Here is a 144,179-nt window from a genome sequence, read left to right as displayed (position 1 = left end):
GCAATAATTGTGTGAATGAAAGCAATGCATATTATATTTTCATTTCCCCTCCTTTTCTATACTGGCAGCTGTGGACCTGCGGACTTTTATTTGACTGAGCTAAAATCATCGTAATAATCCAACATTGCGCTGTATAAAGATAATGTTCTCATCCTGGCTCAGCTCTGTCAATGTTCTCTCACAACAGTAGTTATACTGTACAATAGCTGAGTAGCAGGTGTGCTCTTACAGAAAATCACATTTCACTTTACTATTTCACACAGAGCAGAAATGCTCAGCGCCATATCACCAAAAAGTCTTGAAATCATGACAAGTGCATTAACTTTTAGTTAGGGCTACAACACTATGGTTACGATATCCTGGGATGACTAAATTATCTAATCAGTTGAGATTGTGCTGGCTATATTCCGGTACATGAAAATAAACTTTTTCATTTGTGGTACGCTGAGCCCTAGCAGTATCACTACAAAGCTGTGAAATCTGACAAATATAGACCTGCACTCCAGTAGCTCAAGGGGTATAAATGCATGAAAGTTGTTATAGACAATACAAGATGATTATAGTATGTAGAATGCTGTAAACATGCTGTGACAACACTGTAAGTAACATGGTGCAGAGGAAAAACCTGGAGCCGTGCCACTGGTCTTATGTTTTCCCCAAGTGGAACACAGTCTGAACAGTATTTTCCTCTCATTTCATACTCTGCTCACGGTCTTCTCCATTACACTTAAAAGGTCCTGTGGCTATGCATCAACAAAATGGCTTAATTCGAGTAAACAAGTGACTTCAAAGCCACAAAGGTGTCGCAGTAAATCCAAATTAATTAATTTTGTTATCTGTTAATTGCATTGTGTGTCATTAGAAATGGTTAGAATGAATAATAGCTTAGTCCTCCATTTACCCACTAACATTCAAGGTGGCATTTTACTCATGCAAAGTACTAGATTAAGATTTAAAAGTCTTTGACATGGAAGAAGAGCTCCTTTATTACTGCTCCAGTATGTATGCACTCTTATGGAAACTGCAGAGCTGATGAATGCCCAGCTTATTATTTATAATGTATACTATTGATATAGTACATCATGACAACATCACAGAATATCCATGCCACTTCCCCTGAGGATACCGCCACACAGCAACAGAGAGGGACTTGAGAGATAAGGTCTTATCTCTTATTATACAACTAGACAACTTGTATAAAACCTTATCAGCGCTGTGTGTATCACAATACGTTGCGCTACAATTCCAGTGTGTGTTAAGTCTAAATGAAATATGGAGACAATTACCTAGTCGCCTGATATTAGAATTGGCAGCAAGATACTTAATGGGGCCAGTGCAGTAGAATGATGTTGTAGTTGTAAGGCCTTTGTGTGACATCCAATGACTCTGTCACTGCTTCTGTTGACCTAATTCAATTTTCTTTTCAATTACCTGTAGTATATTACCATCACAGCCATTGGTATTGTGGTATAAATCACCCGACTGGACCCTGTGGCTACAGCAGACAGGCACCCCACTGGGTGATGTAGAGCTCTGTCCTGTCTGGCCCCTGTCTCCCTTAAATATAGTTTAGATTAAGAAAAGAACACAAAACACTCACGACCCACATATCAGCAGCCAGACTGTATGCCGCTGGGCCCTTTCATAGAAATGTAATGTATAATTACAGTGACTCAAGGTTAGACACATTTAGATGAAATTGGTTGCTTAGAACGAATCTCAATGAGTTCTGGAATCTTTAAGATTGTTGTTTAGGGATATGTAATTTAAAAAAAACGCCTAGATGTAATGTACGTTCTTGTATTGACTGTGTGTTTAACAGTTTTTGTTGGGCTAAGAGCTTGTGGCAGGTTCAATGAGCTGAGTGTTGGTCAGCGGGTGGGAGGCCATTGACTGGCCCGCGCTACCAGTGTCACCTCAGCGTCCTACTGAGGTGTGAACATCAATTGATTCAAGAAGGAAGTGCAGAGAGGGACCAGGTGCGCAAACACCCTTTAATCGATAAGGGCGTTTTATCTAGTGTGCTTGATGGGAGAGAGGAATTATGCATGCCAGGATATGACGTGGGTACGGACCGAAACCGAGTGAGTAGATACACCAGCATGTTGTGAACAGAGCCTGTACTCGAAAATATCATTCAGAGCAGAGGTGTTTAGAAGCATGGAGTTTTGAAAGAGGTGGTGAAGGTGTTTAAAGTTTTATTGGCAGACCAAGTCAAGGTTATCAAGCCCGATGTGTCTTCAGAGCGATCCATCCAAGTATTCAAGCCACCTGACTTAAAACCGAAACCTGTTGAGAGAGTATTCATTTTATCAGAATAATATCAAGCTCTGTCACACTTTACCTTCATGGTTTTTCAACCAATTGGCTAAAAGTGAAAGAGTGATGATCCATAGTACAGCACAATGATAGACTAATGGGAAAAAAGTACAGGTGTGTGTGCCCTTGAGACAGAGCAACGAAACACAAGAGGAGGTGGTGTGTGTGTGTGTCTGTGTGTGTGAGATTCACTTTTCGTCAATGCTTAGCGGCTTTGTAAAGGCTAGTTAATTAAATGAGATGCCTGAGTTGACTTGCCTAAATTCACGGCCTTAATGAAGTTGATAACTGTGTTCTTTTTAATTAAGCTCCATTGTCTCTGACAACCTGTAAATAGAGCTGTAGCCAGTGGAAAAACATCACAAATTGCTTATGATGTCCTAAGCCCTTTGTCGAGACGTTTCTATCACACAAAACAGGAGAGAGACACAGGAAGTCTGTCATACTTTGTCAAACAGCCTGAATTCATGTTATAGTTTATATCATACAAAACAAACACATGAACTGGAGGGGGAAGGAGAAAGATAAACTGTTTCCAGTATTACTGTACATGTACATACTCCATATACTGAACATTTCCAATATCCTTTTTGTTGAGAAGTACTTCTGAATTGAACTGAAGCTTCTGAATTGTTTGATATTGATCGTCCAAGCCTGTGCTGACGCAGACTGACACATCATATATATTGTCTCTCATATGTTCTTTTTCCAGAGGCTATATGCAGGAAACAAAATGCTAGCACATGTACTGTATACACTCATTCCCTGCCTGTAGATGTCCATCCAGCCTATATATATTTTTTAATTTGTGGTGAATAAAACTTAAACTTCTATTAGTAATCTTGTTAGCCTTTCCTGACGTTAGCCAGAGTGAGTTAAACATATGTTGCTGTCTCTGTGTTCAACAGGCTGTAAAATAGTAAAAAATAATTACTGTGTAATACGCTGTGCCTGCAAGTACCCAAATGGACAGTGTGTATCTAATGTGACAGGTTTTTTTCTAATTTCCAGTCTGGCTAGTAATTACTTTACATCTACCCCCAACAAGTTTATGTTACTGTTCTTCTTGCTAGGAAGGACTATACTGTAGCATCCTCTCAGGGTGAGTCCCTTCCCAGTTTCAGACCCTGAGTTTTGTGTATATCTGCATGATAGATGGCTGCTTCTCTTGAATTAGGAGGATAGCATTTACAGTATATAAACAAATTAACCAAATTTTTCAGCTTTGCCTAGCCTGAAACCTTTGAATTGAAATTGACCTTATACTGGTCTGCAAGCACCAGAGACTTACATTTTCATTTGGAAATTATTTGTCTTTGTGCTGTTGGTTTAATGAAGAATACTTGCTTTGAAAATGGTTCCAGAATTGAAATGAGAGCACTGGCAAAAAAGTAATGCCCATAATGGCTGACATGAGGCCCATCTCATCAGTTTATTTGATGCCATCTATGCAAATAAAAACTGATCCAAAGACAGCCTTAGCTGCTGGAAACCTCTCACTCTCCCTGTGTGAGATATTACATTAATACACTGTGAGCAACCACACTATAGACAACACTGGTAAATCTATTTATGTATTTTCAACAGTAGCCATGCAAGAAGGTAAATGAGTAGGTCGCAGTCAGCGGCAGATGAGATGAGTACAGTAGTAGCCATTAGTCCACTCTCTGTCCATGTCCATGTTAATACTGCTGAATTTTCCAAACAGTTCCTCTTGGGGGTGTAGCAACACTGCTCTGCAGCCAGCATGCAGGACCTGGGACTTCATCTGCAGTTTTACATAGAATGGGTGAACAATGGGTGAACTTGTGATAATGCACTTTAAATAAATTAAATTGAATAAGGAAATAAGCAAACACCTGAAATGAGAAAAAAATATGTTATGATGTTGTGAACACTGTTTTGCTCACACAAATTTTGTATTTTATTTTATTTTTTTGCACGAATGAGTGACAAACAGGGGAGAAGTTGAGTCTTGGGAGGAGGAGAGTGCTGAGGGGCGGCCTGATGACACAATTAACACCATTTTATTTGCATTAAGCAGATTGTAGTTTTAGTTATACAAACATTTCTCAGATTTGAGCTGCTCTGGAGGCAGACATAATCCCACTGGATTAGTTAAACCTCGATGGGCAGAGACAAATAACCAACAATTTTTCAGAGTGCAAGTTAGCTAACTCGCAAATGGCAAAGACGGAACTTTGGTCAGAATATAAACAAAGCTATGGCAATGTTTTTTTTTCATGACCATGACATCCACGTTCTTAGAAGGCCAACTAGGCTAACTAGCTAACCTAAATAACTGAGTATGCAGTTTTTTCACTTAGTAGCCTATGAAGACTAGCAAGAGCGTCTTCATGATATTAGCTTCCTCCTCTCTGAGGTTTAACTCGACCAATAAGATTATTTCTGCCTCAGGAGCAGCTCTACCTCCAAGAAGTGCTTCTATAACTGAAACTCCAATCTGCTCCCAGCATGGTCCCCAGTAGGTGGTCAAGCCTGGAGAACAAGACCAGACCCACAATAACATTAATAGTATCTAAACATGCTTTTGGTCTCAACAACAATAGAGGGCTTTCAGGTGACATATCACCCTCTGGCTTCTATAATGGAGGTCCTCAGGTCTGTTTCAACCTGTTCAGGTTTGTGTTTCTAAACGTACAACTTGACCATCTTGACAGAATTGAATAGATATCATTAATGTCTGTGCTGTTTTTGACTGGGAAGTGATTGGTTCAACGCTGATGAATTTGATCGACTTTGTATTTACATGACGCTATACCATAGTATCTGGTCAGCTATCTGTCTTGTTGTGAACACATCTGATTTGCACACTAGCTACCGTGTGTAGTAGAAGCTAGCGTAAGTAGTGGCTAGTTGCATGTCAACATTATTATGCAGGCTGAAATTAGCTAGTTAACAAAGCCAAATACCATTCGTCAAGTTAATTGAGCTGAATCCTCTCAAGCTACAACTTGTCGGGGGTTGGACTACCCCATTAGAATAAACACCCATGCCACAAATATCATTTTCAGATATTTCTCTTTTTCTTCCCCAGTTGTATATATTTAGCCCTTAATTGCACACAGCCAATTCCCCAGGACTTCCATGATGGTGCCAGCCATGGTTGTTAGGAGATTTAAACTGCAAAGCCTATATAGCAGGGATATTCAAATAGCTCAGCCTGGGGGCCACTTTTGGAGAATGAGAGGGAGCCAGGGGCGAGTGGATTAAATAACCTGGTAGCACTAATGACACTTCATTGTCTTTTGGTTTTAAAATGTATTGTCACCAACAACCAACATAATAATTCCACGCATTGTTAACTAACTAAAACATGTCACTCTTGTAAGATGTCAGCGGTGACATGTTTTTCATTTTCACCTTCATCACAATAGTCATAACTGCTGTCAATCTTGCCTTGTGTGAATCTCCATGGCATATTCTCTTTCACACTCATTATGTCGCCTACTCTACACTTTAATTGAATCCACACCAGTTATGGTATAACTCGCAATTACGCATGTATTGTCTTATCAGTCGCGATCATTATGTAGGTACATCAACAGACAGCGAAATGCAAATAAGTACTGTGCATTTATTTGCACACGGTAAAATACTGGGCTACTAATCTTCATCTATGTATTTAATACATGTAGGCTACTTTCATAGTGTGTCTATGTGACTTGGTGACTTTTGGGGAGCCACCAAGAATGTCTTGAATGCAGTTCAGACTTTTAGTATCATGGCTCTATAGGCTAATAAGACAGCTGGCTGTGGTGGCTATGGATGTTCTTGAAAAGGCAGAAGGAGTGTGTTTATTTAAATTAGTTGAACTGCGTTTAGCAATAAAAGGCGCTCTGGTTAAACTCTCCTCATCGTCTGTGTTCCTGAGTGTGTTCATCCCCGAAGAACTGCTACAACAACTATTTAGATTTTATTAATTATTTCTTTAATCTGTTTTTCCTCCAGGTAATTGTGATAGTCTCCAGTTAGTTTCCATTATGCAGCAATGTCCTTTCATGTTGTGTGTTTATCCAACACATTATTATTATTATTATTTTTTGTCAGATTTTATTTTATTTACTGTATCTCAATTCAGAATTTAGTATTTTTCCACATCCACTTCCTATTAAAGGGCATTTTGACTTTTGCAAGGCTGTAATTTGTAAATAAAATATAACAACTAAATAAATGAATAAATAAATAATTGACCTGCTAGGTAAAAAAGTAGTTAATACATTCAGGCAGCATCTTAATGTCGAGAAACTGAACCAGACAAATAATTAAAGTTAAATGATAAACAACTCATGGAAAGATTATTCTTAAAATATTCAGATAATTTAGTATGGTTAGATTATTTGAATTTAATTTCGCAAGTTTGCACAAATTTACTGGTTCAACACCAGCCCAAACACACCCCCCAACACACACACACACACATGCATGCATGCACGCACACACACATACACTGAGGTAATGGAAATAACTTGCTGACAATAATGTGATGATGACACCGACAGAGAGGAATACAGAGAGTGCAGGCAGGGGTGAGGGTTACTTACAAAGGAGGATGACCAAATGGTGTGTGTCAGTCCCATCATTTCTACTGGACACTGGGGCATGCAGGAGTGTAGAACACCTGAGCTACACTCGGTGTAACCACCAAGGCCTATGTCATCAGTAGCGAGGGTTATGTGTGTAGACCCATCTGTGTGTATGTACGGAGAGAATTAAGTGTGTTAGTCAGAAAGCGCCACCTCTGCAGTTCCACTATATTAGTTTGTCCTCGCCGGGGCAGGGTGACAAAGTCGGCATTGCCATGTATCTGCTGACGGATCAATCTCCCAGCAGTGGGAGAAACCCTTATGTCAACTTGGTGAGGCTGCATGGCTCACCCTCCCCTCTGAACAAATAAGATCACGGTCAAAATGAAAAGCATTATTACTGCTGACATCTTTATCTCCGGCCTACCTTATTTAATAACCAATTTCTTTCAAGGCTTCCTGGAGGAGTTTATCCTTTGGGCAAGCCGCTCTTAGCTGCTGAGAGTCTGCTGTTTAGTTATGTACACTCTGTTGCCGGAGGAAAGAAACTGCTTCATAGCTTTCAGCCTTATTGTTGCACATTGCCTGCCGCCCTCCTGTGATTATGTTTATGCCAATAAAGCCCTGGGAAAGTGTTTCATTGGGTGAAGGTGTTGAGAATACAGCGCGAGTAGCAGGGGGAAATGAGAGTGAGAGAGTTTTCTGTGAGATGCCTGCATTCGCTCATTGTGCACAATTTGTCTAAGACAGCAAATACACAGGAAATTAATTATATATGATGAATGGTTTAATCAAATTGTGTGCTATTCTCCTTAATTTACCCACTGTGTCCATCTAAATATTATATAACTGTTCATAAGATTAATGGAGTCATTACATTCCTGATGGCTAAGCATTGTCTTTTTCTTTACTGACAAGCAACAAAAGAGTCAAAACATCAATTATTTTATCCAGTCAATTTGGTTTGCTTATTGATGTTTTGACAACAAGAGCAAGTATATTGATATCTTGATGGAGAGGATCAGCTTCAGCTATCAACCTTGACCTTTAAACCATCCAAGCGGCACACAGAGTGAAGCTAAACCCTGTGAGCAAGAGATTGTGTATTAGATCTGGTGGAGTCTGCCACGGTGTGCTCGTATTGAAAACCGATGTAGAGCCCTCTGATAAATTAAGTTTTAGTTTTAGAGTACAACCTGTGTAGTGCAGAATTGGTGATTGAGAGAGGATTTACAATTAATGGTACAGCAAAGGGGATCAATTGCAATTAGGTGTCTGTAACACACTCTGTGGCTGATAAGCATCCTTGCCATCGATCATGGTGCCAACACTGCGGTCTCGTGAACCTGAGGCGGTCTCACTGTCTCCTCGCAGCAAAACGTAATTGACCCCATAGGGTCAGTGAACAAAGCTCAAGATTCATCATGGTTCTGGGATGATCCCTTGTGTGGAGGCAAACAGGAGGCTTTTCATTTGCGGTGATGCTTATTTTTATGCAAATGTTCAATAATCTAGAAGCATAGTGACGCAGTTGGGACGCTATAGTGCCGTTGTGCTGCATGCTAAACGCTAAACATGAAGACATGAGGAAACATTTCTCTTAGCTTTGAATTCATCTGTATTCTCAGCACTGCTCAACAAGCCAAAGATTAGTCTGTGGAGTAGAGTTTTGTGGCTATTTTGACTCAAACTTGTCTGTCTCAGCCTCTATTGGATGTTGACTCGACTTTTTTCCTGCCTTTCTGAAAAAATACAAACATTTTTTAATTTTTTCGATGTTTGGTTTACTTTCTGCCCAGCACTATACATAATTCAAGGGATTTCACCTGTAGATACCTGTGTGTGTAATGGGCCTCAAACTTCTAAGCATTGATTTGTCAATTCCTATGCATTGATTAGTTGGATGTTGGGAGGTATAGTAGAGAGTGTATTTACAGATACAGTTACATCTCTGTTGATCTCCTTACAAAACTCCCTGAGCATTATTATAACTTTTTGAAAGACACGCACACAGTTTATTGCCTATTTTGATCTTGGTCTTGAATTGGACTCTGGTCTTCGTCTTGACTTTGTCTTGGCCATGTCTTGACTCAAACTCGACTGGACCCGGTCTTGGAATTGACTTGGACTCGATTAAGGTGGTTCTGGCTACAGTCCTGCCTCATAACCTTCAGAACATGAGTAGAGGTCCATGTAATGCTAACTCTCTCTGAACTCCTCTACGCTGAGTTCACTGGACAGGCCTGGTACTTTGTGCTGAAACATTCCCAGCCCATGGCTACACAACTGTGAGACCACTGACCTTCACCTTGAATCCCTCACATGGATTAATATGTGCTCTCTATCCTACGGCATTCATAGTGCTAAATGCATCATATACAGTCTAGGTCAAACCTTCATTATTGTGAGGTGTTTCTCACAGTCTTTGAAATCTTTACAGGGTTTGGGTGGGGTCTTATTTCACATCATTAATATAGCCTTTTCGTCTCCATTTTGTTGAAAATACAGCCAAATTGAATCCTGGTTTTAACATGAAATAATAGTTGTTTGAATAATATATAGCATGAAAAAATAAACAAATTTAAACACAAATAACACTTGCTTTCGATAAAGGTGAACGAAGCTAGCTGGGAAGAGGAGGTGAGGAGAGTTTAAATATAGCTGAAAGGCATCTGCAAGCCAACATAATGCATTTCAATGGGAAGCAACCAATTAGAGACTAGCTATGCAGATCAATACAGGCTTTTTCATTGCTGTAGTGTCTATTCACAGCCCACTTTGGTGTAAGGGCCAGAAGTTGATGCATCAACATTACTAGCAAGTGTCAGTCGAGGGCATCTGGTTTCAGTGCATAATTGTCATTTCTTGTCAAGTTGTTTTGTGCATCCACCAAGATATTTTTGCAAATATTCAGATTGAGTCATGAAACAACAAATGTCAAGAATTTGTTTCTCTTAATCTGCCCTATAAATATAATACTTATAATACATAAGGCCAATTATTGGTGCTAAAATCTAAAGCTTGGTTTGCATTGGTGCATGAATGGCCTGTCTTATAACTCAAGGTGAGTTTTCACTATCATTAAGAAACAAATGTGTGAATGTTAGCACTTTGGGTGTTAAGCCAACAGCAATGCCAATGTAAAGAGAGGTGCAAATAGGGCTGTGGGACAAAAATGAATCTACCATCTTCAACAAAAAACAAAAAACAAACATACAACCAAATAAATAAAGGTCATGGCTAGGGCTGAAACGATTCCTCGAGAAACTCGAGTAACTCGATTACTAAAAATCATCGATGCAAATTCTTTGCATCGAAGCTTCGTTTAATCCATATAACTATATACACGCTCAGTGTTTCGCACGGATGATTATTACTGTTGCACAACGCGCTGGAGAAAGAGAGAGAAAATAGCGAGGGGCGAAGAGAAGAGACAGGCCAGAGAAAACGACAGAAAGTGTCCAAAGTTTCGGATCCAGTGTTGCCAACTTGGCGACTTTGTCGCTAGACTTAGCGACTTTTCAGACCCCCCTGGCGACTTTATTTCTCAAAAGCGACTAGCGACAAATCTGCCGACTTTTTCTGACCATGGGAAGCAATGTTAATGTGTTGAATCCCAAAGCATTTGGCAATAAATTGGTTCGGCTGATGCCGGTTTTCTCTACTTGCTTGTCTAATCCAGAGAGGTCTGACGGTCACAGCGCTTCCCACACACAGCGTAGCTCCTTCCCTCCGCTGAGAGCAGGGACTGTAGGATAGGGTCCACTTGTAATTGCTACCGGCGTACGCCGAAACTGGCCCGGGTGGGCGGAGTCAGCACTTAATATTAAAACGGGATGAGATGAAGGCTAGTAAAGAATGCACGTTAATTATGGCTATATGTAATGGCTAGTTAAGAACGTAAATCAATATGGTGGCTAGTTATGATGTCCCTAAGTTAGCTAAGTTTTGCTCAAGAAAATAACCACAGAAAATAAAATGCTGCAGTCAATTTGTGAAAGCCTGAGCTTCATTCATGTTATTATTATGATAGTCACACACACATACACCCCCCCCCCCACACACACACACACACACACCTACTCCCCTCACAGTGATGCATAAAATACCCCAGAAAGCAAAATATCAGGTGGTGTAAGTAGCAATTGGAGCCTAAAATGCACCAGTCCAATACAGCAGGTATATTCAGTTTAGTTTGATTGCAGTGAGTAGGGTCAGCAGGTGTAGGGCAACCCTTCAACATAGTAAATAAATGTACATTAGCCAGTCTTATGAACTTGTATGATATTTAGGCCTAGTAATAAATATCAATAATAATTATTATTTCACCTCGTTTTCAGTAAATCACAGTGTCGTATGGACAGCTTCGTGCGGACAGCTTTTCTCTTTTGTATATTTACTATTGCTCTTTAATAAAGCAAAAGTATTTCTTATCCGATTACTCGATTAATCGATGGAATAATCGGTAGAATACTCGATTACTAAAATAATCGATAGCTGCAGCCCTAGTCATGGCCAATTGACATCATTACGTACATTACCATTCTTTATCGTATCTTGCATACCTACAGTACCATACCAAACTAATCTGTCTTGAGTAAGCTATAGTTTATACTTACTGGGGTGTGAAGTAAGCAAGTCTAATTGATTATGTGTGTTAGAACAATAACACACAATATGCAACTCATTATCATTCTGTGCATAAATGCATGGGCCAAAGTATTATGCTTGCATTCCTTCTCTTTCTTCCTTATTACGCTTGCATTATTTTGAAAAATCTGCCTTAAATCTGTGTCTGCAATGCAATATGTTATCTAACCATTAATCAGATGCATAATTAAACAGCTTGGAAATGGAAGGCAAACCAGGAAACGGAGAGCTACCAAAATACATTGAATACTAGCCTGCATGTGACCAATTTTGGCTCACCAGGGGTCAACTGTAGAATCACAAATGCTGACAGTGACATGTTTTGGCTGCAATATCCACATTCATTAAATATAAATATTCTATTAGATCTAGAATCTGATCCTGCGTGAATAGAATATTTTTACATTCCCAAACTGAGACTATAGTAGTCAGTCAGAGAACATCTAATCTAAATCCACATTTCTTTCTGGTTCTACAAAGCTCTTAATACCCCTATAATACAACATGCATACTGTAGCATACAAAGCTTATAATACATGCTTCTCGGGGAAAACACTCATAGAATTCCAGAATAGAATATTGAACAACATAGAACCCTTTGGTAGAATGCTGAAGTATATTCTTTTATTTTTGGAACAAAATATAGAAAAACAAACCATCACAAAATCTGCTAAGGCCAGCCATCACACGCTTTACCCATTCATTATCTCAATTCAGGAGGAAATCTCTGTCTTGCTTTCCCTCTCTGTCTGCTCCTCCTCTTTTTTGTCCCCCCCCCCTCCCCTCTCTCTCTCTCTCTCAGACCAAATAACAATCACTAGCCCGATTTACATGCACATAGAATTAACTCTTAACCCAGTTACTCAAGTGGTTTTGGAGCGATGCATGTAAGCTTCACAGCTCGGTTAGAATAACCTGGGTAAGCCCGTATTCGCCAGGCTTGTAAAATGCCTGCCATACATCGATAATGAACGGGTTGCTGCGGAAACACATGGAAACACCTCACTCCTTTCATTTTTGGTTTTCACCGTCTGCACAAACTCTTGCACAAGGTTAGGGGAGCATTTTGCTGTCAACTTACAAAAGTACAATTGCCAGGATGTTATGTGCTGGTTGTCTGTCAGAAGTGCGAAGAAGATTGCACAGATAACTATTGGGGTCATTATTTACTTTTCCATGCATTAGAAGTAACCTAACATTGCTCAGTCAAAGATGGAGGGGGAAGTTGGTGTCCGTACCTTTTCATACTTTTTTGCTGGCTGGTTCTATCTGTGGGTGGGAACCGCAGTTGGATATAAATTGGTTTATTCATGGCACCAGAGATGCTCAATCACAGAGTGTCAAAGGTTCATGTAAGACCTTAACTGGAGTATGGGCAATATTATGCATGTTAGCCATAATTCCAATTCAAGTTAAATAAATGATTGTACAATTCAGTTGTATAATTCAGTAGCTTGTCAATTTACCAACAAATTCAAATTCCAGTGCCATATTGTGATTTGATGGGCTAGTTTGTAAAAGATGATTTGCCAAACATGAATTGCTCATAATCTGACACTCATTTCAACTGATGTGAGAAATTGCAATGCTCTTTGATTGCACACATCACACTGGACAGCAGTAAGCATGTCGACACTGCGCTGGCTTATTGCCTCCGATTAATCTTGCACTCGAAGGATGTTAGCCTGTAGTCAATAGGGACTGCCTGTATTTGTTATCACTCTGTGTCATCTTTGGATTGGCACGAGGAAGTGATACATGCCGTATGCTTCTGTCTGTCTGTGACAATGAAATGAATGGAGACAACGCAACTATTGCAATTATTAAATTTATTCTGATGATACTGATGTTTCCACACTTTTATTCTTTGTAATCTATGATGCAATAGTTACACAAGGTGCATCAATAAAACATTACACAAATGTGAATGCCAACAGCCTGTGTGACATATGAATATGCTGATCAGTCGACTTTAATTTTTTAAATGATTTGTAACTTTGCTAAAGATACCCGCTTCCCCCAACCAGATACAACATAGACTGACAGAATTAGGTAAAAGAAATTCAAGGTGGCACATGGCAAACCCCACAGAGATTCACTTTGCTCCAGTCTTCACTTGTAGAGAGACTGTCTGCGACACAGACAAGTTCAACTCAACTGATTATAAAACACAGACCAAAGAGGCCGCACTCAGATCAAAAGGAAAGTTAGAAGGGGTAGAGATTTGCAAAGTCAATCCCGCCACCCTGTTAGCTTCAGATACACTGCTTGATAAGGTCTTTGGATCAATACGCTGATGGACACTGTGACAGAGGCAGGCCGGTTATGCACTCCAAACCCGGATCCTTCTTTAGTTGTTGGGGGATCGGCTCATCAGGATAGACCTTGACTGATCCTATGTGTGTTGTGAATAGTGTTTCTTGGAACCCCCATAACAACCAATAAAATGCAGGATTTTGTATATTGTTTTGCTAATTAAAAACAAGATTTAACAGATTCTCAACAGCTGAAGGAACACCAACCTATCCTTTATTCTGATCTACTTGACAGGGTTTTATGAAGATTTAATCAATCCACTGATGATAAGAAGATGCTTATTTTATAAGCCTACTTCTAAACTGCAAATATAACCTCCAGTAATCTTTACGGATAGACAATAAATCACAAAAGTCTCCTTTCTTCATCCGTCTCTAAAAAGGAAAACCATATTGCTGTGGAAAATGTATCGCATTCAGCTGTGGTAGATGTGCTCACAAATGTTGTTTTCCTTGCCAATCTAATACAGATTCTGCTGTTACTGACACTAGAGCGTCAAGAAAAGAAAGTCCCCCTCCCCCTTCCCCTTCGCTGACTCCCTCTGTCCTTATCAGCAGGAGGGAGATTGAAAGTTTCAATTGGGTTTATCGTATCAATTGTCCAGGCTGACATTCACTGTTAGGCCTGGCAGCATTGTCATGGCCAAGGAAAAATTCACTCCAAACAAACTTGTAGAAACCTCTTTCATGGAGATGCAATGTCACATTGTTGGCTGTTGATGAGACATGCAGTGTTTAATACAATATGTCAGTGCCCTATGCCCACACAATTTAACATTACACACATTACACAAGTGTGAGAGAGACTAACATGGGTTCCTGAAAAGTAGGGATGTGTAAAAGAAATTACACTTATATAGAGTTTACTTAAAGACAACATTTGCGAACATGAAAAATATACACCAGGGAATAAAGATTTAAATGTCATGCAGAGACAAATCCTAGAGCTGCTTTCTTAGCAATTAACTGTAATTCACTGGAGACTGACTTTGTACTGAATATTTCTTTGAGTGATTACACCCAAATGAGCTTTTGTTAGTGCTAATAGTTCTGAACCAGGAGGCTTAATCTGTCCATCTTAACTCATAAGTCAAAAACAGGAAAGATGCCTTTTTGCCATGACAAAATCCTATATTATCATATCTTATATTTATTTTGGGACATCCTAAACTTAATTATGGGTTACCAAGGATTTATTTCCAACCAATGAATGATGGATAAAGTTCCTGTTGTTTGCTTAAAGGAAAATTCCATCCTTGGATACTCGCTGTTATGTATCATCAATCTGTGTTCAGTGCATTCCAGGAGTTATTGTGATGAAGTGTTGTAATTTACTTTTTTGTTGCATCCACTCTCTCTCAACCTGCCTCGTCTGCTTCTATTCAGTTTGTGATTTCCTACATTTCCCAGAATGCCTTTCAACCACCCCCGGTGAACTTGCTGCATCCGGCTATTGGTTTTACGTGAAGGTGGGGAGAGAGGTAGGAGATAGTAACGGTCAGAGAGCGAGAGTTTTTCTAGTCGAGAAAAAGCGAGAGTTGTGCCCCTTACTCAAAACACAACATGACTTGCTGCTGCATTGCATTATGGATCATTGAGGCTATACTGTCAGTGGAGAAACTGGTCTCTCTTCCTCTTCTACGATGGTTTTCTCCCTGTATGATTGATGATTGTCGGTGCAAAATGGTGGATCCGGAAAGACGTTTGATTCTGTGAGACTGACAACAAACACTAAGACACTAAGCTAGTTTTCACTTGTTTGGCTATTACATGGTGATGCTGTCTTGGTCTGATGCTACCACTTTAACTGAAGTTGTTCAACAACAATGAGTAAAATTCATTGAGGTATTTACTGAAGCTGCTTCACTGATAAAATGACTAATAGCCAAGGTTGAATTGGATTTGTCAGAATGAAAGCAATAGTTATTCTGACAGTAGGGACTGTAGGAACTCAGTACCTCGCTCTTAATAACCCATTTAATAAGGTCAATGAAATCAGGTTCTTTCAAGGAGAGAGTGTAGGATAGCAAGATCTCTGAGAGTCTGGAAGAAAAACAATCACATTTATTCCAGTATAAAAGTAAGTCAAAAACAGTGCAATTAAACTCCTCTTTTAGCCGTTGATGGCCCTCTCCAGCCTATGGTATACTCTCACATTATGGCGCAGTGCAGCCTGTCTTTGTGATTTCCTCTGTGTAAGGCATAGCTCCTCCCAATAGACTAGAAGCAAGAAAACTCTGGCCTGTGGTTTCCCTAACAAGCAACAAATTCCAGAGGGAACGCAGGTTTGTGTTGGAAATTGGTTAATGGGGCTTCAAGCATGGAAATAGATGAAAAGCCTTTCACTATACAAATGATATAATTTTGCAGGTGCAAATTTACAGGCTACATACATTTATGAATTGCCCCCTTTGGTACCAAGCATCTGACCCCCATCAGGAACCCTGGTTAGGATACATCAGCCTGCACACTGTACAGTAACAATATGGTAAATTCATGGCTCAAGCTTAGCATGCCAGAGTGTGCACCAGTGGCTTTGATGGGTAAAAAAAAACTGTGATTGCACTTATGGTTCTTTGTTGCTCTGGGCTTAGCTTGGCTTAGTGACAACAAGGGCAGCTCTCTATGCTCTTCCGCCATTTATGCAAACCAGGAAGCAACAATCCCATTGTTCTAGCAGAAAAGAAGCAATAAAAACATAAGCCCATGTTAATATCACTGCACACCAAACAGTTACATGCCTAAATATAGGTACAAAACTAAATAAGAACACAAGATGCAGCCCTGTGACACTTGGTCACACTATGGCTCTCCTCTCACCACCCTGCAGCACTGTGTGTGTTTGCAAAAAATTGCACAATGTGTAATTACAATATGGAGGGTTTTTTTGCAAAACTGTCAGATGGAGATGTGTAAATTTGTTTTGCCATATGCAGAACATAAAACATAGGAAATCATTTCAGCACTAGTTTTGGGGACATTTATCATTTTCCTCTCCCTCATGTAGGCAGCTAAGACGCTCTAGACTGGGCCGGAGCCAAGGAGTGGCAGTGCTGCCTTCCAGCCAGAAGGAAACAGAAGAAGTGTCTAATAAATCCCCCAAACTATTATAAAATATTAGCTAATCTTTTTACAATTCAGAATGACATGGATGGGATTTTTTTTAACAGGTGCATTACTGCTGAAGTGCCTTGGGGGCAGAGATTAGCTACTGCGCCAGTGCATGACTGCAGGACTGAATGAATAATGCCACGAGCTGAGTGTTGCTGTGGCCGGCCTCTATAAGCACTGATTCTGCTGCAATCTGAATGTCAATATTTAAGCTTATTTATCCCCCACGCTGACATTTGTACACCCTGCAGTGATTTTACAGCTTTGGAAATAATGTCAGAATCTGTAATAATTTGTAAACTCATCTATTATTTATCATACACTAGCCACAATGATACACTAAACTACTGAACTACTTGGATACTCACAGAAACAACCTCTATAACTGCTATAACATTCTAGACTAACATTGAAATTGAATGCATGTACTGTATCTATAGTGTATAATCAAATGTTTTTTCTTGGTTTATATAAGGTGCTGAAATGGTCAGAGAAGCAAATGTGATTGGAAAGCCGCCTACTCAACACCCATGATTAGCTGCGAAAAATCAGGGTGGCAAAACGTAACAAGACATGCTCTTCTCTCTGCTTGTCAACTGCTGTCAAGGTGCCCTTTGGCAAATAATTTAACCCCCAATGTCTTCAGTGCAGCTGCTTGTGGCTGTAATAGGCAGTTTCCAGTTCATGCATACATATATGTATGGAATCCTCCCTCCCTCTGCTCCTGCTTTTCCAGGCTTCTTGTTCTCTGACATCTTGTGTTGTTAAATAATAAAATAAGTTCCTATATGTCCTTGTAATGTGTGTATCAGTAGTAACTGTGTTCCCTCCTTCGTTAGTTGTGCCAATGGCAGTTATAGTAGCTCAGCACCAACAACAGCAATTTGACTGATTCCTAGCTTATGATATTTTTTTACTTGTGCTCTGTCTGAAACATTGCTGCTGTCTTACCCATGCAGAACAGAACAGAACAGAAAATAAAACAAATATAATTGTATTTTAAAACGTACTTAAAGATTCTGCACCTAGTGTGAGCTAGTTCTCTCTGTCTACTGCACAATTTAAAAAAAAAGCAAGACAGTGGGCGTGAGGAGCGGGGGAGAGGAGGAGGGTTTGGGGTCCGTCTGGGTTGGTGAGAAGAGGAAGGGGGTGGAGTGTTTGTGTACATGTGCACGGGCTGATAGGCTGGGGTGGGAACATTTTTTGTTTTTACCAAATGACATATCTTAGGACAACTGTCCTTGAACACAGCTGCATCTTCAACTGAACACCGCTGCTAATTTTAACCACTGGAAAGCGAACTGAGCCAGATTTAGTGAGATAAATACGACACAGGGCACATTTGGGATCAAATGTTGACAGTATGACCGGTATTTCATATCTACATAGTAATAAATATCAGTTTACAGCTCAAAAAAAGTTTCTTTTAGTGTGGAGTTACTCTTTAATGAACTATGTCCCTGTCTTTTGTGCAAAGAAGCAATGGAATGACGCTATGCTCATATAGAAGGACCTTGAAGAACAGACCTTAACTGCTCCGACCACAACATTGCTGTAATATGGAACAGCTGTCTACCAGCAATACCAGCCCAAATCACTCATTAATCACTTGTTTGTTTTAAATACTGCAGCACAGAGGTGGCCGAAAAGGTGCCAGCAATTTTATGCTTTCATTACCGGCTCACATTGACGACTACCTGCAGGGCATTTGAAGGTGATAATCCATGTAACAGAGCTATGTAGCAGCAGCAGCAGCAGCAGCAGCTTTATGATACATATTTTTTAGGTAAAATAGATAGATACGGAGCTGCTGCTGTGACAGAGATGAGATCACAAAGGAACTGAGATGTTGACATCGTCCCTGTTGTCCTTATATAACGCGTTGCTGTCGCAGGTCTTAGACTTACCACTTTTGTTCATGTCCCCAGAGGTGGCTGCTTCCCCACCAACTCAAGGTAGAGGACATTGTCGGGACACGGCAGCTTATACATGTTAATGTTCCCTTTTTCCTATTCCACTCCTGTTAGATTGATGGCTCAGCAGTGGTTCTCATTGATCAATCAGACACAATCTGCGTCTCAAATGAACCCAGGCCAGGGGGATTGTGCATTCTTCCAGGGGAACCACATCCCTAAGGGTATGACAGTGTGGTGCACTCGATCGATTGTTTTCAACTTATTTGTGTAAATACTTTGTAACCTTGCCGATTTATCATCTGCGATTCTTTGCCACTGAGTGAGAAAACTACAATACATATTACCAGGCCGCTGATGTGGGCCCAGCTTGTAATTTTCATCCATGTGGTCAAGTCTGGAGAAGGATTACAGGAGTGATGAGAATTAATTATGCATTTCATCAGTATGATGGATACCACACATTCAACTCAAAGCCATATTTCCCCTGAGAACTGAGGGAAGCTTGCTCGTTCCTTGGGTGAAACCTTTGAGAAAAACTGTCAATTCTCACTTTCAGAAGATGAAACTTTACTGACATTAAATGGAAAACAGTGCTATTATTCTTTTCTCCACTGCAGATGGCTCAAACTCTTACCACAGTGGCTAATGGCGAAAACCTTCCTTTCACAGTCCCTTAACTAGGTAATTACATAGTAAGAATAGTAAATTACAGCAATAACTAAGTAGGTAAATACTTAGAAATCACAGCTGAATTACTTAAAAACACCGAACAATCTGGGTAACAGTCCTAGTTTAACAGCATAATTCTTTGGGAATAAGGCTGCACTTCATTTGAAACGCCTTCTCTATTACCCATCAGTTCAATGAACCATCTTGTAGGTACTGAAAGTTTCTATTAGCAATAGCCCATGTTTAATTGTATACTTTGTAGGCATTAAGGCAATACTCTCCGATATATTATCTCCTATAAATTTCTAGCATCGTAATTATTCATCGCTCTATCCAACTGAAAAGGCTTTATTAAGTTGTGGGAATGTGACAATAAAGATCTCCAACAACCTCTGACAGACTACGTACTTTTCCTCTAGTTTCACTGTACATTTTATTAAATACTGGGTATATTCATACAAGTCTGCATTACTCTGAGATTCATCTCTGCTGAATGGTTACCATGCATCAGTGTATTATTAAATGTCCAGTGCAATGACAATTGCATTTCTCCATTTCATGGTTTTATTTAAGGACCTGTTAATGTAAAGTTGCCCAAATTATTATAACTGTCAGCATTGTGGAAATTTGACTAACACCTTTTGAAAAAAACTGTCCCTCTGGTTGTCAACAGAATCAAACAGATTTAGAATTACTGGTTACTTATCTACTTCCTGGTGTAAATGATGTCACTTACACCCAGGTGTTAATGAATGCTCTGATTGGTCGACAGTATTCATAGTTAATCAGGTGTCCCATTGTCTGTCAGGCAGTAGCCAGGAGGCTATGTCTTACCAAACTAGCCAAAATCTCCGTGCCTGTATTGTTGCTGCATGCCCTGTAGCCCTGTTCTGCACCTGTCAATCTAAAACAAAAATTACATTAACTGCTAGAAACGCCTCAATCCATTTCAGTTTTTTTTTTATCTAGCTAGTGAACATTCCACACCTTCCACAGCTAGAGCTAACTTTTAGCTAGCTCCTGTTCATCAGTGTGTTAAATTCACTGCGACATTTAAATTCAATTAACATTTTAAGAAAGAAAGCTGTCACAAAACATTGCATACATATTCACAAAAACTTTAATCCCTTTGTTGTACTTTGAAGTAGCTTTGAGAACTTTTTTATCCATAAATGGAGTGGAGCTGAAATCTATCCATCACTCTCAAATCCTCCATATGGGAGAAGAGCTGAGATTCACCACGATCTTACCAGAGTCAAGCCAGCCAGAATATAAAAAGCTAGACTTGTGGCTATAATATTAAAAAATTGCCTTAAAGAACATATGTCACAATGCTTTTTGAGTAACAGAAAGAACCAGTGAAAAATGGAAAATATTACCCAGGGAAAGCATATTATTTGCTACTGTGATGACCCTCCTACTCTCCTGGCTCTGCATCTGGAGCCTGGTGGGTGGAGTCATCATCAGAGCTGATGGAGTGCACCTGGGCCCGGTGAACTCCTTGGGCTTAAGAAGGCCTCGGACTATCAGTGTCTCTCCCCCTCCTCACCTACGCACACCTTTTGTTCTGTTCTTTTGGTTTGATTGCATTCTTGTCAGTTGGCTGAGGCTCATACCATGTAACTGCAACAATCTGGGTTCAAATCCGGCCTGGGACCTTTGTCGCGTCTCATCCCCCTCTCTTTGTCCCCCAATCTTTCCTGTCTATCACCACTGTCAGCTATCAGGCAAAGGGCAAAAATGTCCAAAAATAGTCTTTATATATCTCTATTCTTTATGTTTACTTAAGTCCTTTGTAAAAACATTGCTACATTTGTTCGTCACTAAAGGTTTTATTTTGAAAATTATAACTTAAAGTCCATTTTTTTTTTAAATAGATAGAGCTGTAGTGTAGTATCTAAGAAAACCTAATTTATAGGAATATATTGTCCTAATTCCTAGAAAGTAAACATTTAAACGTGGGCTATTGTTAATATAAACATACAGTGTACATACAAGATTGCTCCTTGAATTGATGAGTAATAGAGAAGGCGTTTTTAAGAAAGTATAGCCTAATTCCCTGGGAAACGTGGTTAAACTCAGGCTATTATATGCTATACTATGTTTTTCAGTAATTCAGCAGTTTTTACCTACTGTACTATTTAGTTACAGTTGTAATGACTTGGTAATTTACTATTTTTACCATGTATTTACCTGGTAATTAATCAACTGATAGATCATAGTCCCTCAAGTACTTTTTTCTTAGTATGAATTGTTCAGGATTTTGTCTTTCTTTTACTCTCACAGTGAGGAAATGATTACATCAGCATGTCTTTGTTCTGTATTATCAATAACATTTGAAAATTAATGAAATATGCCAGATTCTAGGTCATTACAACCGTTGTCTTCCATTCACCAGCTGTGAAAAATGGAAAAAACATGAGTCTGGGCTCTGTTTTTGCTCCAATGGATGATCACTGTCAACAACAAAAAACACAAATAAAACTCTATATGAAGATTCATAAAAAATTAGATATTGATTAAATTTTCTCAGAAAGACACAAAGAGAAGCATTTGCTGCTTTGACTTGGGTTGCAGTTTTGTCTGAGCTAGTTAATAACATGTTTGATATTGATTTCGAAAATACAGTTATGCAAATGTGTCAGAATTTAAAAGGGTAATATGAAGCACTAGAAGGAACTTTGACCTGTGATTGCTACAAAAAGTAATATTTCATGAAATATGCTCTCTGTAGAAATTGACCAGGATGTATGTCATTCACTGTTTTACAACCATCATTTATCAGCTGAAACATTTTTGTTTTAGTTTGCAGTTACTTTTTAAAGAATGTTTTCATACAAAATGCAGGTCCATGCAACTTTCTATTCTGACCCAATTTCTTTTGCTCTCCATCAACCCAGACATGACTGCAGACGGTTGACAAATGCAGGGTCTCCCGTGGAGGAGGCAGACACTGGGAGAAGACACTGATGTTTCCTGTCGAAGAGAGAGAGAGAGAGGGAGAGAGATCCACCTCGGGCAGCGTCAGCTCTGTCCTTATTTGTCATAAGTGTCCGCTGTTTCCCATGGCTAAAGACAAAGGCCAAAGAACGTATGAGGAACATGCATTTTTAATGTGACGTCCTCATCAAATTCACCACAGCGGACTGAACGGAATGCCAATGATGTCTTATTCTTCTCGCAATAACAGGGAGACAATACGACAATATGAATGGAAGCCGTGAAGGACACATCTTCCTCCGACGTAACAAAGTTGTTTTTCAAGAAGATTTTCACGAACATTAATCAGAGGAGCACAATGGTGGAAAAAAATTGTATCAAAAATAACAAAAGCAGAATAAAATAATTTGTTTAATGTCAGAGACACGGTCTTTTCTCTGTGTGCTTGCTGTGAAGAGTAAAACAAGACGATGTCTTCACTGACAGTGAGACACACAGGATATATTATATATAAGCAAACATCATTACAGCTTACATCACATTATACAACATGATATCATGGTACATACTGATTTGACCAGACTCACCTCTATCTTGTTGCAAATATGTTTCCCATCACTCTGTGCCCATTATTTGATACGCCTGAAATGTCAATGGAGACTGAAAGATAGTCGGCTGCATTCCTGCGTTCGGAGAGAGGAGGAGAGCGGGGATGGAAATAATTTCGCCGGCACTATACCGTAGCTTTCATCTGTGATGTTCTCTTGCAGTTGTTGGTCTACACTCCATCATTATAATGAGGGAGGCTCAATTAGACAAGGTCTACAATGGGGGTTTTAAATGTCACAGTGCAGGTCCTGACATTTCTCTATTTGATATGGAATCAGAATGGGAGTCATGGAGTTCACAGGGAGAACTAATCTGAACTTACAAAATAACAAATTCCAGCCTGTCACTGGCTCTGAGGGAAGGCTAGTGCTGCCACTTTGGAGACATTTACTCCAAACAATGCTAGCTCGCTCCTCTTAGAGGTTTCTAATGATTGAATCCATTAGCATTGTTTAGGAATGTAATTAGCCCTTGGAGGTTAGCATGTCAGAACAGTGTGTATAAGAAGAACTGTAATAAATCTTCCAATTCACGCTGGGCATTTTTATCTAAAAGGTTATTTGGTTGTCAAAGCAAAAATGAGTGTCACCGGAAATGTTTAACGCATTGTAATTGGAGTGACCGCAGTGATCATCGGGGGTAAAGATTTGAGGCAACGTGGGACCTCCACAATAGACAAACAACATCTCCAGAGCATTCAAGTCCCAACAAGTGATACTGCAACTCGAGGTCATGAGAGGTCCATGTTTTAAATGTGGCCATATCAAGACAAGGCATGCAGGAAGAACACGCTGCCTTGGCTTGAATGTCAAAAAACAGACTGTTGCCTTCTTATCACTACCAGAAATAGCGGCCTTACAGTAGATGAATTGCCATCCTTCTATGCCAGCGAGACTCCAATAAGTGCTGGATTGTTCACAAAGGGAGAGCGAGAAAGCAAGAGAGGGCAAAAAGATAGAAATCCATTTGTAAGTCCGGGCTCTGACTATTTGCATGGCAATGAAGGCCCTGAGTGTTCAGCAGTGTTCAGATGTGAGACCAGACAATAGTGCTAGTGTTTATTCTTCCCCGGGAAGTTTGAGAAGGAGAGAAAAGGGGGAGAGAAGAAGAAGAAAAGGGGAGGTCGTCAGTGGAGGGGATTACGCATTGTGAGAACCACGCACATTTGCTCGTACTATTGTGGTGGCTGAATTGCTCTCCAGTACCAGGCTATTTAGTTAAGCAGATTGTGTTTTCTTATACCGCGTGATGATCTCTCTTGACAGCGGTTGGTGACAAGTGGCTTGGGGGACAGCAGAATCACACAAACAGGTGGGTGCGGCGGTGGATGCTGTGCGTCCCATAACAGATTATCTTTGTAACAGAGATGGTTCAGTGTAATTTTATACAAAGAGTAAAACGGTTTGGAAAATGAAAGTGGAATAGATAGACCAGATGGGAAGTTGGAATGCATAATAGTTATCAAGTTGAGTACAATAATTTCTAAATTAGTCCAGAGGTTCTTTGTATTTGTCATGCAAATTTTCTGCCGTGACAGGACTGTTGTATTCATTTATTACTGTAACATCTAGTAAGAAATTGCGATGCCAAAGAAATTTAGAGTTTTTGTAATTTAGGCTGGCTGCTGGTGTTTTGGCCGCCACATTCCTGCTGAAATAATAGACTGACGTTTTAAATCACTGCTGCTGAAAAACAGCTGAAGGGGATTTAATCAGGTTTGAAACACACTAAGGTAGTTCTCCAAGAGCGTAGAATGTTTTTTACAGACCGCAGAATACAGAGTGGTGAGTTAAGCACCACTTGAGGCCCCACCACTGATATTCTGTAAGTTTACTTCACTGAATTGAATACACTTTTTTTTTTGACTCTCACATTGACTGACTGACCTCTCAGTACTGGCAGTAGGCTCATGTAACAACAAAACATGAGTTTCCAATGCATTCTCAGAGTCCTTGGGAAATTTACTGAAGAAATCTATTCAGCGTTATGCAGTGGTGGTTGTTTCTGTAACCTTTCTTCAGTTTGGCAATTTCAGTCATCTTCCATCATTTTGGTCCACTTATTTGAGGGCAGTGAACAGTGATGCGCAAAATCAATTCTTGGACTGTAGAACATCTGTAAAAGTAGAAACCCTTTGTAAAGCAATAAAATATATGAACCTATTTTAAAATGTCTGGTAAAGCAGCTAACATGATGTGGCATATGTTACCAGCCAAAGGGCCATGATTGAAAAGACTAGGGGAGTGAACATTGTAGCGTTTTAATACCATTTTTATTCACTCTGCTTTAAAAAAGCACTGTTTTAGGATGATTAAGAAACAATAATAAAGTAGAAGAATTGTTTCTGTGATTTTATCCACTACCAAAAAGGCATAAATGGGTGAAAAAGCTAAACTACATCTGAAAAAGTTTGATCACCCTAAAAATCTTCAAGACACGTTGATTTGTATTTATTTTTTTATTTTTTTACGTAGAAAAAACCCCGGTGACCAATTAGGACTATGTAACTTGAGTTTATGTTCTCATTTGAAATGCCCTCTTAAATCAATATCATGTTTAGTATATATTCTAGAAATGTTGGTCTTTGATATGCCTTGAGGCTGGAGGAGACCTTGAAAGAGCATAGGCAAAATAGACAAGAAGCCTGAAACTTGACAAGAAACTTGTTGTGTCACAAACTTCCATTCATCACACTAATTAAGTCTTTATATGTCTGACTAGATAATTGCCTGTAGTTTGATCCACTGGAATCCTTTTTATTCTTGAGTAATAACTTGGGCAGTATCAGTTTATTGTTTAGATGAAAAAGAAAGGAGGCAAATAACAGGGTGTTGTGGCATCACTGATAAATGTCAGCAGAAATTCATGACGCATTCCTAAACAGTAATGATTTCCACTACTGCACATAATAAAATCACAAACAAATTACTTCTAACAAGTACATGATAGCGTGACGTTCCCCTGTTGTTTCAGCTCAGTCTCGGGGCTCGTTTGGGGGTCCTGGTTTAGGAGACGTACAGTAGATGTCAGTGTTATTGTTTTATGGAGCTGAACAATAAACAACAAGTCCCAACATAGGCTCCCCAATGACCAATTACAAGACATTTTGTCACGGAGGGGTGAGCTTAAAGAAGTGAGTGATGTTTCATGAATGGATTCTTCTCAGGATTGCAAATTGTTATAGTAAAATTAAAGATCTGATACTGTATTTTTGTTCACAATCACAATTTCAGCTGTATGTGTTTTCATATTTCATAGTATTTTTATTTACTTTGTATCAATTTTTGAAATAATTACTCATGTATTAGAAGTCATTGGACTGGTGCATGAAAGACAACTTAATTAACATACATATAAAATTTGCATATACATTGGCGTGTAATCCGCAATGTCAATGCGTTATCTACAGTACATTCACTGCATTGTGTTGGCACAATAGACTCATTTTCATAGCATCCTGGAATCATTTCTGTAACAGAGCTACATTGTATTAGGCAGAACACATCACCATATACGAAAATAATGTGACGGTCTCAGCGCATCTAGTGCTTAACATTGTGAGACCGCAGCTCATTCTCACTCTGTCATGTGGTAGAGTAGTGTATATACAGGCTACAGGAGGTCTGCTGGAAATGGGAGGAAGGCCTATTAGAGGTAATGAATGGCTGTCAACCACAGGGCGCTCTGCATGTACTGAACCCAGTCGTGAAAAAAGAGAATTTCTGATAGAAAATTGACAACAGAGTTCAACAGTGTTTCCTTTTGTTATTTGTGGTCTATTTGTTTGAAAATGATGCACCTGTAAGTGATAACACAAGGACTTATTGTATGAAAAGGCTGTTTAGCTGGGCCACCGCTATATTTGAATACTATTCAAATAATAGCAATTATTTTCTTAGGGGAATGACTATCAACACAGCTGTCACGCATGGACATGTGTGTTTAACTTCCTTCTTGACACTTTTACTATTTACAGACCTGGGGCCCAATGTGTGGTATACCCATTATTTCACCAGAATTTCATCACTTATTTCTAGAAAGGCCCATCTTGTTAAATTGGCACCTGAACATCTGTTGACCTGGACACTATTCTAGCCACAGCAGCGAAAGACTTACCCATGGCAGATCTTTAAGCTGCCTACTTGTGAGATGTTGGCAGTTGAGTAGTTGCTGAGAGAAACATTGTCGGGCGCTGTTGCCTGGTTTTGGCTCAAGGCGCTCGGTTTGAGCGCATGCTTGGCAGCCCTATGAAAGACCATAACAGCTCACGATTCACTGGCCACTAATTGGAATGTCACTCCACAACGCTCGAAGATATGAATACGGTCTGTAAAGACATACATAAGCACAAACACATAGTCTCATTCACATTATGCATCGAAATTGAATTTCAAAAACGCAACCCGGCATTAGTAATTGATTTTACCACTTCATTACAAATGGGCCTTGGCAGCTAATTTACTTTTACAAGATTAAACATGACCATTATGAGCTGTTAAAGCATTAATACTGCAACTACAGTACTATAGCTGCTGAAATAACTTGTTTCCCCGCTTTATCTTACACTCTTTATCTTAAATTCCCACTGGGACCATCCATGCTAAAAATGCACTTTGGATAAAAGTGTCCACCAAGCAGTACTGTATATGCTGTGTTATACTGGTATTATAGTGTCAGAAAACTCTATTAAACTGGTTTGAAGTTATGGCTCTTGTGACTACTAGCCCTAGTCCAAATAACATCTGATCCCATGGCATTCCTCTGAGTGCAGAAGTATTGTCTTCTGCTTGGACTGGAGAGCAGTAAAGTTGGGTTCAGGTTGTCTCGGGGTCAGGTCTACACAAATAATTTGTGTGCCTTTCAGACACAACGAGAAAAAGATTTGTAGGATAAAAGTCTACCATGAGAGCACTGAAAAAGAGCGTCCACAGTTACAGACCAATCACACACCTACTGTATGCTGCCAAGAGTGAGAATACTGTAGGGAGAAATCAAGAGATTTACTAAATGAAAAAGAAAGGTTATTAGAGGATCCTAAACACCAGTGATCACCCTTGGTAACCTTAGCATAGCAAGGCCGTGATGTGATATTGGTCTCCATGCCAATGACACTTGTGTTTGTACAAAGCTGACTCTGGATAGTTATGGTTGCCATGGTGGGAAAGAAAACAAAATGCGAGAAGACTTTTTTCCATTGACATACAGTTAAATGTATTGAATTTGCTGAAGTTTAAGTCTGCATCAACTGGTATGCCCACTCAAGATGTTGTAGTTGTGTTGGTACTATTGACTAAAGGCTAATTTGGTGTCTGACTTTTCTTCGTCCTTACACTCTTGACCCTGGTCTTGGTGCACAATATAATTGCCGCATCGATTCTAATCATAGTTTGTCAGAGGCATGTGTCTCTGTTTTCTATGTCTGGTTAGACATTGATCTAATTAGTAGTCTTCATTAGTCAGCCGCAGAGTGCAGTGTCATGCTTAAGGAATGATGTTCAGGCCCTGCTCACCCATGAAACACAATACAGAGCCTTGTCTGAATTCAAAACAGAGGGTTGTTTTCATCTGCCCATGCAGGACTGCAGGATGCAAAAAATGAGAGATCTGTACCCTCCAAAGGATGTGGACAAAGGCTCCGTCTTTTCTTGTAAAATGCACTTCTGGTCGAGCTTTCTTGCATGAATTTGTCACAAGTTGTTCATCATTTCAGTGCAATGGATTTTACTTAAAATTTCAGATACAGTGGTTCTTGAGACTGAAAGAGGATTGTGTTGTCATAGACTGCAAAATGAAGGTGAATACAACTCTCATCTTTTTCATCTGCAGTATGTAAAATGAGGAAGTTGGAATTGCCTTTCATGTACTGCACAAAATTCCCGAATATGACAAGGATTTTTCATTTTAAACTGAGATATCCAGCATTTAAAAAAGTGTCAGCTCTTCTTATGAAATGATTGCTGTGATTAAAACATATTATGGAATACTACCTATAAATAGTGAATGTATAGTTATAAATTGGTTATCATATGACATTTGCTTGCAAAATCATGGTGTGTAGGATCATATGTACATTCAAAATATTCATTGTTGGATATCCTTAATTAACTTTTTCACAAAATGTATAAATAGCTTTATGGAATGAAACACTTAATGTGTAAGTGTGGATTTTACACTTGGACAAATTTCAGTTTCCCCCATATAAGTGTAAGTGTTAAAGTTCTCACTTTAGTCGAAGTGAAATTGTTTACTCTTATTCCACAGAGATATGAACATGCACAGAAACCACATAATGACGAGATGGGATATGGCCTTGACCTTGCCGATGTCATGAATTACTGTGCCGTTGCGTGAAGGAACGACACCTTGATCTTCTGCTCACTAACCATGGGAAGTAGAGAAGGAATGCAAGGATGGACAGTAAGAATGAGTACATCGAGTGTTTTTGCCATGGTGACTGCCTTTTCTATGATTCCTGGCTGGGTGCTGAGCGATATGAGAGGCACCCAGGGTCTGGACACCCAACAGCTGGCCCAGGGGTCCACTCATCTGCACCGCCGCCTGAAGAGAGGCTGGATCTGGAAACAACTGTTTGTCCCTGAGGAAGATCCCACGCCTCGCGTTATTGGCCAGGTATCCCCCCCCGCCCCCCCCTTCAGATCTGAACGCCCTCCATGTCCTTGATACTGACAATGCCTTTTCACAATGCGTGTTATCCACTTACCTATGAAGGATAAAATATCCGTCTTAGTCTCATATTCCGCCTTCAAATCTTATTTTTCATAAACCAAGTGAAAAATTCTGCCAATGAGGTGAGATAACTCCACTTCAATTTTCTAGAAATGAGTGTCAGTATCTTAAAAACAAGTCAGAAAAGGCAGATCACTGCACTACTATCAAGAAAATTACACTTGATTCTACAAAATTCTTGAAACAAGTTGATTTGCATTGGAAACAAGTGAAATTATCTAACGTGATTGGCAGATTTTTTGACTTACTTTAAGAAAATTACGATTTTAGGACTCAATAATAGACTAAATGACTTGTTAGGATGGAGATGTTTTGCAGTGATACAATAAAAAAAAAAACAATGTTTCCCACAGTACTTCTTTCTCTCCTTTTACAGCTCAAGTCTGACTATGACCGAGGTGAATTTTCCATCAAGTACATCTTATCGGGAGAGGGTGCTGGAGATGTGTTTGAGATAGATGAGTATTCTGGCGAGATCCGGATGCTGCAGAAGCTTGACCGCGAAGTGAAGGCCTTCTATGTTCTGCAGGCCCAGGCTATCAACAGGAGGTCCAACGAACCGGTGGAGCCCCAGTCAGAGTTCATCATCAAGGTGCAGGACATCAATGACAACGTCCCACAGTTCCAGAACGAACCCTATGTGTCCAGCATACCTGAGATGTGTCCGACTGGTATGTCTGAGAAAAGCAAATAAAAGTGCCTGCTAGCAGCGTGTACGACACAATAATCGAAAATATAGCCACACAGAATGAATCTTTATACAAACCAGACAGGCTGCCCTCATCATCATCAAGATTTAGCCTGTTTGTTGAATTGATAGTGTTAATAAAGATTCAAGTCTGAGGCTTGATTGGTATGTCTGCCAAAGAATTGTGCCTTTCAAATGTTGGTTTAGCTGAAGTTATTGAGCCCTAAAAGCAAATTGTTGTTTATGAATAAAAGTTAAAAAAAATATTTTCCAGATTGTTCAGATCGAAAGCTGTTATTGGCTTGAAATGTTGCTTGTATTTCAAGGACGCACATTTCAAATAAAGTGCCATGTTATCTTAAATATTGAATGAAGAAAATGAACAAAGGCTATTTGAATGGCTGTTGTATGTCCCCCCTTCAGGAAGTTAAAAGTATTGGATTTGGTATCATAGCTCGGATGCCTTTATGGATGAATTTATTTTCTTAAATAATGTTATTATATCCACTGCCCTTTCATACCACAAACATTGCCATTTCAATTTATATGTAATCTGCTTTTGCAGTATAATATCTCTCTCGTAATAAATCATAATGCATTTGACTCGAAAAGAGAAAGTGAGAGGGGAAGGGTGGAGTGTGGGGGACTGAGAATAAAAAACGCTGAGGTAAATCTCTGCCTAGGAGATAGAGAAAGACAGGGGTGGGGGGAAATGAGATAGACAAGAAGACGACTGAGGGAGAGAAAGATGGAGAGAAAGGTGAGGAGAACGATATGGTCAGTGGAGGAAAAGGTAGGGAGTATCAGGGACAGTAAGAGAGAGAGAGAGAGAGAGAGAGAAAGAGAGAGGGAGAGACAGGGGTGAAACTGAATCAGAGTGAGAAGGAGAGAAATCAAGGGGCAGGTGGATAGTGAGAGAGATGTCACTGTAGGGCTGGAGAGGTTGTCACGCACACCTGCACAGCCTCGGCGCATTGTGAAAAGCCGGCGCTACCCTCCGCCCCGCATCACACCCCCCCGCCCCATCATCAACAACTCCCCTGTAACCCTACCTCAACCTCAACACCCCCCCACCCCCCCAGCCCCCTGCTCCCCCCCGCCTTCCATTTCCACCGCTCCCCCCCTGAGCCAGACAGACAGACCCTGCGGGACTGTGGCATAATCACTTTATTTCCCCGTCGACTGGAACTGCTGCCTGAGCTGACTCTGCCTGTGTGATCCGCTCCCCCCACAGGGACCACAGTGGCCCAGGTGACAGCCACAGATGCTGACGATCCCATGTTCGGAAACAGCGCCAAGCTCATCTACTCCATCCTGCAGGGGGAGCCCTACTTCTCCGTGGAGCCGAAGACGGGTACCGCCGACGCTTTTAGCCCAAACTGTCCTTTGGCCGTGATGAATTGAGACTTTGCCACAAATCTCCTAACAACCGCGGCTCGAGCCACCATGGAGGTCCACTGGAGAATTGGCTCCGTACAAATAATGTCTAAATACTGTATATCAGATAACCAGATAAAGATGGTTGTTGTGTGGCTGCAGGTCAATTTAGTAATGTTATAAATAAATGTGAATAGTCTGATAGATTTAGGTTGCTGTGGCATGTACAGGAGATGATCTTGTCTTTAGCCCTTGTCCCTCTGGCTCTATCACTGCCACCAACTTGACGATGTTGTTGCTAGATTTAGACTTTTTTTTAGACCCCCTTGGCGACTTTATTTCTACTTTTTCAGGCCATTGGGAACAATGTTAGCGTGTTTACTCACTGAGTATTTGACAACAAATCGGTACAGAAGATGTCATGTGCATTTGCACTACTTGCTTGTCTTAGCCAAAGAGGTCCGATTGGCAGCACTTCACATACATAGCGTGTCGTGTAGATCCTTGCTCCATGAAGAGTTGGGGAAGAGCAAGATAGGTGTAGTATTCATATGCAAGTCCAAAAATAAAAACAAATAGAAACAAAATTCACTGGTCTTAAAATGAATAGTTGAAGATGTTTCACCACTCATCCAAGAAGCTTCTTCGGTTGTAATTAGTGCTCGGGAGTTCCCTGCCATTTTAACTCCAGTGGATTTTGTTTCTAATTTTTTTTGGACATCTTACTACCTGGATGACTGAAATTAATCTACACAGACATATTCATATGATCTGGCAACTTATATTGACTTTTTGAGCAGCCAATTGCTTTCCTTGGAAGATAGGTCTCTACCCCAAAGCACTACACGTTGTAGCTTGAGAGAATCAGCTCAGTTGACCTGAACAAACAGCTGGTTTTTGCCATTGTTACCTAGCTAACTAGCCAACAGGCTAATTTACTTGCCACCACTAACGCTAGCTTCTTCTACATACGTTAGCTAGTGTGCAAATTAGATGTAACCTTGGTGTTACGGCACCTGAAAGCCCTCTCTTTCTTTGCGTACTGACTGAATTTACAGAGCCGTGTAGTTTTACCGCAAACAGTGTATCGCACTCTCGTACACTACTCGAGGCAAAGTTTCTTTACTCATGTTTGGAAAACTGAAGCATAGAAAAACACCCACAGATACACTTGATGCAGTCTTAATGAACCCAACTTGCCACTTCCTCTCTCTCTCTCTCTCTCTCTCTCTCTCTCTCATTCTCTCTTTCCCTTCTCCATCCTTAGGCATTATTGTGACATCTTGGCCCAACATGGACCGTGAGGCCAGAGAGCAGTACCTGGTGGTGGTGCAGGTGAAGGATATGCTGGGCCTCAGCGGCGGCTACTCCTCCTCCACCACCGTCACCGTCAGCCTGACTGATGTCAACGACAATGGGCCCACATTCCAGCACCGTGAGTCACTCTCATCACTCACTGACACACCGCCGGGCTATTCACACTCATACAATCAATGGAGAAATACAAAGCGTGGTGTGCTGCGAGAACATGTTTAATAGTACACCTGAGAGGTATTTATTTGATCACACTTCTCTGGTTTAGGTGGGTGGTTTGTGCTGCCAGCACTGCATTCTGCTTTACACATCTTGCTATTCAGCCAACAGGCAAAATTAAAAAAAAAAAAAAAAAAAGCCGGAGTCAGAGAATGAGAGGGAGATAGAGAGAGACGGGGGAAGAGATGAGGATGTGCTCGTTCCGTTTGTCTGTGTGTATGTGTGCGTGTGTTGCTTAAGCTCACTGGATGAATTTAATCATTCACACATGAAAGGACATTTGTCATGACCTTTGGAAACAAACCTGGCCTTCTCAGCGATAAACCTCACTAAATGAATGCCCTGGGAAGAAATCAATTCTGCAGAAATGAGAAAACAAGGATGATGCTTTTAACTATGAATGTCGCCCTCATATTCATTGCTTGCGCTACTATATTCCACGGGTTCTACACTCAATCAGAAGGCCTTGTGAATATTGTATGGCCACACTTCACTTTGAACTGCGCCCTCTGTTATGTCACATAATTGCACCTCTAAATTATTATCAGCGGGAGATTGTTTTCGGAAGCAGCTGGTTGCCTGTTAAGATCCACCCAGTTGTGGCAGTCATCCAAACAGAGTCGCTCCAAGACACAATCACATTTTCTCATCTTCTTATTAGAGTTAGGCCAGGATTATGTGGACTTGCCACAACTTATCTTTGACTCACACAAATTGACCCTCCACCACAATGTTCTCCGTTCTTATCATTTTACACACTATAGCACTAGCTATTAACAACTTACTGTCCAGTTCAGTAGGCAAGCTTGCGATGAAGCAAACTTTTTTTAACTTTTTTTTTTTAACAAACATTGCCAACTTGTTTTCCTTGTGCATTGCAGAAGTAGCCACCGTTTCTCTATTTCACTTGATCACTTGTGTCCCATTCCACAGATTGATTACTTGGAGTCTAGCAGTATTAACGTGAATGATTTGTAAAGCGCTCTTCTTTCTCCAGACCTGTACTCCTTTGCCGTCCCTGAAAATGCAGCAGTGGGCACCACAGTGGGCAGGATCATGGCAGAGGACGGAGATGTTGGCATCAATGCCAGAATGACCTACAGTCTGGAGGAAGACCTGGAGGAGAGCGCCACCTTCAGAATCCAAACAGACCCAGTGACTCAGGAGGGGGTGATTCTGCTGGCCAAGGTGAATTCATCTGTATATTAGCTCTGTGTAGTTGTGTTGATATTTTTCTGTAGTCACATGGCTGCATTCCTCATTCCTATTTCTTGATCCAATGATAGCTTCCAATACTTTCAAAAAGTAAAGAAAAAACTACTGTAGAACATACTTTTGTTGGAGACCTTCAGCTAAATGTGAGCTTCTGGTGATCTGTTTTCATCTTGGACTTGACATTGTGCTTCATACAGGGGATTTCAATTTAGATGGTCATGTGATAATGAAAAAAAAACAAAAAAACATTATTGACTCTGAGTCTGAATCATTTGGGGAATACACTAATGGTTTGCATGCTGTTTTCTTATTACTAGCATCATGATGTTAATCGAAAATACAGCATTATTTAAGTGCGTGCTCACAGCTGGTAGCTCATTGACATTGACTAAACCATTTTCAGCATCCAGAGTCGTGTCCAGCACTCGACACAATAATCATCTACCTCATGCACAAGTTGGCATAGCATATCCGCAAAGCTGCTCTTCTTGTAAGCCTTTGTACCAGTTTATTTTAAGTGACATATTACACTGTTTGATAATGGTCAACAAGGTGTTTTCTGCTTATCATAGCCACAGTAGTATACAGTGATATAAGACTAGCATCAAAACGGTAATTCATTTCTTTCGCTTACTTTTTCACAGCCTCTGGACTACGAAAGTAAGAGACGCTTTGTTATGGCAGCAGAGGCAGTCAACGACCACGTGGACATTCGTTTTCTGAGTTTTGACGAGTTCAGGGACAGGACCACACTCAAGATCGTTGTCGAGGATGTGGATGAGGCACCCATCTTCCTCGCTGCGGTCTACGAATGGAAAGTTCCCGAAAATGCGGTGGTGGGAACCGTGGTTGGCACCGTTAGCGCCAGAGACACTGACACAGTCAACAATCCCATCAGGTAATATGACCCCTCCAAACAGTCACCCGGAAGAATGGCATATGCCACCCAACTGCCAGTATGGTAATGACTAGGTAGATATCCAGGCTGGAGGGTGGAGAGAGGGGGTGGAACATCCCTAGACAGCCTGCCCTAGACAGCTTCCTCCACAGGGTGAAAAATCATTCCATTTCAAATAGTGTTACTGGCTCGGTGCATCCATTTTTACCCTTGATCTCTGTGGATACCCTGTACATGGTCATATTTATCTCATATTACTTTAGTAGGAAATGAGCCCTGCTGAATAAATCATGACGATTTTTTATACCTCACAGGCTTTTCTATCTATTGCCGTGGTATTATCACAAAGCGACGCGGCTAGGACGTAGGAATGTAATAAAGCACCATACGAGGTGGCATATGGAATTGAGATTTGCAGTCATTTGCAAGTGGGGCACGTTGCAGAGGAGACAGCAGCACTGGTGCCTGTAGTCCACCCCAGCAGAGCTTAAGAGTGGCAGGTGCTGCATATCATCCACAATCTAGCCTCTATTAGTGGCCCTTTGGTGACATTGTCACATTGAGAAAATAAATTCAATCTGACATTTTAGGTGTTTCCACTGTTCTAGTAAATATGATTAAGTTTACTTAGGTCAAATTGGCTTATTTTCCATGTCGTTATCAACAAAGTGGCTCAAAGACACGATTCATTACGCAGTCTGTTTTCATTCTTGTTTATCCTAATTCACCATGGTGGAATAATCACTTATTTTAATGGGTGAAAAAGGATGGTGGGGTGAACAACTTGTGCAATGAGGCAAATATTTCTTGCTTAAACATTTCTGCTTGGTCTGTGGCCGATAAATGGATTTTTTTAATTAAAGGGCAAAGAACTAACTAAACTCATAGACCCTCATTTTTCGACTTATGAACAGTCTGTAGACAGACTGAGGATATTGTTCAGTTCCAAAAACACGAATAAAAGTCTGCCTATTTCTCTATGTTTACAAGGTGGTTTGCTTCACCATTTATAAATTATCATAGGCGCTCACTCGTCGCCATATGAAAAAATCTATAGTCAGATTATTCAATTCCAAAAGAGGGAAAGAAAAAACAACACAATGAAAGAAGTGTGTCTGTTTCTCCAAGTTTGTAAGACGCTTTGTTTCGATGGTGTTGTTGTCGCCTTATCATTCTGGCGTGTGTGTATTCTCTTTGTTGGATATCTGTCAGCCGATGAAAAAATTGAGCAGTTTGCCTAATTTATCTCCCCATGGTATCACAATGTTTTGTTTGCCTAGAAAACAACCTTGCCTGCTAAATGTGTGTCCTGGTGATTTTTCTTCTAGATATTCAATTGACAAAAGCAGTGATATCACAAAAGCTCTCAAAATAGACCCGAACAATGGAACCATAACTGTTGCAAAACCGTTGGATCGAGAGACGACAAACTGGCACAATGTGACTGTTGCAGCCAAGGAAACAAGTAAGGCACATTTCCTATCCTATACCGGTGTTATGGCCAACTTATGGCACGTCTACCTTCACTCAGCTGAGAAACCTGTCTCGCATGTCTCGCAGCAATGTGTTGATGACAAATGTAAGTCTTTGTCTAGAATGAATCAAAACCTTGAACTACCATGAAAGGATTTACTTTATAGCTCCCATTCTGTTCACTTTCCTGTTTTGTTTTGAAGAGAGCAGAGAAAACACCAATGCCCATTTTTTTTGCCTTCAGTTGTGATTCAAGAAGATATGAACAGAGAAACATTTATCAGTCTTAAGTATTATTTTGACAGAGCTTTTACAAAGCATTTATGATACATGCACCCAGTGGACTCCAGCAAATGTCTATCTTCACAACTGCAGCACAGAACCATTTATCCTCCTCTGTGGCGGTGTTCATCAAAGTGCTGGACATAAACGACAATGTGCCAAGGCTTGCAAGAGATTACCAGCCATATATCTGTGAGGGGACACAGGCGGGAGAAGTATGTATATGATGATGCATTGATGTTTATGATTTACGTAGCAGCCTTGCAATGAGAATTTCCATGATTGTGGACAGTAAAAATTCTTATATTGTATCATATCATATCATATCAAATGATTCAGTATATCTTTCTAAACCTAATGTGACTCATGTGAAAATGTTTGACTATTGTACAGCTGCATACCATCACAACTTGGTTATATGTGGGCTGCTGAATCATAGATTCTGAGTGAGAGTGAGGCTGTGTTTTATGGTACAACCTTGAATATTTGTCTCTGCCACTAAATTTGGGGAAATTTGTTGTCCATATGTGACTGCTTTTGTTATTAATATTTCCTCAGTAATGTGCCTTTGTGTCTCTCAGCTTATTCAGCTGCTCAGTGCTGTGGATCCAGATGAGCCTGCGGAGGGACACCACTTTTACTTCTCTATGGTCTATGAGAAGCAAATCAATCCAAACTTCACCATCAGAGATAATCAAGGTTAGATTCAGTTTATATATTATAAGGCAAATTATTAGGCAAACATAATCCCTCTATCCTGTGTATTCACCCATGCTCCTTGCCCTATCCGTCATTGTATATCATATATCAATCCATACCCTCCTTGCATTGTGCACTGCAAAGAAAGTACAGTATGTTAAAACTAAATGAAAAGTGGTCACAACTGAGCTCTAACCAACCAAGCTGAGTTGAAGTTGCAAAATGAATGTTTTTTTCATAACCTTTAACACAAAAGTCCTGAAACACTCTTGGACTGGTTTTGAAATTCAATATCGGCGCACCGAGACACTCAGCACATGTTTTGAAACAGAGTATTATTATCATCAACATGCGTGCTTCGTATTATCAACTTTACGTTATAGGATCCAAGTTTCAGTCCTAAAATGAATAGATGAAATCAGATGAAAGCATCATAAAAGTCCCACTTGGTGGCTGGACTGTTGCTCCACCCCCTAGAGAGATTCTATGGGCAATCCTGCTATATAAATGCATGACAGAGGCAGAATGGAGGGACCTTTACAATCACACCAAAGAGGCTTGGTATGACTCCACATTGAACCTCCAATCTGTTGCGTGCCGGCACTCTAACCATACTAGAGCCACTAGAGAGATGATTTCTACATCGCAATATTAGCGGACAATTGAAGAGTTACAACAAGATATCCACTATTTGAAGAAGTGACACCTACTCTGATAAAGTTACTGCTGGCAAGAAAACAAAACTCATTATGGAAACATATTATCTAACTAAGACTAACACTTTCGCCAAAAATTTGGTCGATTTTTTGAAATAGTGGGTGTTGAATTTCAGCTTCCCATCAGCGATATATAACCTTTTGGAATGAACTCCTTCAGTTGTAATTTATGTACTTAAGAGCCTCTCAGGCGAGTAAAGTGAAAGAGTACTAGCATTGTTGTAGAGTGGGCAGTCAACCTTTCTTCAAATTGTTCAGTGAAAACAGGCAGTACAAAAGTGTTGTTAAACTGGGCAGGAGAGAGATGTTTGACTGTGTAGAATAAGTTAGAATCTAATGTATGGAGGTGCAGTTAGCCAGGCAAGTATACTAGTCCAGTCAGCAACCAGGGAATATGAATAATGAATCAGGAGTGAACACTAATGAAATGCAATAAGGTATAGTTGACAACAAAAAAGTTATTGTCTAGTGTCTTGATGCAGTGTAACAGGAGCACCCAAATCCACTTTTATAAACACTGAAAATCAGATTTGACAAGCTGCCTGGCTCTTTCAGAGAGCTTGAATTGTGTTTTGAATCACATTTCGTGTGCCACTTCACTTGCTATTCAGCTTACCTTTGAACCCCCCCCGCTCTCACCTGAAACACCCGCTCTCACTGTGGGGGCACTACTCTTGTTTTTAAGAATGCTGGAAACTGCACCTCTCAATCTTAACTCCATCTTTCCCACAACAGACAATACAGCCAGCATTGTGGCACGCAGGAGTACTTTTACCCGCAAGGATCGCACCCAGTACCTCCTGCCTGTGGTGGTGATCGACAGCGGCTCGCCTGCCCTCTCTAGCACCAGTACATTGACCATCAGCGTATGCAGCTGCCAGCCTGCCGGCCATTGCCCCACAGGTGGGGTGGAGGCCCTCGCCCTCTCCATGGGGGTCAGCCTCCAAACCCTGCTGGGTCTGCTGGTCTGTCTGGCCACACTCACAGGTGAGAAACCAGGGTCTTTCCAAAGAATAAGTATTAGCATTCCATCTCAGTCCTGAATATTCAACTCTGAGTTATTATGCATATATTAAAGGATTACACTGACTTTTTTGGAGTTTAGCACAGCGAGAATTGGCACTAACATCATCTCTGTGTCTTTGGTAGATAGTTCTGTCCGCTGCGCTTGCTAATTGTAGGAGACTAGCATTATCCTAAAAGTGAGAAAATGAGAACTTGTAGCAGCTCTAAGGCAGGATGGTTAGTTAATTTTAATGACACACGTCTAAACTCGACAGGCATGTTTAAGGGACTGGTAAAAAAAAAGACATAAAATATGACAAAAATAATTCACTTTCAATGGCAGAACGTCTCTCTTCTCACGAGACTTCAAGCATAACTTGTTTAGTAATTTGTAAAGGACTTCACCAATAATGAAGACTGAGATTTTGTTTTCAGAAGTTTGTTATCTACAGGCTATAGAATAAAAAACAATACCAACTTTGGATAATGCTAGGCACCTACGATTACTTATCATTCTGTATGCTAAAAGCATGCAGAGCTATCGACCAGAGACACAGAGATGATTTTGGTACCAATCTCCTCGTCAGATATTGGGTAAGGTGACTAATGGACCAGACTCCCAAAAAGACGATGTAGTCCTTTAAGAAGCATTAGCGAACATTATGATGGTGCATTTAAAATAAGTGACACTCTCAATGGTATTTTGTTGTAAAATAGTTATTCTTTTTCAGCGGATCTGTTCTGTTAGTGTGAGCTAGAGCAGTTCCACCTCACATCATCTTGGCAAGTATATAAATGTGTGGTAAACAGCAGGATTTCTCAATAACAAATTCCCCTTCCATTTGAATTCCCCCTTTAAAACTCACCAGCGTGCCTTTAACACACAATTTTAAAACGCTGAATGCTTGCAGAACAATGATGTCTGGTAATGAGCATATTGGTTGCAATACATCAGTAGCAATGCCATCTTGGGACATTGATGGGTTTGCATAGTGAAGAGCTTTATTATGACCTCGGCTGCTTTGTGTTGTCCCTGTGCCCATCACATGAAAGATTAATGACAATACCTACTATGCTAACATTCTATCAGATGAGTACAATACCCAGTGAAAACAACACCGGCAAATAAACACTCTGTTACACCACTATTTAGCATTCTCTGCAATGAGAAGCAAGGAAAAGAATTCTTCCTTTTTGCGTGAGCTGAAACTAAAATGATCACTTACAGACTAATTTGCCCTCGTGTTGATCTTTGCATCAACCCAAATAACAGAAAAATCAAAACAGGCCGGAATTATTTTCCGTGCACTTGTACAGTACAAGTGCATGCTCCATCAGGCGCCCTGGATGATCTATTCTCGCTAAGCTCATGCCCCGGTGTTTAACTGTAATGATCTCCTGCTGTGTTGCGTCTCCAGTGCTGTCCATTCTAATGCTGATGGTGCGGAGACACAGGCGGAAGCAGCAGGAGGGGCTGGAGACGGAGGTGAAGGAGCTGGAGCTGCCGGACAGGGTGTCACAGAAGGTGCTGTGTTATGGAGAGCCAGGCGGCGGAGGGGCAGACCTGGACTTCTGCCAGCCTGTCCCCCTGAGGCCCCACACCAGGAGGAGGGAGAGGAGGCTCCGGAGGGAAGACGTGGCGGCCAGCATACGGATGTCCCTCCGAGAGTCCCACCTCATCGGCCCTGAGGACGAGGTCTTCAGACAGTTTATTATGGACAGGCTGGCCGAAGCTGACCAGGATCCTTATGTACCCCCATTTGACTGCCTCAGAACCTATGCTTATGAAGGGGCGGGGTCCGCCACAGGGTCCCTGAGCTCACTGGAGTCGTGTACTTTTGAGCCTGGCACTGAGCAACCTGTTTGCGGCCCCAGACCCAACTTGGTCCGACTTACACCTTGGTATGGCGGAGTGGAGGACGAGACCACCTTCTGATCGGGACACTCTCATGAATGGCTGGGGTCTTTGCATGATAGACCAATTCCGTACATTTCGGGTCTACACTCATCAATAATGACAGAAAGATGCAAAACAAATACATGGCTTTGTGAAAACAGTAGCACTTAACGGAAAAATCCACCCTTAAACACTTCAAAATGGTTAAAAAAACAGCTGTTGGTGATGTACCTTGCATTTGTGGGCCCATTTTGTTGCTTGGTGGTGTATTTTTGTTATTCCCATGGATAACTGGTCAAATGAAGACGACGTGACTCATGATGTCAGGATATATCCAGCTCAGCTACAGTGGAGTTTGATAGAAAAATAATTTTCCACTTTCTAAAACCTCAATGGTAAACGTCAGGTTTTGGTGTCAGTCCCTCAGAATCAAAGAGCAAGGGCTTCTTCACAGACTCGACGGTCAACAATCATACAGGGAGAAATCCATCGTAGAAGAGGCAGAGAGACCAATTTCTCCACCTACAGTAGCCTCAGTGGACCATAATGCAATGCAGCCACAAGACATGTTGCGTTGTAAAGGCTCACTTTTTCTCGACTGGAAAAACTCTTCCCCTCTTGCTCTTACTATGTTATTACCAGTGCTCTCTCTCTCCACCTACATGTAAAACCAACAACTGAGAGTTCACGCCCATTCTATTTTACTCTGGAAATTACTAACTGAAGTAGAAGTAGACGAGGCAGGTCGGGGGAAAGTGAATACACTGAAAAATGTAATTACACCATCGCAAAACAACTCCTGGGATGCACTGAACATCACAGACTGATGATACATACTGGAACAGTGTAAGGGTATGCGAGGGTGGATCTTTCCTTAAAGAGTGCATGTGAACAATGTGACTTATGCTTTAATGATTACAGTTATTACAGTGTCACATTATTACACTCACTGTATAATACATTTTACTGACCTGTGAATTTTACATTTCTGATGACGTGATACTATTTACAACAGAATATCATTCACTTCTCGTCATGTTTCCGCTTGGCATTTTGGTTCATAATATGGTTGGTATGTGTATTCAAATTGTACATTATGAATTCATATTAAAGTATACTTCCCGTGGATGTGTGTCTATATCTATGGCAACTTATTTTTCTAAATATATTGTATTCTTATTTGCCCTATTCTCGCAGACGTGAAGGTTGATATGCAGAGAGCATCCATTAAACATCGGTGTTAAACATTTATTATGCTGCTTGGCATGGCTTTCTGCTTCCTGATGAGGCACACTGGTCATGTCAGCCAATCATCGGCAGAGAGCACACGGGTGACTAGCAGCGAGACTCCGCCAAAATAAGGCTGAGAGGAGAAAAATGAGCAATGGACTGATTTGAAATGTATAAAGGAAATGAGACTCTTGAGAAACAGAACAGTTTGAGTGCAGTGGAAAAAAAAAGGTACATAATATACAAAGCCTAGCTCTCTACTTTTTTTGTGGTCAGATACAGTGTTATTGGCAAATGTATGCTTGTGGTTAGTTGTGTGGGTGGCTGCTCGGAGGGTGACTGGAGGTAATTGCATAGTGATAAGGTCCAGCCCCCGCCCCTTCTCATCAGCTAGTTTGCTGTCTGAGAAGGTCAACATTTGGACCAGAGAGAATATAGTTCTCACTGAAGATATACTGTAGCTGAATTACATATGCAAAAGTCTCTTCCTTGTTGGAAGCGGTTGAGATGCACAAGGTAAGAGAGAGAATGTATGGGGAATAAATAATTGCGAAGATCTTTACAGTTCTTCCTTTTACTGCTACACGCTACTTGTATGAGTGTGAACCGCTTCACAAGACAATTTCAAGCCACCGCTGCTTCTCAATGTGAGCTTGAATAGCTTCCACATGGAGCACTGTTGGAAACAATCTATCAGACCAATGGTTTTTAGACTAAATCATAGTCTCACAATGATTTCTATAGAAGCAGGTGTTCACAAAAAATGTCTTTTTAAAGTCCTTTCAAACCAATCTCTACAGTCCAACATGTGGGACATTGGATTTGCCCACGAAGGCTCCGTTGTAATTCCTTTTTCAATAGCACCTTAACGTCTAAAGTCATTCAGCTCCTGGTGTCATTTAACCTTCTGAATTTTTGTCATTACCCATGGTGAATATCACGGGTAATTTAACCTAACAGCCCTTTTCTTTGTGTAATTATGTCCATTACAGCGATGTGAAGGATTTCACTCTGTCAACTGTCTCTGTCCCCTGCTCTCCTGCACAGGTTATAGATTCAGTTCTCCCTTTCAACACCGGAGCCAGACTCATCACAGAGCCACATGATGCTCACTGGAGGCTCTTTTACTGCGGGGCTCTCGTTTGGCAGACAGCAGGCTGATTGAAAAGATGCCTGAAAAAAAATTCAAGAAAAATAAAAAATAAATAAATAAAAGCATTTGCAATATGTGTGCAATGAGGTCTGGATGAAGAGGGATTAGATCATTTATATACGCTTTGGCAATGTGAACATGGTTAAATGAGTATTACAACAGATGTGATTCTGAGCTATATAGTAGGTAAATACTGCATGTGTCGTTGTCATCCAACATGTTACATTACATTACATTACATCTTGGAGGTGAAAGTGAAGTGACTTTTTGAAAAAAAAAAAAAAAAGTCCCCTACTTTGACATAATGACTGCTGACATGAGAGTAAAACTCACTATTGAATAGTATTGAAAAGTATCTTTAGCCTTTTACTTACATAGAAGTAACTTTTTTTAAAATATTGCACATGAGTCATGACCATGAAGCTGCAATTCCTCCCAAAATAGATATACAGATATAAGTGTAAAGTGAACTATAACCTCAGGGCATATGGATAATTCTGAAATAGCATTACATATACATTAGCTTAGATGCTTATTAAATTACTGAACTATTCATCATTGATTGACCAGTGATCCCAGTAAAAGCATTTCAAGACACCTCAACCAGTGAAGCTGAAGATCCCAGCTGACTGTGACTGAACAGGAACAGGATCAGGATCAGGACTGAGACTTAACATTAAGTTTCAGACAGTACACATCACAAAGATCTGTATTTAAATTCGCTCACTACACTACGATATTTAAGTAAACTGGCACCAGGAGAAATGAGTTTCATGTGAGAGCCCTTGTACATTACCACGGCTGTGATCAGCCCAGCATGTGTGCTGGAGTCAAATCTGACAGAAAATGTCTTAAAAGATTATGCAAACATTAATATTTTAGGATTTACAGAATACATTTCCTCCAAGTATTTCGTGTGAGCCTTCACTATTCCGGTTCATTAATGAGCTTCCATTTGTTCCAGTGAGATTTAGGGATTGTCACACTTTGAAATGTAATTAATAAGTAACAACGCGGTGCAATAGATTGTGCAAAATTGGGGAAATTTGTTTTGTTTTTCATCAGAAGCTAATGAAATTGATAGATCTTTGGGTGTAATATGCAGTCCATTTTGCAAGACACTTGACAGTTTGACATCAAACCATGAGGCAACTTCAACATCATCAGAGCCATTAGTGGCTTCAAGCTCAGCGTTGTTTGGGGTTTAGGGCTCCAGCTGCAGAAATTCATTTCCATTTAACAATAAGAAAATGAAGAAAATAGAATAAAAGCAAAGTTTCTCCATGCTGTCCTAATGTTTTAGAGGTTATCAATAAGTTTATTTCAGGTGTTTGTTACTAAGAATTAAGTAAAAAACACTCGAGAATCAGTGATTAACAAATAGGCACCACTGCTTATTCTCTGTGCTGCCAAATAAAATCTGATGGTACAGGTGCATGCAAACTGGTGACCTCCTATGATGACATGATTTGGTCCCACAATGCAACAGACACTTAAGGTTTCTAACCTGTCAAATGTGGCTGCTTTGGTTTGTAGGCGTTTTGAGCTTTGCAGTGTGGGACTGGTGATGATGTAAATCGAGGAAGCAGACAGCAGCAGGCCCATTAGTGGCTATTTCCTCAAATGGCTGGAAAGCAGATTTACCAGACTGGCATGTGATGGTAGAGTTAGTAAGGCTGCAGCTAATCGCCAATTTTCATTTGGACTTGAGGATAAAACCGTGCACTGCCCTTTCCTTTGTCAAATCAGATTGCATTAACATCAACTCATGAAAACCTGAGAACAAGGAGCAGCAGGGCGGTGTAGTGAGAAGGGGGGAGACTGTTCTTCAACTAAAGGACACAACTTCAAACCCCGTGATGGCAAACATCTTCCCTGCGGGTGTCTTTGAGCTCTTCTGTAGTTGTAGTCTTAGTAGTTTTGTAGTCCTGCACTTGACTTCCTTAAAGGGAGCATATAGAAAAAAGACTTGCCCATTCAGGGATGAATAGAGCATGAGAAAATAATAATAAATAAATAAAAACAACAGAGAGGGAATAAGGATGTCTCATACATAGTACTTTGGTGTAGGTGGCAGCAAGAAGTGAACCTTTGCTGTTTGTGTGAGTTTATGAATCACCAAAAGGGTATTTGTTTACTATACATTCATATTCATCAGTCTCCATTCCATTTATTTTACATTTATTTATTTGTTTTCTTTTACTCAAGTTTGTGTTATGGAGATAGAAATCCTAGTTACATAATTTGAATATAGGAAAAACAGTCACAAAATAAGTTAAAAGTGGGTTTTGAACCCAGGCCACTTTTAAAGCCTTCAGCTCCCAGTTTCATGTAAACATTGAAAAAGCATTTGAACACATCACTGAGCCCCAAATAGTTTTGCCTTTTAAGAACAGCAGTTGTCTTGTGAAGAACGAGCCCCATAAATTAAAGCGTCTTCAACTTCAAAGGGTTCCAGCAGGAACCCTAAGAGCATTCAAAGAACGTTTGAAACACCCTTTTTATTTGGTGCTTGATGTACTTCTGAAGCACTTCTCGTGTGCATTTATTTTTTAACACATTTTTCTTAGCCACGATTGTCAAAGTACTAAAACTGACACCAAATAACATTAAAACTTAAACAAGCTGATGTTAAATTTAAGCAACAGAATAAAACCGATCGCAAATCTATCATGCCTCTGATTCCTATCAATGGCAGAGGTTGAGGATGAGATCAATGAGCGCTCTGATATCAGGAGATATTGTATGTATCTCCCAGGTTTCCCTGTGCATGACCCAAGAAACAAACGTTATCCTTCTCTGCACAAGCCATGAGACTTTTCATGAAATCAATATATATTTGAGCCATTTTCAGGGTTTAGGTTCGTAAATCTAAATTATTTTTTTTTTGTGAAGCTAGCCATCGAATTGAGAAAGAAACACTTCCCACTTATCATTCATACCACATCCACTTGATCTGATTTCATATTGTTCTTTCCTTAGGTCTGTAGTATGAAACTACCATTATGGAATACCAAAGGCCCCGGGTCCAAAGTGAAAAGTCCCATTAATAAAGAAGAGATTACTTTCACTGCTGTCAAGGCCCTCTGCCTGCTAAAGGATTGATGCTCTCACATTAAATCAGCCCCTTGAAAGGTCCTTCCAAAACTGCGTGAGTGCCAACTGTATAGGTAATTTTTTTCTCTTTCTATTATGTTTCACTTTCAGGGCATGTTCAATGGTATTATCAAAGTATTGATATCAGGATTTTGCTTTGTTTGTTTGTGGGTTTGGTCATTTTTAATAAGTGGATATTTGTCATTTATCAAGTATGTTTGCACATGTGTATGTTTGTGCGGTTCTTTTCTTTCTTTCTTTCTTTCTTTCTTTCTTTCTTTCGTTCTTTCTTTCTTTCTTTCCTTCTTTCTTTCCTGCTCTCCATTTCTCTCCTCAGAGCCACAGGGTTTTTTGTTCACTTTTTGTTGTTTGAGCCATCATTCAAAATGCAAGGCTTTCTTCTGACGGGCAGTGAAGCAGGGAAATGAGAAATGACTTACACAGTTTAGCTCCTCTTCATTTTCACTTGCCTTATTATTATCAAACACATGCACGTGTACACTCTCACACACACACACATGCACACACACACACACACACACACACACACACACACACACCGACCGACACATGCACACACACACACATACGCACACTGTCTGCATACACTTTCACAGGTGATTAGTGAAGTCTCCTCAGCAAAAAGACACCCAAATCTGTAAAGCGGCGAAGGGTTTTTTGTCAATGTCCACACTGCATGACATACATCTAGTAGAGTCTGACACTGAGGAGAGGAATGGTTCTGGCACACCACTAATTAGCTGTCATTCATAATTGATTATGGTCCGAAAATAAATAATGAATGGAAATGTAATTTTATTTGGGATGTATTGTCATTTACACTTACCTTGGGCACTGCTCAGACCTGATGTAAACATGGCTGCATAATTGCGAAATAATTTGCCGATCGCATTTAGTTAATCATGTTAAAGGGCAAAGAGAGGCTGGAGTTGTCACCTGGCTCTGCTACCACAGCAGTTTTTTTCTATTCTGTACTGGGTTTTTCTATTCTGTACTGGGTTTTTCTATTCTGTACTGGGTTTTTCTATTCTGTACTGGACATGGGTATGGATCAGGATGGATCAGGGTTGTAGTCTTGGTCTTGTTCTAAAAATAGCACTTAAAGTTTGACATGGTCTTGATCTCGTATTGAATATTTTTGTGGAAGATCCTGTAAGGGTGCTGATGCTCTCTATTGTTCTTTCTGCATTATATGTTATTCTGTTACATTTCTTCTACGGTTTCTACGGTTTCTATTTTTTATTTTATTTTATTTTTTTTGAATATTACTGTTTTTATTGGTTTATAATGTTTTATTCTTTTCTGTCTTTTAACAAAATACACAAGCAACCACTAAGCTAAATTCTTTGTATCTGCAAATATACTTGGCCAATAAAATGATTCTGATTCTGATTCATAAAACTTTCGATTTTGTTTCCGTTTTGTTCCGTTGGTCTCAAATAAGACAACTCACACCATTCAAGGTGGGACTCGAACACCCTTTGGTTATATTTTGAACTGAACTTGACTAGGACCAGTGTTGGTTTGTTTTACAGTAGGCTCAGCTGAGCGTCCTATTTTTAACCTTTTCACAGAACACTGCATGTGTGTGTGTGTGAGTATGTGTGCATGTGTGCGCGTGTCTCTCTGTGTGTGTGTGTGTGTGTGTGTGTGTGTGTGCAGTTAAGCCTGTTACTGTATGTAAGCGATTCCAATAATCACCATCAGCCAACCACCAGTCTCCTCTTGCACTTGTGTGTCTATGTGTCTCTATTGTGTATGCACATATTGTGAGGAGTGTGCTCGCCGAGTCAGAAAAAAGCCATCGATGCAGTCCTCAGAAGTAGCACATCATTAATAACGGAGGGACCTTTGAAGATCCTGCATAAATGTCTAATTAGGTTTGGTAACCTTTAGGAAACTCAAGTGGGTGAATACTAAACAGGCCCGGAGATCTTGTACTGCATGGCAAACTAAGCACTCAACATGTGGGAGAGTGCACTGACATTGAGGAGGTTTGTTCCCCTGCCTGAAAGGGCATGCAATTTAAGCCACATTACAAGTGCGTCTGAACTCATTGGCCAATTTCTGGCCAATTTATCGTAGTTAACCATCCTGTGTATACACGTCATCATGGAGGAAATAGATGCTGAGTGTTTTTTGTCCTGCCCTTCAAGCTGTTTGGATCATTGTACTGCATAACTGTGACAAGGCTGCCGTGGCATTTAGCAGACCCTTAAGTCTGAGTGCGAGCCATCAGGTATTTTTAACATATCCGGTCTCCTGTTCCTTTGTTAAGCACTTATACAGTATTCATTTGTACTTATAACATTTTCCCAGGCCTTGTGATGGACTGGCGACTAGTCCAGGGTGTTTCTCTGCCTTCCGGCCAGTGCATGCTGGGATAGGCTCCAGCCCCCATAAGTGGGTATGGATAATGAATTCATTAATTAATACTTTTCTATAAGTTAATAATTCACTGGAATAAGACGATTGTAAAGTGCTACTACATGATGATACAAGCATGATTGACCAGCTGCATCTTTAAATATTGTAGAATATGTAAAGTATGTCTGCTGGTATTTTTTTCCTGTCTCCCGTCACATCTAGCAGATGTCAGACTGCCCACAAATCCTAAAAAAATAAACGCGGGCTGCCCTGTTGATGAAACTCTACTTCAACTTCCTGGCTGAACCTACATAAGCATACACATCCACCGACACACACCACAAGCATATGCACGCACTCACACATATTTACTGTATGCACCCACAAACACACACACACAATACTCACAAGCATACACACACACACACACACACACACACACACACACACACACACACACACCCACCCACACACACACACACACACGGTTGTCAGAGCACAGTGTAAAATCAGAGGGTCTGTTAATGGAGGTGGACAGCTTGGCTGCTGCTTCATCAAAGTGCAGAGGAAATGCAGATCTATGTCCTGCAGGATGCTGGGAATTGGATCAGCTTCCTTGTGTCTGCTGAATTTGAAACACACACCAGCAGGGATCAGACAGCCTTTACCACTGTACAGTGACTCTGTAATGGCTATCTATGGGAGCTGTTTACTCATGGTCTCGCATGTGTTGTTATGCCCATCAGGAGTCCACACTTGTCTCTTATCCAGATATCTTTATTTTGTTGGCAACAATGTTCAACCTTGAGGATATTTTCCACATTGGATTGATAAAAGCAGCCCTGATCTTTCTTTTGGTATGTGGTTTATAATAAAAGGAATAAAAATAACAATACTATAACTACTACGACTCCTACTACTGCTACTACTGCTACTGCTACTACTACTACCACTCCTCGTCTTGTGTCTTTTCTTTTTCAGTGTCTCTATTTTCTTTATTTTTTACCTAACCTCATATGATTTTCAACATTTGTTTGTTTGTCTTATGTTAATTTCCCTCTCTCAAGTTTATCTTGACTTCTTGACTTCCTCTTACAACTACTATTACTAATACTAAGGAGTAGAAGGAGGAGGAGGAGCAAGAGGGGGAGGAAGAGAAGACGAGACAGAAGAAGAGTACATTCATTCATTCAAATGTGTTTATTTTAAAGGGACTTGACCGTCCCTCCTTAGTTCCAATGGTAATGTGATAGGTACAGGGGAGGAGAGAGAGGGAAATGAGATGGGCAGCGACTGCGACACATAGCAAGACCTTGGGGTCTAACCCATACAGTTTGTTGGTACACACATTAACATCCTGAGCCACCAGGACACTCCCGTCACACGTAATTATTTGTGGCTTTGCGCCATAGTTTATTTGTATTTATCTGTTGATTTAATTTTAACCTCTAATTATGGAGGAGAAGAACAGCCTCACTTTTCAGCAGCTACCTATTTAGAGTGTGAGAGAAAAACAACTCGGGCTCCGTGCCATTATAGGTGTCAAAACAAGGTATTTACTAAGACTAAATGCTGTAGCTACAGCAATTTCATCACAGCAAAGCAACAATCTACCAGATGTTTTGTCATTAGGTATCAAGGCAGTGCAGTTCATCTCCACCATTCAACAAGGACAGGGTTTTACAATAATATTTAATGAATCATTTAGACTTGATGTTATTTTAGCAGAACCTATGTCAGCCCTTGGGAGTCGTATGCAATTTTATCACATTCCACAATCTGTCATCTCCATTTTAAAGCGAGCCATGTGCGCCTTCTATACGGTATGTTGGGTTTGGTGTAGGTTGTCTTTCTTTTGGGGGCAAAGTTGTCCTGCATCGCGTTTGGCTGTCAATCGACCAATCAATAATAATAATAACTTAATAATAATACATGGCTAATTGCTTCACCTCAGCCAGGGCAGGTATTGACTGGAGCTTTTTCAGCTAAATGGAGCGGCTGTTTTCAGCTCATCTTTTTTAAGTGTGTTGCACCAAGAAACGATAGTTTATGTCCTCAAATTCTCTATCTATAAATTAAAAGTGAGTTTGCCTTAGGGTTCCGTAGTATTGTACACATTTTTACGCGAGCGACTTATAGTGGCGGTTAGCCTTGAAATAACTGTGGAGAGACATTGAAGGGGAGCTGTGTGTGTGTGTGTGTGTGTGTGTCTGTCTGTGTGTCTGAGTGCATGTGTGAAAGAGATAGAGAGAGAGAGAGAGAGAGAGAGAGAGAGAGAGAGAGAGAGAGAGAGAGAGATGATAGATAGGTCTAAGCAGGTTGCTTTGGGTCTTCTTGATTTTTGTTTTTTGCGTGATGTCATCAGCTTAGTCTAGAGATGCTGGGAATTATTAGAAATGTTGAATGTACAATTGATATACTTGGGTTTGATACTTTAAGCTGCTATATTGGTCAGCTTCACAGGCAAAACAGGTACCAGTTGAAACTAGCACTAAGCTAGTTTTCATTGTTTAACTTTCATTGTTTTCGAGTGAATGTCAGAAAAAATGTCAGTTGTATTCACTATAAACAGTGAATGATATTCAAGCAAATATAGTCACACATGCAAAGTTGAGCAGATTAATATAATCAAGCATCACCTCAAACACCAGTCGTACTCCCACAACCATTCTCTTTCTCCTTCTCGCTTCTCTCTCCTGAGAACTAGAAAGAAAGGGTGTCAACTGGTTTGCCATATTGATGGAGCTGAGGGTCTATGGAGACCTCTAATTTTCTGAATGAACGGTCCCAGAAAGAGCTAATGATATGTTAATGCTGAATGGCAGACATTAGGGAGGCCAAATGACGGCAATCCCAATTACCTCTGAGGGACGTGCCTTGTGTGGTTTTGTCACGCAAACAAACTCTGTAAATACAAATAGCATGTGGAACGCCATGCTGAAAGGACTCAGGGGTGGATGACAAAATGTCACAGTGAGGAACTGAAGACCATGCAACTTATCCTCTAACAATGCTTACTCCTTCATTATTTGTAACTCTGTTTAAAGCAAATAAAGTAAATAAAAATAAAAATATATACTGAACCTCATGACAATGCTGTAGCTGCAGGTTTCCATCTTCCATTTCCAATCAGAACAATTATGTTTATGCAGTTCTGATCTTTCCAAAATGTCACAAAACTTGGATGGATCATTGCAAATAATGTTCAAAACTTTTCTTAGTTTCCCTTGCTTGTCCTTTTTTAACTTTTTCGTCACCGACACAAACTTCAGTTTGGCAAGAATGTGCGGATATCATCCACTGCGTGTTTACTTTAGCAACTGTGTGGGGTGGAAACAGTAGGAGGATGAGGTGAGTTGTCAATGGCAGGAGATTGAAATGTGCCACTATACAGATTTTGAATTCCCAAGTTTCCCACTTGTACATATCCCCTTGCGTGGGTTTACCTGTGAATGTATCTGTTAGTATGTATGTGTTACTGTTTGGCTAGGCTTAGCCGCAGATTGCTTTTCCCTAGCCTGCTCTAGTGTCTGCAGCATATGGCCATTGTGATGGAGGGTAAAAGGAAATGACAGGCCATTTGAAGATGCTCTAGTCCCTGCATCATGAATAATGCAGAGGGTGCAGTGAGCAGGTTCTCGGTGCAAGCTTCAAAGTTTATCGGCCTCCCCTGTCTCCCTGGGAGAGAGACTACAGTGCTGCGGGGAGATTAGACCGACACTGAGCAGGGACCTGGTCAAACTCAATTAAATACAACCAGGATAATTCCATCCTCTCATTGTTCCATTCGGTTTTATTAGAAAAATAAACCCTGTATGGTCACACCTTGAAATTACAATAGAAAAGGACAACAGCCAGTGAATTATTAAGCAGGGACTTGACTGCTTCTTCAGGTTGGGATACTTGTTTAATGTAAAAATATGTAAATTAGTAGATGGCAGAATACATGATCGATGAATACCTTCATTAATTTTGTCAGACAAACATCATAAGATCAGCAGAGTGAGAAATGCCAGATAGAAATACACAGTGTCTTCACTTCATTGGATTCAAACTTGAGATATGTACTTTATTGGACTCTCAATATTGGATTCTCAATAGATTTGCATCAAGCAAGTCAAACAATGACTTACATTTAAATACAGTGATGCAATAAAATATATAAAAATGGGGTTAAACCTCTGCTGAAGGGTTTTAATAGTCCCATTGATAGATGATGCTATTAATCATCTTCATTTGAATGTATAATAATGATCCATAAATACTTAAACTCCTCAATCTCACAACTGGCCTGTTTGTTTCATACGTTTCTCTGCACAGTTTCCAGAGTCTTTTGAGATCTAATTAGCCCTGAAGCCCCTCCCGATGGCAGTGTAGGACTACAGAAACACTCCCATCAACTGGATGCCGTTGTTGTATGTAACTATTTTCCATGTCTACACGATAAACAAACACTTATGCCACCCACATATTCAGTGCTATATCAAGCCAGGCTTGGCTAATGATGATAAACCTACGTAAAAGTACAAAGCGCTGCTAATTAGGCCTATGTCGATTATGGCTCATTAATGCTGATGTTGCTCTGACATGTTTTTGCCAATCATCACGAGAGAGGGCCTCAGTGCATCATCTTCTAATTACTTTAATTCATCATTATACCGATGCTCTAAGCATGGATATGTTTTATATCGGTCTTGCGGTCACGTGTTTAAAGGGGAATTCTGCCAAAATTGACCTGAGCTGAATGGAAACTGAGGTTGTTATTGCGGACGGTGGACTGTTCTCTCTTTCTTACTGTAATTTGCATGAGAACATGGCTACATAAAGTTTTCTTTCAACCATCTAAGGCAATGGAATTTTATGATGTAATACAGTTGTAGTTTTCTCTATCTTGAGAATTCAAAGCTCGTAAAACTAGTTAAAAGGGGAAATTGTAAGAAAATGAATTTACTTTTGTAGAATAACAACCTAAATATGAATTTCCTTGGACCAAGCATAATACCCTAAAAGTTGATATTCCTTGGACCAAGAAATAGTGTACTAGAAACAGTATAAGAATAGTTAATTGCGTGTCTGTGCCTCTAAAATAAGTGAATGTGGTTTATAAGTTAACTTTTTTCTCTTATCTTGTTGTTTTTGAGAAGCAGAATGACTTCACTGTTAACTGAAGGGGTTGCTGACCTTGACAGTCAAATTTCATATTTGAATGTCCATTTTCAATGGCCTCTTCACAACTCTGACCGTTTTACAGGGATATTTATCAATGATAGATTATTTATGAATTCTTTTGAAGTTTTTGTTCTAAATTTCTGTTCATTTATTCCCCATTACCCCAATCCTGCCACTTTGACCTACTTTTACACTCCTTGTGTTCCCCAGGCACTCGAGCAGCAAGCTGTTGCACACACACACCTCAAGAGAATTATTTATATTGCCCAGGTCTGGGACCAGTCTAATTTGGGTGGAACTATAGAGTACACAAACCTCAGGTCTGACATTTCGCTCGCTGAAGGCAGAAGAACTGTGAGCACTGCTGAGAGAGACAGAGAATAAAACATGGTGCTGCAACGCCCTTTGATCTTCCTTTCCCTCCTTTTCTCTTTTTCAAAGGACCAGTGCGGAGAGAGGAGTCATCCAGCTGATGCTAAAGCCGGGGCCCCATTTCTCTGCCACCGACAAACACCCCGGGATGGACGGCCAGCAGAGAAAATTTTTCTCTGTGCGAGGAAAAAAACTGGAGAAAGACTTGCTTTGGAGTTTTGTTTCATGCTGGGTAATCGCAGAAATAAATATTCACTCACATGCATAAATATGTGAGGACTTATTCCCCAGTTGGCTTAGAGTTAAGCTTATATTTCACCTCATTTCTCAGCCTCTGTGCTGGAGAAGAGTGCAGTGTACATTTGAGGTAGGTGACTTAAACACTGGAGGTATACCCAAAGCAAATTTTTGTGAGATCTGATGTGAAAGTAAGCCATCCTAATCTATCATATTCATAACGAATTCATCTTATTCGGTCAACTGCATGCACATGAAAAGGCTTGTGTTTATGATTGTTTGGTCAATTTATAACATTGTGGCAATATAAGAAAAACAAATAAATTAACAAATACAAACTACACATTTTCTCTTAATCTTGTCTTTCTCACAAAGCTTCACAGTCAAAGAGAGCTGTTAAAAGCCATACTGTTACCATACAACCTTACAAATACTGTGGGTAATATAAATAAATAAATAAAGTAATGACAAAATAAATAAATAACTAAATAAAACATATTAATAGTATTATTCACAGAGCACTATAGGTGGAGAATACAGTAATTGTGTGAGAAATGATTGCAGACACCTGTGTTATATGTGATGCCAAAAGGCTATTGCAGAAAAATGATTTCTTTAACAGGCAGCCAAGAGGTCAAACTCTATTAGCAATGTTCCAGCAGACAATCTAAGGAAAAGCGTGTTCCTCATCTCTCCACGACTCTCTGAAAATGGGCCCCTCTTTTTCAGGGCAATTTGTTGATGATGCATGGTTATGATAAGAATTGAGTGAAGTGTCTGTAGAGCCCAAGGCCTCCCTAGCCAAGGCTTCTGGGCCAACAGGAGTAATCAACCAAGGTCCAGATTGAAGCCCTGATAGCAGAGGGTCCCTGATTGCTCCTAAGTACCCCCAGGCACCAGGCATTTAAGACACTTTCTGCTGATTTTGATTGACAGCCAGTCTGGTCAGAGCAGCTATCAGTGCTAGATTTGACAACAGATGTCTGTGGTTGAACCAATGTCCATCTCCTTTAATTCAGATAAAAACATCTATATGAAATCTACAACCAAACCTCAGTGATATATCTATCACACCTTTTCACACTTGTTGGCCCCTAAAAATGACATTTGCTCCACCAGACAGATCTGTATGATCTATATGCCACAAATGGCATTGGAGGAAACCGGGTGAATTGCAGTCGACTTCCGCTACAAACTTTTGGGTATATAGAATTTAAATAGTAAAAACATGAAAAACCAGGAAGAGAACATTTCGCCTTACTTCCATTTTCACTTTGAATTGTTCTTTTTAGGAACATTTGATTCTCTAAGGTATTGTTATCAATAAATTATTGTATAGTTGGAGCTGAATGTAACCGTCCTCCCAGTCCTCTATAGGAGCTTTTCATATGCTGATTTCCAGATGCATCTCTCTATTTGGTATATCTAGTTCACAGAGTGGATCTATCTGGTTTTCAATAGGCTATGTAAGAGGCCATCATGTATGGTAACCTGTGAAAACTTGAGTGGGAACACTGTTCACTTAGTTCCTGTGGGCTTGTGTGAGCTGCATTATAATGAGCGCACACGTTTATCTTGGTTACTCCTGACTCATAGTTAATATTCTCAGATGTTTTCCTTTTGCCATCTTCAAAGCTTTAGAAACTATGTCAATACCTGTAAGGAGACGACATATTTACCGGCCCAAGTGAAGATGCATAACAAGCTTATTGCAATCTATTGCATCACTGTGAATTACAGTACTGTCAATTGTATTCATGAACCTCTGAGAGCTGTCGAGATACAGCAACAGCTAGAGTCCCTGGTCCGCCCCATTGCATCACACATCTTCATTCATAATGTGGTTCATCTACGGAGTGAGATTTATACCAAATGCCAAAATGGAAGAACCAGTGTGATTTAATTGCCAATTGTGTATGCGTTCTTATAAAGTTGAAATTTCATCTGATTTAGATTCACTAGTAAATCTTCAGACACAAAGCAAAATTACTGAACAACTTCAAAGCATTAGATTACAGGACTGCAGTCCAGACCAGCTTTGTCGAGCCAAGATCAGATCCAGCCAAGTTCAAGTGAAGACCAAGTCTAAAAGGGGTCGAGACCAAGTCAGGACCGACACCAGAGAAAAGACTAAGACCAGCAATACACAGTGTACATGTCTTTCCAAATGGAAAAATAATACTTTAGGAGTTTCTTAGGGATCAGCAGAGATGTAGGTCTATCTGCAGCAGCTCTCTACTAAACCCTGCAACATCCAACTAATAAATGCAGAGGGTTTTGACTAATCAGTAGACGTTTGAGGACCTTTACATACTATACACAGGTGTAATCCCTTAAATTGTTTATAGTGCTGGGGAGAAAATAAGCAAAGATGGACCAGGTGGAGAGAAACACATTTGCATTTTTTTAGATAGGCGGAGACCAAGTGGCCAAGACTATAAAGTCTGAGTCAAAATAGGCCAAGAGACCAAGACAAGTCCAAGATGTCAGAAAAGTGATCTCAAGACCGGACTCACTACAGCTTTATTAGATTATTTCCAACTAAGAAGGTTCAGAAACTGCATTTGGGGTACAATAGCCAAGAAGAGTTTGACCGACTGGTATTAGAGATACACTTCACACAGCTAAAGATGGATCACATGTGGAATCTCCTCATCGTCAACATTGTTGTTTCAAACAAATAGACCAGATTGCTCCTTAGGTAAGTCTTCTTAGAAGAGGAAAACTGATTGGGTCAAATGGCAGAGAGTAGCAGTACTAAATATTCACCAAGTGGTGCAGTCAAAAACTCATACATATGTACACATACACCAGGGTTGGAACTCATTAGTTACAATATTGGAGGTATTGGAATTGGATTTTGAAAAAACCTACAGGAAACAGAATCAGAACTGAATTGGAATTTCAGGAAGTTGAATTTAATTGAATGCATGTTTTTTGTTTTTTTCTTATCAAATATCGGAGATTACACATAGTGTTGTATATTATCACACTGAATATCATAAAATGTTAAAGGGACATTTCAGGTGGTATTTGATGCAGAACATGTAATCGTAATACATTATGATTGAGTGTATTTGATTTGTTTAACTGTTTTTTATTTTATTCATGTTTGGTTTATAATGTTTAGCAAGTCAAGACATGGAATGGAATGGAATTTAACAGAATTCCATTCTGTCTCCTGTCATTCCAATGAAATTCCAAATTCTGTTTCCATAGAGCTGGCTGCAATTCCAATTCCAATACCAACTCCAGGAAGAATTGGAATTTACCATGCATTCTCTATTCATGAACGGTCCCAACCCTGGCATACACATATGTACACTAACAAAATGCTGACAATGCTCACACAATCTGAGCTGAAATATTTGCACACACCCCTAATGGAGCCTCATCCGACCACAGGAGGAACGCCTGGCTAACTTGCAAAAGGCTCCTTAGAAGGCCGACAGTGTGAAAAGCATTCATCACACATGCCTCTGCAGAGCGTCGAGCGTGCTGCTTTGTCTCCATCAGGCCTTTCAAGTACAAAGCCTCATCGAAAAGAGACGCGAAACAAAAAGAAAACTCTCGCCTCCTCCTCCCTCCCTAACCCCCCATCTGGCTCCTTGAGCTCTCCAAATGCAAAGAAACTGATGCGGCATTCTTTTTAACTATTGATTGTCATTGTTAGATGTTGTTTTTAGTTTGTCCTCAGAAAAAAAACTGTTTATTTAAATATTTATTCAAGTATTCATTCATTTAATTTATTTACCCAGCCCCCCCCCCCCCCCCCCCCCCCCCCCCCCATGTTCAGAAGGACTGAAAGAAATCCCTGCAGTCTTTTAAGGAACTGAATGTCCATTTTATTTTCAGCAAAAAGGATAAAAACATCAGTCACACAATTCTGCCTCTTCAAAATAAATAATAATACATATTTGATTTACATGTTGACACCCAATTGTAACATAATTTGTTTCAGCTGAAAAAAATGAAAGAAAATCTGCACAATATGATTATCATACAGTGTGTCCTTTACCAGCAATAAACATAACATGGGCATTATTGATTTCATTCTGCCAAAGACATTTCTGTATGACAATATACGCTGGACTCTGCAAACTACAGAAGCAAAACTCATTTACTTACATAACTTCATCCAGCTAATGACTGTCACTTCAGAAACAAATTCTTTTTCTAGAGTCTAGGCTGCGTGAATCTTGCAATCAAGCACAACAAGGACTGATCCTTCAGCAAAGCTTTCTGATGGAGTAGATGTTTCCAGGTGCCGTCGTACAAAAGCGGAACAACTGAATCCTGACATTTTACACCTCAGAAATCATACATTGGACTTGGCAATAGAAAGGCTGAAGAAAAACAGACTCAGACAAACACCACATTGCAACATCTGCAAAATGTATTGTTAGGAGAATAGAAGAAATTTTATGTTTTCCTGTATCACCCAGCGGAGACATCAAACTAACAAAAATTCTTTCTTTTCTTGGTTTTCACACCTTATGTCTTCACACCACTTCCGTAGCACATCAACTAAGTATTTGTTTATACTGTATGTGCAGTTGCACTTTTCATATTGAGAGGTATGACTGAGTCCATGAATAATGTGGCTCTTTATTAAATGTCTATGAAAAACACCCCCCCTCCCCACCCACCGCCTCATCCCACTGCCCCAAAAAACATAGAAACTGTTGTCAAATTTCAAATGAATAGTCAAGTGACTACTGATTAGCCGCCGGGGACAGAGCACTTCAGGAGAAACTTTTATGTTTTTTTAGCACAAAGATAGCAAAGGAATGCATCAAAGCAAGAGTGCTGGGCTTGTGCCCATCGCTGGAATGAAAGGACAGGTGCCTCCCCATAAAAATACTCCAACATGTATGCAATCTGCAGTCAATGGCTGGACCTGAGCCCAAATCTGAAACCTTTAATGTCTTTTGCGCACAAGGTTTCCTCCTTAGTCAAGCCACTTTTGAAGTCTGTGTCAAAACTCACCATGTCACGCTTTTGAAAATCCATACAAGGGAGGTAAACAAACCAAAACCTTTGAAGTCAAAGTGTTTTTTTTTCCCAATCTCACTTTTGTTGTCATTGAATCTTTCCCCCACTGCACTACGGCAGACAAATTCATTTTTCTCTGTTAACAATAAATTACTCTTGTTAATTTTTAGTTTTAAGTCCAAGAAATGTTAAGAGAGACATTTAGGGGCTATGAGAAGACACTGGTGCCGTCGCTGTTGCCGTACAGGTCGGCCAGCTTTTTGAAGCGTGGTCCCCAATTGCTGAGATAGTCATAGTTCTGCTCTGAGTCTGTACTTAGCGACTCCAGTGAGCTTAGTGACTCTGCTACTGAGCCGCTGCCTTCAAAAGCGTATGTCTGCAGAGAGTCATATGGGGGAGCTGATGGATCCACGTCAGCGTCTTTTAGCCGGTCCCAAATAAACTCTCGAAACACCACGTTGTCCGGCAGGGATTTGTAGGCTGGGCGAGAGGCTGACGGGTAATGAAAGAAGGTGGGCGTATCTGGGGTGACGTCTCGCCGGACCTTGGGGTCTCTGATGACGTTGAGGTTGCGCAGGGTGACCATGTCGAAGGCCTCCGTGTCCTCCTCTCCCCCGCCCTCATCGTCGTAGCGGACGATGTTCTCTCTGATGTCCCTCTCCTCCTCCAGGATCAGAGGCTCCTTCTTCCTCCGACGCATTGTCACAATTAGCAGAACCATCACTGCAGAGAAAAGGGAGAGATGTCCGGGTCAGTTTTGACTGGAATTACTTTCTTTACATCGCAATCCAGATCCTGAAAGATCACAGGGATTTAAAAGGCACAGTGCTTTTGGATAAAAATATAATATATAACCCAAAGTTGACCACAATGTGAAACCATCCATAAATCAAAGCAAACAATCTGCTCGCAATGTAACAGCTGTGTTAATAAATACACTGTGGGAGCATTACACAGTGTGCGGACTACATTGTTTGCTTTGATTTACATCACAAATGTAAACCTAGAATGTAATATAATGCCCTCCATGGTTTCCACCACCTCCATTTTGCATATTGCTTCAAGTCTTATAGAAAACTCCACCAAACTGGAATCTGTGGCCCTCTGAGATCTTACCAGAACCCCTCCTCCAACCCTGTTCCCTCTCCCATACATTATTGCTGAAAATAACTCTACGCCCAAGCAAACTGGCAAATGTCTAATGATCCTCTATCCATCAATGTCATGCTGGTGCCAGTGAAATATCGTTCCGTGGGCCCATATTTCTTTTCCTTCGCGGCGTCTAGCTACTGCGGGCTAGAGAGAAAGAGGCCCAGGAACCAAAGCCAAACACCACTTCACACCCCCTAATAAGGGAGCAAATGGAGGAGGTGGAAGGGAGGCAGTGTCACATGAAAGGCTGCAGGAAACCCTGATGAATGGGTAACCCTCTGTTGGATATTTGGTGACTGGTGCTACTCTACTGCAGTAATACTGGGAGTATTACAAGTCAACAGTTTCTCTGTAAAATATTGGACTGGTCCCTCCAGTCTAACAGCCACTACTAATATTCACGACAATTTTGTGTGCTTTGAGACAGAATGTCGAATATTTCCATGGAAGATTGTTTCCTCTGATTATAGAAGCTCAAGTCATTTCAAATTCTGTTCGATTCAGTAGGGCTTCTCCAAAGTGAATTACAAAGTGGCACATTGAAATAGAATATTCTCAGCGCTTTCCAGCAAAGCTCTTTAGGGTTTAATGCCTAGAAGGCAGGCACGATGCGTCACACACTGGAAGCTGGCCAACATCCAATCACGTCCTACTAGGGTGTGCAGGTGGATGGCCAAGCATACAAATCGTCCATCTGTATCAGGTACCAAGTGGCTTGTAAGAAATGATCTCTGAACCGGACAGTTTAGCAAATACATAACCATGATACAGTAGCGCTCCTGCTGCTCATAACACATTTACACTGTTGATGTACAGTAAATGGAAAAGAGGATAGAAGGAGATCAATTCAGCATTACCCTGGCTTTTGCTATAATTGAATTGTTTAAATGATCCATCAAGCACAATCAATGGTGAACAAGGTGAGTTTTCTGCGCTGCCCTTTCCTTACCAGCATGCATCATTATAATGAACTTTCTCATTACAGTAATTTTTCTCAGTTTCCGTAGCCTTGTGTGGTTCTGTTGAACCTGGGACTAATTATTCACTCGTTTTGTTACGCACAACACCTCCAGTGTCTCTGTATTGCAGTGCAACTAATAAGAGAGCTGGAAAACAGATAGTGTGACTGATACTACATGCGACTCTCCAAGGCTTTCAAAATGATGGGGGTAGAGAGGGAATACATACATATAACACACAAATACAATAAAACAGATGTACAGAGGCAAATGCTATGTTCAAATCCGATTTTTTTGCATATCCATTACGAGTCAGATATTTTTTCTGAAGTCTGAACAGCACAAAACACACGGAATTTGATATTTTCAGATCAGATTTAGACCACATTTGTAACTGGTTTGAAATGCAATTAAATTTGCATCTCTGAAAAAGCAACTCAGTCTGACCACTCAGATCGGATTTCAAGTGTATTTTGTATTTTCGTCACTCAACGTGTGACACGTATTTGACGTCACACGTTGCGACAAGAAGAGCAGAGAACAAACATGGCGGAGAGCCAGCAAGAAAATAGTACTGACGCCTGGACAAATGAAGAGGTTTCACCGTCCATGACAGATACCACTCTCCTCCATCGCTGACATTGCAAAACCTCCATGTTACTAGCTAAAATAACTACACTAACTTTCATTGTGTTCTCGGCATCCTTCTGCAAACTGCTAGCCATTTTGTCACCCCCAATGAAATCGGGGGAGGGACTATGGCTCGGCCCCGGTCCATCTGTCTGTCACGCACAATATCTCAGATGCCACTGACCGTATTTTGACGAAACTTCAGGGAATGATGCTTATCATTACTCTGTTCCAGCATATTTAAAATTACCCTGAGTGGCCGAAGAGGGGGGGCGCTACAACGTTTGTTTAATTGTCTGCATCGTCACGCACAATATCTCGGATGCCGCTGATCAGATTTTCACAAAACTTAAGGGAAAAATGCGTCTCATTGCTACATTCTGCCATTTTTAAAATTGCACTGACTGAGGATGCTGCAACATTTGTTTAGTTGTTACTGATTGGCCCAGAGGGGATCTGCATCATTCGTAGGGGACAAGATGTTGTCTTTGTTTTTTCTCCCTTTCCCCCAATTCCCCATCAAGGGGCCTTTTGCCTCTTGCCAGTCATTATAAATAAGAATTTGTTCTTAATTGACTTGCTCAGTTAAATGAAGCTTGAATATATATATATATATTTTTTTTTTAAATAACGTGACAATCAATGTTGTAATGGAAGCAAATGGTTATACTGTCTAAACACACAAATATGATCTGGTCACTTAGAAATTACAATGTGGATAATCAGTCTATTTGAAAAACAAATTGGGTTTTCCTGCTGTCTGAATACAGCCAAACAAATGTATACAGCAGATGTTAAAACACACTAACACAGACAGAGGAACACAGACAGAAAAAGATAAACAAAGATGAATGAACAAGATATATAGAATGAGTCTGAGAGGCAGTAGTCAGAGAAATAACTGTCTGGAGCTTTGCAGTGCTACGTAATGTCCTAATTGGCCCTCTGGAGGAATGAGCCATACCTGACCTGTACTAGGAAATAAATGGCGCTGGATCTTAACAAGATAATGATTTGTCTCAGTAGTTTGGCTGCATCATCCAAAAGTGACTGTATCATTAAAAATGTTTTAAATAACATTTACAAAAAAAAATAATTAAATAAATAAATCCCAGGCATTTTACTGCAAAGAATAAAGGAGTTCAATTAAATCTAAAAATATCAACCTATGATTAATGACCACTTAGCTTAGTTAATGTGCATATACTGCCTTGGCTACAAACACACGCGTGGATAAAAAGCTGGCAGTTGGGACAGCAGGCAGGTGGAAAAGTGGTAGAAAAGTTAATATAATACAAGGGAATTTCTTGGGAGCAACTGATGAATAATAAGACTTGGAGGAGGAGTGGCACTCTGAAGAGCTCTCTGCACAAAAATGTGCATTGGAGTTATTAGACTCAGTGATGACGACAGATAACTAGAATCAGTGGTGCCGAAGGAAGTGTCTGTTCCTCTCACCTGATGAGAGAGAGAGAGAGAGAGAGAGAGAGAGAGAGAGAGAGAGAGAGAGAAAATAGAGAGAGAGAGAGCAGATTTCAGTCTAGAGGAGTCCTGAGACTGACAGCAGCGAGACACACCACACGTCTTATTCGGGCTCTTCTTTCATCCAAAACAATACAATCACGCGCAATCACAGCCTCAATTGCTACCTACAGATTGAAAGAGGTCTTGATGGAAGACCATCAAGGAAGATCAGAATAAAGGATTGGGCCGAACGGTTGTGCATAGGCTGTTAATGCGAGGGCAGAGGGAGGGGCTGCTGGGGAGGGAGAGGATATGCACCGAGAAAAAGCTCTGGGAGACAGAACAAAAGGAGACAGAACAGGAAGGAAGGGGAGAGGCTGGTCCAATTGAGCAAAATAGACTGATGGGGACAGCTAGGGACACGCACACTAACACAGACACACACACACACACACACACACACACACACACACACACACACACAAGGTGGCTTGGAGGTATATTAAACTGGAGGCCATTAGTTCTAAGCCTGTGGCCTGAGGCCATGCCGTGCAGAATAGAGCCAGCTTTCATTTGCGATGCCGGGTTCAAGGTTGCGCGGCCGCATTTTTCCCCCTGTTGCTCTTCTGAAGTTTTCATTTATCACCAAAAGTATTCTGTGTCGCAATAAAAGGAAGGCAAACTTCAAGGGGACTGGAATAAAAAGCAAAGTTTGACCCCATCAAAAAACTCATTTCGGTTATTGTATATACTATTTAGATCCTTCTCAGCTTTCAATGAAGATCACCAAAGCATGAAACTATTACTCTGCCCTGATGGGGTAATGCTTTGTCTGTGGGTTTTATGAGCAATAACGCAGACTGTTGGTGATGGTTGAGTGCTGCATCGTCTTTAGGGTACGTTAATGAATTGTCATTTACAAGTATCTTTACTAACAGCTTAACACACAATATAATACAAGGAGATAGAAACAAAGAGCAAATGCATTTAAAGCCTGTGTCCTTGAAATATAGTAGCTCATACTTTTTGCTTTCTATGACCTCCACGAAATAATATAATTAATCAACTGGATAAATTTGCTGAAAAGTATCTGGGGGGAAGCCATCATCTTATGCCACTTAGAAGGGAAAATTATCTAAATCTAAAATCTCATCACCGCCTCACACTGCCCGCAGGCATTGTTTTCTCTCAATGAAAATCCACATTATGACACAGTGTTTTTTTTTAGTCTAGTGTTTCCAAATGCAGGAGGGGCTGACTGTCACCGAAATTCAAAAGATGCTGTTTTAAAAAAGTTGACAGAGACTTCAACATAAATATTAAATTGTTTGCATAAAGTAAAAGTAAAAACAGAAAAACCCTGATGGATATGTTGAAAACATTCTAAATATCAAAAATACATGTTGAAGATGCAGTAATATCCTCACTTCCCTGTGCTTCAGAAATGATTTTTTGGGCAAATACATTTTTGATACGCTCACATACATACCTAAAGAGTGAGACAATCAAATATTTTATCAGCTCAGTCAGTCAGTCAGTCTGAGAATGAAAATAGAAATGTCTTCAATCGCATGAATCAGTTAATAAACAAAGCCAGTAGCTGCCTGACAGTGTTTCAACAAGGAGCACCATGCTGCAATTACAGATTGGGGCTTTAAGCCAAGAGAGTCAGTCGTCTGTGGTCAGTGTTTTGCTTGCTCTAATTGGTTTCTCTTAAAGTTGTCTAATTCAATTCTGCGTTTTCTGATCACATTTTGTACTCTAAATGTTTTCCTCAAAGTAGCAAGTATAAAAAAGTAGGATCTTGCTTTCAAGTTTAGTAGAATCAACGCTTAAAAACGAAATTAAAAATACCCACCAATTGTACTTAATTACAGTACTTGAGTAAAAATACTTAGGTTTTTCTGCGCCTATGACAGCAGGATTTCAGTAGGATTTCACTTCTACACATTTAGGCTGCAATTCATAGCTGGGCTGACCCGGGTCACATGAATGTATTCGCCAAAGAAGAGATATGAGGGGAAAGATATTTCTCCTCAGACTTGACCTGTACAACACCTGAATGGAGAAAACCTCAGGATACACTTCTATTTTAGTGAATCTCCACTCACACATTCAGCTGCCTGAGGAATGCATAAACAACAAAGATAAGTGCAAAGAAGTTCTGAATACTGAAGCATGCAGTTCTTGGTATTACATCCACACGACATGGACTCAAATCTGAACTGCAGAAATAGCTTCTTAGCCCAGTTGCCATTGAAATATATAGGATGGTGGATCCACAGTTTACCCCCCAATCAATGCACTAGGGTTCAACTGATATGGGTTTTTAAAGGCCGATGCCCATATGTTTGGATTGAAGCTGCTGTCGGCCCATATTTTATGCCGATCTTCAATATCTTTAAATTTTACCACTTTCATGAACAGAATTCCAAAAAATTCCAAGTATTCAGTGTTTAATAATAATAAAACATTCATGCAAAATCCAATCAAAATGTCACATTTGAATCAATTCAGGCTAAGGGCTTCCCATAGACAACCAATGTAGCATTGATCATTTATACAATTATGTAATCAAACAAACTGCTTCATATCCATCATATCGGAGTCAGATGACATCGACTGGCCAATATTTAATGTTCAATAAAAGACCAATATCGGCCTGATATATCAGCAAACCGATGTATGAGTCTAACTCTTGTACCAACCTCCTCAACTCGCACCACATCACTGTTATAAGCGCTCATGTTGCCTGACACTGAGGTCATGGCAGATCTTACCCAGAAGTGTGAGGATGCAGCCCAGGATGGCCAGCAGGGCGCCGGTGCTCAGGCCGGTGGCTGTGTAGGCCACCGCTCCGCAGGACAGGGCCACGCCGTCGGAGTCGCAGTCACACACGCGCACCGACAGCGTGTTCGTGCTGCTGAGGGCGGGGCTTCCACTGTCCACAATCAACACGGGCAGCCGGTACATGGGCTGCTCCCGTCTCCGGAAACCGCCTCGCTTCGTCAATATGGACGCCGTGTTGTCTGGAAAATATAGTTTAAGCGTAGATAGGTCAGACACGGAAGAACGAGGCGGCAAAGTTCTGCACATGAGACAAAAAAAATCCTTAGATTTCATTTCAATCAACATTTCAACATTGATTGCCTTCAAATGAACAATAAACTGCATTTATATGAACTGCAGGTTGATTCATTTCTATTCTGTAATGATTGCTGTGCTTTGGTTGTGCAGTTGAAAGTGAATTTACAGTATGAAAAGCAGGAACGTCAACAGATGGTGTCATTAACACAATTCATTATATCACACACTGTGGTATCGCTCCCTGGTCTTGACCACCTGTTGGCTAATAACAGCTTTAGTTTGATGGTAAAATCTTATATGAAATATGAGCATAGGAGAGAGAGAGAGAGAGAGAGAGAGAGAGAGAGAGAGAGAGAGAGAGGCAGTCAGAGTCGAACAATGTGCTATTCCACCAGCTAAAAAGCCATTTTATGACAAGTACATCAATGGGTTGAATTGTACTTTCAAACTGAGCAGTCTCAATTGAAATGTAGCTTTTGCCTTTGTGTTTTTCCAGGTCAGATTGTTCTTTGTTCTGAGAATCAGGTGAAAAATGAATATATGGTTGGGTTCTCTTGTGATCACCACATTAGCAATTTCAGGAACATTTCTCAGCAATAAAGAAAAATACACAGTAGTCGTGGTGGCAACTGTTTCATAAAGGGGAAAAATCTGCTTAAAGCAACAACAATTGTTAAATGCTGAATAAGTGTGCTTTCGTCCAAAATGTGAAACATGTGGTTGTGTCTTATTATTTTGCTTTAACGGTTCAAGGTGTTGAGCGCAGCAAGGCAGAAAACACAAACACAAACAACAACTCACAGCAGATAAAATATAGAAGACGTATGAAACTAGACACGTTAAATATACACATTAAGACACATCAAGTGAAGAATGTAAAGTGCAGAAAACAATCCAGGATGCGAGAGTCTATCTATCACAGCTAAACAGGTTTACAGCACATGGAATACATGAGAACTTCATTCTGTTTGATCAACTAAACTCTGCTGTTATCTGATATCTGGTTACTGTCAGAGAACAGGCGTTTCACAGAGTTCTCAGACAACTATTAAGGCAGTAAACAGTCTGAATATCATGTGAAAACAAACTGCAATTAAACAGTTTTCCAGCCAAGTTGCTCTTAATCTGGTAAAAAGTGACATTAGACACCCTGTTCACCGCATAATGTGGCACATCCTGATGACCAATACTGCTGAAATGTAACATGTTTTCAAATTAATGTGCATACAGAACATGCCTCATCGCAGATCATTAGAGAACATATAAACACTGGACGAGGTTTTAAAAGCAGCGGAGATTCATTGAAGCAATAGATGACAGAGTCAGGCACAAGTCTCATGCGTCTTTAAAGCTGCATGCATAGGCATCACGTTTTTTTTCTATAGGGGAAGCTAATTGTGTTCATCCACCCACTGCCTTGAGTGTGCCAATCATTATGGCAGAAAGGGAATGTTGTCAGTTTGTGTTTTCAGGAACGCAGAGAAAAGCCAAAGTTTGTTTTGCATTCAGTATTAATGAACAATTACAAAACAGGGAACATACTACGTTGTCGTCGCAGATTTATGGTTTCATTTGGCGTGGCCGGGCTAACTGGGGGGCATCACATCATTTTCTCTGTTTTTCTGAGTCAGATTGCCAAGTAGATTGTGTCCAGATATACGGCAGATAGGGAGAGCTGGAGTGAGCTATGGCCAGAGTGTCAATTGCATTGCTGCTGGGCTCAAATCAGAAGAAAGTAAGCAGCAAACAGACCATAACAAACTCAAACCAGCACCTTTTAGAGATTCCAAAGGCCAACATGGTTTTCAAGGGAATGGCACATTTTAATGGAGCAACTACGTGCAACAGGCTTGATCTGACACATACAGCATTCACAAGGCTATAGGCATTAAGGGTTATAGTCAGGTAAATTGATGACTGATTGATGGTGTGTGTGAATTTGATGGTGTGTGAGAATTTGACTGAAAACAGTACTTCTACTGAATGGAAAATAAATAAATGAAGTCAATGGAGGAATGAATGCGGATTGGAAAGCTTTACCACAAATTTCAACAGCTATAACAACTAAAATCTCAACTCACAGCATTGTCACAACTAGAGCTGAACAATTTTAAAAAATCTAAATCGCAATATGAATTTATGAAATTTCCAAAATGGATTTCCAAACAAGGTGTTTTAGAGCTTTCATCACACTCAAACTCAGTAAATCCTGCACATTGACATCATTTTTTTTTTTACAGAATCACTTTACTACTAAATCGCAATTGCAATATTGTGTCAAATAATCGCAATTCGAATTTTTGTCAATATCTTTCAGCCCCAGTCACAGCCACAGATAATCTTTGCAGAGCAGGCATACACCACAGTGAGGCCAGGTAAGTGGAAACTCATATTCTCAGCTCATATTTTTATTATTGGGATTCAGAGGTGTTCACAGAAGAAGAAGCGTGTTACCCTTGTTATCTCGCAGAGTGAAGTTGAGGTTGCCAGTGACAGGTGCAGCCAGGGCGAAATAGAAGCGATGACCGCTCGGAGGTTCGTCCTTATCCACTGCACTGATGGTCTGGATCACCTGAGGGCAGCGGGACACAAAAACACACTCAAGATTGGTTGCCTTGCATCGCCTTGTTGTTTTTCATCCCACCTCATTGGCCGATTGAGTGTTAATTCAAGCTGTAAATTGTTATGCGTGCATAAAATAAGAACAGGCTGTTTTTGTCTCTCAGTGAATCCATATGAAGAATACGTTGCCATCAAACATTATATGAATGCATCACTTTCACTGTGGCGTGGATTTATTTACATGCTAGCATAAATCTCCCTTAATAGGCCGAGCAGTGGTGTGAGTAAAATGGAGGAAATCAACTTGATTCTGATTTATAGAAAAGATTTGTTTTATAATGTTGGCTATGGTTTTACATCACTTATCACTTGAAGTAAGTGCTTATTTGGCAAGAGCTTGGCAGCCTTTTAGGGATGAGATTTGGTTTCACATACAGCACTTAAAAAGGCCACGGAAAGTGCTTTCTCTGTGAAGCAAATCATTGTCCTGTTGTCATATTCTCTCAGTCCCAGTGCCTAGGCCAGGACACATTTAGCTATAACATTCAATATTGTATTAATACATAGACACATTCTTCTTACTCCAATATCTACAGCTCAATCTGACCACTATGTCTTAAACAAATCAATACGGAGTCAGGTCAGCCCGCTGAATATGTTGTTAAGACGATGCTATTCAAAATCAATGCATAGGCTATGCAGTCAGGCATCCCTACCTCATTATTCAAAGTATGAAAATGACTCATGATAAGAACTGCTCATAGCTTGCTTGAGGCAATGCAAGACAAGCATTCATATTTGTGAGTTAAACAAGTGAATGCTATTTGTTTAGCCCACTTTATTTTGCCTCTGAACCCAAGACTACAGAGCAGAAGCCTATTCCCTTTATTGTATAGCAATGTTGACAACTGTAAGAAAATACAGGGAATCACATTACCAAATAAACCAATTTATTTACACCCACCAGCATAGAAACCCAGTTAATATTTATGCGAAAAATGTGGTATCTGAAAATCAAGTTATCTCTTTTCAGAGAGCGTTAATTCCAGGATCCGCCGTGCAGCAGCACTTAGCTGCAGCAAGAGAAAAGAAAAAACGTCTCACTCGGGACACACTGTACAGGAGAGGCATATCACACACAAACATGCCATATGGGCGACAAATGATAGCCACGACGACGGCCATCAAAGTGGGTGTTACTGCAGCAATGTCCTTATAAATTTAGATCAAGCCGTCTGAATCCTTTGTAGGCAATCTAAAAACTCAACCCTGTGACAACTCACACCCATGGACCGGATCCAACAGATTCTTAAAAGCAATTCACACTAAATTATCACATTTCCCAGCCCCAACCAGCTCTGCATCTAACATCAAGACAAAAAGTGAAAAAAAAATAAATAAAAGCCAATGATCCATCAGTGCTGAGACATGGATTATCAGTTGTCAACTGTGATTAAATGCTGCTGGTTACAAGCTGTCAGGTATTAGGAGTCGGTGTAGGTGGTAAACGACATCTTGCCAATTATTAAAACTGGCAGACAGAGTGAAAAATTCATGAATATTTTACTCTGTTTCTTTACAAAATTAAAATAGTTGCTGTTTCATCAGCAAAACTAATCATAAAGTATGTGCTTTTATTTCCTTCCTGTTTAGTATTCCAACAGAAGTGGAATTTACGTGGGGAGCAGAAATCATCCAATGCAAAGGTTATCTGTCTTAGCTCGAGAACATTTGGGTGTCTGTCATTTATGCAGACAGAACTGATGTTTCCGACAGCTTCAGATCAGTAGCAGAGCAACAACTGAGCACCTAAACATGTATGCATGCTCTGCAGCATATCATATCATGAAAGCTGCCATTTATTCTCAGATCATAATAACTCACATGCCTTTCCTGCTGTGATGGAAATTTCACATTTGATAGAGATGTTTCATCGTGGATCCTACACCGACGATGATTCCTATACACAATTTGAACCCTTTGATGTCCTTTGAATATTGCAGATGGATTCTAAGCTTATCTCTAGGAAGGTTTCCATTCCTCGCTGCTGGGGAAAGGACTGTAAATCATCCTTAAATCAAACACTTTGTAATGTATAATGCCTTTCATTAGTGTGGCTGTGATGCAAGGCGTTCCAGAGAATCTTCGGTGGGAAATTCTCTAATGGGTTGAGTAGGAGACGGGAGGAGAGAGGCATGGATGTAGACATAAATTCTCACCGAAAGACATTAACAGCAGCAGCAGAGCGGCGGCTGTCGCAAGTAAGACTGAGGAGTCCTATGAATCACAGAATTAAAGTTTTTTTTTTTTTGGAGTTTACACACCTACAAGTCAGATTAAAAGGATATAAAAGGACGAAGGTGTCTCTATTTGTGGCTTTGGAGCAGCAGTGACACACACACACACAGTACATTGGTATTGCAAACTTCAATTTAGCTTAGATTCATTCTTTTACTCTTAACTTTCCAATATCCAAGAAATACCTAACCTCCATCCTTATTTTGACTTTAATGCAAAGCACAACTGAAGTGCAAATTTCAAGATTTCGCTGCTCTTTTTTCCAGACATAAATCCTAATTTCATATCTTGCCATGCACAATCGACAATGTCAAACATTTTTTTATCTATTTAAAAGAGATACATCATCCCAAATTTCTGATACAGCATCACAGACAGTCAACTGACTGGATGACTAAAGTCTAAACACTTGAGACCCCAGCGGCAGGTGAGTCACACAATAAGATCATGCCGGCACTTGAAAGTTGGACCAAGAGTATAAATAATCGTTGCATCAAATAAGTGGCACTTCTCGTTGCTATGGCGATGACAGCTGTCACCAGGGGTTGTGTTGACGTGTACGGAAACGGTACGGCCCGTGGTTTTCACACCCCTCACCTCCTCTACCGCTGCTTCCTATGACATCAACACCCAAAACATCACCCACATGAGTGACACCAGCACCTACGTACACCCGCAGATCAACATCGCCCCCGCAGTCACATCCCCCGCTGTCTTCACACACGCACACACACACACAACACGCGCTAATTTTGATGGCAATCAATATGTACCATCCAACAAATGTCATCTTTCAATCTCTTTTCATTTCTATATGTCAGCTCTCTCAGTCTGTATTGATTATCTAAAACGGTTGCTGAGACTGAGATTCTTGTGTTGAGCATGTTTGTTGGCATGATCCTGACAAGCCTGAACCGCTGAGGCTAAAGTGATTTCCTGGTGAGATTTGAGATTAAATTTGTTCCGTGTGTCGTCTTTTTATCGAGCTTACGCTGCCACATGTGGCCCCCGTGCCTTGACATATCTGCTTTCGTCTCCCACCTTGATGCAACACCTAGAATAAACTGATAATTGGGAGGAAAAGTTGTGAAAACATTTTTTGTTGTTTATAACATTAATAACCGTTTTCCCAACTGAGGTAGCAGTAGTAGTAGTAGTAGTAGTAGTAAAAGTCGTTTTGATCAGGGAAGTGTATCCTTCTGCCTTTTAAGAAGTCAAACTGCCACTAATTTTCTTGAGCTACCAAACATTCACAAATCTCTTGGTGATCCTGCGCCTCTCTGGGGATGCTGGGCGAGGGAGGGGAGGGGCCGGGTGGCAGATTGGGGGCAGCAGAATGCCAAGTCCACTCATGTATGTAATGGTTACACTAAAGTGATTGTCGAATGTGACCCCCCCTGCCCCTGCTCCCTCCACCCCATCATAATATCAATTAATATTATGGCAGAAGACAGACACACCGATGATCCGTAACAAGTGGCGTCTCTGGAGAGAGCCAGTGCCACGAGACGGCCTTAATTAGGCCTGAAAAATGGCAGGTTATTCCAACCCTGTGCTCCCTGTTAATCTATGCTACAGAGCCACAGAGTCAACCCTGGCCCCAACTGGCAAATGTTATTATTTCATCTTTGTCGCAGCAGCGAATAAGCCAATGGGTGAGACAGCCAGTGGGCGGCCTAAGATTTTAACAAAGCTCACTGGGAAGAGGCGGCCGGTGAGCGGATGCTGTTAGTAGAACCGGTTTGTTGTTGATTGCTACTCCTGGACATGTATAACAGGAACATTTTAATTAGGAATCAGGGAGGCGGTGGGGTGTACATCTGACAGGTTACGAGTCCACCGAGTCTGTCTGCTAACAGACAGCTGACAGCTAGTTGGAATTCAAATGGTGTTTTCGCATTCAAATGTCAACCTTTCTCCTTTCCTTTGCTCTGTATGTGTTTTTGGGTGTAAATTTCATCATGAAATTTCCATTTTGCCTGACTTCATTATTCAGTCTGAAACTGCAATCCCTGTGGTCGTCTTCAGTGATGCCTAACAGGAGGCTATATTCAAACTGAATTCAGTAGAAACTGGAATTAGTAAAACATACAAATAAAATGAGTTGGAAAGTACTCCAAGTCTCTAGTAGTTATTCACTCTAACAATAAGGTAGGGGAGATGACAACATGTGAAAGCAAACTAATTTCACCATGTAATAAAAACAAAGTCATGATTGAATTGGCTAAATGCCTGCATGCAGCTCTTTAAGCATAAGGGGAAAAGCAATGTGTCTAATTACCTCATCCAGAAATTCTTTATAAAGAACATTTCATTTCGGTTGAATAAAAATGATGAACTGAAAACATTTACACACACGCGCGCACGCAGACACACACGCACCATTTTAAGATGCAGAGTGTGGCTTGGCTATTAGCATGTTAACACTAGCTCCTAGCGATAGCAACTCATTTTATGACTGCACTCCTTAAAGACTACGGATGGAATTTGAATCCGGTGTGTCTGCCAGTTGGGAGGACCGAGGTCTCAGCAGCTCCTCACTTTACAGCAGAGTAGCTCCTAGCTACACCTAGGGGAAGCTAACAGCTCAGCTATCACTGGCATTGAGTAAGCAATCTGTCTGGTTCAGCTGAGTAATTACAGATTTGCTGTACCTTTTCCTGCTGATGATGCTGTCATGGGCCACGGCTGTTGCTATGCCCTGCGGGCTAGTTTGATTGTAGGGAATGACTTTGTTTCAGTATTGCCATTGTCTCTGTGCCATAATTTATCAGGCACTGCTGGGAAGAAACGTACAAATTATCTGTTGGATTTCATAGTCAGGTTATATTGATAGATGATAGGCGAGATGCTAGTATTGCTCTAAATTCAATATCACTGGGCATCAACAATCATCTGAGGATAACCGGCTGTATCCAGAACTAAAAATAGACATTCAGCTCTGTAGCATTCATACAGTAGTGATGCCTTCACTAACGATGGAAACTCAGAATTAGATCATGTTTACTCCAGCAAATACTGTATACTTTAAGTCGATTGTTTGATAGATATATGAATACTGCAAATCTTAGAAAATACTTCACTACAATAGTTCACTTGGGGATTTTATCTGAACAAAAGGAATAAGAGACATACATATAAAATGCCACTAAAACCCGATGCAGCAACAAAGACAGTATTGTGCCTGCGAGACCCTGTAAACTCACTGAAAAAAGAGCCATGGTCAAGCCTAATGCACAAAGGAAAAAATTGCATACATGAAATATATTCTCTCATTTTTGCAAATGAAATCGTTTGCTATTCTTGTACACCCTCCCGTGAGCACAGTGACAAACAACTCAGAAGTATGAATGCAAATAACATATTTAAAAGGGCCTAATAGCCATTTCCAATACAATGCATCATTCTGATCAATTGTACTTATTCAGTTCTGCACGCCTGCTTTACCCTTCGCCTCTGATTGTATTTTCCAAATGCCAAGAGTAGACAAATCGCCATTGCAGACACACAAGTCATTTAGCAACAATGAGGCCAAATGCTAAACACAGGGAAAATGCAATGCATGGCTACAGCGTCTGACACGCCTTTCCTGAACCAAATTTCCAAGCCCTGAAATCTCTCTTGTTCTGTTTGCATGATACTGTGATGCATTTTCTGCACCAGTGCCCTCCACGGTGATCGTCTAATTATACAGCGCTTCAGAATGAAGAATCAGACTGAGGCAGACAACCACTCCATCCCAGCATGAAATATCATATTAGCCTGTGATATTATTGTGGAGTAAGACCACAGGCAGAGTCAAGCGCTGCCATTAATTTAGTTGGCATTGACAGTATGGAATGAGACTAACATCTCTAATGAACGATAACACCTACAATACCTGCTATTAAATCTTAAGGATGTGTCTCATACTAATGAGACTCTCTCCCTGGAATGACCTCAAGCTCTGAAGTGGATAGGTCCACAGTGGAATTGTTTTGAGGCACAAGAAAGACTTTTAATGGCTTTGAGAGACAGCAGGCTGCCTTTGTGAGGCAAACTTCAACCGAGTGTGGAGAGAGAAAAAGGAAGGGAAGCTGGACTGACTGCAGAGCCGTTTCTGGATCTTACCTGTCCTGGCATGGCGTTTTCACAGAGGAGGGTTTCATAGTCTATGGCGAAGACCGGGGCATTATCATTTATGTCCAACACCGTGATGAGAGTGATTCCTTTTCCAATTTGGGTTGGGTCTTCTGAAAGACAAAGAGAGGGAGAGTCTGTGTCCATGTCATAGCATTCAGCAAACTTTCTTTTAAACACTTTAATTCAGCTTTAACTTTGTGTTTATGCGCTGAGCCAATTTATGGGATATTGATCTTTCTCATGTGTTTTTAATTAATCACAAAGGTGGAGCAAAAAGCGCTGCTGTAATGAAATATGCAATGCTCTCCCAACAGCTGGCATCCTTATCCACTCTGGTGGGGATCAGCCAAAGTGATTACACTCTGGTGCGGCTTGTTGTGGGGAAAGGCTACGTGTATGAACAAGCCATCTTGCACAGTGGGCTTCGCGCCTCTGTCTGCCTGACACACACTGATGGCTAAATGGCTGCGTCTGAGTGCAAGATGATGATTTAGCCTGGCGTCGCCGCCATGCTGACGAGAGATGACGCGCTGACATTCGGGCCGGCTGATTTGACGGTGATAAAAAGGACGCATGGTGCCTCGGGCCACAGACTTGTTGTCATTGGCGTGGTCTGAGCACAGCGGAGGAAATATGAGTGACTGCAGCAGCTCAAATGCACAGCATCCCTCAACCGGAGAGACTCTGCACCCTGTTTAGTCACAAAGAACCCATTTACTATAAATACTGTCATAAGGCATACAGGACAGTGGATTCTGGACTCAAAGATGTTTTCAGCTAAAAACAGAGCCTGAGTGTCGCTATGTGTCAGGAGCCAGTATCTCATGCATGAGGGACTGTTGTGACATTTCATACGGTTATTATTATATGCTGCCTTCTCTTTGTTGCTATATCTAGCAAGTACTCACACTCTGAAATCAACCGAATAGTGTGTGTGTGTGCTGCTACATGTAAATAAAAACACATCTTTTGAAGCAGAGCGATAAAAAGGTTTTTTAAAAAAAAAAAAAACTGAATACACTTTTATGCCCTGCACTCTGTCTGAAGATGTGATAGCAGAGGAACTGCCAAGCTGACATGTTGTCTTTTTGAACTTATATTGATGTGATGCAGCTGTCTACAGCGCTCGGCATGCGCCGATGATTGTTGTTCATTGTGTTTGCGTATGGCTGTAGATTGACAGAAAGGAGGAAAAAAAAAAAAAAAAAAGCCCTCATGCCCTTGGAGCTGTCAAGAGATTAACAAAAAGGCACGCGGCACCTCCGCATCACATCAACATAGTTCACCCGTGGGTGAGAGCGCCTACCCTTAGTCAGCACCTCGTCCCCTCACACACACACCACAGCAGAGGGAGAGCTGGAGGTCAGAGCGACCGCCCCGCGTGTGAATTAACATTCCCCGACAGCCCTACTGCGACCCCAACAACTCTGCACTGTATTGTAGGCAGAGCGCAGGGAGGGGGGGGGAGGGGATGGAAAGAGGGGGGAGTGGTGGTGGTGATTCATCTGGGTGACAGCACAGGAAGGACCACAAGGCTTCATATACAAATTCCTCCGAACAGCGACACTAACCGGATAATTCCGACCTGAACGGCAGGTTGGAGCGTGTGCGGTAGTGTACTTACGGCTCTCGATAGCGAAGATAGTGAGGTTGTGCACGGAGTTGGCCTCTCTGTCCAGAGGCTTGGCGGTGCTGATGACCCCACTTAGAGCATCCACGTTAAAGAAGCGCTCCAAGTCCGTGTTTCTGTCTATGGAGTACCTGGACACACACACACACACACACACACACACACACACAGCCAGGCATAAACAACGTCCTTTTAAAAGCAGGTTTTGGACACTATTGATTTGACATTTCAGTATTTCTTGTTAGAGCACTTGTGAAGAAAGATAGTAATAGTTATTTTGTCCACTCAGACTCTCCCACTGAAGATTTTCAATTCATCAGAGCTTTAATCAGCCATCAATGGGTTGCGTCCATGCAGTTCATTATCCTTTTATATAATATTTTTTACTAGATGTCTGAAAAGCACATAACACACAGTCACAATAATTATTTTAAACTTACAAAATGCAATAGAAATGTGCACTTGTTCAACTTTTCAGTGTGATTGAAAAGAATCCCTATTAAACTTTGATACAACAGAAGGCTTTCCACTTTTCTCTCAGCGCAGAACACAGATCAAGCCCTTTCAATACGCACAGCAACTCATATTTCTGGAGAAATATTACGACTTCAATTAGCCTACATCCAAAGGGTATTATTGCAATGTAATTTGACTCTTGTGGTTGCATTAGTTCCACAATAATTTTAATTTCAACAGATGTAGCGCAATATATTGCAGACGCTGATAACAGTCACAGCAGCAAAAAGAGGCAATTTACAACCACAATGGTGCAGTAATTTGATTTTCTGATTAAGATTACTAACAATCCTAACAGACCAAGCATGAATACCATACAATATTCATTCAATTAATGCATAATGGGTGGGGATCTCAGGAGTGACACCACACAGATTGACAATCTGAGTGCTTGTTTTGAGTCAGAAATGCCATGGCACTACTATTGAGCCTTGACCCTCCTGCAGGAATGCCCTTCTCTTGTTCAAGATGGCATTTCACTTTTGCAAATGCTGCACTCCTCAGCACCCCCGCCATCTGGCACCGTCTTTGTCACAGCCACACGGGAACTGGCCATTTCGAGAGTCTACAGATTCTGGGTGTTTGTAGATAACGTGGAGTTAGATGAATGTATTAACCCGCTGATAAACATAGAGCTCTTCTTTAAGGAGTCTCGGGCCTTTATTTGTGTCCTTTGAGAATCTCACATTTCTCCTACAACAACACGCAGCTCCTGCAAATTTGTTTTTTTTTCCCACTTTGCTGAATGAAAGCACATTAAGAGCGGAGGGTTTATTTGAGGAGAGATTAGTCACTTGCAGAAGTGACTGAGACAACAAAGAGATTCGTCGGTTCTAACGTCAAATTATTAGTACCTGATGGCACTGCTGGAGGTGTCCGGGTCGTGAGCGGAAACTCTCCCGATAGACGTGCCCACTTTGGCGTCCTCAGACACCACCATCTTGCTGAGAGGTGTGGAAAAGACGGGTGGCTCGTTCACATCTTCCACCGTCACTTTGACTGACGCTGTGTCGCTAAATGGACCCACGCTCAAGAAGTTGGAGTCAATATTCCTGTTGGTGGCTTCGATTCTCAGAGAAAAGCCGCTCTTTGTCTCGAAGTCTAGAGGCTATAGCGAAGGCAGAAGGGAGGAATACAAAACATACGTGAAAGATCGATTTATGTCACCTTTCCTTGTGATACACACCCTGTCAAACGAGGGCAGTTAGGTTGTGTGGTGCTGTTCAGTAGTCAAAACCCTGACCTTACATTCCAACTTTACAATAAAAGGTGAAACCCAGCTATACAGATATGTATGTGAATCATTCATGCTAGCCTTGCATAGTGCTGACAGACTGAATGCAGTGAAGAATGTGGATTCTAAAGACCTTTTAGAACACACATCAGACTTAAAATCATTCGTTGACGCTTTTATATTGACTTTGTGCTGCGTAAGCAATATTACTGATTTTACGAAAGGCGCCCAACGTGGTGAAAGGCATTTTGAAATTAATGCTTTTGAAACATGTCATTTTGTCTGGCTTATTGAACTCCCCATTGTAACCTATAATATACTGCAGAAGAACATTGATGTGACACTTTCATTGTCGGTGACTGTCTTCTATGCTGTAATTGTCTGAGGTTGGTGCAAAACAAACAAAAGATCAAATTGTCCCATCTGACAAGTATGGCTTGTGGCCAACAATGGCTCTCTGTCCTACAAAGGAGCTGCAGCAATGAACTGTCACATCTCTCTAGCCCGAAGAGACCATTTCAAGTTCTCTAAAAAGCCTGAAATGTAAAGATCCAAAATAAAAGATGTTTTTTATGTCTATTACCGGTAAATCTCTGGTATATTCAGAACCTATTAACCCCTCTTTTTTAATGCTGTACCTTCAGAAGGATGATGATCCCCTCTTGTGTGTCCTCGTCTGTTGTAATGTTGAACACGCCAGGCCCATCACCATCCATGATCCTGTAGTCCATCTCTGCGTTGGAGCCTATGTCAGCGTCGGCCGCCTTGATCCTGGCCACCACAGATTGCACAGGCAGTGACTCCAGCACTGTGTACTGATAGCTCTCTGGAAAAGGAAGGACAGCAGCGCATGGTGGTAATGGATGTGCTTATTTCTGTACCAACTCACCTTCAAGCAGCACAGCTTTGTTATACCCTACAGCTTTGATTTGGCTGTGTGGCTCCTCAATAAATTTGGGTTGCATAACACAGACAGATAGCAGTAGCGACAAGCATGGAAAAAAGCACTTAGATAGTGCTGCATACTGCAGTTTAGTCTGTGGAGTCCGCAATGGACACATGGAATATGCAATTAAGAAAACATAAAAGCGTCAAAGAACAATGGCATTTTTCTGTACTTAAGTGTTTTACTGGTGGAAGAATATATTTGGCAAAACAAACATTTAGATGTATTTCCAAACTCTGATGCCTTTGTAGAGGGATTAAAATGTCCGCCGCTTCCCGAATCTTCTCTGAATGTAATGGGTTATCCCCTTGACCAAAGAGAACAGGAGTCATGCTTAGATCCCTATGGTACGCTTCATGGGATGAAATGTCCACTCCAAGATTCTATTACTCCGAAACTCTCCATTGTGTTCCCTGAGCTTTTGTCGAAAACCTTCGGATTTAAAGCACTCTTATAAGAATAAAGAAGGGAATCATATTCATAATCATAATCTCCCCAATCACCATGGCAGAGCTCATTACCAGACCTTTCTGTGTTCCTCGCCCTAGTGTCTCCCTCAGCCGCCGTCTAAATGCTAATCTGCCTGACATTGTTTGCCGCCGTGTAATCTTTGTAATGGCTTTTTAATTTGCCGTGGAATAGCAGCTCTTTAAAAGACCAAAAAATTGCTTCCCTCCCCCCCTCTCGCCCCTACCTAGCTCTTTCCCTCTGTCCCCGTCCCCCAGCCAGTCCCTTCATGCATCTAACCTTGGCTGCTTTCCCTTCTCCCTTCCAAGGACTAGCTAAACCTTCTGGACTCTATCAGCTGTGATGCTCTGTAATGGTCTATCGATTCTGACCCATGACCCTGCGAGGGCGACAGCAGGGGCAAAGCCCACAACTCCTCCAAAGTCTCTTTCTTCCCAGCATGACAGCACTGGGTTAAAACGGCATTGATGACTTGTTGTGCAAACTTGAACCTTTCTCTCCCCCCGGGGACCAGCAAATTGACTTGACTTCATGGCAGTCCAGCGGTGAGTGCAACGGCCAGGCGGTGGTCGGGCTATCAGCGGTAAACCGATTGCCGGCGCTTCAGATTATCATGAGAAGCACTGCATTCCTTTGAATCCTAAAGCTGGGCCTGGAACCCATTAGCAGCCCGTGAAATAGGCTGACAACAAAAAAACGGAGCCTGATTGATCCTAGTATCCACCGCCATGGCAGCCCCCAGCTCTGATGAGCAGTTCCTTGCAGGAATGTAAGGCTGTATTTTAATTTGGCCATACGAGTCAAGATGTTTGCTGAAAACACAAATGCAAGCAAGTTACAAAGAAAAGAGAATCATGCTAATAGGGTTATGAATGAGACTAACATAACCTTGGTAAATTGGTGAGAGGTGGTTTAGTGATCAGGATTATTTCTGAGTATGTTTTGCTTCTATCTTATGCAAAAACCTGGGCATTCTAGCTATTTCCTGTTAAACTTTCTGCTATGATACATTATGAAGAAAAAAAACCCTGTTAAACTGTACTCAAAGAAAAAAACAGAGAATTAGATTCTTGCAATTATTTTTCAAGGGTACAACAACAGCTCAGCAGTATTGTGCCCCTGCATGCAGAGCCTACAGTAAAAAAAGTAGGATCTCAATTGCTACATTTGTATGTCCGGGGTTGAAGTGGTTCTTCAACGGTAATGGCTCTATGAAGCCCCATTTAGCCCTCAAAGCACTACTGAAAAGGCAGTGAAGGACTTGGGGTGTTTCTCTGATTGCTGAGTAGCAGTATATGGAATATACAGCGCAAGCTCAATCTATCCCGCAAGGACACACAGGAGCGGAGGCTTACTGTGAGTGAAGCGCGGCGGGTTGTCGTTGACATCGGTGAGGGTAACGGTGACGGAGGTGGTGCCGGACAGGCCGCCCATCTGACCAACCATGTCTTTGGCCTGGATGACCAGCACATACTGGTCCCTCGTCTCCCGGTCCATGTTGGGCAGAGCTGTTCTGATGATGCCTGGAGAGAGAGAGAGAGAGAGAGAGAGAGAGAGAGAGAGAGAGAGAGAGATAAAATAATAATAAATACAACAATAACAAATAATACAATAATATAGATACAACAATAATAAATTCACATGACGTTTTATCTCATTGCTTTGGCAACACTGACATTGTCATTCATGCCAATAAAGCATTTTGAATTTGAATTTGAGAGAGATAGAGAGAGAGAGAGAGAGAAAGAGATAGGGTGCCAAGTGGAAAACGTGTTTCATAAATATGTAAATATGTTATTTTCTTGTCTTTTAAACAGCAACAGCAATTCAATGTTAAATCGTTTGTATCATCTATATGATTAGTGCAACGAGTGTCCACAAGGACCGGCACCTCGCTTGCATTACAGCCACGACTTCAGAGATTATCCTGTGTCCTGTCAAGACGTTGCTGCTGTCACTACAAATAGTTTTAATAGTGTGACATATGATGCGGTTAATGTTAAGACACTGTCAGAAAGCTGAGCGCATATAAAGCGACATGTTAGCTGTCAGGGAAGGCATTACCTGTCTGTCCCCCTGTCATAATAGATCTGTATCAGAAGGGTGACAACACTGACTGTCAGACTGGTGATTGTCATATGTCTTTAGTAGTCAGTTTACACCTGCGCTGCTGTATGTAATAGCTGCTGTGAAGTCGAGTCGCTGCACACAGTCACAAAATAGCTTTTAGTGGAATCTCTCCATTAATGACATTTTTGTAATCACAACTTTATCTCTTGACTACAAAAGATGATAATTCCACAAAAATTAACACAACACATTTAAATGCAAAGAAAAGCGTCCTAATCCTTCGAAGGCAATCACTGTTGCTTTCAAAGTTAATGACTTACCACACAATGTGTTTCATTCATTAAAAAGCACTTATTAAAGATTCCTACAGAACATGGAAGATTACCCATTAAGGACCTTACAAAGCCACAGCACACAGTTCTCGAATAAATGAATCACTTTTAGTTGCTTTATCGCATTCGCAGCCTGATGAAGCAGATCAAACGGTTATAGTTGGCACCTGAAGAATTTCTTATAATCCTTTAAATTACACAGGAATTTGACATGTAATTGAGGTCCAATCTCTAGAGGAAGAAAAAAAAAAGTGTACTTATTTGCTCATTACATGAACTATAGGATTCTCTGAAAGCTTTGGCCTTGACAAGGACTGTGTTGTCTTTAGACATAGAATTACCAAGATTGTTCAGAAAGAAAAAATACAGTACACACATGTATGCCAACCATTTTTCATTATGTTTTTATTTTTTTTATTTATTTAAGTGCATGTCTGTCTTTTGTCTGTCTGTCTGACTTTCCAAATTCACAGAGATAGTGACTATTAGTAGTTTTATTTTTGTCGTTGTTGTTTTATGGTCTTTGCAGTCTAAGCTGCTGTGGTTTCTGGATAGATGTGTATGTGATTTGTGTTTTTCATACTTGGCTGCACACCAAATTTCCCATCAGGGACAATAAAGTTATTGATTGATTGATTGATTGATTGATTGATTGATTGATTGATTGATTGATTGATTGATTAATTGATTGGTCAATCATGAGCAAAATCCACGTCACCAGTTAGGGTTATGTGTGCGTATGTGTGCTACATACACACACATAACTCTAACCGTAACCCTCATCACGACATGCCTAACCTTAACTCTTACCCTAAACCGAATCCTAACTAACTTTGGACCAGCCAAAACTTTGCAAAAATGTCTCACACCTAAGGTCTAAAACTCAAACTGTTTGTCACAAGGATAGAAGTAGAAGGACACACACACACACACACACACACACACACACACACACACACATAGACGCACACAGAGTTTGCAATTAAGCCCAATCCACGAACAAAGGCGGAGGGACAAACAGATTGAGAAAAGTGGGTCAAAAGACTTCAAGAGAAAAATGAAGGAATATGCCAAGATGTCTTTTGACTGTCAACCTTTGTTGTACTTGAAAATAAACAATTCCATTAAGCGTTTAATTTTCACTCTCTGCCTTTCTTTTTCAATGCCATTAGAGTCCCTCTAGCTGAAAACTGTTATTGGCTGGTCTAACTAAACGGTTCAGTTAGCCAAATTATACTGAGCTGTCCACTTCTTCATCCAAAGTCTCTGCCCGTGGGCTTACAGTGGGATGATGGTAGTCAATAAAGCAATAATCTTTTGTCTTTTGCTTTTGCTGTACAAAACATGCCATCTCAGTCCTGCACCAAATAATGAACAGTGGGAAGTTGTCATATGCCGTTGGGGAAAAGCACTGCTCCTTCCCTCTCCTTTGGTTAAGCTTCAACGACAAAGTCAAAACATGTCAGCTATTTTATTTATTTTTTTCATTATTTTTAAAGCCTGATGCCTTCATGTGGAGAATCTAAGCATCCATCTCTGTGCTGTGTGAGTATTCCTCCATCTGCTTCCTGTATCCTCCCTCCATCCATCCATCCATTCATCAGTGTTCTGTTGCTTCTCCCACAGTGTAACCTTGTAGCCAATTAAAGAGCATCACCACTGCTCCGGTGTCTGCTGTTGTGACACCTGTGAACCCTGTTTACTGAGTTGCATCAGAAAGCTTACTTCAAGCCTTCAATCCAACAGAGGTCCCTTAATGCTAGCTAGGCACAAACAGAATAAACTTTCCTGTTCTATACTCCATACAACATCACCATAGGGACAAAACGAGCGAGTCTAGACTTGAAAGAACCATCTTTAAGCGTTCGGGAGAAGTAAAGCCGAGGAGAAAGCTGGATAATGGTTGCATTACAAAAAACAGCTGCAATGGATGGCTCCTAAAAGGTGAAATAAACCTACTAGAAAAGATGTTAAGTTTGTGCAGCCAGCAGTGAGACAAATGAATACTCTGACTAAACCATAGATAGGCTTCACACACAATTGATATACTTATTTAATATCAGCCTGGTGTGTTGGAGCCTGAGAGATATTGGCTGTGGTTAATGATGCCATGAATCCTGATTCCAGCACACTAAAAAACAGCGATGTGTTTCTCCTCTCGCCTGGCCAGAAGCACACATATTTCTCACAGAGCGACACTGCTAATCCACGCGGCTATGTTGCGAGGCTGTTGTTTGTCTGCTGGGTGCCAGCCCCCTCGCTCTCTATCTCTGTTACCCCGCGCGGCGCTGGTGTCATTCCTGGGGAGAGGCGATGATTAAAATCCTTCTGTCGCTATCGCTGCACGGCCTCGCATCGCGCCGTGACTCCTTGCCTCCGGTGCAAGCCAGACGCATCGTAGCCATGCATTTATCTAGCTGTCTCCACACCACTGGCGGCGGACGGGTGGGCCATGCTCCCTGCTAAAGCCCAGATCCTTGACATTTGTCTTGGGAAGAGGAAATAAAAGTGCGGACTTTGAGAGAACCCTCCGGGCCCTACACGCTGCTATGAGAGGTAATGACGAAGGTGATGAACACTTAAACATGAATGGCGCAGTATGTGATTTGCTGAAACCTTCAGGCAGTCCACTTACAGGGAACGGATCCCATAACACAAAAACAGGCCATACGAACTGGGAATAAAATCTCCGGCACAGGTAGTTTATACTGGGTGACATTCAAGCGTCATGCTCCAAACACGGGTCACCATACCTACCCAAACACAGCAGGGGGGATTCACTAGGGTGAGCGGGCCTGTGCTGCTGATATGTATCATTAGGACATTACTGTTAAAACACATAACAAAAAGAAAGTATGAAACCGGTTATGGTACACAGGATCCATCCATTTGCAATGTCAAGCTTAAGGGAGTGTGCGTGTGTGTGTGTGTGTGTGTGTGTGTGTGCCTAAGTGTATGTGTTGTTTCTTATTAGAATAAAAAAAAAAATAGAACAGACCTCTCTATATTACCTGCCTGAACAGCAGGAGGCAGCCAGATTTATATCTAGCCTTCAGCTGTAATGTTCTCTAGTCAGTGCAGTCAACACAAGAAGAAACTCGTACAGAGGTGCAATGCACACAGCAGAGGGAAGAGGAAGGCATGTTGATCGGTGCAGATTAGAGAGAGAGACGCACGGCTCTGGAAAGGCCATGCTAATATCTTAATCAGAGACAGATCGCAGCAAAACCCGTCTCCCCCTGACCTCGCTATCTTAGTTTCGCATTTGATGAGCGGACAGGAGCAGCTACACAATACACACAGATTGGACTTGGCCTTTTCCTTTATTTGAGCCTTTTAGCTTTAATTAGATTCGCACGACCAGGGGAGCAAGAGGAGACGAAACTCAGTCTGTCCGGCCTTACGTATATATATATATGTTACACGAGCACCTGTCACATTCACATGTAATATTCACGTCATATGGAAAGGCATGCGGTGCCACATCTTAAACTCCCGCCTTCAGAATGTAATTAATCCTCTCATTCAGGCACCTGGCATTTTCTACCAACTCTTGTTATTCCAGACTTGGAGATTTATGAGTATGTATGCATTCTTAGCAGTGCTAATGTGTGTGAGTGATTGTTTCTGAAAGACTCGTCGTATCGCCAAGGTGTATGGAGCTCGAGGCAGCTGTTCAAACCTCCTTGAGCCTGCCATCAATTAGAACACAGTCTTTATTGCATTACCATTTCAGCTTCACCTTCAAACTAAACTATAAGCTATCAATCAAGATATATGACAAAATGCTGTCTTAACTGAACACCTTTAAGCGCAGCAACTTATGTATTTTGCCGACATTATGCATTGCTCGGAAGTTATTGGAGCTATTCAGGATTAAGTACTTTTCCCAAGGGCACCTTGTAGATTCAATTTGGGATTAAGAACCAGAGTAAAGAGACTTGTTATACGAAAGTGAGCCAGGATGCAACCCACCTAACACCAGGTCACACACTCCCTCCTCCCCCCCTGACCATTAGCCCTCTGCCACTTAATCGCTAGTGCAGTATTGCAGTGTAGAGCTTAGAGAGTGTATTTCAGCCCAGGCACTTTGTCAAAGTCACCCTCTGCTATGGCCCAGGCTTGTGCAACAAATGGGACTAATTAGTAACTTGCAAAGACAGAACCACAACGCTCATCCCACAACACTCAATCCTGGGCTGCTGTCTAAAAGCTAGTGCCTCGCCCCTTATGTGTATTCTGTAAGATACATGGGACTGACAATATGTAAAAGGTAACAGTAAACATGTCGTCCCCCACAAATGAAGAAGTCCCCCTCTGGGCCAATCAGTAAAAGAAATATGTCACATTGTTTTGGCTTTAAATTGTAGCGCCCCCCTTGGGCAAGTGTAATTTTGAAAATGCTGGACTGCAGTGGTGAGATGCATCATTTCCCCCCCCAAAAAAATCTCAACAGTGGTTTGTGAGATATCATGCATGACAGATGGACAAACAATGTATCGCCCCCTTTGCCTAATCAGTGTTATTTTGAAAAAAGCTCAAATGCAATACTGAGAGCCATCGTTCTTCCAAGTTTCATCAAAGTCCGATTGGTGGAGTTTGACATATCGCATGAGACACATGGATGAAAAAATGAACAATGTAGCGCCCCCCCTCTAGCGCCGACGAGTGTCATTTTGAAACTGTCGTATCGCGGTAGAGTGATGCATCATTCCCCCAAGTTTTCTCAAAATCTAATCAGTGGTGTCTAAGATATCGTTTGGAATGGACGAACAAACGAAGGAATGAACAAACAAACAGATGGACGAATGGAACGAGACTAATCCCCCCCCCCGCCCCCAACATAAACACACACACACACACATAACCAAACAAAAAAATAAAAAATAAAAAAAAAAATAAAAAAAAAAACACAAATTGAGCATCTTGTGTGCTCAATTTGCTCCATTTAGGAATTACAACAAGTCTCTCAGAGGGCTCACAGTTCATTGTTAGCGTTGTTGTATTTGATTTCAGCACAGACTTCTGTTGTACACTTACTTAATTCTTTTGTGAAGGAAAATCAGAAGTAAAGTAAAGTCACCACACAAACAAATGTCGACATCTAAGGGATTGTCACTCTGAGGATCTAAGGATGCCATGAACCCTTTTAGCACTTGGATAGCTTAAGAAATATGACAAAACATAGCTGGACGATTTTAAACAGATTCCTACTCTCTCTTGTTTTTCATGCTGATAAAGAATATTTTCTTCTCAGTATGTAAAGTATATACAGCATGCCATGCAGCACAAATATAGCTAAAAGCACATTCTACTGTAGGTTTACACAGGCCACTTAAGCAATCATAACCCATTAAAGCTTTTGAAAAGTCAACCTTGGGATTTAAAGAGTCCACTTAGCTAATGAAAAACAAGTCATTATTTGATGCTGTGAAAGTATGCTCTGTTCATTGAGCTGAACGGGTCTTTTAGAAAAAAAAAAAAAAAAAAAAAAAAAACATGCCATGAGAGTAATAGTAGGGGCTTTATGGGGCAGACATGCTGGTTGAACATCACTTAAGTAAATGTCTGCTCTCACTCTGATTGGTATTGGTGTCATGAAGTCTCACTCGAGACTCATTGATGGGTTCAAGTGTTCTCACAAACTTTGTTTAAAATCATTGAGCGGCCAGAGGCAAGTGGTCAAATTTTCATCAGCCCTGTCCTCCACTCAATTTTTTAATCTTCTAGGAGACACTTTATGATAAATGTAAGCTTTTTTGTTGGTTGTGGGTTCTTCTTGATGCTGTTTTTTACTGTTATCATAGTCGTATTTAATATAAGAAGTAGCAGAAATTAGGGTGGATTCCCATTTAGCAGGCTGTTTTTAATCTGTTTTTATCTAATAATCGCTCACTAGCTAGAAAATAAATATTGCTAAGTGAGATAAGTCGCTTGTGAATAAATTAATGAATAACTGTCACTTTTTGACAAACCTAATTACAGAAATACAGCTGCAGTATTTTTGGACTCGCTCAGATTTCAGTGAAAAAATTAAAAATGAACAAATACATACAAAAAGGTAAAAAAGTGCTACAGTGCTAAAGTTTACATCAGAACAAGATCTTGGCTTTACAAGAAGACAGTAGAAACAATGCAACAGTAGCATGAATTTTCATTTCCCTAAGGCAGTTCCTTTTGAATGGCTAAGGGTTTAAACTTTCCTCCACAGTACCTGGTTTGGTCGTGACACACTGACAGGAAAAGCACCGGCCCTCAATTGCAGTGTTTTTGCAAGAATTACATTTTATTTATTTTATTTATTCCACAAAACTGCAATAAAATGGTTCTACAAAGAAATAAAATGTAAAAACATACATTGTTCCACACTTTCTAACTAATGTTTGTGTAATTGTCATCACTACTGGTCAAGCTAATTTCCCCACAACACTTTCAATGAATATCTATTATCATCACTTGACAATAGCATTACTCTTGAAGCTTGGATTGCTTTTTTAATCAATACAGTTATAATGTAAAAGTAATCAAATGAAAACAACCTCACATGTCTCTCAATTACTATTCTAATCATAGTCTTTCAGGAAAAAGATAAGAAAAAGAAAATAAATTCTTCTAGAAACGCTCAAGAAACATCTATGACCCAGTTGGCTTGTTCCCACCTGACACACAAGTTGCTGTTTCATAAGCTTTCCTCTTACAGTCGGTTGTCAAGGGGTTATTACAGGATAATTCCTGTTATTTTTGACCTGAGCTTTATTTTCCTAGTTTTCCATCATAACAATTGATTGTGTTCAAAATTTCATCACTTACTTCACTGTAGAGGTTTAGTTTGCTGGGAGCGCTGCTCTCCAATGCACACACACTCACAAGGCCAACTTAATCTCCAACAGTGGAACCCAAAACGTGATTAAAACACGTTCTTTCAACACAAAAACACTCACATGAGACCTGCCTACATCCAATTTATGATTATTCATTGCCTGAAACTTGCATATATTGGGGTATTAGATGTATTATTTTAACTACTGTGAGCTAGTTGGCAAGTAGACAGTTCAAGTACTCTGATGCTGCCTTCATGTCATATCACAGTTTCTGTAAATACAAACTGCTGACTGAAAAAACATCCATGTCAAACTCCAAGTGGTAATTACAAATAGGTGGGATTTTTTTGCATGCTGTGATATCTCCCAGCTGGCGTCATGAATCCACCGATGTTGGTGGTCCAACGTATTAAAAATCACGATTACAAGTTCTATTCACACTAATACAGACAACCATGCTTAAGGAAATTGAGAAATATCTGCTCCTCGTTTATGGTTGATTTCAAATTTCTAAATACAAATGGCTTTTGATGTGGGCGTTGCAATGAGCAAAAACACGTGCATGCTTTCAAGCTGAAGCAACAAAATCACACTTTTCTACTTCGTCCAATATAATGTGTACACGGCAGAAGACCGGCAGCCAGCAAAGTAAACAAGAAAGTGTGTGAGCAACGCTAAAAAGTATCAAATGGACTATTATAACTGAAATGTCCTGATTATTGTGTTGGAGATTACATTGGCCCTGTGTGTGTGTGTATTGGACAGCAATGCTCCCAGTGAACTGGAGGCATGTAAAGCTCTACAGTGATATAAGTGATGAAATTTTGAACACAATCAAGCATCATGGTGGCAAAAATAAGGCTGAAAGGTTGAAAATAAGCAGAATTACCCTTTAAAGTTACTCCTGCCAAACAAGAGAGCGTGTCTTCATGCTTCTCTGCATCAAGTCCCACACTGAGTCACACCTCTCTGATGGCCACCCATGCTATTCCATTTTGACACCAATATTGCATCTCATAACCATGAGATCCAATCACCTTTTGCGTGGATGGGGAGAGAGCCGAGCATAATCAGTCATGGTCAGACAGAGATGGGCAGGAGAAAGCAGAGGGGCTGGCAAGGGCCCAGGGGCTGTGTGTGGGTGCACACGTCCGTTCACGTACGCGTGCGTGTGAGTGTGTGTTAGTGTGTGTGTGTGTGTGTGTGTGTGTGGGCCTGCTTGTATGACAGGTTAATAAACTAGCCACTGTCCTAGAATAAGAGCACTTACTCGGGATCCATCTATGTGCTTAAAAGTTTTGTTTAAAGCCACACTAGGCAACTTTGCACGATGACAGCTCCAAATGGCAGCGAGAGGTAACCGTCTGAAAAATTTGTGTCGTGTCATCGGTAAACTGCGACTGCTTTATACCAAAAGAACGAGAGATGCAACAGATCCAACAGTGAGCGCAGCTTTTTCTCGACAGATAGCTCACTCACTGCCGCTTGCTTGACGTTTTCAAGTTTCGATTCATCACTTCCTGTCTGTACATACTCCTGTGTGTCTACACCCGACACCAGGATTTCATTTGGGCAAACAGGGTGAATCTATGGGGTCTCAATTAGGGCAGAGGGGATGCTCTTCTCTCTCGCAGCCCCGCTTTGTGATTTAGGTTAATAAGACGTCTGGATTATTCCATAAAAACCAGAACAGGCACAAATTCGCAAGCTAAAAGCGGAATAATAACTCGGGGTAATTGCTTCAAAGACTTGCATGCTAACTCTGGAAGATCTCATCTTAAGTAAGGTGATGCGAGCATTTTAACACATTAATGAGCCCCCAGAAGTTTTAGCTTCTGAAGAACCGTGAGGAATCCTCTACTTAAATCAAAGATTTTTCAGCCTCAAAGAGGTCCCCTTGGAACTGTCAGAGCTTACAGAGTATCCAGTATCCTTTTTCATTTAGGGTGTATAAAACATGTAAATGTTCACCCAAAACAGGGAAATGTTCACCAATGAAAGCTGCATTAGGAGTCATCATTAGTAGAAGGTCTCTAGAAAGTGAAAAACAACAGAGGAATTCCGCAATAGTGCAGAGGCTTTATAGGTAAGTGTGTTGAAATTTCGACGTCCGTGACACCTTCATCCAGCTCCTCAGACACCACAGCAATAAAGTCAGTGCAGTATGAAGAAATTCCTTTCTTGTCATATAAAGTCATTTCTCTGGAGTGCTCCAGTTTCCAGTGGTTAGGCTTATTGAATGTTTATGGAGAACCTTACAGGTCACTGTAATGTTTTTGTTGTTGAGCACCCCTTTTAGTTTCTGTGTCTGTCTGGGTGTGAAAAATAACTGATATAAAATTCCTGCACTGCAGTGGCTTTTTCCAGTTCAGGAATTAGAACTACATTCACAAAATCTCAGCGTGTGTGTATGTGTTGCTCTCGAAATAGAGGATGAAGCCCAATATTACGGGATGGCCCATATTTTTCTGTTTTCTTCCGAGAGTGCTTTGCATGAAGTAGCCGAGCCTCAGCAGGACAGTGGCTAATGAGCCAGCTATGAAGATGTAGCGAGGACAGCAGCTGCACTTCTCAGTATACAACATCCCACAAGTCAACAAACTAACTCACATCTTATCTTGCACCTCATTTTACTCCTTTGCTCTGGGTATTTTCCTCTGTTTTCTAATTCCATTGCTGTTATCTATATTGCACCAAATGACAATACTTGACAAAAATTGGATGTGAGCTGCATTCTGTGGATGCTATCTTTACTAAGCCGGTACTGTAGCATGCTCTAATTTGTTCAACTACTGTCAATGCAGTTTTCATGGGAAGGAACCAGGCCTCATACAGCAGGCATACAGCAGATTCTACTGTAGCCATATCCGAACATTAAAGTGCTGTTGAACTTTGGTAGTACCTTGGGTTGCGTGGCTTCCTGGACATGATATAACCCCAAAATCGGCGATTCTCTGCTATCTGTTGCTCCGGTAGAGGAGATTGGAGAATTGCGTTTTTTCCTCTCTCCATTCACTGCAATTGTATGGAGGAACAGGTCTGAAAATCACACTTCTAGCGCAGAAATGAACGCAAACAAAGCAGATTCTGGTAAAAAAAAAAAAAAAATAGTAATTTGCTTTCTTTATGTTATTAAACCAACAAGTGTAACACCGTTGGAAGAATTTCAGTGTTACACTTGTTCAAACTGAAAGGTTTAATAACATCAAAAAAGAAAATTCAGAAGAATGACTCGTTTTTTTATATATATTGTCAGAATCTGCTTTGTTCGTGTTCGTTTATGTGCTACAAGTGTGATTTTCAGACCTGTTTCGCTTTATAATGGCAGTGAATGGAGAGAGAGAAAAAAAAACACAGTTCTCCAATCTCCTCTCCCGGAGCAACAGATAACAGAGAATCGCTGATTTGGGGGGTTATATCGTGTCCAGGAAGCTACACAACCCAAGGGACTACCAAAGTCCAACATCACTTTAAATATGAACCGGAGGGGAGAAATCACCCCCTCCAGTCTGAGCGTTGCACCTACCTGTCTTTGGCTCCACGGAGAAGTAGGGCTGCCCGTGGATGATGCTGTACACCACCCTGGCGCTGTTCCCGTACGTGGGGTCGTCTGCATCTGTGGCTGCCACTTGCACTACCATGGTTCCTGGAAGCAGACAGCCTCTCATTAGTTTCCAAGACAACATCCAGAATCCAAGTCAAACAGAGCTAATTGTGGAAATGGTCATCATATCAACAGAACGTGTGACCAATTACACTTGAACGGAGGAAAAAAAGCGTTAAATATAACCTCATTAGTCATTAGTAATTACACTGTTTTTGTTTGTTGGTACTGTTCTTTAGTTTGTTAGTTATATGGTTGTAATTTCCATGGAAACCTTTAGAAGCAGCAGAAGATTTGACATGTGCTGTGTACTGGCTCTCAGCCTCAGACGCTCCTAAACAAACAACACTGTTAGTTGTCGCCATAATTTGCAGGGATGCTGCCGGAAGATTAAAATGCGACTTCTTGCCTTCAGAGATCATTTCGTTTTCATTGTTTTCATTTTCCTCCTGCAGATCAGTTAGCAGCATCTTTTCCGGTAACTTCAATCTGTTGATCCTAATTCAGCAGCCGAATGGGTTCTGCAACCCATCTGTGCATGTTAAAGAGGCATTTCACTGAAAAAAAAAAAAAAAAAGCAGACAAAGTTGAATTATTATGTATCTCATCTCACACTCATCCACAACACCATAAGCATTTTTTGGCCCAGCTCCATTTGATTTAACTTATCAAGAGTCAAAGTGTTTGAATTTGTCCTCCAGCGATGTCACTGGAGGACACTGAATCTTTGTGTTGTGCTAATTAGAGCTCAGTAAAATAATGTAGATTAAAGAATATTATAACCCAATGTTTCAGTGGTGGATACTGTTGGGAAAATCAATTTCTTATTTTATGTTTTTTTTTTTTTTTGTTTGTTTTAATTCTTCGTATTATTTTATTTCTTTGGTGAAGTGCCTCTTGATGCACAGATGGCGAGCCAATCGGCCACTGACTGTGAGTCCACAGGCTAAAGATACCAGAGAAGATGTTGATAAGTGATCTGCAGGGGGAAACTAAAAACAATGATATAAATGATATCTGAACAGATAGCATCTACAATTTTTAATCTTGCGGCACCATCCCTGTAATAAACAACTTCAAGTGTTGTTTGTTCAAGACTGTCTGACTCAAAGTGCCAGTACACAGCGCATGCCAGATCTTTTGGTTTAATGAACTGTTGGGGAAAATAAAAATCCAACTGGATGAGTTGTATTATATACTTAGTACAGGGAACAGGGCTTTTTAGAAATTCTAATTCAAGCAAAGCATTCTAAGATATCAAAAAAGAGTAAAGACCAATTTGTATGTAGGGGGAAAGAAGAGTCTGAAGTGCTATGAGTGGAATGCATATAAGGTTTGTTCAATGGAGCCAAGCAATCTGGGTCAAGCTTCCCAAAAGGACTTTTATCTTTATTATATTTTCTGTTATAGTGTAAGCTAATGGACAAAGATTATGTAAGTGTTTTGCCGTAGTTTAGACCACCTTAGTCTAGTAAAACACAGACCAAGACCAGGCCTAGAGGAGTCTAGATCAAGTCATGACCAAAACCAGAGAAAGTCTAGTCTTATTATTTTTTGTTTGTTTTTTTCAGAATACACACATTTCACAGAATATGGGATCTTGAGACTTTATTTCAGATATTTGTGTTGATATGGTCAAAAACTACAAGACTTAACATAAAAATATCCAAGCAAAACCAAGATTGAGCCTAATTGGGTCAGAGCTTCATATATAAAAAAAAAAGAAAAGAAAAAAAGTGATATCATGCAGTGTCATACTGAAGATTGAATAGACAGATGTTGGCAACCACTGTATAAAAGCCATAATATTTAGATGCAGATGATGCTTGCCACACACACACACACACACACACACACACACATACACACACACCTTGTTCCTGTGTCAACATAATACCCCAAAATCACAGTGCCACATGTTGTTTTTGATAATATTGCCATATTATACATGCAACATGTTTTTAAAAATTTGAGATGTACAGTTACTGACAACTGTTGTTCCAGCACCCACACTTTTTCCCGTGACTCATAACAATGTTTTTTGATTTTTGGACTGATTGATAATTATATGCTTCTTGAACACATAATTTTCTGTCATCTGCAGCACAGTACAGTATTGTCCTCTCCCACTCCCCCTCCGAGGCAAAAAGAAGAAGCAGACATCAGAAGTGAGCCCAGAACTGAGAGTAAGAATAATATTCATGCACATTGGCTTGTTTAGTATGGAAAAGGTTCACCGGTTATCTCTCCTTGTGATGATACAGTCCTGTCCTCAGTTGTTTGCCTCCAGCTAGTCACCTACCACCATCGTTGCCCATATTTACATTTCACTCCATTTGCACGGAGCGATGATGGTTGATGCGGCTTAAGCTGATAGCTGTGTCTTGCAAGGTAAGGCAGACAAGCCAGCGTTTGAAGATTTCAGTGAGGAAGTATTTGGTAATCAGTGCCAATCACACAATTTTCACTTTCATGTCATTATGGTAGCAGGCACTATATGGTTGCTCCAGCTGGGCTCATCTAACAGATACAGAGTTTCTTGTAGCTGAAGAAGCAATTTACATCAGTCTGCTAATGCAAAGCCATTCTCGGATTGTAGGAACAAAAACGAACCCCTCAATAAACGCTGAAATAATTGCAAACATCCATTATGAATCAGACTACTTTTTTTTTTTTTTCTGTTAGACTATACGTCAGTGTTGGTCGTTCAGCTGACGCCTGTGGTGAAATCATCAACAGCAGACATTGTTGAGGTAACCTTGAAATGAAAAAAACATCATTTTCCATGAGCGTGCCTTTTCCAGTTGAGCATGGTCAGATGAATAGTTGGTTTATGCTTGAATATTTCACTTTAATAGCTAGCTACACATCTCTGGCTAGGCTTGAGCCTATACTGTAGCATATGAAGGAAAGTGCTGTCTTACAAGTAGGTGATATTTTACTTTGAGGCAAACACCCTAATAAAATTCTCACTTTCTAGCATGAGGTGTATTTTACAGGCTTTTACAGAATGAAGTGATCATGGAAATTGAAGATTAGAGTCTTCCATTCCAGCCATAAAGAAGAATTAACAGGCTCTGGCCCTGGATGTGAACAATGTAATAGAAAATAGCTTGGTGGAGCTGGAGAAGTTATCACCAGGCTGGTTGTAGAAGGACTCCTAGATTATATCATCACCTCTTAGTCATGACAGATTATATTACTGGTAGTTTAAAACCACCAAGGTCAAGGGATGACTCCGTATGAAAGAGAACTCAGGCGACTACTAAATCTCTATTACAGGATGATAGTTAAAATCACTTTACACAGGCTCAGTAGACTCAGCTGGAGATTGTCATTCAATGTGGACTTGGATGGAGCACTGCAGTTAAAGATTTACTTTTTAGTTGTTCTCTACAGGTTATCTGCCACTTTGGTAGTCTAACATTATTCCAATAAACATTCAGTTTTCAGCAACATTTTCAATATGAAAGGTCACAAATAATACCAGTCAGGCGCCAAGAGCTGGATGTCAAAAAATTGATGAACATCCTGAAATTTGAACAGATTCTTTCTGCTCCATGAAGCTGTCGTCTGCTACTCAATTTGTCCTGTCTGTGTCACTTCAATATTTGTCCATCTTCATTGATGTGATGGATCAAATTTTCACATTTTTATTTATTCCCAGCAGATGTGTACAAAACAGGGTTTCCTAATCAATTCTGTATCTTGGGTGAGCAACTGTCATCTGGCAGTAATGAAAATAAATATGGCATGCCTAATCTGGATGGGAGGCACGTAATATTCAGCCACTTATATATACAAGCTGCATCCAACTGTCAAGTATAATATGCATCTCTGAATGCACACTCAAACTTGTTACCTGTTTGGTTTCTGGAATTTTAATTGCCATGGCTTATCAATTCTATAATAAGATAAAACACATATGCTTTAAAATGGATCATCTACTTTGAATGTACAACAAGAAGTAAAACAAACAATCAATTATCATCTGACTTTATTTACATGACTAACCAATGAATTAATAAGCACATTGCTCTAAGCGGACAACAACTTTTAAACCAAGTCTGTGGCTTTTCAACTGAACTGAACATTGAAATGCAACGTGCATGTATGGCTAACAATTGCATACATAAAACAACAATATTAAAACCCACTAACTTTGCAATGCCTTGATGAGTATTCAGCGTTGCCACCCTTGATTAAGTTGATTATATTCATGCACATTCACACCTGCTCCCCTCTGCTGCAGATAAGCAGGGATTATTGCTTAGAGTTGAATTCAAATTTATTTGTAATTGCCAAGTGAAAATGAATATCAAAACGTACAAAAGAAAGTTAATATCTGCCCGCTGTGTTCAATGTGTGCTTTAAGGCGTATTGGAATATAATACTTTTATAAGCCACAATGCAAAGGGAAGTCAACATGGCTATAAGCTCCACTGAAGATTACCTTCTTATTCCACTCATTTCATAACACTGAAGAAAAAATAATTGGGATCAATTGTCGCTCAACAGCTGATCTTTTTTTCCCCTATCACTTAAACCAAAGCAGCTTTTTCATTCCCCAAAATGAAATGACTATTCCATCCTTGATCTCGGGGCTCATGAATTAGACAGGAACAATGACAGCTGGATAAAGGACTGGTGAGTAGTAAATTCAAGAGCAGTGGCCTTGGGTTGACATTACATTCTCTATGCTTGTAATGAGCCCTCAGTCTGCTCCTTGGGCCCTTCTCGCTGCAGCGGGAGAGAGCCAAGGCTCAGGATTGTCACACCTCCAACTGTCCTCAAGCTCTCTTGTCTTTTATTTGACATCCCCGCCATGATTAAGACAAAAGCCTTTGGAGATCCTCGGGCCATAAGGTCTCCGTGTGTATGGACGAGCACTGCCTCTAATTACTTTAATTAATTAAATTCATGATTTCCTCTAAATTGAACCCATTCATCAGCGGTGCAGGCCTGTGACCATTAATGATTTAAAGACATCTATAAAGGAATTATTGGGGACAAGAGGTGCTTGGCCCTTGCCTGTTCTTTACTGCTGTGATAATTGCTTTGAGCAGATATTTACAAAGAAGGGGATGCATTATTCACATGTTGTTCCAACAACTTGAGATGAAGACCTTCACAGAAGCCGGCTGGGTAAATATACTGGCGGGGGTGACCCGGCTTCTCGGTGCTCATGGTGTGAGCACGTTCCTCCTCCGCGGTTGATGTGCAGAGTTTCCGTCTTATCTCGGGTCGGACACGAGACTCCAAGCTCTTGTACTCTAATCCTCCGGTTCCTTAAGCCTGAGCTCTGTACCCCCCGTCGACTGTAGGCTGTGTAATCCTTCAGAGATCTCGGTGCCTATGTTGTGGGCAAAGCACTGCTTGGCCTGGAAAGACTCCAACTGCCGCTGTATGCCTGGTGTAATTTTCATTTCAACCATGAAGGTACGAAAAAAAAATGCTGACATGCCATACACATGTTTTCTCTTTTTTTTTTTGCATCTTGTAGGGTATCTTGCATCTTTCAGGTACTGAGGTGATGCTCAAATGTAGATTTGTTTTCTCAGTTCCTGGAGTTGATGGGTGTATCGAGGTGTAATGTTCTTGCATCTGTCATATCATTTAAACCCTGAAATTGGAAGACAGTGTCTGCCACTTGCTGTTATTCCTTCCCTTGCATATTTTAACATGAATTTTAAGTTGATGAATTGAATATTAATCTGCATCTCCTGTTTCTGACAGGATTGACTGCTAGGTCCCAAAGCAGCATGAGCCATTATTTAGTTTTCATGGCACAACACCTCACCTTCTGTTAATTTGACTTTCAAGTTATGAGTTCTTGATATTTCTCTCGAATTCCCTGAATTTTTTATTTTTTATTTTTTCTATTAGCAGTCATTTCCCAGTGTCTATATAAAACATCTATTATGAGAAAAAATGTGCATGGAACATGACTTTTTATTTAATTTTCTTTCAGACGATGCAATTTGTCATATTGCGTTTTCCTTGAGTGTGAAAGCTCATAACTCACAAAGCTTGTAAAAGAACAAAATAAATCTTGTAGAAGTTTTAGGAGAATGTCTGCTATTGGTGATTAACAACCTAAAACAGGAGATCACTTCACCAGAATTAAAGATGATTCTGTCATGCACATAATCTCAGACACAACCCAGAATGTATCCCAAACTTGGTGGTATTTTTTTATTTTTTTTTTTCAAACAAATGGAAAAGCCAGACAGGCTTTTTTGCCTTTGACAGCCAAGTTCACTTTAGTCTCCATTCCAATACTTCTGATTAGTCTGTGCTGTGAAACGCTGGAGGGACTACATCTCCCAGCATGCCTGGGAGTGCCTTGGCATCCCCTGGGAGGCGCTGGAGGAAACTGCTGCATGAGTAAAAGGACTGTAGGCTCTGCTTGTCCTGTTGCCACCGCAACCCTGACCCAGATAAACAGCAAGAAAATGGATGGGTAGATTCTTATTTGTCTGTATTCTTCTCCTGGCCAGTAAGTCCAAAAGGACCCAGACAGACATTTTTGGCAGGCAAATACCTCCAAGTACTGGCTAGCATGAACTCTGGAGGTGTGGGAAGAACATTATCACAAAAAAACCTGCTGTGGCCTATAGGCCTGATTCAGACCTGACTTAAGTGTGCTTGAGTTGGTTTTTAAACAAGTGTCACTCAGCGCCAATTCAGTTCTGTGCCAAAATACTTGAGGTGATGAATATGTAAATGAAGGCGTATCCACATTACGATATGCAGATTCTAAATTTAAAGATCCAGTGTACTGATTTTAATTCAGTCAGGAAAAGCTTGCTATGGATTCCTAATACAAGTTTTCTTTTTTTTTTAGTTTTTGATGGTTTGTCTAACTTTTTCTAACAGATTGCTCTACTCTCAGCCAACTGTGTGTGGCCCTGTCGACATGCTTAGCACCACCCGTCTCTTGTTGGCCATCATGCCCGACGTGGAAGCATCTAGTTAACATTCATGGTGCACTGGTAAATTCTCTTTTGAAAAAACACCCCACACAAAACAAACAACAACAAACAAACAGCTACTGTGAAAATCTGAGATATTTATAATGCCAAATTCCAAATACAAATAACAAACCAAGGGTTATCAACATGGAGGTCTCTCTCTCTCTCTCTCTCTCTCTCTCTCTCTCTCTCTCTCTCTCTCCTACTGTCTCAGTCTCTCAGTGTTACTCACACACACCTGCACACGCCGTCCAAACGGCCTCAGGATGTTGCTGTCGTTCATTTTGAATTTACTTGCATTTCGAGCTTGAGCCTGACCCATTCGAAAACCTTGAAGGAAATCTTGACCATGCACCGTGCAGCAAGAAGCAACCGGTCAAAGATGGGTTCTGATGCAATAGCTTCCTCCAGGAGCAAATACAAAACATATAGACGTGAAAAATACACACTCCAAAATTCAACTTTATTGTTGAAATCCACTTTGAACATCCCAGAAATGGGAAACTCCATGTCCAAGTCCACCAGTCACCCTGTTCCTAGTGTCCTTATGCACCCGAAATCCTGCAATATGCCTCGCGCTCTTATTGTTGCTATAATGTTAAACTAGAAATCTGCACACTGAATATTAAGAAGAATATTAACTGTTGAGTGAGAAAAACTTGGGAGAAATTAATTAAATAGTACAATGTTGTTAACTGGTCTATGAATAATTGGAATAATTGGAATGGTATTTAAAGCAATTTGACGACTCTCCACAACTAAGCAAACAATTACGCTTACAAGCAAAACATTACAAAATTAATTTAATGATTTCTCATAGCAAAAGCATGGCCTGAGTCATTGCAGATGCTGTAAAGTATATATTATCTCATTATATCTTTATCTAATTAATGTCTCAATGGGCATGTTGCCAATTCAATCTTTACACACCATCATGCTCAAAAAAGCTGAACTGAAAGAGAATGGTATTTAAAGGCAATGACTCAGCAGAAAGGCATGGAAAGGAGAAAAGTCCATGGCCAGCTTTACCACCAACAAAGAAGCCAAGGTTTCAAATAAACCTGGTAAAGCGATGCCCAAAAGCCAAGTTGTCCAAATCTGAATAGGGACTGCTCCCACATGAGCATCTCAGTCTGTCTAGGACCCATGTAACTAACTATGTGATTAGCACTTATTTAGTCTTACAAAGTGAACATGCTGGATTCAAATTAATATTGCAAACTTCCCAATTCCCTCCATGAACTAAAGAGTGGGAGAGATGAAGATGAATTCAGTGAGATGGAAAATTATCAAGTGCGGATGTGAGAGCGAGGGTAAGTAAAAGAGAGAGTAAGAGAGAGGGAGATGAAGATGGGGATAAAGAGAAAGAAAGGAGATGGAGAGAAATATATGTATCAGAGCTTGTAGTCGTGACCACCATAATCGAGTCCAAGTCAAGGCCAAGACCAAGTCCGATTGAGTTTGAGTCAAGACCAAGTCCAAAAGGGGTTGAGACCAAGTCAAGACCGAGTCCTGAACAAATTGAGTCCAAAACGGAAATAAGCAATAAACTGGGTGCCTTTCTGAATGCCTTTCTAAATGCAAAAATGATAATTAAAGCCTTTCTTTATTTTCTCTGATGAACAGAGATGTAGATTTGTCTGCAAAGGAATGCATTAAACCCTTCAACATCCATTGGCAGGATGAAAAGTGTGTTGGAATGCATGTAGCTAGCCAATCATTTTATTGGAGATGAGGTGAAAAAAAGCATGTTGTACATTAAAAAAAGAAAAAACAATTATAGATACGTCAGTCCACATCCAAGACTTAGACAAGTCTGAGTCACAAGTCCTGATATGAATTATAGGAAAAAGTGAAAACATAACAAACAGAACAGCTTACCTAAGGGCGACATCTCTGGAACGCCTGCCAAGTACGGTCCATCGAGGAACTTAGGCTCGTTATCGTTGATGTCCTGGACCTTGACCACGAACTCTGACCTGGGCTCGACAGGTAAATTGGTGAGGCGGTCTACAGCCTGAGCTTGGAGGGTGTAGTAGGCCTGCGCCTCCCGGTCGAGGCGCTTGGTGGCGTGGATGTCTCCTGTGTTCTCATCGATGGTGAAGATGGAGGTGGCGCCCTCCCCAGATAGCACGTACTTCACCTTGCCATCGCCTTTGTCCACATCTGAGTGTAGCTATTGGGAGAACAGAGGACATCAGTGTGAAAGAGGTCAAGTACGAAATGTAAAAAATCCATCTCCTGAGTCAATAATAACTCCAGCTTTTTAAGTGCCAATGCCAGGCTGGATAAAGAGAGGTTTCAGGGCTTCACTCTTAGTAATCGATAAAGTGGTACAGTCCCATAAAACACAGATTACTCAGGCCAGTTTGATGCTACAGTCAAATGGATTGTACATTATCGGTGATAAGTGATACCATGATAAATACATCAAACAGGAATTTAAACTCTGATGTATTTCAGTACATTTCATAAATATTTAGTATTTTCTAAAAGGACCTTTTATACACCCTATGTGAATTTTGAGTAGTCATGTGACTGCTAATGTGTATGGTATGAAGTGCACTTCATGTTTATTGGACAAAGATCCAAATCAGATCAAAACCAGATGCACCATTTACTCATGAGTACAGTCTAAAAGGAATCCTGTCATGATTTGCAATCGACCTATAGCACCTACACTGGATTCTCATACGTTTCCACAGATAATGGCATAACAGTGATGCCATTACGACTTGGTAACTCATGTAATGCTCATTACAAATGATCAAACCAACAACTTTCATTCAGGACTTCCAAGAATAACGAGCTCATCTCATAGAAAAAAGCATCACGACTGAGGTTAAACATTTTTGAATCAATAAAACAATGCTGGGAATCACCTGAATAGACCGCTACATTTCACTCTTTTTCTGTCCAGGAATCTTTCATTAAGAATGTCAAGATACAATTGTCCCTTGGAGAACCTTTATCCCCCACATTAATCCAAAAGCTCCTTAACATTCAATACAAAACTTGCGAAAAATGTGATTAGAAACCTACTGTAGCATATTGGAGGCTGGCCTGGCTTCTGATTCTTAGAGCTACACTAGGCAAGACTTTCATGTAAAAGTACACTTGTCTTATCAGCCTCAATCACAAAGTGGGGCTGCAACAGATAAGAGCATCCTTTGAACATCTAATTGAGACCCTGTAGATTCGCCCTATTTGTCCAAATTAAATTCTGGTGTCTGCTATGCACACTTCTCCGCTCACAGAAAGTGACAAATCAAAACTTAAGCTCAAAATAAAGTGTCTAAAAATAAAGTGTGTAAAAAAAAACAGTGTGTCTCCTAAACAGCTGTGAGTGAGCGCTCTGTCCAGAGAAAGCTGGACTCACCAACATTAGATCGATTTACTGACGACACGTTCCATAATTTCTGGGTATTGAAGCTCAAACATTTCAAAGAGTTACTTCTCGCTGCCATTTGGGCTGCAAACCTGCAAAGTTGCCGAGTGAAGCTTGTTAAATTTCTGCACTACTACTATACCAAACGAGCACAGATCCTGTCCAGACCCACGGCGCGTGTGTTCAATACTATGCACTGAAGCACTGACAAGGTTAAATTAGGTAATTCAACTAATGTTACTTAAATACCACAAGGTAACATTTAAGGCACCTACCGTTAAAGTCTGTATGGCAGCGAAGACGAGTTACTAATCCCCGTTACTGACTGCGGAATGTTACAGTAAATTTCACTTTTGTTTTCACACCTGGAGACTCTGTGGATTGAGTTCAGTGCTGCTGGTCTGCTGTCTGTACGTCTCCAAATTACAGACATGAGGTGATGCGACATCAGGCGCATCAAAGATCGATTTAGATCCATTTCTTTACGCTCACCAACTTTTAATTTTGTGCTTCTGTATGGGAAACACTGCATCGCACAGTCAAAAACGCCCTCTAGAGGCCATCTGACGAAGCGCATCGTCTCACTAAGCGTTACATGGCTGACTGACTGCCTGACTGATTGATTGACTGACTGACTGCCTGACTGATTGATTGACTGACTGACTGCCTGACTGACTGACTGACTGACTGACTGACTGATTGATTGACTGACTGACTGCCTGACTGACTGACTGACTGACTGACTGACTGACTGACTGACTGCCTGACCTGAATTTGCCTCCTGATGCCCTCGGCTGCGCCATGGGAAAAAGACCCTATCCATCCCCCTCTTACACTAGTACTGGACCAACTGGGACTAGAACTACATCTCATTTTCAGCTCAAGACATATGGGCTACCACTATGGAGTTTCTTGGAGGGGCTAAAAATAGGCGAAATTTCTAATAAGAGTTGTCATAATATTCCATACAGACGGATATACAGCTTGACAAACAAATAACACAAAATGTTTTATCTTCCACTGAACCTTTGTTGTCTCCTCAAGAACTCTCAGCTTAAATGACAGAATCTTAATCTAGAGAGAACAAATCACAAGTTAAAAGTGTGTTTTGAAGTTGACTTTAAGCCCTCTGCTCAAAGTACAACTCCAGAAAAGAATCCTTGAACAACCCTAAAGAAAATACACGTGAAGCTTTTTGGGGCCTTGAAGTTACCATGACAGTTTACCAACTTTGAATAATCCCATTTGAAGCCAGAGCTGTGTGATGGCCATCCATCCCGTCAATGTGTCGAATAATCACAGTGATCACAAAAACTGCCACATATCTTCTGGGAAGGTCCTTATTTGTATCTTAAAGACATTTTGGACAGTGAAGACTTAAATGTTTTGATCATTTTCAACCATTTATTGCTTGGAAATATAGAAAAGTACATATTTCTGTCCTCTACCCATCAATTCAAACATAACAAAACACCTTAACTAACGCCAAGGCAGACAGCTTTTAGAAGGAGATGATACCAAGTAACAAAGGTTTTCCACAATCTATATTCAATGTTGAAAGTGAATAAAGCTTGTATAGAAAGACCTGAACCTGTAATATCCACAATACTCTGACAAACACATATATTAAATACTAGACCTCAGCTGAAATCACAAAACATTTTTCAACTCCACAATGCATATTGTCAAATTTTCATATCATGAAACTTTGAGTTACAAACTTTTGTTACTTCTCTATTAATATCCTTAACTCTAAAACCACACCAGACCCTGTGCTCACCATTACAGAAATAATATGACTGACAGTTTCCCCCTGTGTATAAATTGTTTACCAAGGAAATAAGTACCTGAACAAATATTTGAACAAAATATATATATTTTTTTATTTAATTACTGTGAGCACAGGAGGGATAAATGAGTATGTGTGCATTATCTACTCTGCTATTGATGGTTATTGTGTAGAGCACTGACAAAAGCCTATTATGCACCATGTCTTTTTATCATGTACTCACACAGGATTATTGTTGAAACTCTTCCTTCATTACATCTGCAAATGTTAACATCTCATCATGGGACTAAGCAGCAATGCTATTTCAATTTCCAAGTCAATGCAGCAGGGTGGAGAATGATTGCCTCGATATTGTGTTGGATTGTGTCTAAGCAGTACATATTGAACAGAGGCTACAACACTAGAGGTCTTTTATTAATGGAATCCATCAGTCTGTTGATGAATGCCAAGTTGGAGGCATAATGATTGTATTGGTTGCATCCTCATGTCTCTGCATGCATATGCTGCCACTCTTAAGGAGCACCATGTTTATTCACCATCTCCCGCTGTCAGGAGCAAACTTGAGGTAAATTGTCAGCCGTAGTGAGAGTCAACATTTAATCTTGAGCAAGCCATCCGTGGCAGTTTGTTTCCGGTAAATACCATGGACAGGAAGGACAAAGCTGACAGCCCACAAAGCATGCAAGGCGGGGTCAGGGGTCGAGCGCACCATGCAGTCTTTTCACCGAACTGTTTGGCTTGCACCGTTTCCTACTCTCTGCCTGGCAGTGGAGGGACGCACTACAGTGAAGCAACTGGCTTCACATATTTCATTTCCAAATCTAATCAACACCAAGGACTACATAAAATATGTATAGCTTGGCAGGGCTTATTAAAAGTATACCCTAGTCAAATACTTTTTTTCTCTCATTAATCTAACCCATTTTAAAACCGTCACTGCTCATTTTCAGGTGGTATTTGAAGTTTCTAGTCTTATTACTCTTACAGAGCACCATAGTTGCTTCTCTTGCAAAAATGTAAATACTCTTCTATAATTCTTTTCTTTGCTTCCCTTGAGGTGAGAGGAGCACAGCGTGCAGCACAGCGTTGCGCAGCAGTGTAGCTTAAAGGCACACCCAAGGTTTGAGAAGGGGGGTGGTATCTGAGCATAAACCCTTCTGAAATCAATGCTGACACTTATCATCACTTTGTATGCAGACAGTTCTCCAGGGACCAGCCTGTTAGCTTTGTGTTTGCTTGTTTACCTTGTAGCAAGAGAGAAGGCAGCAAAACTCTATGCTTAAAAAGCATTAAAAAAAAACATCACACGCCCGCAAATACACGCTTGTCCCATCACAATAACTACCACACAATGTTTTCAAATGGTTTTAGTGTGTGAATTTTCATTTTTGCCATTCTGTGCAACACGGAAAATCATGTTGGAAAGTGTGTAATTCTATTCTGTGCCTCTTACACCCATTTGGCTTGGCTCTGTACAACACTGGAAGTAGAAAAATACTACAGGCTTTGAATCAAATAAATAAATAAATATATATATATATATACAGTATATAAAAGGCATGAACCCCAAGACACATGTTTCAAGCTTTGTATTTTCCTCTCTCTTGAGGAGAGTGCATTTTTTTCTATTCAATGGACTGTGCACAGTCCAACATGGATACCAAAGTCCATACCTGCAGGCAACCTGTGAACAATACTGGATCCAGAACCCCAAAACAGCCTCTGCCGCTGCTCAAGAGCCCTTAATCAACAATCGCCCTCAAGATATTTCACAGTGCAGTTCGAACAGTCAAGTGTAATGGGGTTTCCACTAGGATGGTAGCATGTATCACAAACAGCTCGAAAATAGAATCTAAAAGAATGAGGCCTGTGCACTCTTACGCTGCTACCTGCACAGTACTGTACTTGATGTTGTAAGAGAAACCTGCTAGAATAATCATTCCCACAGCGTAAATCATAGTCTGTACATACGGTATATTTTATAAAAAGGCCTACAGTATATTGGATACGAATCATTCATTGGCCAGCGAATACTTGAGGATATTACTGGACACTCAGTGTGCGCCATACGATATGTAAATCCAGCAGGGAGTTTAGACAGCCCAACTCGTAAAATAAAACATACATGAAGCTCAAATAAAGAGTGACAGCACAGGGGGGACGAGGGGTCATTCTGCTACAAAAAAAGAGCTAAAAACGTGGACAGGGGCTTCAATGCAGCTGTCACAGACATCAGCTCTCGATATGCTTGGCTTTTCATCTATTCACTCGGCCATGTTCTGGTGAGTAGCCATGGTGCTGCGCTCCGAGAGAGGCTCCGCGTGTCTGCCTCTCCTCTCTCGTTTCAAATTGGGAGGTGGGGGGATTAGTGGCCACCATCCTGTCTCATTTTTCCTATACAGAGAAACAGATGCACACACTTCACCCATCGTACAGTTGGCGCACGGACGCATAGGGTCATATACACTCGGCACACACACACACACACACACACACACACACACACACATACACTACCAGTCAAAAGTTTGGACACACCTGATTGAATGTACTATGTTTTTCATTCTCTTAAAGCCATTTTGATCTAAAGGCTTATGCTTAAATGCTTGAAATGTGTTTCTTAGACAAATATAAACAGTGAAGTTGATGCCTAATGTATGAATTTCTTTCCAAAGCCTTTGCCTTTCCATCAAGGCAAAGGGCAGCTACTTTAAAGAATCTAAAATATAAGATAGTTTTGATTTGTTTAACACTTTTTTTGGTCACTGCATAATTCCATTTGTGTTATTTCATACTTTTGATGTCTTTACTATTATTCTAAAATGTGAAAAATAGTAAAAATTAAGAAAAATGTGTGTGTCCAAACTTTTGACTGGTAGTGTACACACACACACACACACACACACACACACACACACACACAGACTCACATGCCCTGCTTACACGGCAAGTAAATGAGTCCAGCTTTCTTTAGGTTGAATTATAGCACCGTGTTAAATGAAGTCTATGCTTAAAGAAAACGACCGATGACGAGGCCGATTCCAGAGAGAGTATAAAGACATAACGGGTATAAAAAACATTTACCACAGTCCACAACTGGTGAGGCAAATTAGGAGATTTACTGTAACGTGGATATATCCAGTGAAGTGTACTTTGTCTGTAGCTCTTTCACGAAGCCTATCACACTTTCGAGCATCTGTATTGTTGTCTGACTCATTTGCAGCTAATCGGTCTACTTCAACGTAATGACTGCAAGACAGATAATACTGTGCCAAATCCAAACATTCTGAAAGAGAGAGAGACTCGACGCCGGTAGAGGGGACATTTTCCTTTTTAGCTGTACTCCAATAAAGTCAATACGTCATTTGCTTATTCCTGAGCACACTGCGGAGACACCTGTCATCACTGCAGACGAGTGAGGCGTTCTGTTGTGCTAAGCATTACGCTAATCGGTTTCTGATGTTGTGGCTACATTGAAGAGCGAATTACAGTAACAGATATTTTTCAGCAAGTGACGGCTTCAAAGTTCATAATAGAGCGTTGAGCATCAATTTCAGTTTGCGCTGTGCGGTAACTTGCACGCTTAAGCGGCGTTATATGATTCACCGCTCACAAAAAGATGAATTTTATGACCATATTCTACATTATGCAGCCTAACACAGTTGTTGTTGTTGTTGTGCTTTTATTCCAATACATTCTCACTTTGCACCTCACTGTAGTGTACTGCGCTGTGCTGTACGCAAAGAATGAACGGTAATCAAAAGAGCAACAACTAAGAGTTCAAACACACATAGCACACTGTGTTTTGTAATTCATTGTACAGAATTAAATACGGAGAAATTGTATTTTCTTCCCTGAATAAGTCAATTCAAAGTGAGTTAAAAGGCAGTTTAGTAGACTAGTGAATCAACGCGAATAGTGTACCATGTGTATAATGGCTTGACAGTAGGTACAAAGCGTGTGGAGATGGCTCTTTTCAGAGGATAAATAGGAAAATACATAGAGGCAGCCTCAGTAGGGATAAGGCAAGGTTCACTGCTCTCTCTCTCTCTCTCTCTCTCTCTCTCTCTCTCTCTCTCACACACACACACACGGCTGCTGTTCACATAAGCGAATCGGCTTTCAATCAAAGTCAGAAATGATTTTCAGAATTCTGATTGCCATTTATACACTTTGTCTCCATCAGACAGCACCTCATATCTGCACCTGCTGGCTGTGTCATAATACCGCGGGGATGTAGCCCTCTTACCATGTGGAGAAAATGAATTGGAAATATGACAATAGGCCTTAATATTTTCAGTCAAGATTTCTAATACAGAGAAATTGCCTTTGTGTGTATATGCAGAGTGATATTTATAGCCAGCTGCCTGTTGTTTGTCCTGCACTTTCCCCTTGCACTTAACATCACTCTAACAGGTTTGCATGTATACTGTTGTCAGTATGTGAGCTGTCATTATGTGCCGGCACTTACGCCACCAATACAAATTCCTGTAGATTTATTGTACTTGGCTAATAAAAGGATTCTGATTTTGAATTGCTGCTGGTGTTTCAAAGGTACAATTTTATAGCCTTAACAGTTATTTTTATTGAATCCCCATCAATGAATGAAGGACACAGTGCAGCTTGCATTTCCTCATGGTCAGTATTTTGTATTAGTTGGGTAGGTGCTTACAATGACATGAATGCAAAATTAAAACCCCAACTGTGGCATGCATGTTAGACATAAGATGATGTTATGAATTAATTATGTTTTAACCAGTTTGGCGTCCTTGTCTTAATTCCTTTACTGCTGTTTAGCCTGTGGACATGAGGGATAATGTCTGTCAATAGGTGTAGGTGTAATATGCAATGATAACTTGAAATGCAGGTTCCCTCTCACTGTACTCTTTTTCATTCTGAAGTGTCTGTCAATGAGCTGTCAGTTCTTGGCTGTATATGCACTTGCACATGAAAAAAAGGTCGTCACAGTGATTGAATCTAAGGAGCCTGTTTGTGAGAAAAGAGCTTTGATTCCCTCCCCCATAATACTTTGAAAGGGATTCCTATTCCCGTCTTCCATTTGTGTGCATCTCCATGATGAGGGCAGCTGCGTGCCACACACACGCACACAAAATAAAAAGTGAAAGCTTGCCCTGATTGCCAGCTTGATTACTTTCATTGATGTGGATGACAAATCGGCATGGTGGCGAGGCTGGCAAACCAGAGAAGGTAGGGGGGCACCAGATTGAAAGGCTTGGGAAGCACTCCTGCATGTCTTTAATTAACATGTGTGTGTCAAGAACGACTCCAAAGAGAGTCTGATTGTGCCAGAATTAAAATACGAACATTTTTGATCAAGTCTAATTTGAATTGTATTTGAAAGTTCATGTTGGGCCAAAGATCAGCAAAGTAGTTTTGGTGTGATACATATTTATGTGTCTCGCTACAAAACAATAAAACAATTGCAGTTGGTCATGCGGTGTGTGTGTGTGTGTGTGTGTGTGTGTGCGTGTGTGCGTGTGTGTGTGTGTGTGCTGTATTCACAAGGTAAATGATGTATTCAAATGGTCAAATGTTACCACAGCTCTTCAGTCTCCCCTCAGGGACGATGAGAAGCTCACGATGAACAGCTGGAGAGTTTCAGTCTTAAATGAAACGCTTACATTTGTCATTCCTAGTGTTCACTCATTAATCATGCCTATTTCTATTTGATTTATTTATGTTTTTATTTATTTTTTGGCTCCTGAATTGTTACAGAAAGTGGGATTGGTTGATAAAACAAACAATTCAGGGGGCTGGTACCAGGCAGAGATTCCCACCATTTTTTTCAATCTCACCTTTTACCAAATGATAAGGTAGTGCAAAATTAAAATGACAAATTCAAATTATGCTTCTTACGGATAATAATTAACTTGAGTACTTGGCTGGCATACAGATTATGCTTTTATAAGTTGTATTGTAAATGTGTGATGAACGCTTTTGTTTTTCTTTCAAAAATGGGCATTTAGAGATTTGGAAATTATTAATTTGTGTACAAACCGACGGAATTGATGTCAAAAATGGAAATCTGACAACAAATAAATCAAATTATAAAGCCTTATTTATAGGCACAGGCATCTGTGAGCACTCAGTCTCATCTGTGCTTCACGCTGTTGTCTTCAAATAGCCTTGGACCACACTGTTACGAACATGCAAGTATGCGGAGAGCTTGAGAAGCAGGTGCAACAGTCGGCTAGAAGAACACATATCATGTAGCAGTGATGTACTGGGGTTTGAATTTGGTCTGATCCCTCTCTCTCTCACCCATCTTTCCTCTCTCTGTCTGCTGTTTAACTATGTAATAAAGCAGAAATGCTATTAAACACAGGGAGGTTTAACAAGTGACAGACACACCTTGCCTGTGCATATGAATCAGAATGTGTTACGACTGTAGCTGACTTCACACAATCCTTTTCAAAGTCCAGAATTCAATGATTCATTCAAGATGTTAATGCTGCTTTGTGGGTGAGGGTGTTCAGTGATTCTGAATTAAATTTGGAGGTCGAGCGGCTGGGTGTATCGCTTTTCACACATTTGAAATTTGACTCTGAGTAAGGTTGCACTCATTATTCTGCCTTTTAGTAGAAAACACGTTGCCTCAACCGGGTTTTGTGCAGATAATTTGAAAACAAAAACAATCGTGGTCATTATCACAAAAGGTACTTAAGTCAAACTGTCCAAAAAACACCAGCACGGCCAATTTGCTCCATCTCGATTCTACGACCAACTTTTCTACCGCTACCTTCTCCGTTTCCGTTGCGGTTGTTGTCGTAAACTTTCACCTGCCTACGTACGGTGAAACTCCGCCGCTTCTTCCTTTTCATTAGTCAGCTCTCGAAAACAGCGGTCCGCGTCGTGCGGTCTCCTCTGAACAAGTTGAACTGTTCTCTCAACTTTAGAAAGCGCTCCACTCTGCCAAAAAAAAAAGATGCCGGGCCTTTCCAAAGTGGCTGCTTTCCATCTGTCTTGCAGCCGCTCCCCATTGGCTTTCATGTAACAAAAAAAAAAAAAAAAAGCCCTGGCAGTTTGAAAAGAGTGGAATAGTGAGAACGCACCCTAAGACTGTTTTTTGGAGGACAAAATGAAGTAGAATTTTTTTTACTATTCAGTGGCCATACACCAAGGCCGGCGGTAGCTACGGGCAAACGTGTGTCTTGCCCACCCAATCAAAAGTTAAGAAAACATTTTTTTTTGTTCAGCCAATGGAAAAATAGCACAGAAAATACCAGTACCGTTTCTAACTTCTGATTGGGTGGGCAGCCTACAGCCCGCCTCCAAAGTCGCCCACTGCCCAACCCCCCTTCTCGTCGTGTTCAGGCACAAACACACAGAGCTCTGAAGCGACCCGTCCGCTGCACAGTGTGTGGCTGTATTCACACCAAATCAGGCGCTGCGGCACTTCCTTGTGCGGGGGGTGTTCATGTTTATTTGTGCTTTAGAATGTAACCGCTGTGAAACAATCAGAAAATAACGTTTTATTTCTCTGATTCACCGGCTTTCTCGCTACCACCGCTCCCTCTCTTCATTTACTCTCTAGCTCGCTCGACCACCGCTGTCTTTCTCTCTCTCAATAGGCTTTATTGGCATGACATTTGACATGTGTTGCCAAAGCACAATTATGAAAGACAATGTTAAGGAATTAAATTAACAAAAAATAATAGTTAATAGAACAATATTAGTTAATAGAATAAAATGAATTTGTTAGAATTTTTGCCAAGGGAAACAGGAGACTGATGTTGTAGATAGATAGATAGATAGATAGATAGATAGATAGATAGATAGATAGATAGATAGATAGAGCTCATCCAATGAAAATAAATGTTATGGAGTTGATTATGTTAAAATCTGGATGAAGGATGTTTTTTTTATTTTAGGGTAAATCAATCTGCCCTCCACTGACTCAAATCATAGGGTAGCAGCAAACTTAGAAATGCTGCTTCACTACCTCCCAATTTCCCTGCTTCAAATTGCGCTTTATAAATTAGAATATAATAAAATAGAATACTACTTTATTAATCCCCATGGGGAAATTAATCTTCTGCATTTAATCCATCCAAACACCCCATACACAAACACACAGCCATAAGCTGGAGAAGCCTGAGGGCACGATGGCAGGAGCTTGCATCTGATCTTGACTCTGACAACCCTCCGGTTGCCAGCTGTCATTTTGCCAGATTTTGGTGCCATCTGGCCAGGGATTCGAACCGGCAACCTTCGGACTACTAGTCTGCTTCTCTAACCTCTGTGCTACCTACCATCCAAGTTGCCCACCTATTATTTCTACCAGCCCACCCTAATATAGCAGCCTAAAACCGGCCCTGCCATACACCCAATGTGATTAAGAAATTAAATACTCATACTCCTAAATATTGCACCTAGACAAGTTTGAATAATCAGTATTTTTTCAAGAGAATGTCTCATTAAAACAGTTCCTTAGCTCTACTTTTTGCATAACGCTGAACTCTATGAAATGAAAACAACAAGACCCACAAGTAATGTGGGTCTTGTTATTATATTTATCTATTTTTTAATGGAACACAGTCAACAGATACGCAGCGAGTTTACCTAGTAACTTTGAACTGCTGAGAAATATGAAATATGAAAACCTAGGTGTTCCTGCATCAACAAATAATCTCCCCAGACAGACTTGAATGATACTGGAAGACAAATTGTTTTGTTCCAGATAGATACTCACTACTCATGTAATGGTTTATCTGTTCCCATTATTACAAAGGCAAGGCTACAACACTATCTTCATAAGAGACTCTGGCTCTTGCTGTAGAAATTAAGTAAAACAACAGAAACGATATGAATCCACAGCAAACTATAAACATCACACACACTCGTCGCCACTTGGATTCCTCTACTCCCTTGTCTTCCTTTAGTAATTTTGACAAACATTGTTTTCATGTAATTAAAGCATCTATGGATTCAACACAAGGAAATATAATTACTTATGTTTGTTTGCACTCACAACACTCTCCACAATAGACAGGTTTAGAGAGTAGAGCTTATTTGGATTAAAAACCTGTTCAGTGAAGGGTTCTCGTCTTTCTGGGCACTTTCAAGTGACCACTCCACAAAGATGCTATCAGTAATTCCTGCTCAGGCTCTAGTCACCTAACACACACACACACACACACACACACATGAAGATGACCGGAGAAGAGGAGAATGAACAGTGTAAACATTGAGGTTATGGATTAGGAAAACTTTAATTATTACACAATGCAATTCACACAAATCCTACAACTAGATACTTACAACCACAAAAGACTCTTATAAGACTCTAAGACCCTTTACATTAACACAGCAAAGTGTCTGTATACATTCGGCTCAAAAAGGCGTTACAAGGATCTTTGTAATATCTGCAAACCCAAACTGAAGTTCTGAAACATCCAAGAAATAACAAATGAGTGCTGCTGCAAATATACTATACTGTATAATGTAAAGAGATGAATAATTCAGCCTGGCCTCATGAAATTAAATGAATAAATAAAGTGAAAGTGAGAGAAATGTTTCCCCTCCACAAAAGGATTATGTGGAGACTAGATACAGGCACCAAACTGTTTTAGTTGCCAAACCTTAACCAAGTTTTAGTTTTAGTTGTCTAAGCATGACCCTAACCTTAACTAAAGTTGTCATCATCTTCACATTATTTGTGTCCACAACATGCAATCTGTGTTTTTTGAGAAAAAAATATATTTCTAAGCCTGATGGATGAGTATTTGGTTCCAACTTTGGTTTTAAATAAGGGTGCAATCAATGGTGTATGATTCACTACAACCACCAACTACTACTATTAGTACTACTATATACTACTATGACAGCGGTTCTCAACCTGGGGGTCGGGACCCCCCAGGGGGTTGCGAGATAATTTTGGGAGGTCGCAAGTTGAGTTATGGGATAGGAAAAACGAATATCTCTATGTATTATCAAGTCTATTTTTTCTGATTTTTCTCTAATTTTTGCTTTTTTTCTTGTGAAATACTGAATCGTTTTCAGCCTCTAGGCCTCCTCTGCTAATGAAGCAAAAAAAACAGCCTGAAAAGGGAAAATCATTATTTGGTTCAACTCGCCAACGGGTTGCGAGTAGACATCGCTTCATTTTAAGGGGTCACAAGCCAAAAACGAGAGGCCCACTGAACTATGATATTACATACTACTATACTATACTAATATTATACATTATACTTGTATATAACTAAAATAATAATAGATAGGACACCACAAAAGTTAATTGCTTGTGTAATCATACAAAATGAAAGCGTCAGTCTCTTGTGAAAAGCAGCTGTTAGTTGCTGTGTTGACATGAGTGTTGGTAGAGCTGCTGTTTGTAATTGGGGTGAACGAACAGCGCTCATCAGTGACGGGACGGGGAAGGGAAAGACAGGAGTCCTCAGCGTTTGGACGAGGAGCGGGGGAGTGGAGGAGCGGGACTCTTCAGTGGCAGGATGAGAAGTGAAAGGGCAGGACTCCTCAGTGGTGGGAATAAATACTGGCGTCACCGTGGGAAACGCTCCATTTGTTTAATGTGCCATTTTCAGAAGTGGAACCCTTGTAATCCTACAGGCACGGCAACCTCACCGTGTAGGCCGGCCCTCTGGAATTTGATCAGAGCTAAAACTGTTTACCAATGTTTGGAGCCTGACATTTATTGAAAGTGGCCTTTAGTAAAAGTCATAGCTAAAGCGTGAAGAGGTTTTCTGATGAGCCTGTGAAGTTTCTCCGTCTTCTGGGCCGCTAAGACAGACTCTGGTGTGTTAATAGAGCAATATAGCAGTCACATCATCTAAAAGACAGGCGCCTCCAGAGGGGACAACTTTGAAACACTTAAAGGAAAACCTCGGATACTCTTACACTGTTAAATACCATCAATCACCAAGGTTCAGTGCATTCCAGAATGATTTTGTGCTGAAGTGTTGTAATTTTATTGATTTTTTTTTTTTTGGTGTACCTACATTCCCTCAACCTGCCTTGTCTACTTCCACTTCATTTAGTGATTTCTTACATTTCCCAAGATGCCTGTCGACATCCCCCAGGGAACGTGCCTGACCTTGATTCTTTTCAGCTACAAGTTATACAGTATGTAGGTGGACGGAGCGAAAGCAATAGTGATAGCTACAGTAAGAGCAAGAGAGCAAGTTTTTCCATTCAAGAAAAAGCTCTTCTATGATGGATTTCTCCCTGTCTGATTTTTTCTGCTATTAAACTCCATTGAAGCTGGAAATATCTCATCATGATGTCACATTGTCTTCGTTTGGCCAGTTATCCACAGGAGTAAGAAAAACACCAAACAACAAAATGGACACAGAAATGCAAGGTACATCACCAACAGCTGTGTTTTTTTTTAACATAATTTACATGTCTTAGGGTGGATTTACCCTTTAAGGAAACATATACACAGTAAGTTTCATCCTTGTCAGTGTTCACATAAGCAATAACAGTTGGCTTGTGCAGCAACAGGTTCAATCTACTGCAACTGTTTAGAGATTTGATGACAGATATAATTAAACTTGCATATTTTTACAGGCTTTTATCCCAGTCTGGTAATTTGTGTGAAGAAGAAAAAAATGCTGAATTTCACTTACATGTATAAAATGACTCAGCATGAAAGGCTTAAACGTATAAGAACTGAGAAATCAAAGGCTCTTTGTAGCTCTTTCTGGGGAGCATGCAGTACTTCTGGACCGCAGTTTGCATAAGCCAGCTGTACATGGTTTTGTGCTGGGTTTTGCCTGTATACTGTTTGGCTGTATACTGTGTGTACTATAACTGATGGATTGTCATCTAAAGTAGGTCTGATCATCAGTGGGGAAAAAACAGACAGAAGCCTACAGCTCGCAGTCGACATTGACTAATGCATGTCCACAGCAATTATGATACATGCAATGCATTATTCTATTCCATATTTTCACCACAAGAAAACAACCTTAGATGTGTCAAAAAGACAGAAAATCAAGTCAATCTTTGCCATGATTTCTGACATGTCACGAGGGCATTTTAGTATTACGGAAATTATCTGACTTCAATCGCCAACATTCAATATTAATATTGGTATTGGTGCGTCCACATTTTACACACCTATAGTATTCCTACCCTAGGCATTCATACATTCTTTACGTCTACAGCTGGATTTTCAATAGTTTGCCTTGCACAACTAAATCTACTGAGATCCCAACTAGCAAAACAGCAAGAATATCCTCTGTATAACATATTCTACAAAAACCAAAAAAAGTTTTTTTTGCAAAGATTTATTCACATTTCAGAATTTCTGATGTTTGGGATTCAGCAGTTGAATTTTGCAAAAAAATTCTGGCTGAAACAAAAGTTTTAGTCCTGGACAAATATGTGCACATCCAGAGTTGCACCACTTCTCCCCCGCTGTGTGCTCTTGTTAACTGTCATTCTTTTTGAGAGGTGAAACCATTTTTCAGCTCAACCACACAGTCAAGTAAAAGATATGTTCTCAGTCTACTTGAAATATTTGACAAGTTACTCTGTTGGACTTTGACTAGAGTTGAATGATGCTTGTATCAGTGCCGATGCTTCATGTCATACCGCCTTACTGGCATTTTGACCAGATATGGACTGCAGCCTGTCCATTATGTTTTTATATGTAAGGGAGCAGAGACTGAGTTGTATTGTAAGTTGTTGTGCTGTATGCATAAGTGATTTAGGTTAACTCCAGTCTGCTTCGTATTACTAGTTCCATGAGACTCCTAAATTGCTTGAATACAAAATTGAAATAACTTATTGATCCGACAGCAAGTGGAAAGATTCAGTGTCGTACAAAATCCAATACATTAAACATGTGCGGAGCAAGTGACCACAAGCAAAATGCGATGCGACTAACACACGCTGCCATTACTTAAAGGCCTCGGCTTGCTCTTCATAACAACAGATTGTTTACACCAATTACAGAAACAGGTCTTTACCTGCGCTCAGAATCTCAGGTATTTTCACAAACAGTGCTCGATGCAAGAACCACATACCATAACCAGCAACGATGTCCTCAGCCCACCCCTTGCATTGAAGTATATGATATAAATCCTGAACCCTGAGACTCCTTCATTTCTTTGGGGGAAGCTATATAAAAAGCACACCTGGAATATACAATGTTACTGAAGTCTGGTGCCTGTGAAAAAGAAAAGAAAACATGAGGATAATGCCATCTCTTTCACACTGCCAACTGTGCTGCTGCGATCTAAAGGGATTATAAACAACTCAAACAAGCAGTACTACTTCAAACAATAAAATACCTTATTAAACCCCAACATGAGAGGGCCTTTGGGAAGGAAGACTTTTGATGTGTACACAATCCCTCCAGTAGTGAATATATTTAGTCTTGCCCAAGAAAAAGAGCAAATCACTCTCCTGACTTCATTCTTCATTCTGAGGGATATCAGGAGCCGAACTCAATAACAACCTTAGATCATAGCCCAATCCATTTCTGAATCATCCCATAGTCTTTGCATAGCCTTAGCCCCTTGGCATAATTTAATACTGTCAGACTATGAACTCATCTCCTCCATAGAAAATGAATGGGCCTGGTTCCAAGAATAGGATATCTTCACAGAAATCTCTCCAACTTCTATGGAGCCCTGAATTCCACTGGATTTTGACTGTCAGAGTAAAATCTACTGGAGGAGAAATGAAATGAAATTTGGCCTTAATGCAAAAAAAAATAAAAAATTGGTCTTACACCTTTAGTTTACACTGTAGTCTACATAGGATCTTTGATTGAAAGATATTAGTATTAGTAAAACTAGAAAGTGATGAAAAAATCCTGGGTGTCACTTTTGTGAACATTTTTGTGTAAAGTACATTTCTCTTCATATATCTTTCCTTTTGTTACAGAGAAAATATTACTGAGACTGAGTTTAGTTTACTTAACATTACTATACAATACTTTGCTTTACTTTACTTCATTTCAATATACTAATTAAATAAAAAAGTTTGAAGTTAGGAACATAATTGCCATAAATGGCATGTGAATAACATGAATTTTCACACAGAAAACATACGAAACAGCTTGCTGATGTGCACAAAAACCTGAAGTCCAGTCCCACACAACAGCAAAACTATTAATGAGCATTTTCTGCATGAGATAAGTTCCACTTCTCCCTGTTGTCCCTGAAATTGAACGAATGCTTTGGAGGGAAAAGAATGAAAAGAAATAGAATTGATCAGTCTACCAGCTTTTTCCAATACGATTATTGTGGTACATTCTCGTGAATTAGCCTTGGGCTCAAACAGTCTTTTCCAGACTAGATCAAACTTTTTTTTACCACAGTAGCCAAAATCAGTAATGTGGAGTCAGTAATGAGGGGGATTGTTTTGTTCTCACTGGAGCATCCCATTTCTGAATCAAGCAATTATGGTTGTTCAGCTATGTGTATTCCTCGGATGAGGAGAGTGAGCACCAAAGGTCACTGCTTGCATTCAGATTAATTACTAAACCAGTTAGTCATAAAGCTTACGCCTTGATTGAAATACAATTACATGTAATGATATACCCCGGCTTACTTGGCCTGCATTCAAACAGGCTATCATGATTAACAAATAGTCTTAACACGAGCTGTGAAGGCCACACTTTTAATTGTCATATATGTACAATGATCATTTAAATCATTAAGAGAGGATACATTAGTGCCTGAGAAACACCAGGAAAATTGTGCCCCGTCAACGATGAAAAACCAGTGTGTCCCAGCACCAAGTGATTGATAGTGGAGGCGCGTGATTAACAGCCAGAATTATAATAGCTGGAATTAAAAACTGGAATCTTACATTCTGTGATACAATTAGAGCGATTATGTGTGTTGAAATAAAAAAGACTGTGTATAATGAATTCCGCATAATGTTTCAAACATGGGAAACGGAGATAAAAATCTTAATTAATTTCACACAATTCAAAATACAATTGTGCCGCACCAAATGCTCTGCTTCCTCTGTATCTGTATTCTGTTGCCATTCAAAACAGAAAACAAAGTAAACATTATCTCAGTGCTCTCCTGCTGCCAAGTGTATTTTTACACAATAAACTGCTGACAGTATCTTGGGTTACAACCAACATGGTCTGCAATTGATAAAATACCCCTCGGTGAGCAAAGGTACAGAAGGACTATTGTGAATCACCTACATTAGTTCAATGACTGGCTCATACAATACCCTAATTGCCTCGTATTACTATGCCAGGTATCTTCACAACTTTTTCCATGACACAGCAATGAGCTATTGCACATCTAATTTACTATTCAAGTCACAAAACATAGCTGAAAAAAAAAAGAATAAAACAGAAAAAGTTCAAAGTTAGGACTTGGCCACATTAAATATTAAGAAATGGTCACAAGCTGTGGTGTGACTGTGGCTATGAATCTTTTGAAGGTGAGACAACTGAGCTTTACTCACAAAAAGTGAAGCACAGTCTTGTTTGAATTATAAGCCACTGAATTATTCTTGGAAGGGGGCAATAGGCTATCTAAGCTGCCTATGTCCTTTGCGATTAATATAAACGAATGAGAATGATGGAGAAATATGCATGCTGCACTAATCAACTGCTCTCAGCGCTGCTCAAAATGAGGTTGTGGGTGTGTTTGATTTGGCTTCGGGGTGTATGCCAGGTAAGAAAGCTATAGCAATAGCCTTTCTAGTGCATGTAGGTCATTTTGCCTCCCTACGGAAATATAGCCTGTTTTAGGATTAGCGGCTATGATTCATTATGGCTGAATTTAATTACAGTAAGAGGTGGCCAATGCATCCCTGGTTTTAGCATATTAGGGTCCCCTCATCCATTGGATGGTAAATGTTTAGAAAGGAAGGTGTGGGGGTTGGGGTGATACAAAGGATATGTGTGTGTGTGTGTGTGTGTGTGTGTGTGTGTGTGTGTGTGTGTATGTATGTGTGTGTGTGTGTGGGGGGGAGCTTCGAGTTACTTGTGCAGAGCTGCAAATCTAACACTCGCTCAGATCGACAAAAATGTTTATTAGAGTCATATTTGATGGGCTTTAAGACTGAATGGGGTCCCATAAGCAGAGGAAGGTAATGCATTTTGAATTAATATCTCACAACACACTTGATGCAATGAGCAACACTCTAAGCCTGAAGTAGAGGAGAAATAATAGAGATGGGAAAACTCAATAACCCTGGAATGCTCCTTCAAGGAAACGAGTAACGCCTCAAGTCCAATATAGTGGTGATACGAAACCAATATCTGATACGCTGAGATCAAACTGCTTTCATTACAAACACATATCCATGTCAGATGCAATTAGTCAGTCCATGAAAAACGACCACCATTCTACAATGCCTCATTACATTTTGAGAAAAATGGTTATAAGCCTATTGACTCCGGACCCAAACACTTAAAACATACCAGAACTTTCTCTGCTGTTTTCCAACTGTCTAAATAAAGTTTTAAAAAATGACTAAAGGTGAATGGACTGCCCACTCTCCTTTAAAGCAAATAGCAGAAATTTAATCGACCTCTTTTTACTACCTGCACTGTGCAGTTGAGCCATGCCATGTTAACATTATTCATTGAAATGGAAAATAATACTTGATATTGTGGTTACACCAAACACAATAGTCTCCAGGCCACCTGTTATCCATTTTGCAGAGGAACAATAGAGAGATCTAAAAACTTAACTTTTGTGTGTTTTTTTTTTTTTATTCATAGTAGGTCTACACTCTCAGCATAGTCTGAGGACCTCGCTTGAATTATTCAATATCTGACCTGTTGGGGATGTCTAAAAGTCAATACATCAGCACTTCAGGAAACTTCAACAACCCCACATCCAGATAAAAAAACATAAAAGAAGATAAAAGCAGAAAAGGGAAAAAAAAAAAAGCAACCTCTAACAATTTCACAACTCCCCGTCTCTACAACAGAGCTCAATATTCAAGGGAGCTGAAATATCATGAGGTACATCATACAAAAAGAGTATTTCAGATCTACAGTATATTATACAGTACATTCAAATCAGCGCCATAAATGGCAAGAACCTAGCCAGGAGGTGAGTGGTCATGTCAGGGGGCACAGCGAGCAAACCGAAGTATTAAATAAGAACTTACAGGGAGCAAAGAGACAAACAGCTTCTGTTATAACTGTGAGTAACTTGTGAGAAGTAAGTTTTATGTACGATGAAGCTTGGTTGTGATAATACATACAGTACAGTACAGCAGTCTTGTTCTCATGCTTATTTTGACTTGGACTTGTCTTGATATTAGAGCTGAACAATTATTAAAAAAGAAATGGAAATCGCAATATGAACTTCTGCCGTTTCCAAAATCACAGAGGCTGCAATTAATTGCTTAAGAGAGAGGAGCATCCAAAATTGATTTCTTAACAAGGTGTTATATAAAGCTTCAGGTAATCTTTTATCCATGAATCAAGTACAATATTGGTGAAAACCTTTCATCATACTCAAACTCAGTAAATCCTGCACACTGACATCGATTTTTTTTTTTTTAACAAAATCACCTTTCTTTAAACAATTTTAAAGTTCTAAAAAATGTATGACCAGAAAAACTTGTGATGATATGAATCGCAGTTTAAATCACAATTGCAATACTCCGTCAAATAATCACAATTCGATTTTTTTATCAACATATTTCAGCCCTACTTGGTATATTGGATGTTGACTGGACTTTTCCCTGCCTATCTAAAAATGTAAACACGAATGCTGCAGGCACTGCTTGGGTGAATCAGTAACGAAATGCATCATCCCTCCAAGTTTCATCAAAATCGGACCAGTGCTGTAGCACTTATGGCCTTTCAAAGCTTGAAATTTTGACCTTTAATTATAGTGCATCCCATTAGGCCAATCAGTCTTAATTTTTTTCAGCCTGGTCTCTCGAAATTTCATGAAATGAGCACAATGTCTTAAAATGCAAATGTGCTCCGTGCATGAATCGTGTGAAAAATGTTTCCCCACCACAAAAGGATGATGTGGAGGAGACACGACTAGAAACAGGCAGCAGTTTGACAGTGAAATAACGTGGTGGAAAGTAAGGGTGTGGAGGTGGAGGATGGGTGGAGACATACTTTCAACTCCAGCAACCCCAGTTCAATTCCCAACTCATGCCAAGAAGGTTTCTACTATGAGTGAAGTTTTAATTTTTATCTTAACCCTAACCCTTAACCCTAACCAAAGTTGTTTTACTTTCCTAAACTTAACTGTTACGTAACCTTTTCACATGACAAACGGTGAAAATAAACAAAATGTCCAATTCGTGCTATACTGTCACAAAATCCAATTTGTGGTGGAGGAACGTAATCTTCACATAATTTGTGTCCATAACACCTAATCTGCATTTCAAACTTCATGCTCATTTCACAAAATTTAATGAGACTGTGTCGAATTGTTTAAATGCCAGAACACAGTAGCAAAATGCATCAGTTTCATCAAAATTGGACCAGCGGTGTCTTGAGACATCACATTTGAGTTAAAGACTTTGACCTTTTAATTACAGCGCCCCCATTAGGCCAATCAGTGTAATTTGTAAGGATAGCTGGATGTGTGGAGCAAGTTTCGTGGGAAACACATAGTTTAGAGAGATTAGGGTAGAAATTTTGACTTTTAATTGTAGAGTCCCCATTAGGCCAATTAGTGTAATGCTTTTAAAGACCAGAACATACTGCCAAAATGCATCATTGGACCAGTGGTCTGAGATATTGCATGTGAGGTAAAAATATTGACCTTTAATTATAGTATCCCCATTGCGTGGGGGACGGAAATGGGTAATTTTTTTGATGTTTGGTCTATTTTTTTCCCCAGTACTTCAAACAGTTTAAAGGATTTCAACCTGTATGTAATGGACTTCAAAGTTCTACACATTGCAATTGCATTACGCAGTGCAATTATTAGTTGGATGTTGAAGGGTATAGAGCAGAGCAGATTTGTAGATAGACCTACAGTACATCTCCCTTGATCCTTAAGAAACTCCCTCATAATTATTTTTGCATTCAGGAAGAAATGTACAAGGATTATTGACTATTTTGGCCTCAGTCTTGACTTGGTTTTCTTGACTCAATCTCGACTGGACCCGGTCTTTGAATTGACTTGGACTAAGGTGGTTTTGACTACAGCCCTTTCTGTATCCTCTGCCTCTGTGTGAGAGAGAACGCAAGAGAACACAAGTGTAAATAATGTTTCTCTTCTGTCCTTTCCCCTAGCCCGCTGATAACTACCCCGTGGTCTGGTATACGCTGCTGTTTTCATCCACTTTGATTCCCTGGATCAGATAAAGGCTTTCCCACCACCCCAGAGGCCCCCAGGATGCCTGATGAGCTCCCCCCTCTGTGAGCTCTTCTCCCTGGGTACCGTGTGTATGATGTCCCCCCTGTCAGCTTGCATCACCCTCCTCTCCAGCTAAACATGCTGCTCTCACCGCTCCCCCAGCTGCGCCGATCTGTTTGCGGCACCAGCGAGTGTGAGTAGATGCTACTGAGACTGACCTTTGCAGCGGCGCCCTGTGCACTATGATGCTAACCCATTTGACAGTGACCGTCTCACAGAATGCTAATGAATTAGCTTGCATAGTAACATGCTCAGTGCGTCCCAATGTAATTACCTGTGAGACCTTGCCTGATGCTCATGATGCATGTTGTTTGATGATTTTTCAGCTATACTGAATAACACCAGGTCAGAAATGATGTGGGTGAGGCATGCACATAAAACTGTCTAATGGTTATTGCAATAAATATGATCCAATGAAACTTGTAGCAAAGCCAAAACACTAAGCTGATGATATAATGCAAATTTCCTCTTCACTGCAGCAGTATGTCGTGAGGTTTGAGACAACTGAACATTTTTCAGTCACACTTGAAGGTTTGACAGCAACCTAAGTGAGTTTCTTCCATCAAGAGATGTTTTCCATTGCCATTGAGCTTCTTTATTAGTATTGGAAGAAATCCCCTTGTGAGTGTAGCGGGGGAGCTGTGGCTAATGCTGCCTGAATGCTGCCTGAATTATAAGGTAAAATAAGTCCATCCATTACTCGGATGGTTAGTCAGACTGCCAATTTTGGAGACATCTCTATAAATAAGTGAGATTCAACACAAGGGTTCTGTCTGTTGTGTGCCTCTACCTCCCATGATGTGAAGCAGCAGTCTGCCCCAGAGGCTGATGGGTGAATTTCTGGAGTCACTGAAACATAAACGAACCTATGAAAAAAGAGGATATGTCCCTAGTAGGATATTAGCACTTCTTACAAATGCGTTACGTAACCTACAAAAGTTATCAAATAGTGGGGGAGAAACGTCATTCCCATATATAGAAAGTGAGGAGAGGTGACAGATAAACAAAAAAAAAACCCGATTTAAACATGACAGTTGAATTGTCCCTGAAAGTGATACAAATTTGCATGCCTACTTACATCACTAATTCAGCACAAGCTACAGATTGGTACTTTTCAACACTTGCAAATATTTAGTCACATGAATACCCTGCAGAAAATGTTAATCACATCATGTTTACCAGTAAGTGTTTGTTAAGTGGATGAGTTGCTCCAGCATTTCGCTTGTTTAAATATGCACGTCACCAATTTGCGGTGGAGGCTGTTTAGTTTGAGGTTCTTTAATGTATGTTTCCACTGGCTTGATGTGACTGCAGCTGATTTCAGGCCAGTACACTTACCCGAGGCAGAGTGCCAAGGCATAATGAGACATTTGGTTGTGAAATTCAGAATCTGACAGAATGCATTAAAGCCAAGCAGACTGCAGATGCAAAGGGAACAGCCAGGCCAAAGTGATGACTTCCCATTTCCTACCAACTATATCATATTTCCCTTTCCTTCCAGCCAAACAAATGACCAAATTGTGCAGTGACTGCGGCATTGTTTGGACACAGATTCCTATTGTTTGTTATACATTAGCTGGCTGGATATATCTGACAAAAGCAATTACTGGTGATGTCGCTGTTTTTATCTATAACCTGCTGGAAAATGTAGAGCTGAATATGAAAAACCGTGTATCCGCTGGCTCTAAATGACTTCATATAGAAGCTATATTTCTGCTTTGTTTCTAGTAAGGTCATCTTCATGACATGGCAGGACCTTGCATGTCGCTCACACTAAGTCATGAGGTCAGGGTGTCCCACCCAGATTCGCAACAGCATGTCCTTGTGATACCAAACAAACACACACTATGTGACAACTATGATCTCAGCAAACAAATAATGTGACAGCTTCTCCAGCTCCCGGGCAACATGCATTGCCCGCGGGGAATAAATGAATCTGATTTTTCATATTTCTGAAAGGGTTAGGTTGAACTTGGACACAAGGTCGGATGTAAAGATGTAGCCATCATAGAAGTCTTTTTACATGCCTGCTGCACTGTTGCCACACTGTTGCCTTCTCCCACAAGGAGAAGGATGTATACAACTACCATGCAGGCAAAACGAAAAATATCAATACATGCATGAAAAGAAATATACATCAAACAGGTTGACTACCTGTTAGAAAGGGGTTGCAAAGGAGTTTATATAAAGTCCAGGCACTAGTTAATGTGGACATGTAGACCTCTACACTTGGATGAATACGTAATCAGTCTGTTCAGGTCTTTCAGGACTCGCTAACAATAAAATCAATCAGAAACAGACATTTATAAAAGAAATATGGTAAATCTTCACACTCAAAACTGCCGTACTGACCTATCTTCTTTAACTTTTAAATGTCAGTACAGGGCAAGGACAAAACGTCTGAATCTCACTACATACTGCAGATGTTTACAGACAAAAATATTCTCCCTAGCAGTCAAATATAGCAGATATCTGGGGACACGCAGATGAGACAAAACATTATTTTGAGATGCTGTGGACGCTTGGACAAGAGATGACCCTTAGTTCAACTCCAATTGTGTCACAAATATGCTCATTCTGATTTAGATGCTTTCCTCCAGCAGCCCTCGGGCGAAAAAGATAGGAGAACAATAGGCCAGTCAAATGTATCCTAATTCCAGCTGGAGACGCTAATCCGGTTCAGAGACTGCAAGGAAATGGGCTTGTGAGAGCAGACCCAGCAAATACATGCAGATGAGAATGATTATCCTGCAGACGAGCGGAAAGATGAAAACTGATTTAATAATAAGACCAGAAAATTCTCCAAGATAACAGGGATCTAGAGACCCATCCGAGACCCATCTGGCCTGTACTCAACGGTTCTAGAGCCGTTCACTGAGCAGGAGCAGGAGCTGTCCACTTGCACTGTGGTGCTGAAAGTGGGGGATTACAAATATCTGATTCACTAGATTTAGTAATGTACAATAATACCACTAATGTGACGAGGTTGAGTTGCGCTGAGTTTGCCAGAATTTGAAAAATTATTTGCACACCAATCACCGTCATGCCATGTAAACAGTAACCATTTCACAATGTTTTTTTTTTAACTATTTAAGCCTGTATGATGAAATAGGTGTGAGGTACAAAAATGTTGCATACATTTTCACCTGACCCTATGTTACAAAATGTGATCCAGAAGAGGTTAGGAGTATTATAACCATATAGATTCAGGCCTACAGTAATTTTGTCCATGTAACCTCATATTAACTATGCCTGTTGAGTCTAAATGCCATGGACAGGGTTTGGCCTTTACCCATATTTGCCTGCCTAAATATGTAGTTATCTACAGCACTGTTTTTGATCTAGCAGCTTGTACCTTAGCAAAACAACAACAAAAAGCACAGTTGAGTAATCATATACCTTTTCCAGTGATTGATTACAATGTAAATTACCTTGGCACACTGTACTCTCTACACATATCAGCCTAGTACATGGCAAAACAACTAAAAATGTGCAAGCACATACTTTTGCATGGCTCGAACAAAATGTGAAATACATTCTCACACTGTATATAATTTTAATTTGTTTGTAAAGATCTTATACGGGGCTCTGAAAATATGTATAACACTGTAAAACACCGCTGTCTCTATAAAAGCTGCCAGATCTTTGGAGGCCCCTGTGGTTAAGGAGTTATTGATATGTTTATTACTGTACAGGTGTAATAAACTAGGTGCCCAAACACAAACATAGGGTAATACTTCAGTATTTACTGTGTGTACTGGATGTGTGAATCTGTTTATCACTGCTTTTTTTTTTCTATTTTTACCAGAGATAAGGGCAACCAGACCTTGGAAACTGCTGTTTCTGCCAATGCACTGTCTTGCACATGTTACAACACATTCTTAAGCCCCGCTAATATGAACACATTAACAGTCACATATCGCTTACCTTGCCAACATAGAGCGGTTCGTTGCCAGTGTACTCCTCCAGTACGAAGAACTGGTTCCATACCCAGCTGCGTTTGTGCCTGTGCAGGGCCTCCCAGGGGCCTGGATCAGAGTGTGGGGACTTCTCCAGATCCCCAGAGCTGGGATTCAACCCCCAGCAGCCCCGCTCCCACAAGGGAAACAGGAGTGCCAGGAGAGTCACGGCTCTGCACACGCCTGAGCAACACCACCCCATCATCTGGGCCCCCTCCAAAAAGCACTGAGGCCAGAAGAGGAGCAAAATAAAAAACAGAAAGTCGGAAATGTCAAAACCCTCAGGGTTTTATCCACACAGTCCTGACCCTGTGTTTCACCAGAAAACAAGAGCAGACAGACCCTGAGAAGAGCGCTTGGGTTGAAAAAAGAGTCAAGCTCGGCGTTTAGCTGTGTTGCTCTTCTTTTGTCTTGATTGTAGACTGAAAGTGGGGTAATTCCCTCCACTTTGGAGCCAGGGAGTTGACATTAAAGCCGGCTATCGGGGTCAATGGCGATAGAGAAGGCTTCAACACAGAGGTTGTATAATTGGCACCTATCAGAACAGAGGGAGAGCGAGAAGAGAGAGAGAAAGACAGAGAGAGGAGAAGAGAGAAAGTGCCGTCAGCAAAATTGCCTCTGTGACCGCAGTCACTTTAGACAGCAAGTAATGTGCTTGCTGATGCAATGATAATGACATTTTTCACCAATGATAAAGAAATTGGTCAAAAATGAATAGACAGTAAATATGGTAAATACAATCAACATAATGTCCTTCAGGACCCCTAACTGTACACACACATACGCACACACGCACACACTCGCCTACACACATGGCAAGGGAAAACTGGGTAAGGTCAAAGTGTTAATAAGAGTAAGAATGAGGGGAAAATGACCTGGCTCTTCCATGCACATAAGCAAAGAGATTTCACACTGAACGAAACAACGGTGGGTGCGCGGAATAACAATCAAACGCCATTCAGCTGGCTTCCAATTATCTGGGCTTTACCTCACCAAGGTCATTATTTTGTCACATTTTCTTTGTCTAAGAGCACAGAGAAACGGTGGCAAGGCTCGCCACTCAAGACTAACAAGCCACATGATCTGTGTGGCGAGCTCTCATCACCAAGATTAAAAATAAATCTGAGCTGTCAGCAGCATGATGGCCCGTGCGTTCCTGACCTCTACTCCCAGCAGTCTGTTTGCCGGGGCTGAGCACATGCAAGAGGATCTGTCTCTCTGCCATCGTCATGCTGTGACAGATTCCCCAAGATGCCAGAACATGAAGACTTGTCAAAGTAGAGAAAAGCATCAGCTTATGACAGATAATGTTCTTCATGTCACAACACATCCTGGCAGCCTTGAGGAGTTGAGCAATATCTATAAACTTCATTATATCACTGGCATCATGTGTCTAATTTGACTGGTGCGATGAATTCAATAAATTATCTTCATCAGCGTTTAAATGGGAGCACGAAAACACTCCAAATCTGCTCACTCATCCTGTACAGAAGAATGGGCAGCAGCTCACTGGCAAATCTATGCCTTTTATTAGGATGATACTGAGTCGGAAACGCCACTAAAAACCCCAGGAGGTCTTCTGAAAGCAAGCGCTTGAAAAACTGAGAGCTTGACCGCACGTATATTTATTTCCTGACTGACCTCTCTTTCTCTCTCCTCTACGCAGAGTATTGGCAGGGCCCTGGACTAGGAAGATAATTGCTTTGGCACACAGTGACCTCTTTCTTCCCACACAGACTCTCCAGTTCTCATTTTACTTCCTCTCTGTTCCCCCTAGCAAAATATAAACAGCAAACATCACATCCCCTGGAAGTGATTTGTTATACTTTGCCTTAACAAAGTCATTATCAAGTGCTGATAATTAACGTAGAAATAAATCACGGCGGCGCAAAGTGTCACCTCGCAAGAGTTTCTACTCAGCGCCTCTTTGTTTGTGATAAGCATGTTAAACACATGAAAATTCAAGAGAAAACAGACTACTTAACTTTCCAATAGTCAAAGTCTCGGGGGAATCTTGCTAAAATTGTTTGCTTTTTTCTGTCTTCAGTCAAGGTGCAGAAAGCACTTGAACCCCCACCAGGCAAACCTTTCTACAGGAAGCCATGGGGCCGTGGAGAACATTCATTGTGATCTGTTTGTGTTTTGAATATGACCTGGAATAGACTAAGAACACACACTAAGGCTGGAACACATGAATGTACACGCACACACACACACACACACACACACACACACACATACTCTCACACACACATGCTCACACGCAGACACACACAAAAACTGATTCAAAGTCACTGCCTCTGCATGACAATTTAATGGTAGAGGTGGAAAGTGGAGCAGATCTGGCTGCAGGGCAGTACGAGTTGTGGAGGCAGGTTGCAGCGGTGGTATTGTGGGAGAGGATCGGCACAGGGTCAGGTTGAGCCAAGCAGCCAAATTAATGTTTCGCATTTTGCTTAACCCTGAACGCTACAGGAGAGTGGGAATCAGACGCAGCCAGTGGAGAGAACACTAATGTGGTTTGCAGGAGAGTACAGCGGTTATATCGGTACAGCTGGCCTTTTATTAAAGGAGAAAACCAGTGTCATTTACAGTTATATCCCATTTTCTACTATATACACTACCAGTCAAAAGTCTGGACACACCTGATTGAATGTATTATGTTTTCCATTCTCTCAAAGCCATTTTGATCTAAAGGCTTTTGCTTAAATGCTTGAAATTAGTTTTTTAGACAAATATAAATAGTGAAGTGTGTATGAATTTCTTTTCAAAGCCTTTGCCTTATCATCAAGAGAAGAAGAATCTAAAATAGAAGATAGTTTTGATTTGTTTAACACTTTTTTTTGGTCACTGCATAATTCCATTTGTGTTATTTCATAGTTTTGATGCCTTTAATATTATTCTAACATGTGGAAAATAGTAAAAATAAAGAAAAATGTGGTGTGTCCAAACTTTGAACTGGTAGTGTATGTCTAGTTTCCCCCAATCATTTTGCAAGGCGTTTTTTTTTAACCATTTACTCGTTTTATGCGTTTTTAATATACAAATTTTGTGGTGTCAGACCTAGCTTGAAATTAACTGCTGTGCCGGCTAACAAAGAAAGCCCAAATAAAAACACATGGATGTGACAGTAAAGTTTGTCAGGTGACATGTTTTTGAGGGATTATTTCCTGGCAGAGATGCCCATTTCTTCCTGTGGGTGTCAGGTGATTGACAGGTAGCAGAGCGTAATGTAATGCGTGGATTGATAGGAAAACACTCAACTCGGGCACAATGAAATAACAATGAAACAGAAAAACTTTGACAAAACCAAATGAAAGGCTTCATGTTTACTGTGATGGATTATCTAGCCTGGGCAATTTTCAAGTGTATGGAAGTTGTTTTTCATATTGTACAAGAATCAATGGCAGCTAATGGCTTCTTCTGAAGGGAGGAAAACGATCCCTGATATCTGCAACTACGCTGACTGTGTGCAAACCAGGAATAATGTAAAGGAGAGGGGCAACCTAGACAATCGGCACAAACTTAAGAAAACACCAGTATTATCGTTTAAATATCAGATATCGACCAGTCAGTGTTGTCCACCTCAGATATGATGGAGGTTCTTGCCTGATTCTCTAAATCCTGCAGTGAAATTGTATTTTCTTTCTCATTTTATTCATTAATTCAACTGTTCAATAATGTCTTTGCTAAATTAATTCTTCATTTACAGTGAAAGGCGGTAATGTATCCCAGAGTTTGGGTCGGTCTGCCTTAAGGAGCTGTTAACCCACCTCAAAGAATTTAATTTGTCTGTGTCTCAATGTTTTGGCGTCCCGTGGTCTAAATGCTGCTCCGGAGGCTTTTCCACCAGTATGCCGAGAATAAAATGCTGAGGGAAACACTGAGTATTTGTAATTTTTGGGTATTCAAATTTAAAGATATCAAATATCGGCATATATATCAACATTCCGGCAGATTCAATCCAAAAATATCTGTACCGGCCTTTGAAATCCCATATTGGTAAAACTCTAATTACCTGTTATTATATAACTGGACATTCTGTAGGAAAGTATGCTCAGTACCTCACGGGGGAAAGTGTCAGTGTGATGACAGTGAATGAAGTGAAAATGTAATATAAAGATGAGAATGTAAAGATCACTCTCTCCCTCTCTCTCTTTCTCTCTCCCTCTCTCTCCCTCTCTCTCTCTCTCTCTCTCCCTCTCTCTCTCTCTCTCTCTCCCTCTCTCTCTCTCTCTTACACAGAGGTTTCTAATCCCATTTGCCAGCCTCACAACAGGATTACCAGTGCTACAGTGCTTAGTAACCAATCACACGCTTCCTCTCTTCCATATTCTCCTCAATCATTGTGTACGTTCACAGAGTCTTCACAGGGCAGAATACAGTGTCAAGGAAAAACAATTTTGAACTGAATTCAATTACGGTTTGAGACACTTCGTAAAGGCTGCTTATAGTGTGATTCAGGTGTATAGATATCTATATGTATATAATTTTCATGACACTTCGGCCTGGATTTTAAATCATATGCTGAAGCCGCCCATCCTGTCGAATCCATAGAGAGACAGGCATGTTCATGAAAAGGGTCTTTTCTATTTTTTCCCTCCAAAATGAGACATCCACTATTTGAAACAAAGTGAAAAACCTGACACTTTGTGACTGATTGAAAATGACAGATCGCACAACAATACATTTTTAAAAGGACAGTAGATAACTTTATATTTTAGAGACACTGAATGACGGACTTCAGATGCTGTGTTTCCTAAAATGGATAAAAAGCATTTTTAGAATAGAACTCTTCACATCCCCAAAATCCATGCAGTGGCATTTGAAGTCTGATAAAAGAGGGGGTGTGAGCAGTTTTCACAGATGTGAGCAGGTCTGCAACCAAATAATAATAATAATGTGACACTTCATTGATCCTTGTGGGGGAAATTCCCTTTTTGTTTGCCCCCCTCCAGGGCCAGTCGGAGTCAGCAGCCCTGCATGGAGCTGGGAGGGATTCAGTGTCTTGTTCATGGACTCTTCAGCAGGCCAGATGCTCGCTGAACCCAGGTCTTCTGGTTGAAGGGTGGTCTCCCTGCTCACTAAAACCCCCTGCTGCCCTACATGCTCGTCTACAGTGAGCAGATTCCTAATACCTCACCTTGCATCAATCTGAATTCACCTCGCATCCTTCCCTAGTAGATCTGAAGCAGACTAACTGTGTAGGATCCACATGCTGTATGGAAAAGGTAGTGCAACAGCTGTAAAGAGGTGTAGCTGGAAGTTTTTGAAGAGGGCAGCCAGGATATGTTCATCCCGCTCTTTGTGATTTATTAGTACACACACTGTATGTTCACAATGTCAGGAATTTACCTGTTTCGTGAAATTACTTTTGAAAATATACTGGGAGTTGCAGATTTAAGCACTGCTTGTCTTCCAAACAGCAAATGGACGATTCATTTAGTAAAACTGTAAAACAGCTGATGCATGCCACTAAAAGAATCCTGTCTCATGCGATCATCACTCACTTAATTCACTTTCCCATAATGAAAGCACACCCGTTAATTCTTTCTACTTGATGAGGATTTTTTTCAATTATCGTTTGAGTAAATGAAAAAAAAAAAAAAAAAAAGGAAATATTAAACGGAGAGCGTAAATGATTCCACGTGGAATTCCCACCGCAAAATATTCCCCACTTCCAGTCCCTGCAGCAGCATAATAATCTCCCAAAGAAATTCAAAGCGAAATTTGACACAATCCTGTGGTGCGTTGTGCAGAATGCTCGATCACAAATCCCACTCGCTTCTCCCGTCTACGGTGGCTAGACGTGTCGGCTACTTGAAACCCCAGGATATCAGAATAACAGGAGCAGAGTTGATCGTTTCGCACAGTTACAAATATCAAGATATTTCCCCATGGTGAGTAATTGGAAGGATGCTTATTTTGCCGATTCGAACGCGGTGAAAAACAAACTTGCACTGCATGAAGAAATGTCCATCTTAAGAAGTCATTTAGTCTTAAATTGATCAATACAATCTTATTTTCCTTTATACAAGTGGCACATTCTGAGATAATTCCACTTATTTCCAATGCCATTTCACTTGTTTCGTGTGTTTTCTCGAAACCAGTGTGAACATCTTGAAACCTGGCAGAATAGGACAAATCACTCCAGAAAATGACACTTGATTTTAGAAAATTCCTGACACAAGTTGATGGGGAAAAAGTGACATTTTCTCACACGAGTGGCAGTTTTTTCACTTGTTAGAAAAAATAAGATTGTACGACTCAATTCAAATTAAATGGCTGTTAAAATGGATATTGTTTGCAGTGCAGAAGAGCACTACACCTCTCGCCGGCCTTGAGAGCCCGTTGTGACCTGACTCCTCTGACCCTCCTGTTGGTGTCATCATTAGTATCAATCATCGCACATTAGCTGTCAACACCAGCAAAATGCAGAAAAAGTTAGCAGGGCGCACCTGTTCCCAAATCGATAGAAGACGTTTCCGAATAGGCACAGCACTACACTATCATTTATATACATCGATTAAACATCTTAGCAACTTCGGGTTTTGAGAAATAAAACAGGAAAAGACAAGCAGGGAGAGAGTGGCGAATCCAGCACATGATGGCAATCGCGCAACATGAAAAAACCGACAGTAAACATCTCAGTGAGCGACCGCCGCAGGAAACCTGTGTCCGTGGAATACTAATTACAGAATTAGCGACGGGACATAAATGCATAGAATACCTAAGTAGACCATAAATTAACAGAGATGCACTGTGGGAATAAACCCGACACATCATTGCAACTGTCCTCAGCACAAACTCAATGCGCGTTGAAATCTATTGGAATTACTCACCAAAAGAAGATGAAATAACTTCGCCGCCTATACCCGGCGTTTGATGTTAAAAGTTGAGCTTTTCTCTACGCATCACACGGCGCAAAACACAGCGTTTCTCAAAACACAGAGTTTAAAAGTTTTCATAATGAAATTAGTCCTGGTCGTGAAGCAGGATGGTTGGAGATCGGCTACCGAATCGCGCGTAAATGCGCACCCTTGGCAGTGATGCGGCTTGAGCACCCAAGTCCGATCTAGCGCTCTCTCTCTCTCTCTCTCTCTCTCTCTCTCTCTCTCTCTCTCTCTCTCTCTCTCTCTCTCTCTCTCTCTCTCTCGCTCTCCGTCTCGCTCTCTCTCTTGCTCTCTCTCTCTCTTCTCCGTATTCTGCGCAGTGCTGGCTCTGTGCAGGGATCCCCAGCTGCAGGGTTTGGGTATATCTCTACATAGGCAACAGGGACTCACAGCACAGAGGAATAAGGATACCAGACGAGACAGGAAATGCTCTCATCTGAGCCAAATCCTTGCTAACTCGAGTGAGGAGAGCCTATCGAAATAGTTTGACCAAAATAAGTTGGCAAGGACGAAGCCAAAAACACATGCAGCATTTGGCAGAGAGAATGGAGAACCAAATTTTCTTACTTGCCAAGTCTTTGGCAGCAGATGGCATTTCCACTGTGAAATGATTGCCTGTCTGGAGAAAGACAAAAAAGAAATTACTAAAAAATCCTGATGTAGCTAGTCAATAAGAGTAATTTAGGGATGCTCCTTCACCTGTTGAATTGACTAAATTCGGTCAAGCCAAATGTTAAAACGCTTTGAAATAAATGTTTTGTTCCCCAGAGTATTAAATTTGAGACTAACGTTGTATGTTGAATGCTGCTGGATTAAGTTAGATACTCCAAATGTGATTTATACCAAGATTTTGAACCATTGGACGTCTTGAATAATTTAATGGCTTGATTGCTTCTTCAGTTTGTTTTCATCAGACATTTTTAAATACCCCAGTTTTTAGTACAATGACCCATAGATATTTGGTCTCCTATTCAAAGTTTTGTTTCTCATCCAATTAGGTGCAAACTGGGCTCCTTAGGCGACAAAGAATGCAGGAGGCTGACCCCATAAAGTACTGCACATCTCTGCTTACAGACCTTTGAAACCAACCAATATTAGCTACACTCCTAATTAGTGACAGTGAATGCATGCTCCACCGTCTCCAATTAAAACATGGCTTGATAACACATTTGCACAGAATACAAAGTTATTCTCTTCAAGCCCTACCAGTGTACACAGCTCAGACTCGTGCGCCGAGTTTCATGCATGTCACCTCTATACTGTTAACTAAGAGTCGTTATAAAAGCCAATATGAATGAGCATGTATCATGTCCAGTTATTAGAGAAATGTTCTGAGCAGCGTAAGAAGAAATTTCTCAAAGGATGTTAGGGACAATTTGTCTTTTATATTAAAGTTACAGGCCTATTATCAAGCCAAACTAAGGGAACATCCATTACATTTCATTTTATGATTAGAAATCATGGACATTAGTCACTGGTGGATTATCTTCTGTGTATTTCTCACCATTCCATTTGCATTTTTGATAACGGTTAGAATACATTATAACTGTCAAGCTCTCTTTGTCTCTGAACTGCCGTCTAAAGAAAGGAGAACTGACCCAAACTAATAGAAAGAGCAGCCTCTGTCTGTCATACCTGGAAAAGCAGTTAGGGAAGCTAGAGACATGGGACAATGTACAGGCTGGAGAGGGTAAGAACAAGTTACACAAAGCCGGGGACATGGGAGGGGAAAGAGAAAGAATAATGTTGTTGGAGACTCAGGTAGAGAGGGAAATGAAAGGTGTATGTTGCCAGCAAGCAACAAGATAAAAGGGAGGAGGGCATGGAAAGCTGGATTGAATAAGAACAGAGGACTTAAAGGATGGAGTGAGACGAAAGGAAACCACACACTATGCGCAGAGGGAGAGGGGGGTGTGTGTGTTAATAGAGAGGGAGACAGAGGGAGAGGTGAAAGGGAGGAGGAGGAGAGGGAGGTTTATCACAGAAGGGGGAGGCTGCAGTTCAGCGGTGAGAGTTATTTAATTGGAGAGTGACATTGGGAGCTCTGCTCGTCAGCTCTTCCCCATCAATCACACGCGGTCAGGAGATGCCTGAGGTGATGTGGCCCGCGTCCCGCTCCCTCTGGAGCCCATGGCCGGCCCGACATTTACTGGCCTGCCTCCATTACATCCCCTCCACCCCTGCACCACCCCCCATCTAGATGCTCTGACCTCCGCTCACCTGGGCTACAGTTATCTGCTCCCTCATGACACACTGCTTGATGGGTCTTTTTGTTCACAGGCCTAACAAGAAAAACAGTGACGGTCTATTGCAGCAGCCTATGGAACAATAACGAAATAAGAACCTCAAGGACAGTGTGATGTTCGCGTCAGGCTTGGATTTTATATGTATATATCAGTGCACATATATAGTATATTTGTGAGTGGCTACTGCTATAGTGAATGGATTATATGTGATTGTATGTGAATTGACAGTTACAGCAGCGAGATAAGTGGATAAACGGATCAGTAATGTTAATTGCTGAAAATGCACCAGCAATCTATAGCCTGCTAAATGAAAGTTGACGTTATTATTCCAATAACTGCCATTCACTGTCATTGGAAACAGATGATTGTAACATTGACTGGCCAATTTCAGCTCTAAACAAGGTATTGATTTCCCCAATGGACATTTGAAGCCAACGTGTCGCTGGGCTCACAGCTAAAGAGCTGTCATAATCTACGCTACCGTTTTAGAGCATCGCTGTGAAAACACTGACGGCACGAAACACAATCAGGCATCACAAACAAGAATATTAGAATAATTAAGAAATAACTACAAATGATATGACGCTTGGCAGTGTGCAGCTTGATATTATGCAGATAGGGAAATCCACAGTGAAATGTCCTTACTCTACTCGTTTAATTTTTTAGTTTTTGAAAGGAGAATTCTCTGCAATGCTTTGGCCTGCACATTCGTCAGAGCTCGCAGAGCAATGATTCAACACAAGTGACCTTTTTCACACCGTGATCTTGACAGCATGATCTTGATTTATCACAAACTGAATCCCGGTTACCGGTTATTCTGATTCATCCCTCACTCCTTCTCTGCTTCCTAATTGCACAGAGACATTTGCACATTTGAGTAAAAAAAAGACATGTTTGTTTTTATTTTACCTCATTTTATTTATTGATTGTTTTTTTTTTTATTGAGCACAGACACATCAGAGTAGGCACTGTGTCCACAGCAAGGCTCAGCCAGTGTGGGTTTCGCACAGCACACTATGTGAACATGCATCTCACTACATGGAGTTCATAGGCAGCAGTGAGCCGGGGATCAGAGGGAGCAGAGGGCCTTGATGTTCAAGGGACAAGGCCAGGGAGCTGACGTCCCTCTGACGACGGCTCCATGACCAAAATACAAAAGCCGAGCCATTTGCATAAGCTGCATCAAAACAGCCCTGCCCCTCCTCTTTGAGAAACAGGGATTTAGACTAATCATCCAGCAAGTATTGAGCGATTACATTTTCATCAGATGCAATGTAAGAGGGTCGAAAGATCAAGTGAACTAATGGATGACCTAATCAGGGGGGATTGGCTGTATCGATTCCGATGGTCATATCCTCATTGTCTGTCAGGCCACAGAAGCTGGAGGCGGATACAATCCCTCACTGGCTGAACCACAATATTCAAGAAACCCTCATTCAGATTACACTAATTTAGCCCATACCTCTCCTGCTCCCCTGAGGGTTAAATAGATTACGGGGGAGGAATGGCAATCTTGCTGAATTGCAGCTTAGAACTTGACTTTTAGAGGGTTAGACTTGGAATACTTTATTGTAACAGGTTTTATATACCTTAGACCCTTTTAGATATTTATTTTTTCTTAATATTTTCTTATGAGGAGATACTGAAACATACAGTAGCTCTGGTTGCAGCCTCCACATATAAATTGTCTTTATCCTCCTTGACATACAGTGTGTTGAAAATGTTGACATGCTTGCAGATGCAATTTTGCACGCAAGCAAAATTATGACTTGGTGATTGGTGACACTAGCTGCCAACATTGCAGAGACTGTCATTCTTCAAGGACAATCTTCTGCATCTGTGTGAATAATCAATATTACTGGAAGTCTATCATGAACTCATGGCATCTTTTATCGCTTCTGCAAAGCACATCCATAAGCAAATGGAGATACTGATTCATTCTTCCTCGGGAAATAGTAAGACAGAAAACCCTTAAGAGGGTAAAAAAAAAACTGTAGGTAAATACTTGAGATTGAGAAGAGGTGTAGATAACAGACAAGTACAGAGGTCATTCTCAGCAATTCCCCTCCAGACTTGTCACAGCAGGTCCTGAAAGAGAAACGTCTCACTGCAGACAGACATGTTCATTCACCTCAGTTTGTGTCGACTGAGACAGGATCCTGATCCGAATCCTAATGACACACCAACTTGCTGGCATCAGTGGTCTGTGTGTCACAGAGTGGGAGAACCATGGCAGCTTGGGGTACATACTCAATTCACACTCGAATCTGCACCTACAAAATTACAAAATCTGCACAAAAGGGAATACAGCTGTCAGAAAAGTCCTGTCCTGTCCTACTAGTCAGTACAGTCACTACAGTATATGCTGTATGGGGGTGTGTCTTTGCAGTCCTGGTGTTAAAGTTTATACTATCACATCTGCAGGGCTAATAAGCATTTTGTAAAGCAGGCACTCTGCATATGGCCAAGCTGTTGTTTGCAGGGCTTCATGGTGCTGATGACCTGTTACCTGCCAAAGCTGCTAATAGACAAATTCACCAGCCACAGCCACAATTAACCAGCATTTGGCTGGTGGCTGTCGTTCATTTTCCATCTATCCAAAGGATTTTAAAAATATTTAATTTCAACTTTATGGCAGCATTGCAAGGAGCAGAATGGCAACATTGCCTCAACATAGCTGTGTTTGTAAGGGAAAGGGGGTTGACTGGCAACTGACTGTCATTAATTTAGTCAGTGTTTTGGACTGTGAATCCAAAACACTGATTTCCTGTGAACAGGAAAAAGTTGCTTCTTCCAGCCCTTCTCTTCCTGAGTCTATACTTTTCCAAATAGCTCTCTTCATTTGAAGATGCAGAACTGTTCAACAATCATGCTTGAGGTTACATAACAGCACGTGTCTGTATTAATTTTAATTTATTTGTTCTTCCTCTATAGCCATGGTTTTCAATTAGGATTTGTCTGAAAGATGACAAATACTCCAAGGTTTTGACAGCAAGCCTTGACTGCATATCACCCAGATGCCTTTTCTTCCATTTTAAAAAAAAAGAGGAAAAGAATGTCACCTTGTGTTATATACAATGAGAAAGAGAGAGAGAGAGAGAAAGCACAAACAACATAGAAAGGAGAGGAAAAGAAATGCGGATTGCGTAGCGAGACAGAGACGGGGACAGAGATGGGGAGCGGGAGGGGACAGTGAAAGAGAAAGAGAAAAACTGAGGCATTGCATTGGCTTTGTCATGACAGTCTCCTCTCCCATGGGGGGAGAGATGTGTGTTCACATGCTCCAGTAGTCAGGCTGAAAAACCCAGGCCTGTTGCATTCACTCCAACTGAGCAATAGCACTCATGGTTGCCTGGTTGGCAAAAAGCTTGTTATCCCCCCATCCCCTCATCTGCTTGCTCCTCTACCTTCCACATCCCTTTTTCCCCACGCCTCTAGCATCTGCATTCTGTTTGCTTCAACAAACCACTGTGTCTCCTGGCCACCATGTAACAAGGAAACAAGCAGCGCCTTTCATTCTTCTTGCAAGACACAGGTGAAAACAAAGAGCACGGCCAACAGCCCAGGTGGTGTTTGTGTCATACAAAGCGCCCTCAAAATCGAATGCAGTCCTGTCAAACTGCATCCAGTCCTCCTGTGGTGCTAGAACCATATCTGGGTGACAAAAGTGAGTCACCAGTCTCAACAAGAGGAAGTGAATAGTGTCCATCTAATAGAGTCAATCAGCCAAGAAGAGTCAAATAGGATTATGTATGCAAGGATGAGCTGGGTTGACTGTATGCACGGGGTAATGCATGTCAATGGAAAACTCAGAAACCTACAACAGATCTTCTTCCTGGGTGCTTCCACTCTTATCAGGCATATTTCAAACGCTTCTCATTAACTCCAGGAGTTTCTATTCCATCCGTTAATTTTTTTTTTCCCCCTTCTTTTATGTGAATGGGATTGTATGAGCCAAGAACACTTGCTGAGTCAGTGGGTGGAGGGCGAACAGAACGAAATACATTACCAATCATTTTTCTAGAAGTACTTCTTGAACAGAGAAAGTGAATCTAAGTAATAAATTGTTTTAAAAAAAAAGGCACGAGGTAACAAAAAATAGACATGAAAGACATTACAGAAAGTGCAGGAGATTGTGCTCAAAATGGAAAAACAAGGATGGATATTTGCTGTCAACTACGGAATACCTCAGTTTGTTAAAACGGTGTTTCTTAATGCTGCCTCATAATGGAATAAGCATTCAGGAGTAACAGCATAATTATAAAGCTACTCGTCTGCCTTTTTCCTGTGTGTTCCTCTCTCTATTTATCCTCTGTGGTCAATGGCTTTACAAACAAAGCAAGTAGAAACACTGCTTACTGCTTCAGATACATTTGAAGACTCATAGCAGTCGCATACTCTTATTATCAAGAGCTACATTTATCAATATGACAACAAATGTACACACCTACGATTTGTTTTTATGAGATTCTATGTAAACCACAGAGAGAAAGAGAAAGAGATGGAGGAAGATGACTAATGGTGATTAAATCCTTTGTCTGAAAAACGAGCGCAATCAGTATATGAAATAAAGATTAAACAATAATGAGCTGTGTTGATTATCAATATGAGCAACGCAACGTTTTCCTTGAATAATGAACATGCCTCGTAACTCACATCACATAATAACCATTCCCTACCCACTCGCTGTTTCCCACTCTCTCACTTAATTTCCCCACCCCCACTTCAAACTTTAACACTTTGATTTCTCATGTGAGGACAAATCCACGTTTGAGGAGAGAAAAGTTCATTCACGCTCTGTGTTCCCTTTTGATTCCATCAGTCCTCTTCTCTGGCGGTGCAGCGGCAAAGCTCAGTCCAGAGTGGCAGAAGTTGATTGCGCCGATGGCGAGGGTCTGGGTGTCCGCGGCCCTGTAAGCCTTTTGGAGGAAGCCCCCTGGGTTCTGCATGGTTCAGGAGTGGCTGTGGCTGACAGGCCCCCTCAGGTCTGGGCAGCTGCCAGCATGAAGAGAATGCTCTGAGTAGACACACGGTGACAGGAGCTGATGTGGTCGTCCGCGTCCGTCACAGCTTTCATTTCCTACGCCGTGCCATTGATTCCCTGGGTGGGTGACATTAGTGACACTCTCTTTTAATCTGTTGCAAAGAGCTTGACCTGTGGAGCACCTCTCCCGGGGATGAGTACACACTCTTGGCCACTGGAGCCCAAATGGAAAATATCACTTTCTCCCTGGCTGTTTCGAGGAAACCTTGCCAGAGTGACACTTTTGGATCTAGGGGTTGTTTTGCTTTCACAAAGAGAGAATCCCATGGGGATAATATAAAAGCTGGGCTACCAGAAAAGAGCAAAAGTGAGCAAATTGCTAAAGGAAGGGGGCTGGGGGGGTTATCAGTGATGAGTTACAAGGGCCAGAAAGAAAAAAAAAACTGTTGGAAACCATTGCTCTATAGGGAGTTTTCAAGTGTTGGC

At 40.7% G+C, this 144,179-nt stretch overlaps 2 protein-coding genes across 3 annotated transcripts; one reads left to right on the top strand and one right to left on the bottom strand.

The window, feature by feature from the left end:
* Positions 1-24,300: 24,300 nt before the first annotated feature.
* On the top strand, positions 24,301-42,674 carry cdh19 (cadherin 19, type 2). The gene is made up of 12 exons (XM_071915064.2): positions 24,301-24,387; positions 29,338-29,706; positions 30,200-30,494; positions 31,746-31,865; positions 33,156-33,323; positions 34,419-34,609; positions 35,281-35,534; positions 36,863-36,999; positions 37,383-37,504; positions 37,871-37,988; positions 39,440-39,691; positions 41,128-42,674. Exons 2-12 carry the CDS (start codon positions 29,461-29,463, stop codon positions 41,643-41,645), a joined length of 2,421 nt encoding a protein of 806 aa, XP_071771165.2. The 5' UTR covers positions 24,301-24,387; positions 29,338-29,460; the 3' UTR covers positions 41,646-42,674.
* A 17,780-nt stretch (positions 42,675-60,454) lies between these two features.
* On the bottom strand, positions 60,455-129,775 carry LOC139924122 (cadherin-7-like). 2 transcript variants are annotated; one of them, XM_071915062.2, is made up of 11 exons: positions 129,539-129,775; positions 102,997-103,291; positions 94,064-94,183; positions 82,670-82,837; positions 80,539-80,726; positions 79,521-79,774; positions 78,145-78,281; positions 76,509-76,630; positions 69,993-70,110; positions 67,232-67,480; positions 60,455-60,969 (listed from the first exon to the last, which is right to left on the bottom strand). In XM_071915062.2, exons 1-11 carry the CDS (start codon positions 129,773-129,775, stop codon positions 60,455-60,457), a joined length of 2,403 nt encoding a protein of 800 aa, XP_071771163.1. The 2 variants fall into 2 exon arrangements, with proteins under 2 accessions (XP_071771163.1, XP_071771164.1); XM_071915063.2 differs by lacking the exon at positions 94,064-94,183 and having other exon boundaries at positions 129,539-129,607.
* Positions 129,776-144,179: the final 14,404 nt, after the last annotated feature.

The sequence above is a fragment of the Centroberyx gerrardi genome, chromosome 22, assembly GCF_048128805.1.
Source record: "Centroberyx gerrardi isolate f3 chromosome 22, fCenGer3.hap1.cur.20231027, whole genome shotgun sequence".
Taxonomy (NCBI): Eukaryota; Metazoa; Chordata; class Actinopteri; order Beryciformes; family Berycidae; genus Centroberyx; species Centroberyx gerrardi.
The sequence above is the reverse complement of the archived record's forward strand: the minus strand, read 5'-3'. Positions and strand labels throughout refer to the sequence as shown.

Excerpts from the sequence above, each read along its gene's own strand:
- cdh19 (XM_071915064.2), top strand. The coding sequence starts at position 29,461 with ATGGGAAGTAGAGAAGGAATGCAAGGATGGACAGTAAGAATGAGTACA. Across the intron at positions 33,324-34,418 it reads TGGGCCCACATTCCAGCACC|ACCTGTACTCCTTTGCCGTC; the intron begins GTGAGTCACTCT and ends TTCTTTCTCCAG. Across the intron at positions 35,535-36,862 it reads ACAGTCAACAATCCCATCAG|ATATTCAATTGACAAAAGCA; the intron begins GTAATATGACCC and ends TTTTTCTTCTAG.
- LOC139924122 (XM_071915062.2), bottom strand. The coding sequence starts at position 129,775 with ATGATGGGGTGGTGTTGCTCAGGCGTGTGCAGAGCCGTGACTCTCCTG. Across the intron at positions 70,111-76,508 it reads AAAACGCCATGCCAGGACAG|GTGATCCAGACCATCAGTGC; the intron begins GTAAGATCCAGA and ends CGCTGCCCTCAG. Across the intron at positions 67,481-69,992 it reads CACTCTGCGAGATAACAAGG|ACAACACGGCGTCCATATTG; the intron begins GTAACACGCTTC and ends TATATTTTCCAG.